Source organism: Bubalus bubalis, chromosome 19 (assembly GCF_019923935.1).
Source record: "Bubalus bubalis isolate 160015118507 breed Murrah chromosome 19, NDDB_SH_1, whole genome shotgun sequence".
Lineage (NCBI taxonomy): Eukaryota > Metazoa > Chordata > Mammalia > Artiodactyla > Bovidae > Bubalus > Bubalus bubalis.
In genome coordinates, this window is record NC_059175.1 from 8,515,661 (window position 1) to 8,659,839 (window position 144,179).

Consider the following 144,179-nt stretch of genomic DNA (forward strand, 5'->3'; position numbering starts at 1 on the left):
TTTCTTGATGTTTTAGAACAGCATGATAGCCAGATGTCATTCCCTCCCACTCTTCTCCAACACAAGTAAGGTAACTCAATGTTTCCATGCACAAGTAACAAAAGGGGAAAAAAAAAAATCCCAAGTCCCATTTCTCTTAAATTTTCTGGGTTGCACTAATCTCACCTCAGGCACTTTGCTTGCTCTTAAAAAAAAAAAAAAAAAAAAGCACTTGACAGTTATGTACACATTTCCTTTTAAATAATTATATTTTAAATTAATAACATGCAACTATAATAACAAGTCACAACCTTAAGAGGAAACTACTGCTATTGTAAATATTAATTTCCAAAATTACAAGTCTTTTATCTTTTCTGGAGGATGACCAGAAAGCCTAAATAGGCCACACATTCATACACATTCGTGCAATCTATCCTTTTCAATGTTTTATTCACGACTTCACTTAGTTTCTTTTTTTTTGCAGAGCATCATCTTTTCTTCCTCCCCCAATGGAAGCTGAACCTAGAATCAACTCTGTAGAAATACATCAATAACAGAAGTTAAATGTAGGGAAAATAGGTTTTTTTTAAACTACACTATACAACTAATACTCAATTTTAAAAAATAGATGGTGTCAAACAAGAGTGTACTAAAGTGTAAGCTAAAAAACAGGCCCCTCAAAACAAGAAACAAGGAACACAATACCTATCTGCACCCAAAATGGGGGGAGGAGTGGGGGAAGAAAGCTCGTTTCCTGTCATTAAAAATCAGAGTGAAACATCTATAGTTAAACAACTTTATTAACATAGTCAAGCAGTGATTAACATTCACATCTATTATGTCACATCATACAAATGTAAATACAAAATTACTACAGTACAATATATATTCTCTGCATGATCCAAAATATTTGGTGGCCCCAAAAAACTCTCTTTAAAATTCAGCAGCTTATCAAAAATTAAAACCGTATTCTATTTAAAATGAAGATCTGTTAGCACAGAGTTTGACTTCAAGAAATATCAATTTAGTACAGTTTGAGAAGTTGCAGGAGGATATGTTTGAAGGACACATTCTAACATAGTGTGGCAGGTACAAGAAACATCAGATTTAAAGCTTTTAAGCGTAACTCATACAACCTAAGTTGTCAGCAGAAAGATCCAGTTATTTATAACTAAAGCTGTAACTACTAAATTATTGCACCCAATATTAACATGAATATTAAGTGTAAAACTTTTATAATATGAAGTCATTAACCACGTTTAAACATCTTCTCACAGATGATAATCTATTAAGTAAAATTACTTATACAGTATTGTCTTATTATTATCTCCATAAAACTCATCCAATCTTAATTTGGTTATATATCCACAGAGGAACAATGAGGCAATATGGGGAAAGAACAGCAGAACCCCTTTTTGAGGCTGGTATTGGGAAGGAAATCAACACTGCCTTACAGGCTAACCGTATTATAGTAAGCTTTTAGAAGATAATTGGACTTGCAAAATAGCTAATTGTGAAAAATACCAAGCCATCTTCAAGGGGATTCTATGGTAGATGAACAAAAATAGTAATAAAAGGGAAAAACCCTATTTTCCTAGTTAGTGATATAATGCTTGGCAAATAGATTTGGTTTGATTTTAAAATGTACAAGAGGTGAAACAAGCAATCACCACTTTAACTTCCCTCAAAATCATGCACACATTAAAAAAAAATAAAAACAATACATTCTGGGATACAAATCACAATAAACATGTGTATCTTAAAATTAATAAGCATAATAATTAGGCATAAAGATAAAGAATCCCTCACATATAATACCAATGGGGGAAGATCTATGTAAGACTGAAAAAATTAGTCACAAGTCACCTGCAAAGTGTACAAGTGAGAGAAACTTTTAAATAAAACTGAATTTTTAAGAGACATTAGAAACATCTCTAATACAGTATGACTAAGTAATAATATAATGCATTTGCATGGTATTACTAGATAGTATTGTTAAACAGCTCTTTATTGATCTGACTTTTATTCTCGATTCTTTTAGGCCCTTAACCTTAAGACCACAGTCCGCATCACGATTTCAATGCCCACACTGCGGTGGCAGCGCTAGTAGTGACAGTTACGTGTCTCCCCCTTGTGTGATTTGCAAAACGAATTCAATAAGCGAAGCTGTGTGTAGTTTAAAGGGCTACTAAAGAAGGATTTAAATTGCAGTTATGCATGATACACTCTTCTCTTGGGAAGAATGCTTTTGCACCGTTATCTGTTAATACATTCAATATGAATAATATAGATGAACTATATGGAGCAAAAAAACCTACTTTTTTCTTGATGGCAAAGGATTTAAGTTAAATTTAGACTAAAAGATTTAAGACATAATTAGTTTAGTTCTGGCATTTCAGCTATATGCAGGGTAATTTAATACACAACAGAAAATTTTCCACTCTACTATCTTAAAAAGAGTTTGGAGAAAAGGAGAACCAGACTGAATTCCCTTTCAAGGTAAGCCTGCATGCCAAAGGGCTCGTCAGTAAGGACTCATACCGCCATGGTCTGCTAGACTAAGAATTACAAAATCAGACTAAATGGAAAGATTCTTCATGAAATACACTAAAAAGAAACAAAACCAAAGAATGTTAAGTATGATGACCCTTTATAAGCATATGTCACCAAAGAAAGAAGGATACAAGAGTATTCACCTGAGATAAAACTTGTATCTGAATATTTTATAACTGAGTAGACAAAGCATTTCAATAGAGGAAAGTCAGTTGAGATTATTTTAAAATATACATCTGATCCTATTTTACAATATATGCAATTTAAGCAATTCAGATCAATGAAAAAGTCTTAACAAAAAAAATCACAGTGTTTATCAATATGTTAATTACAAAATGTATGCTACTTATTTTGTTTTTAAGATGTAATAATGGCTTGGTTAAGTGTTTTAAAATCTATTCTTCTGAAATCTAACTTGCGTCACAAAATCAAGTAGCAATAATGTAAAGCATCAGAACTGGCTCTTAAAGATTATTTACATGTTGATTATTTGGAAAATAATCAACCAAAAAATATAAAAAAGTGTGATTTTTTTTTTTTTACACAGTATGAAGTTATTAAAGAGATTAGACAATACAAAAAGCAAAGTTCTTTCCTGAATAAATGAATATCTGTGGCACTAAGTTCACTTACTAATGGACTGTAACATGGAACTGGCAAACATGCATTTAAACTATATTAAATACACTTTCTGTTTCCAACTTAGGTTGATCAGCAGCTTTTGTTCTGTTAGAATCCTTCAAAGAGAGAAGCTCAAACAGGAAAAAGAAGGCATATAAAACAGTAAACACTGACCTCCTGAGGTTCCTACAACATAAAAATATTCAAGTAGAAAATCTACATCACTTAGCAGCGGCTATTTCTGTAGTTGAGCACACTAACAGCACTTTAGTGTGTAAGGAGCAGATGAAGTAAGCCGTGCTTTAAGCATGCCAAGAGGCAGAAACACTGGAATGTAACAAAGACAAACTCACAATTTCATAGACATTCAGTCAACATTCAAAACTATTAAGACTACACCACAAGAATTAAGTTGCTTTATATATATATATATATATATCCCATGATGTATTAAGTTTTATCAGAATAAATGCTAAATCAGAGCTTACCTCAAAAGATAACTTAAACTTAAATGGCTTCTGCAAATTCCTATGTTATACTATGTATCTGAAATACAATTAGGAAGAAACTATAACCTCAAGGGGGGGGGGAACCCCAAAACCCAACCCCATCTCAGGTTGCAGTCTATTTATTTATATGTTGTATTTTTAAGTTAAATTTCCTTTTAATTTAAAAACACACGGACTACAAAAAAGGGGCACAACTTGTTACATATATAATTAGAAATTAATTTTTCCACTCAATTAGGTAACAATAATGCTTTTCAGTCAATACAGAATTGTCAATCACAGGTCCAGATAACTTTATTGAAGACTGTTTTTGTATGTTTTAAAAGAGTTCTTGAGAATTTTGTCTTTTCTCTCAATTTAAAATCTTTACTACTTATTCCAGAATATTAAAATATCTCCCATATTAAAAAGTTTTGGAGAACTACAGATCACTAGAAGTTGAGGATAAAACAGCTACCCTAATCAGGTTTTAAACACTAACTAGGAAGCACATTTTGAGCTCCCAATGAGGCAATGGTACTAGAAAGCAAAATGCTACATACCCTTTGGATCCAACTTACGATTAAAAACAACTGGACACTAAAAATATGATTTAATTTCAGGCTCTACAGACTGAAATTTGCAAAGCCAAAGTAGAGAGAGGAAGGTGAAAGAACATGTTAAAAAAAATACACACACACACACACAACAAAAACCTTTCTGCATGCTACCATGCATTTGAATTTTTTTCAAACGGTATTTATAAATTCACACGCATACAGCTCAAACTTCAGTGCAATGGCTGTATCATTCAACACCTTTAGAGGAATAGAACCATGCAAAGAGGAGCAACTGCTTACAAAAATGGTTATTCAGTATTTATTCTGCAATGCAAAGGTGACAAACTAAAATATAAAAAGGTTGTTATGGCTTAACATTTCTGTTGCAGATTAAATATGCAGCATTGAAAAATGGAAAGGTGTGGCTTCATCTCTGACCAGCAGAGTTAAAAAGAAAAATCTCTCCATTTTCCTTCATCATCATGGGATACACTGTTCAGGCAATCCAAATTAATAAAGACTTGCACTTCCATATGGACACAAGATCAAGTGTACCAGTTAGGTTTTCACATTCACAGTATATAAGAAAATACACATGGAAGGAAAAGTAAAGGGTTAACTTAACAAGGATTTATTCACAGGAATACATGTAAGTAGAGAAAAACAACAGAAAAGCTAAACAAATGAAATGAAGAGGATCCAAACCCACTTTCACTCTGTAGCTTTTTACTTGCACCCCGTGTGCATGTGTCTAGGGCACCGAGGGCCACCAACATGCGCCAATACAGTGTAGGAACCCTGCATTACACCCATTAACTTAAACATATCTTTAAGATCATGCTTTGAACAAAAAAAGAAAGCTTAGAAGGCAATATGTTGAGTGGGAATAAACATTGAAATATAGCAATCATGTCTTCAACTTCTACAATTGTCTTTATGTGCCAACTAACATTTATGCAGCCTCTTACAGATCTTTTACCATGTAATTTAAGTTTTAGAGAAGTTTTGATAAAATCACTAGTAGTATATAACCATGCAGAAAGCACACCACACTGACAGCACAGAGGCAAAGATTTTGCACAGGTATATCAGCTTTCCACATTGTGCAGGTTACACACGATACAATACCAATCTTATTCCTAACAGATCCTAAAAAGATTATTTCAAGGCCTAGCTGTAAACTACAGTACTTTATATCTATATTCTTAATAAAAATAAAATTCACAAATCTTAAAAAGGAATTTTAAATGCAGGGCTATATTGAATCGGTAAACTGCAACACAAACTGGCGCAACAGAGGTAACTGAATACCAATCTCACCTATGTGATGCAAGCATGCTACTTTCCCACTAATTTAAAGTACTTTCAATCACTATGAGCCAGAACGCATGCCTGAACCTTAAACTGCACTTTAAAAAGAACAATATCTTGGCCTAGAAATTAAATCTAATGATGTACAACCATCAAATTATATCCACTACGTTAATGTCTTAATGAAAAATCAAGATGTCAATCTTTAGTTTGATATGTCCAGCCCCATTTATTCCTCCCTCCCTGCCCACCCCACAAAGGTAAAAGGAGTGACTCATTTGGCATTTCACAGGGTGCTTCATTGTTTAAATTTGTTTTGTTTTATTTCCAACTTTTTGGGGTACCTTAAACTGTAACTTCCAAGAACCTGCTTCTACTATGGGTAGGCAAGCTGATTTTAACTCTATTAGCTTTCATTTGTGTAGTTCTTCATCAGCATGCAAAAAACAAGGCCCCATCATGTGGGAAATTTTATAAAACCTTTTAAATTAAAAAAACAAAACCAAAAACAAAACCCTTTACTGTTTCTAATCCCCATTCTTAGGTTTCCTTTATTGTGCGCTATAGAATTTTTCTTCTTTCTTATCCCTATGCATCATTTATATGGTTCTTGTTTTGGTACAATTCCCCATAATATTCCAGAATGTACTGTTTTGTGAGTAGATAGGTTTTTTTTTTTTTTGCTTCTTCACATCCAGTGCAGAGTTGTAATTGGAGATAGATTTCCACCCACAAAGGCTCCAGATGTTAAAACGTTTCCCAACATCGACTTAATACAGTGACGGCAACACCTCCCTCCCGCCCCTCCCAGTAGGGTTGGGATTGTACTGTATTCCCTACTGGTTTACCCTTCCCCCCTGTAAAGGGTAACATTTTCCCTGGGTGCAGAGGCTCCCTCATAGTCTCCAAGACTGAAGGACCTGTAACAAAACAAAACAATTTTATACTTAAACAAAATTGTTTCTTTTGTAAGACCAGTGGAACATAAAATTAATCAAGTAACAATACAACCACATGAAAAACTGGACAAACTGCCCAAGATCACGCTGGTCAGTGAAGCCATGTTGCTTCCTTCTCCCATGGCTCTCAACTGTCTCTTGCATCAGATACAAAAAGTGATGTCAGGCAGAGACGTGTGCAGCACTTTAAACAGATGAAATATGGCTTGTACGATGACATGAGTCTAATTCTTTATCCCTATTTGTACAATGGATCTCAATGGCAGCTGTTATTTCTTGAATTAAAACATTATCACCCATATTTCTAATATTTATAAAAGAGCCAACTTAGTGTGTCAGGCAATATACTAAGTCCTGGCACCACATATAGCACAGTATTTAATCCTTAAAATAACTTAATGAGGGAACTAAGGCTAAAATACCAGAATTGTTAGTTTGACTTATGTCAGAAAAACTGAAACAACAAGAGTCCAGGTAGACTTACCTCTTTACCACCCCAAATCAAAAATTAATCTTTCAAAAAACAAACAAACAAACAAACAAAAAACAACAGTGCTGGGCACAAGGTAGGGACTCAATAAAATATGAAGAATAAATATTGAATAATTATTTTTACTGAGACTAAATTGAGTTCCAGTTCTACTTGGGTTTTCCCTAAAGTTCACAACACAGAAAGCTCTTAATATATAAAAGACTATATTTTAAAAAATTAAGAAAAGGACAGGTTGAAATTTAACTAGCGTACCAACTTGGATTTCCTTCCAAGAGGATTCAAAGTGGAAACATGCATTTTATCTTGCTTTGCTGGTTCATAAATAAATAAATCAATTTGTAGACTTCACATAAGTCAATTTTAAGTCAAATGTAAGACCCTTCTACTCAACCTCTGCGGAAAACAAACAGCTTTTATTCTATTCATAGTAGTTCTAGATTGAAGTCCTAACAAGTTTTTCCATCCTGAAAAATTCCAAATTTCTTACAACTTACCCCTAATTTTGGGACTGCAGCTTAAGTATATGAGATTAAACACCATAAAAAGCTGCAAGACGCTCTTTTAAGGGAAGCGGAAACTGGTCAGAGAAACGCCTCCAATTTTCATCTCCAACTTGATTTTTAAATCCATGAAGGATCTGCAAAATGTAAATAATCATTAAATAATCAGTAACAAAAGAGGAACTTGTATCTGCATAGCTTCTGAAATCAAACACTATTGATTATTCTAAAATTTTACTCATTTTAAAGTATTCTCAAACTTGGTTGAAATCTGTATCATTCCATGTCTTGCCCAAAAGCACCTCATAGGATATACTGCACACTTTGCTTTGAGGTTAGAATTCAGTTAAGAGTCCTAGTAAAAGAAGTACTCTAAGCAACTTTGCCAAAATAGTAATGAAAAGCAAGCATAAAGGTATAGAATCCACCCAAGGGATTAAAATTTTTATGCCATATTTTCAAACTGAAAATATACAAAGCTTTGGGTTCATTGTTGCAACTATATAGTTCACTATTGAGGGGTGACTAGAATTAATCCAAAGGCGCATTACTGAAACAGACAGGTTTAATCCTTGCTTTGACTACTAAGACTGACTTTGTTCAACAGATCATATTATACTCCAATCTTAGTCAGTCATTTTTGAAAATATATCCTGTTTTGCATGGGCCTCCCTGGTGGCTCAGATGCTAAAGAATCTGCCTGCAATGCAAGAGACCGAGGTTTGATCCCTGGGTCGGGAAGATCCCCTGGAGAAGAGAATGGCAACCCACTCCAGTATTCCTGAAGAATTCCATGGACAGGAGCCTGGCAAGGGGACAGGTTGCAAAGGGTCGGACACAACTGGGCAACTAACAAACTACTTATTTAGTATAGCTGGGATAATGGGTCTACACCAATCAGTGGTACTGCTTGAGAAAACATTTTAAAAGTATGTACTCTATTGAAACAAAGTCACGACTGTATATCAAGAAAAGAAAGTCAACTTCTTTACCAAAACAAAGTTTACATAGCCTACCAAAACTGACTCAAAGAGTCTAAGTCTCATATGAAATAAAAACATAATTTATTTCCCAACTAGGACTGCAACAGTTACAAGATATGCATCATAAAGACTTTTTAGTTACCTTACAGAACATGTCTCTCAGATCATCTTTTGGATTAATCCATGATGCAACAGCATCACAAAAAAATATAAAATCCTGTAATAAGCAAGAAATACATCTTATATTGATACTATATTTGTCAAACACTACAAAAGACATATGTAAACCTCAGAATATATACCAAGAGAATTCTAGGTAAAAAAAAAAAAATAACAACTATGATAAGGAATTGTAAGTGATTTCTTAATGGTTGTCCTTAAGACTCCACCTTATCAAGGAATATCTAACTCATACAGTTTATATTAGAATTTAGTGCCTTCTTGTATTTCATTTTACATTACAGAACAAAACCCCAGTCTAGTAAATGCATAGCATCAGCAAAGACTGAAAACATCAAGTAAGCACCAGTTCAAAAAAACCTTCATTTATAGAATTAAAGAATTCTATAAATTCAGTAATTTTACAGTGCTGAATCGCTGAGAAATAATTTTAAGCTAGTTAAATATACATCAAATAAATTTTATTTAAAGTATATGAAAATTAATAGGCCTAAGTTTCAAGATCCGTCTTCAGACAGAAATGTAAATGAAATGACCATTAAGTTAGAACAAAAATTATGCAGTTACCAATAGCAACTAATCCAACTCAACTCAGACAAACAAAAAAAACTCCCAATGCTTAGACTGTTATTTAAAAGACAATCAGGTTATTCTGACTAAAAGAACAAGATAATAGGTATATACTTGAAATACTCCACTTAAGTATTTTCCAATCTCAACTATCTTACTGAAACAGTTCAACATACAAAATATTGCTGATGGTGTGAGATACAGACTACTTTAAATTTTACTATTAAATTCAGAGAACCTCATTAACTCCAAAATTCACTAATATCAAAATATGTACATAAAACACATATTTAGGCAAATAAAATGCATGTGCCTAAAATCTATGGTGTATTCAAATTATGATTCCTATGTCTTCCCAATATTGAAAGCTGATGTTAAAAATTTAAATTATATAATCATGCAAAATTTGTAATTGGTAGTGATTTCATGACTACACATGTGTTACTTTCGTGTTCTTAAACATTAATTCAAAAAGCAAAACAACAACAAAAAAAATCCCTATAGGAAAATGCTCCTTCTTGATATGGTATATACTACCTATCAGATACCTCTAAAACATATTTAAAGTGACAGAAAGTTCTTAAGCTTTGGGAAAAAACCAAGAAACTCAATGCCAGAAGGTTATTTTGCCGCTAGTGAAATTGAAAGATTTTATTTTCCAGTTCTATTTTGTGTACATGGTTCAGTGCCTATTTTCTACACATCAATTAAAAAAATGTTCCAAGCACCAATCTCTTAAAAGTGAAAGGTTTTCTTGAAAACCTTTCTTACACTTTCTTTTCCTTACAATTTCTATCTGTTGAGGAATGTGGGGCATTTAACCTAAAGCCCCACAGCCTGTATTTTGTTGATTTCATACATCTGGTGTCAATCAACATGTTCCTTTACATTTTACGTGTAAGTTGGATCCAGACGTTTGATCAGATTCACGTTTGGTATTGTTGCCAAATAATTCTTTAAATGCTAAAGATGTCTAAATATAATCTGAACTAGTATAGGAAACAAAATAAGGATAATAAATCAAAGTTAAAGCAGTTATAATGGTTGACTCAGAACTCTTTTATTTACTAAATAAGAGAAAGAGTATCCTATTTAATCATTCTCTTAAATATAGAGAGCCTCAAACTCAGGAAATTTACATTCACTGTTTTAGGAAGCATTTACAAATAAATGAGATCTCAAAGGATGAAAGAAACTTTGGCTTAATTCAAGTCAAGAATATAACTTTTATTCTTCCAATCTGTTATTATTATAAGCCACAACAGAAAAAAAGATTTAAAAAATAAAAATAGATATTATCAATTCAAGGTATTAAGAAATATACATTGAAAACACGTTTCAGTATCTTCAGTAAAAACAGATAATATTTTCATAATTATAGTTTAAAAATACCTCCCTTCCTTTAAAGTTTAATAATTCAGAACATTAAAAAATAAAACCTTATGATGAACATCTTACTTGGATTACTCCACTGGGATTCACACTGATCATGGTACAAATCCCGCGAAATGCTGAATCCTTTTCCTCATTGTCCCTTATGTTTCTCAGAGAGGTGCACCTATTAAATTATAGAATTGAGTTTAGCATTTAAATAAAAAGTAAGTTCAACTACAATTCTAATGGACAGTATTTAATGGAATAAGCACCAGAGTAGAGATAATGTTTATATTCAAAGAATTTTCATAAAGCTTAAGCTTCTCATACTATATTATGTTAGGCCCATCTAGTCTCAATACAGTGAAAACCTTCAAATTCACAATTCTTACCAATAGATTGCATCTAAGTAATAACAACTGATTTTAATCTCCCATTTACACTATTAATTAGCTTGAGCCAAGAGTAAATTATCAATTTTTAAAACTGTATTATGACTTGTATTCCATTAAACACTACTAAAAATGACTTGAAAGACTGTCAATTGAAAGAAGCAGAACATAGGATATACTGCCACAATAGAAACTATTACTATATAACTTATGGTGTAGATGTTTAATTTTTACATTAACAAGCAAATAAGATTTTTATACATAACAAATTTAAACATGTATTTCTTAATGCAATCCAAATTTTCAAATTAATTCTAAAAAGTAAACATAATGCAGAAACCTAAAATTTATAGAATTTGCATGCATCTTTATTTTACTGGTGGATATTTAAATGCTTTTTATGTATAATCAAGCTTTTTAACACAGCAAGCATGTGACAATCTTATCCCATGCATCAATTAGTCGTTAGCCACAACATAAAATAAATATACATGACGATGCTACTGAAAACCTCACAAACCCGATAGGACAAGATTAGTCACATGGTTGGCAATGATTAAGGATTGTGATTTTTGTAACCAACTGAAAATATATCTAAAAGTGAGATAGAAAGAGAAAGAAAGAGTGAAGAAAAATGAATTAAAAAAAAAAGATTGAATAATACACACCAGGGTCTTATAAACTGCTGTAGCATGGGGGCCACCTCTTGAGGACAAACGTAACCAAGACGACCAATTGTTATTGCTAAGGTAACGCAATCACGGTTATACACCACCAAACGCCAACCAAGACATGAGCAAATGAGGGGGAAGGAGAAAAAATAAAGAAAAAACAACAAATAACTCAGAAACAGAAACCAACAGAATTTGTGTATGATAATAAACATAAGATTTCACCAGTGCTGTTTATTACCACCCCCTATAATAAGGGGCAGCAACATATATGGCATACTCTTGGAAAAAGAAAAACAAAAGGAATTAAAAAAACTTTAAAGATTGAGAGAACACCAAAAACCAGGATGAACTGCTTTTCTCGCTCAATCAAGTGTTAAAAGATAATCTGTTAATAAAAACGATGAGCGGATTAAATAGCTATAGATTCTTCCTTCACAGTCAGTTAAAATTCCAGAGTTTAATAATGAAATCTAGCCCCCCCTCCAAGAAATAATAAATGTAAATGATTACATTTCTGAATTGTCTATTCAAACATACTTCTCAGAAGTTAAAATCTTTCTCACTTCTTCATACTGCTTTTTAAAAGTGATTTTTATTCTTTGCAATTATCTAGGAATTTAATCAAAATTTTGGTTTATTTTTGGTTTGTTTGCCAACATTTCCAAAATAAGCCAGTGGACCATTTCTTGCCTGACATCAAAATCAATGATCAAATTTTAGGTGTTATGGTACATATTGAATAAATGGATTGGAGAATTGCTGTGCTATGTCAAAATCCCATTCCAAAAAAACAATTCTAATGGTAACAATTCTAATTTCAAGTCCTATTTGACAAAAGGAAAATTTAGTCCACTGTAATGGCATGTGATATGTGGACCAAAGGAACAAATATTCTGTCCTTGATATGAAATGCACAGCACAAAATGATAGATAATAAAACACATGATCACATGCTAATATTTTATTTTTAAAAATCTGAAGTGGGAATCAATCAAATATAAATTCACCATCAAAATTCAGTTAAGTTCTTGAACTTACAAAGAGCTAAAACAAGTGCAACTCAGAACTGCATTGTGCAGTTCAAAGGTACATACATATAAATACATTTATACACAATGGGAAAAAAAATACAAACAGAAAACAAACCATGAGGTGCTTTAATGGTGTTCTCTCAAAAACTTACAGGTTAACCTTTCATAAAAAAAGGGTGGGGAGGGGGGTAAAGAAAAATGTTTAAGGATTACTTGAAGCAAACTACACAGATAATACTAAAATCCAGCAGATTCATATGAAGCAAGAGAAAGAAAACCTATGTTCAAAAGACACAAACTATGCAACATTCTCATTAAACAGGCAAGTATGAACAATCCAATGAAACATGCGATAAAGCAGATGATGGTCCATTGAGAAAGTTCAGTGTAGGATATACTAATTAGAAAAAAAGCAAGTAACTGCAAACACTAAGGAATTGACTTTATGAAATATTAAGACAATGGTATTAATAATTAAGTTGCTAAAATCTACAGATATTACCCACAGACAATTTTAATAATTAATCTCTCCTCCTTTGGGTAAGGAATAAGAAACATTTTCTGCAGTCACTTGTGATAAGAATAATCCAGTGAATCCCAAGTGTATTTCTTAATGGTACAAATTCAATCCATCAACTTGAAAGGCATTATCAACTACCTCTTGATTTACTTAGGGTAGATTCATACTTAGAATATAATCTTATCAATAAAGCCAATTTGTTCAAGGAACTATATAGCAAATTCACCAGCTGATATCCCACAAGAAACTTTAATATACATTACACTCAACATTTATTTGCAGTTATGCATTCACATTTAAAAATAAATAAGAAGTTTTTTAATGTTCAACAGTAATTTTATAATGGCAAGTGTTTCAAATCTGAATGTCATGTATAGGTACTGCATTCTAAAGAGATAAACACCTGACAAGATTTCATAACCATCCTACACATAAGTTTTTGAGCTTTTTAGCAGGAAAATCTAATTCACTTTAAGATACAAACAGTACCCATACAGCCAAACAGCCATATAACTGTTTCATAATTAAAAGACTTCCTTCCATACCAATAATCACATTAGGATATAATAAACTTTCTACAATTAAAAACCATAAAATTAAAATACCTTTGAAGATAAAGTTATTTAGAAAAACTTATTTAAATCTTTGTCCAGTATTTTGGTAAGGTATTCATTGACTATGACTATACTGCTGGAACTGTCTTTAGTATATGAAGAAAAGGACATGCCTGATTGAAAACAAAATTTACACTTTAAATAATCATTAGCAAAAAGGCAGAGCAAGAAGAAATCACCCTGCAATGTGTTCTATAGTATGGAAGGTACTCTTTAATATAAACATGCTCTCTATAAATGCAAAAGAGAAACAAGCCTTCTGAATAAAAATCCCACAAGATACTGCTCAAGTTCCCAATTTGAAGAAAAGTATACAACAAAATACAAAATACGTATGCCATTATTAACAGACTAACTACCACAATACAATCTATTTTGGGCTACATTTTTACTTATTAAAAAAAAATTCTCCCCAGCTAGCAGTTACTCTGAATTAATGAAAAATTCATATAGTTATCTGAGCTGGGGTCCATTTTAGGGAGTATTAAAACACTGTAGCAGAGGAAAAAAGTGTTTTTTGGAAAGTTTCTGGAAACTGGCTATGGAATGAAGCTCAAACAGTTCATTTCATGACTGAGAATCCCAAACACCCGTTAATTAATAAGCTGGGTTTCTAAAGCTAGCTTTGCTTTGGTTTCTCTACGCATCTTAACTTAAAATGACAAGGCAGATCGTTTTCTCTTCACCGTTAACAGTTCAGTCGTATGGTACCTGTATTCTCTAACAACGTCTTTGGTGTGTTGGGTCTGTTAATGATTTCTACAAGCTGGTGCAACACCATAGGAATGTAAGGCTGCATCTCTATACCTAGATCATCCCCGAGAGAGAAACAAAAAAAGAAATATTTCATTGTTAAAATATCAATGCAAAATATGTTGCCCCCTTCACTGTGATATGTTATATATTTACATAGGTAAAGCTCATTAGAAAAAGGCAATTACAAAAATACTAAGTTATCTAAAAATTTTTATGTTTGTAAATGGGAGGCGGGGGTGGGGTGGGGGGGTGGCGGGGTGGGTTGGCGGGGCGGGAATCTTACCCATTTGAATGGAGATCTCTCCAATTGCCCATGTGGCATTATTGCAGACTGAAATGAATTCTGGATTGAGGTTGGTTCCCAATATTGGCATGAAATCAGCTAGGAAAAAAAAAAAAAGCTTTTGTTTTGTGCTTTAAAGGACATCTACCAGATGGAAACTGAAACCTAGGCAAAATATAACCTTTAAAAAAACAAAGTGTTGGCAATAATTATCTTAAGAAAATGAAGGAGGAAATATCTGGCCACTGAACTTTCATGTGAAGTAGCCCCAGTTTCGGAGAAGGCAATGGCACCCCACTCCCGTACTTTTTGCATTACAGGCAGATTCTTTACCAACTGCACCACCTATAATAAGCAGCAAAGCTAGGATTTGATCCCAGGCAGTCTGGCTGTGAGAGAAGGCAATGGCAACCCACTCCAGTACTCTTGCCTGGAAAATCCCATGGATGGAGGGGCCTGGTGAGCTGTAGTCCATGGGGTCGCTAGGAGTCGGACACCACTGAGCGACTTCACTTTCACTTTTCACTTTCATGCATTGGAGGAGGAAATGGCAACCCACTCCAGTGTTCTTGCCTGGAGAATCCCAGGGACGGGGGAGCCTGGTGGGCTGCCATCTATGGGGTCAACCAGAGTCGGACACAACTGAAGCGACTTAGCAGCAGCAGCCCCAGTTTGGTTTCATTTTAAGTATCATTAAAAAGAGTTGGTCAGAGTAATTTCTCTTGGCATCAGACAGAAAATTTTATTTTAAATATCTCACTTTAAAAGTGAAAATATGATACAATAGGAACTTCTTCAAAGCTGTTTTTTCACACACAAAGATTTTTTTAAATCAATGATTTTGGTTTTTATAGTAACATTTACTCTAATGTCAGATTGTGGTCTCTGAATATCATCTTCCATTTAAAAGGAAAAATGGAATGTCAGGAGTTCATACTAACACTCCAATAACTAACACGAACAAAAACTAAACTCTTGAAATATAATACAGGACTTGTGCAAGATGCTGGAAATCAATTTGTTCAAAACTGGTAAAGATAAAGAAACAAGCAATAATCCTGCCTCTTCTATATGATTTGTCAAAGTCAGTCACTCAGTCATGTTCAAATCTTTGCGACCCTATGGACTATAGCCTGCCAGACTCCTCTGTTCATAGGATTTTTCAGGCAAGAATGCTGTAGTAGGTTGCCACTCCCTTCTCCAGAGGATCTTCCCCACACGAGGACTGAACCTGGGTCTCTTGCATTACAGGCAGATTCTTTACCATCTGAGCCACCTATGGGCAATAATTTATTGATATGGGAAATATCTCTACATATGTATTCTCTCTACTGTATGAAGAATTAGAATATCATTTTTTAATCCCTAATAAACCAGTTGATTTCACAATTTCTCAGTCTCGGCAATACTGATAATCTGGGTCAGATTATTCTATTGTAGGGGGCTGTCTCACATTACAGGATATTTAGAAACATCCTTCACCCCTACCCACCAGACACCAGTAACATCTTCCCTGTGTAACAGTGTCTCCAGATATTGCCAAATTACTCTTGAGAAAACTAACCTAGAAAATAATCCACGGTTTGTAACATTAAAAACAGAGAAAAACCAGACACTGTATCTCTTAAAGAAGGTACTTGACCTATAAAGTCTTAAAAAAAAAAAAATCTTTTCATACAAATTTAAACTCAAAAACTTCAATCAGATGGAAAGTATCTGCAGAACAAGGTTTTCCATAAAGCAATAATTCACCACAATTTCATTTAGAGTAGGTAGGCTTAAACTTGATGCCTTACCTTAATACATCATAATTAATGTTATTATTCAAGTTCAGAAACACATTACTGAAAAATACAACTGGCAATTGAGTGAAGGTCAAAAGATACAACCTTTTGGTTCTAAAATAAATTCGGTTCTGGGGGATGTAGTGTATCACAGTATGACTACAGTGAATAGTGTGTGTGTGTGTGTTCAGTCACTCAGTCATGTCCAGCTCTTTGTGACCCCATGGACCGTATGGCCACCAGGCTCTTCTGTCTATGAGATTTTCCTGGAAAGAATACCGGAGTGGGTTGCCATTTCCTTCTCCAGGGAATCTTCCCAACCCAGGGATAGAACCTGTGTTACCTACCTACATCCTCTGCATTGGCAAGTAAATTCTTTACCACTGAGCCACCTGGGAAGTTCACAGTTAATAATACTGTATTGTTTATTTGAAAGTTGCTAAGACAGTAGATCTTAAAAGTTCTCAATCCACACACAAGTCTTGATATATGTCAATTACATCTTAAAAAAAAAAAAAACAACAACTGGAGGGGGGCCTCCCAAAGCACACTATATCATCAAATGAAAAAAAATTTTAACATGAATATTTTAAACCAAGAGTAAATGATGGGGTCTAGAAATGAAGAAAATTAACCAAAATTTGATTTAATCTATGGGTCTGACAGCAATTCAGTTTATATTATTCAAGCAACTGCTCATTACCTTCACAAAAGGCTAAGACAAACACTACGCCACTAAAACAGGGAAACAAAAAATTCATTTACTTTTAAGAATACGGAAATTTCCTACAGTTTATGCTGATTTATCATGAGAAAACCTGATTATATTATTATTTCTGGGTACCTCTACCAAAAAGAAAGGCCATTTAAGAAGTATCTATGAACTAGCATATAGGACCAAGGTTCACAGGTGGGTATGTCCCTTACTCTAAAGCAATACTTTTCCAACTTTTCTTCAGCAACATGAACACCTAATGAGCCGCTGAAATGATGGTGAATTCAAGGAAACAAGAGAATAAGGGTTTCCAAACCACCTGCTTCAGTCAGAGTAGAATTAACCAGTACATGACTTCAGTTTAATAATAAAAACCACAGCTGATGAAAAATAATGTTAAAAACCACATCACAGCAATAGAAAATATTCATACCTATACAAGGTTTAACATGCTGAAAGCAAGCTTTTGTCAGGTCACCTAGCAGGGCGAAGGAACTCTGTCGAACCTCTGGCATTTTATCCTGCAAGAAAGAAGCAGAAATTAATCCCAATGTGACACAGAGAATCAAAAGTTTCTATTCATTTTAATTTAGTAAATCTCACCTGCATGCACTGATACATTAGTGTTAGAATGTTACTTCGTGCTACCAGCTGTTCAATGTTGCCTCCAAGTCCTTCAGCCAGGCCACTGAGTAAATCAAGGGCCACTATCATAAAATCTTTATCTGGAGCCTCATATTGATCCGGTTGAGCATTGTTCAGCTGAAATTACACACAATTTTTTGAAAACTTACTTTAAACCAATTACTGAAAATGTTTTTATGCATTACGCCTATCCTTAGAAAAATGTTTCTGATGCCAAGAAGGGAGAGATATAAAAAACTTTTTTAAATACCATGGCTTGTGCAAGAGTCTTCTGTACTAGGTTTACGCAACGCTGATACACAGGTTCACAGTACGGAAGGAAGCCAGACTGCAGAGCTGTGGCAACTGAAGACAGGCACTAGAAAGGATAAAGCAGATGCATATAACACTTTCAGGTATAATTAAGATTATGATAAATGCTTGAAAGTGTACTCAATAAAATCCTGGTCATTTCTACTCTTCTGTAGTATAGCAGTTTATCTTTTCAAACCTCTCTTTTGGATGCGGTTGTTGCTGCTAAGTTTACTAGCTGGTCAAGGGAGGTTTCCTCAGAAAAAAAAGTTAAGGTTTCTATAATGAACATTATCTTTCAGGAACAAATTTCAGTATTACATATTCCTATTTCTTCTCCTCAAATATGAGAGATTTATTTATCTTCCCATCTTGGTCAATAATGTGGGTAGATCTCAGAATGTGGGCACATTCTGAGCCTTGCCTGGAAATAAATATATTTAGCTATAATTATTATTCTTATTCTGTTGGGCCCAGAATTAGCCATTGCTCTTTGTCACAGAAGTTTTTACTTTGTTGTGTAGGGACCATTCAAGGCAGAAGTGGTGACCCCTGAAATAACAGGGGAGACTAGAATGACTGATCCTTTAACATGACTGATAGAATGGCTCTATCAAAATCAATTCATCCAGATTTAAGTTGGCACATTTGAGTGTGTGTTCAGTTATTTGAATAGCATATAAACTTGGTGTGGGGGGGGGGGGGGGGGGAGGTGTTTAAAAAAAGTATTTAAATACATGAAAAACAAAACTTCAAACTATATAGAAAAGGTGTCAATGCTACTTCACATGTATATGAGTATATATATGCATAAACAATAGATTAAAGAATTTAAGCTGTATCAATTATGACATGGCTGTATATCTACATGAAGAAATACAGTTAAGTAGAAACAGACATATATATATATATATATATATATATACACACTCATATGGAAAGATCTCCAAGGATAATTTACTATCAAGTACAACAGGTTAGAAAACACAAATTCAATAGTTTGTCCCTGGTGGCTCAGCAGTAAAGAATCCCCCTGCAATGCAGAGACAAAATTCAATGGCTGGATCGGGGAGATCCCCTGGAGGAGGACATGGCAACCCACTCCAGCATTCTTGCCAGGAAAATCCCATGCAGAGGTAAGAGGTGCCTGGTGGGCTACCCTACATGTGGGGCAGAGTTGGACACGACAGAAGAGACTGAGCATACAGGTCAAGTTATATGGAGTTGCACGTTTATTCAGCATTTTAACAGAAATGGTTCAGAATGTAAATTAACACTTATTACATATAGTCATTATAGGTCTGAACATGTGTTTTTTTGATGAAAAACAGGTTAACTAAATGTTGCCAGCCTAGTATACCTCTGAAGGGAATGGCTACCCACTCTAATATCCTTGCCTGGGGAATTTCATGGACAGAGGAGCCTGGCAGGCTACAGTCCATGGGGTTGCAGAGTCTGGTGCAGCTGTGTGACTAACAAACATACACATGGTCAGCAGCATACCTCAAGTAAAGGGAAGAGATCTTTATCTTCATCCTTTAACATGTTCCATTTCTGGATCAGTGGAGGCATTAGCATCTGGATATATTCCTAAATTACAATGATGAAAAACACAGAAAGCTCCACTACCATATGTAAACAAGTCCATACCGAGTCTATGAAAACTAAAATCCATTTAGAGTAATTGTATAAAATTTTTACAGAAAGAATTTTAAGACTTATTCTTTGAATTTTTTTAGTCCCATGACCTGAGACATATAATATGACTTGCTGTTCAGCAGGTTATAAATGACAGATAAATTTATTAAAGACATTTGTAGAAAAAGATTCATAATCATTTAAATGTTCTTACTAAGACAGAAGAATCCCTGCAATCAAATCAATAAACAGTCATCATGTAAACAGGAGCATTCCAAGTAGTCTAATCTAAGACATTAGGAAACCCCCTACCAAACAAAATCAAAACAACCATCAAAGCAAACCCACAAACAAGTGTCCTGCACCAAGTGTTAAGCATAACCTATAAACACAGACTGTTTCTTAAGATGTTTTACAGTGTAATCATAAACATGAAGTCTATTCTTCAGCAGGGGATTTCAAGCTATATTAAAATTCAAATATTAAACCCCATTTACAAACAAATTCATCCATCTCTTCTATTCTTAACTCTGAAATCCAGAGTATAAAACCTTTATCCCCTTTCCTTTTGTCCCTCAAAAAGGTGTTGGTATATTCATGTGATAAGCTGTTCTAATTTTCACACCCTGCACGTATTTCTTTTTTTAAAATATTATTTAAAAGTATACTTGCGATCTTTTTCAGCCCTATAGTCTTAAAGCAGCAAACACTAAGTGTTCACACCTCCCTAAACATTTTTCAAATATATGATATATTGAGTATAACTATGCTTTATATTTGATTTTTCTCATAATGGTTCATCATAGATACTTACAGGTTTGTTTAAGTGATGTCCTACTGAGTCTGCTAAAGTTCCTATGGCATCATAAAGAATGAGCAAGTTCTTATGCTGGTATTTACTAAATGCAAAGACCAAGGTATCAAGTATATAAGCAAGGTAAGGAACAAGTTCTGTACAAGCCTCCTCTTCAAGGGTAGCAAAGGCACTATAATTTAAAAAGGGAGAGGTTACTGTTGTAGAAAAGAAACAGTTCACAATAGAGACAAGAAATTAAGTATAGAGTTTAAAGAATACTTATTTACATGCACATCTCCCTATGTCACCACACCAGATACTTATTTTTATCATTTCCTTCCCATTCCTTACCACTTATTTCAAAGAGATGGACACTTATGGGTATCTGCTTAAACAATGGTAAAGTCGAAAACTGCTGGTTCATTCAACAATTTATTTGGTGTTTACTACTTATTTAGTGTCTGAGGGCTGGGAATACAGCAACGAACAAAACAATGTCCCCTTTCTCAGGGAGTTTACATTTTACTGAAGTTCCAGACTAATGACACCAGAATTAAAACTATTAAAACTTACATTACCATATGTAACATAGATAGCCAATGGGAATTTGCTGTATGGTTCAGGAAATTCAAACAGGGGCTCTGCATCAACCTAGACAGGTGGGATGGGGCAGGAGATTGGAGGGAGGTTCAAAAGGGAGGGGATGTGTATACCTATGGCTGATTCATGTTGAGGTTTGACAGAAAACAAAACTTTGTAAAGCAATTATCCTTCAATAAAAAAACAACAAAAAAACCCCCAAAAAACTCTTCACCCTTCACTTGCATACCAAGCACCACAAAAAGATAGAAGCAGCTTTAACAGTGTGTTTGAGATGTCTGAGAACACAGCAGTATCATGGTCTCTCAAATGCTTCTCTTAGAGGGAGAGGGACTGAGATGCTGGCAGCCACAAATTTTCAATTATAAGAACAAATTCCAAAGTATCTAATACACAGCATGGTGATGACAGTTAATACAGCATTGAGTCCTTAGAAGCTGCTGAGTAGATTTTCAGCATTCTCACAAAAACGAGTTACCTGTGTTAATCCTGGTAAGTGTTCTACCACGGTTATCTGTATCAAATCAACATTGTTGTATACTTTAAGTATTGCAATTATGTTTGTCAATTTTTCCTCAGTGAAGTTTAAAATTTTTTCTCTAAGCCCTACACTATACATAAGAATGCACAATGCATTTGTTATTGGAAATTTGTTTGCGTGTAGCTTATTTGTTAGGACAAATACACAAGAAAGGAACAAGCTCTAGGGTCTCAGGGCAATTACTTCACCTTATACCTAAATTTTTCTTGACTTTAAGGTGTATCTGGCCCTTCATTTGTGAAATTAAGGTTATAGTATTCTGTCCTAGCCGGGCAGGAATTTCCTAAAATGACAGGCTTAAGCCATTTGTTAATTAAAGTTTTGTTCATTAACACTGAACTATATTTCTTTCATGGCACTTTCCACAAATTATATACCTTACTAGCCTATAAATTTTTAAGATGGCAGAGACTGTATGCACAACATTTTATATATGTCTAACAATTAGTTAAAAAACAAAAAACAAAAAACAAAACCTTGCTGAATGAAACATCTACCAGAAACCAAATATAATGTGTACCCTCCCTTCCCTTGAAAAAAAATTTGGTGCTATTAATCACCAAAGCTCCCTTGTTTAACTTTCTTTCATATCATTATGAATTAGAACTCTTTCAAATCTGGTAGAGTCTAACTACACTTAAACTTACTTTCCTCTCTTTCAGCAGCTATTTCTTCCTTATTAACAAAGTGAACAGTAGAAGCAATTCTACTTGAAAAATTAAGAACTATAAACATAAATGGCAAATATTTTTAGAACATGAAGATTTATTCCAGAAAACTGAAATATTCATAGTAATGAAACCGCTGATCTGACGAACAGACAACCCCAAATGCAACTGACAAGAGTGGTTACTGGAGTTGAACCACTGTGGCAGATGGGTCGTCACCGCAGGACTTCCTGAGGAGTTATGGAGCTGACTGTAGACTAAAAAAGTCAATCCTGCTCAAACTTTTGTATTTCTCCAAGAACAGGACTCTTGCCACAACCACTCAAAATATCTGTGGGAATGAGGGTGAAAGATAATGCTAATGTTATAGCCAGTGAGAAAAAAAAAAAAAATTGAAGAAAATAGCAAATACAAATCTCTAGTTAAGAGTCTCACTTGGATTTGCAAAACCATCAGCTGGAAGATATGGATAACAAAAAAAAACCCCATTAATAGTTTAATATCAACATTTCATCACAGGCTTGAAAATTAGTTTCTCCCTGAAATCTTCACACTCCCTTCTCCCACCATGAACAACTTGTTATGAACTTGTCTTACCTGCAGGCAGCTTCTTGTACTCTCTTGTTGCTATCCAGAATACGTTTTAGCAGTTCTGTCATTAATGGCTTCAGGTACGTGTCTGGGGGCTGGCTGACTACCCAGTGTGCATAGCGGCTAAGAGTCCAGCACGTTATGGAACGCACAAGAGCCTTTTTATCAGAGAGGCACTGAATAAGGTGAGGAATGAGCTCAGGTAGGTATGGAATCATGCCTTGCATGCAACCTAGCGGAAAAAAACCCAAATATTTCAGTGCTCAAATTTGGTTAAAATTATTTCAGGTGAATATTAAAATGATAGATGCATCAATGAAAAATATTCAATTATTTCTATTCTAATAAGTATATTTAATAATCTGTTTCAAAACTTTTAAATAACTGAAATGAGAGCTAACTGCTCTTAAGTATCTTCTAGTAGGGTTTGTTGTTCAGTCACTCCCTCGTGTCTGACTCTGTGACCCCGTGGACTGCAGCACACCAGGCTTCCCTATCTTCCTAGTAGGGATAGGAAAGCTCATTTTACTTCTGCTACAGAAATTATGCAAAATGCATCAATTTCTTATAGATAGATATTTACAGCAAGGAAAGAATAATAATTCTTTCTAGGGCCAGTGACACTTGACTTACATTCCTTACACCTACATATGGAAGCTATTTTTCTAGCAACAGGGATGTTTCCGAGATCAGAACCCTCTCATTCTGTTCTCTTCATTACAACAAAAGCACTTGCAAAATATCTGGCTGGGGTTGTAAGTCACTCTATGGTTGTTTAGTAATAATTAACTAGCTCAAAAGTAAAAACTCATTCTAAGATGGCTTTTAGACTCAAATATCCTTTTTAAGGTTAATATGGATCACAGTCTTACCTACCTCAACAGTCTTATCTTACTAGGAACACAAGTCAGTAAACAAAGTATGTGTCTCGTTTCTGCTTAATTAAAGTAGTCATGTCACATTAGCACCTACTGAGGACTTGACAGTTTCAGTTTGACTCAGACTTACCTTCAGCAATTGCTCCTAAAACCAAGATGCCTGATTCTTTAACAACCCATTCATGATGAAAAAGTAATTCTTTCAAAAGGGGCAAAATATGTGGCAAAAGTTCATCACGATATACATTAGCAAGAACATCTAGGGCGGCTGCAGAACATTTTCCTAAGGAAATATTTAATTCAAAAGCATTATATTAACTTCTATCATTCAGTTATATAACTATAAATCTATCTATATGTAGATAAAATTTGTTGTAAGTAACACATTTTTACCTATACAAAGTTTTTAAGAATTCAATTAAATAGGAGGTAATCACAAGAAAAAAAAAAACTCTATTGACCAAAACACTTTATGACCAAGAATCAGTAAACTAATCATAAAAATATTTTATTTTGCATATGACTACCAATTTTTTTTTTTAAATAAAGCTGTAACACTGGCCAGAAATAACACTTTACTCATCAATAAGGATCTTAGTCAAACTGTATGATAGTTTCACTCATATAAATATTACACTGCCATGAAACAAAATGAAATCTTTAAGTACTAATACAGAATGAGTTGTATGATGTGCAGAAAAGAATCAGCAAAGTACACACAATCTGATTTCACTTCTGGAAAATCAGCTCCTCCTCCAAAAAAGAAGATTCAGGCATACTCAAATACTGCAGGTTCAATTCTAGACCACTGCAATGAAGTGAGTCAAATCAAACTTTTCGTTTTCAAGTACATATAAAAGTTATGCTCAAGTTATAGTGTTATTTATGTCTAAAAAAACCTTAACTGATACACACTTTATACCTAAAAAAATGCTAACCATCATCTGCAGTTTTAACATTGCTTCCTTGCTAAGCGTAATCATTTCTAACTTTTTATTTAAAGTAAGAGATATGCAACTCTTCCTTTCACTTGAACATTCAAGAGGACATTGAAAGGTTATTAACTGGTCTAATTTCAACAGTGTTGTGTCTCAGAGAACAGGGAGGCCCAAGGAGAAGGGAAGAGATGGGGAATCGCTTATGGATAGGGCAGTCTGAACACATACAACATACATACAGACCTCCGTCTTATGAGCACGGTTCATGGAGCCCCAAAACAATTATAACAGTTAACATCAAAGATCACAGATGACACACTGTCATAACAGACATAATAACAAAACAGTTTGAATTCTTATTCCAAGAATTACCCAAATGTGACAGAGATACAAAGGCAAGTAAACGCTATTGGAAAAATGGCACCAACAGACTTGATCAATGCAGGGTTGCTACAAACTTCACTTTATAAAAAAATGAATTATCTGTGAAGTATAAGAGAAACTGTAGCAGACTGGTTCCAATTCGGGAAAGGAGAACATTAAGGCTGTATGCTGTCACCCTGCTTATTTAACTTATACGCAGAGCACATCATGCAAAATGCTGGACTGGACGAAGCACAAGCTGGAATCAAGATTGCTGGGTTCGAAATATCAATAACCTCAGATATGCAGATGACACCACCCTAATGGCAGAAAGTGAAGAACTAAAGAGCCTCTTGACAAAAGTGAAAGAGAGTGAAAAAGTTGGCTTAAAACTCAACATTCAGAAAACTAAGATCATGGTGTCTGGTCCCATCAATTCATGGCAAATAGTTGGGGAAACAGTGACAAACTTTATTTTTGAGGGCTCCAAAATCACTGCAGATGGTGACTGTAGCCATGAAATTATAAAAGATACTTGCTCCTAGGAAGAAAAGTTATGACCAATCAAGATAGCATATTAAAAAGCAGAGACATTACTTAGCCAACAAAGTCCATCTAGTCAAAGCTATGGTTTTTCCAGTGGTCATGTATGGATGTGAAGATTTGGACTATAAAGAAAGCTGAGCGCTGAAGAATTGATGCTTTTGAACTGTGGTGTTGGAGAAGACTCTTGAGAGTCCCTTGGACTGCAAGGAGATCCAACCAGTCCATCCTAAAGGAGATCAGGCCTGAATATTCATTGGAAGAACTGATGCTGAAGCTGACACTCTAATACTTTGGCCACCTGATGCCAAGAACTGACTCATTTGAAAAGACCCTGACGCTGGGAAAGATTGAAGGTGGGAGAAGGGGATGACAGGGGATGAGATGGTTGGATGGCATCACCGACTCGATGGACATGAGTTTGAGTAAACTCCAGGAGCTGGTGATGGACAGGAAGGCCTGGTGTGCTGCAGTCCATGGGGTCTCAAAGAGTTGGACACCACTGAGCGACTGAACTGAACTGATGAAGTGTAAGAAAGCCAAGTGTGACAGACTAAGGTAAGCCTGTAGGTGTTTATGGAAAAACATACAGATGAGTGAAAAGAAGTGTCCCCTCTCCCTCCCCAATGCAACATACACTGTTACTTTTGCAGTTCTCTACATTAAATCTTAATTCATCTTCCCCCTTACAGTTGGTATACAACGGGAAGTAATTTGTGATAGTAATGAAGACCTTGGGTTTTCTTGTTCTGTAACATATGGGTTCCAGAACTACTTGTGCCACCAGAACTAGCTATGCTAACCTTGGGCAAGGTTCTCTTTTTGCAGTATCTTTACCTTCCTAAGGCTGTTGAAAAGATTAAACGTGATATGCATACAAAGCCCTTGGCCTAGGGCTGAGCACATTGGTCACTGTAAGGAACTGTTACTTATAGGGAACTAAATGGGAGTAATCAGCATTATTCCAAATGAATGACACAGTTCAGGATGATCATTCACATCCTTAACCGTGCCATCAGTTATTAGAAATCTCAGTCTTCTGAATCACAGAGTGGTTCTTAACTGGTGGTGACTTTGTGTCCCAGGGGCCATCTGGCAGTATCTCAGGACACTGCTGCGTGTCGCAATCTTAGGTGTGTTCTCCCTCTGATCTCCTGCGCTACTGCCATCTACTGGAGAGAGATCAGGGATGCTGCTCAAAATCCTGTAATGGGCAGGACAAGCCCACAGCAAAGAATCAGTGGCCCAAAACATCCAATGTGCTGTGACCTACAGAAGTAAAGATTTAAAAACCAGCACCCAAGCAAAACCGAAACACAGGTGTCGAGGTTCTCCCCCGAGTTATCTAATTAGTGCGTGGCCCACAACACAGGCTGAACAGATGATGTGGATTTGTCGCTAATACTGAAAACAGAAATTTTAAAAAGCATATTTTGAAGTCTGGATGAAAAAGGGATTTACATTATCTTATAAATATGCATGATAATCAACCAATCCTCATGCAAATTATGACATACAAAAAAATAAGTTACGAAAACAGGAAAAGCCACGGCCAGTGTTCCTATTTCGTATATACTTTGTTATCAAACATACATTTTGCATCCAACAAAACACATTTCCTATATATTTTGTATCCAACAAAACATACACCCCCTTTGAGAAGTGACACTGTGAGATTAAAGTCTTTTTAAGGAATATGACGACAAGCAAATGAAGAACAGACCCATGAGGAAGAAACAAAACAAATCCACAGTAAGATCATTACTTCACATCCAGAAGAAGACACCCAGAAAGTATTGGCAAACGTGGAGAACCTGTAGCCCTAAGACAGTGCTGGGGGAAAGCAAACGGCAAAGTAAGTGTGAAAAACAGTCTGGCAGTACCTCAAAATATTGAACATAAAAGTTTCCATGTGATCCAATAATCCTATTCCTGGGTATATACCCAAGAGAACTGAAAACTTACGACCACATATCAAACCTTAGGTAACTGTTCATAGCATCACTACCGACAGTAGCCAAAGAGGGGAAACAAAATGTCCATCTGCTACTTAACAGATGAATCAGTCACAAAGACCACTTTTTGTACAATTCCACTTATAGAAAATGTCCATTAGAGTTCAGAAAATGGGAGTGACTACTAAGTATGTAGTTTCTCTAAGAGTGACAAAAATGTTTCAAAATTTACTGAGATGATGGTTGCACAACTCTGTGAATACACTGAAAGCCACTAAATTGTATTCTTTTGTATGGTTAAGTGAACTGTGTATGAGGGCACTGTAGGATGTGTTATTTCTCAATTAAACTGTTATCCAAGCAGGCGACTGTGCTTCTCTATGACTTACTTAGATTCCAGTCAGAAATCGTGTCATCATCATCAATTTCATCGTCGTCGTCCTCCTCCTCTTCAATTCCATCTTCATCATGCTGCTGAGCCACTGTCCTTGATCGATGAAACCGTGGCCTTATATCTTGCTCACTATCAGGAATTGTTTCATCTTCTTCAACATCACCCTGTGTATTTTTTAAAAGGAAAATTCTGGTTATATTCATATAAGCTAATAGTATGTATATGGGTAAAAGAATGAGAATATTCACAGATGGCATGACACATGATTCTGAAATACAGTTGATGCTTGAACAGTATGGGTTTGACCTGTAGGCCCACAGACAGCGTGACATGATTCTGAAACACAGCTGATGCTTGAACAGTATGGGTGTGAACTGCACGTCCAGTTCAAACAGGATGCAGATTTCTCTCTACATGACGTATTAGACGACTACATAATCTGTGGTTGGTTGCATTTGCAGATATGGAACCATGGACACAAAGGGCCAACTGTGAAGTTAATCAGGGATTTTTGATTGCACTGGAGGTCAGTGCCCCTAATATCCCATTGTTCAAGGGTCAGCTGTATACATCTTCTGCTTGCCCCTGTGTAGAAAATAGCTCTTTGTGAAGGGGAGAATAGGCTATCACATAACCCATGCCAGATTATCAGGGATTTTGAACCACATAAGATGGTTTCCCAACATCTGGTATAATCTGGTATAATCTAGAGTATCTGAATTGAATTCAGAACATATTTAAGATTCTTTTAAAATGAACCCCAAACAGGCAGAATTAACAGGAAATTCACGCTAACTCTAACTCTACTAGTGTCACCATCTAGTTAGTTTCAATTAAGCTAGAATCTACTGCCAGTCAAATTCACTGTTTGCTTCTATCTTTCAACTCCATAGCATATGATATAACAGAAAGCCTATTTAAATAGAGCCCGCTCTAAATAAATGTCCTATTAGTCAAATTCAAACACCTGTAAGTCAGTGAAAATAAACATCCTTATTCATCAGGGAATAGTTTCCTTACCTTAAGTAGGATAATATCTATATCTGAATACTTCATGCCATTCACTAACACAGGGATCAACCTATAAAGACAGAAATTCATGAATCAAAGATCTAAAGATCTCAGGTCTCAGCAATCTCATGAATACTAATAATACCACTACTACTGTTAATACTGCCTTATAGCATATTCTATGTCTGCCCTTCTCCAATGATGAGTACTCCTAATATGTATCTTAGGCCTTTTACATACTCATGCATAGAATCTACTGGATGGAATTTTAGAGTGGACAAGATAGCTTGTCAAGAGTGCTTAAAAATAAAAACAATAATTTCTTTTTTTTTGCAATTTCTCCCCTAAGAACTTATCCCAAATACACGAAGGAACATTCCCAATTCTTAAAGATTCATGTTCCGTGATGCAAGACTAAGAACAATGGAAACAATTTAAATGTTCATCACTAAGGGCCTGGTTAAAAACAAGTTACAACTGGGAATTTCCCAGCAGTCCAGTGGTTAGAACTCTGCATTTTCACTGTAGGGGCCAGGTTTTAATCCCAGGTTGGGGAACTAAGATCCTGTAAGGATCTTATTTTTGGATGCACACAGTCATAAACAAAGAAACAAATGACAGTGAAACTGGAAAAACAAAAAACCACCTGTGCAAAATACATAAAAAGCTCATATCCATTTGTATTAAAAACAATGAGATTCCTAGCCACAGCAATCAGGTAAGAAAAAGAAATAAAGGATGCATTCCTATAAACTAACAACAAAAGGTCAGAAAGAGAAATTAAGGAAATAATCACATTTACCATTACATCAAAAAGAATAATACCTAAGAATAAACCTACTCAAGGATGCAAAAGATCAGTATTCAGAAAACTATAAGATACTGATGAAAGAAAGAAAAAAATGACACAGATGGAGAGTTATCCCATGATCTTTGATTAGAAGAATCACTATTGTCAAAATGACTATACCACCTAAAGCTATCTACAGATTCATTGCAATCCCTATCAAACTACCAATAATATTTTCCACAGAACTAGAACAAATAATCTCACAATTTGTATGAAAACACAAAAGACCCTGAATAGCCAGAGCAATCTTGAGAAAGAAAACAAAGTTGGAGGAATCAGGCTCCCTGACTTCAGACTAGACTACAATACTACAGTAATCAAAACAGTATGGTACTGGCACATAAACAAATATATTTCAGTCAGACAGGATAGTAAGCCCAGAGATAAACCAATGTATCTATGGTCACCTGCTGCTGCTGCTGCTAAGTCACTTCAGTCGTGTCTGACTCTGTGCGACCCCATAGATGGCAGCCCACCAGGCTCCCCCGTCCCTGGGCTTCTCCAGGCAAGAACACTGGAGTGGGTTGCCATTTCCTTCTCCAATGCATGAAAGTGAAAAGTGAAAGTGAAGTTGCTCAGTCTGTCCGACTCTTAGTGACCCCATGGACTGCAGCCTACCAGGCTCCTCTGTCCATGGGATTTTCCAGGTAAGAGTACTAGAGTGGGGTGCCATTGCCTTCTCCCTATGGTCACCTAATCCATGACAAAGACGACAAGAATATACAATGGAGAAAAGTGTCTTCAATAAGTGGTGCCAGGAAAAGTGGACAGCTATACACGTAAAAGAATGAAATTAAACACTCCCTAACATCATACACAAAAATAAACTTAAAATGGATTAAAGACCTAAATTTAAGACCAGACACTATAAAACTCATAGAGGAAAGCATAGGTAGAACACTCTGACATAAATTGTAGCATGATCTTTTTTGATCTACCTTCTAGAATAATGAAAATAACAAAAACAAACAAATAGGGCCTAATTAAACTTTAAAATGCTTCTGTACAGCACAGGAAACCATAAATAAAATGAAAAGACAACCCTCAAAATGGGAGGAAATATTTGCAAACAGAGCACACAACAAGGATTTAATCTCTAAAACACACAAATAGCTCATGCAGCTCAGAAAACAAAACAAAACAAAAAACACAACCCAATCAAAAAGTGGAAGATCCAAATAGACATTTCTCCAAAGACACACAGATGGCAAAAAGAAGCACATGAAAAGAAGCTCACCATAAAAACAACAAAAATAATGCCATTTGCAGCAACATGGACAGTCCTAGAGATTGTCATACTGAGTGAAGTCAAGTCAGAGAGAGACAAAGACAAATATATCACTTATATGTGGAAAGAAAAAAAAAAGGTACAAATGAACTTACAAAACAGAAATAAAGTCACAGATGCAGAAAACAAACTTGTGGTCAATGACAGGGGGCGGGGGGGGGGGGGCTGGCTGTTGGGCAGATAAATTGGGAGGTTGGGATTGATTAAATAAATACAGTTTATATAAAATGGGTTTCCCATGTGGCACAGTGGTAAAGAATCCACCTGCTAAATCAGGAGATACAAGAGATGTATCTCTTGTAGATTTGATCCCTAGGTCAGAAAGATCCCCTGGAGAAGGAAATGGCAACCTACTCTAGTATTCTTGCCTGGGAAATCCCATGGACAGAGGAGCCTGGTGGGCTACAGTCCACGGGGTCACACAAGAGTTGGATGTGACTGAGTATGACAACAATATATAAAACAGGTGACTAAGCAGAGCACAGCGAACTCTACTTAAAATTCTGTAATGGCCTATATGGGAAAAGAACCTAAAATTGAGTAGATATATGTGCATGTGTAACTGATTCACTTTGCTGCACATCTGAAGCTAATAGAACACTGTAAATCAACTAACCTCCAATAAAAAATTATTTAAAAAACAAGATTACCTATATAATTACTTATATACACACTAACTAGGAAAGCTACACAATAAACTGGTATCTTCAGAGGTGAGTGAGTAGGCTAAAAAGGGACAATATCCATCTTCTACTTTATTTCTAAATGGCTGATATTTTTACAATGAGCCTACATTCAGTATTTCTATTCTTTTTAATAAAAGAGAAAGGGAAAGGGGAAAGGGAAGTAGCTCAGTCGTGTCCGACTCTTCACGACCCCATGGACTGCAGCCCACCAGGCTCCTCCATCCATGGGACTCTCCAGGCAAGAGTACTGGAGTGGGTTGCCATTGCCTTCTCCTTAATAAAAGAGATGATAGTGTGTAAAATATAAAACCAGAAAATTTGAAGGATTTTATTCAAAAGAAATAATGCAAGAAGGAAGAGAGTTCTATGGACAACGTTATCATAGTCTGATAAAAGCTTAGAAATTTTATTTTTAATTTCTTAAGAGAACCACAATGTCTATAAACATGGAATTTCAGATATACTGAAATATTTATGACTAGCTAAAAAACATATGTATCAAAACATGTTAGGTAAAGGTCAGAATACTAACTTTAGTTCCGCTTTCACCTATGATGGTTTTCATCTTTGACAGGTTTCTTACACTTTGTTTTCTCACTGTTCAGCCACACACACTAAGATGAGTCTAGTGAGGACAGAAGGTAGGGGAACGCTCTGGAAACACGTAACAATGTCCACAGCCTGCTGCTCCCAAATTCTATCTTTAATTGTTCTGGGTGGCATGGGAAAAGAATGAATAGGCAGAAGAAATTCATACTCATATGAGTATCAGCTGTGGGCTTATTAATAAAGCAACTTCTTTATAACCTAGTGAGAAAGGTATAATGATGAGTAAGCTAAGGTTCAGGCTTCCTGGGTGGCTCAGTGGTAAAGAATCCACCTGCCAATGCAAGAGATGCAGTTTGATCCCTGGGTCGGGAAGATCCCCTGGAGGAGGGCATGGCAACCCACTCCAGTATTCTTGCCTGGAGGATCCCATGGACAGAGGAGCCTGGTGGGCTACAGTCCACCGAGTTGCAAAAGAGTTAGACACAGCTGAGTGACTGAGTAAAGAATTGTTTTAGCTTTCTCCTGTAGCCTCATGTTTTAGAAAACGAGAGAATTTTAGTGCAACATCATGGAAAGGCAATGATGTTAATACCAATAATGAATGTTTACTGAGTACTTAAGTATATACCAGGAGAAGGAAATGGCAACCCACTCCAGTACTCTTGCCTGGAGAATCTCATGGATGGAGGAACCTGGTGGGCTACAGTCCATGGGGTCGCAAAGATTCGGACACGACTGAGCGACTTCACTTCACTAAGTATATACCAGGCACTGGGTTAATTGTTTTCTATGGATCAATTCGTTAATAAGCCCCAGGAGATGTTAATGTATTATGTGTAAGAATAAAGGTGGGGGAAAAAAAAAAAATTCTGGTGAAAAAAACCTGTTCCACCAGATAACAAATGCTCAATAACCAAAAGAACATACTACTGGCTAAAAACAACAACAAAAACCACACAACATAGCCCAGAAACAGATAAAAGAATTTAATCCTATTCTTTGTTACATTACTGCTTTCTATGTGAAATAAGAGATCTCATTTTGATCTCATCTCATCAAAAAATCAGCTAAAATTGCTGATCTTTTAGCCTGCTACCAAGTTACTGATTGCTTAAAAAAATTTGGATTTTATTAGGGCAATGAAAGAGACCACTAATCTATAACTGCTCTTATCTCCTAATGTTAGAGCTTAGGTTTGCATTAATAAAATCTCTTCAGCTTTATAAGAATTAATGTCTGTTTTTTATAAGACGTAGAATTATATGATCCAATAGTAAGAAACAAGCATATCATAAAAGTGGCATCACAAATTAGAAAGAAGAATAAATTTCCTGGTGGGGTGGGGGGTGAGTGGAGGCAATCCATTTAGCACACCTTACACTTTACTCTAGATAATAAATTCTAGATTGACTAGAATAAAATATAGGTGGAATTGTTTTCTTGGTAAGAACTGACTACATGAAAATGAGAACATCTGAGTATACAAACTTCTGAAAAAAATGTGACTCCACTAATACAACATATTAAAACAAATGGTTATTTTTTTGCGTATTAGATGGCTAAGATTAGAAAAACTGTAATTAATGGATGGCAAAAGTTGTGACAAGATGAGACACTGCTAGTGTATTATAAACTGGAGAACACCATGATGGAACAGCACTTCAAAGTTTAGACTAATGACATGGAGGAAAGGGTACAACTTATAGTAACTGACAAGAGCCAACCACAAAACAGTAAATCAAAATTTTAAGCACTAACTATAGATAGATGCCTTATTCATACTATCAAACTTATTTCTTTCCAAAACACTGATATATGACATCTGGTATACAGTACTGGGCATCTCAGGTGGCTCAGGCTCAGTGATAAAGGATCCACCTGCCAATGCAGGAGATGTGGACTCAATCCCTGGGTTGGGAAAACCCCCTGGAGGAGGCAATGGCAACCCACTCCAGAATTCTTGCCTGGGAAATCCCAAGGACAGGGGAGACTGGTGGGCTACAGTCCACTGAGTTGACTGAACATGCACACATGCATACAGTATTAACACAGAGAAAAACACATTAAAAGACAACACACCAAAAAGAACAACTGATTACTTAAGGGGGTGGAAATCCAATGGAGTTTAAATTTTCATGTAGAAAATTAAGTTTATGAGCCTGTATTTTAATTTCAAAAGAATGTGAGCACTACTTTTAAAAGTAACTGACTTTAGTTGATTTCATATATATTTCATAAATCACTGTTATATACCTAAAAATAATAGTTTTACATCAATTCATCTCAATACTGGAAAAATGTATTAAAAAAACTGACTTAACAGCATTCATTGGGTTAAAAATAGACCTAACAATATGTTAACCAAAAACTCTTAGCACAACTAGTAATAAGATCTTTGGAAGGGGGAAAAGAGTCCATAGTCAAAATTACAAGATTATAAAAAACTGCCATGGATTATCCAAAGTAAGTTATAATTCACAGCATAAACCACCCTCATGTCGTTTAGAAAACAAAAGGAATTGCTTCTTAATATCTTTACTTATATATCAGTAAAATTAAGCTCAACTTCTTCAGAACTTCACTACCTGATGGCATAAGTATGCAATCTAAAAATACGAAAATGAGGCATCACTGTTAACAAGACAGCACTGCTAAGAAATACTTACTTGGGAAGATGCCTTATGAGTACATCTTTGCATATTGGCTGCTCAGCCAAAGTGAGCCAAAATTCGCAGGCTTCTAAAGCCACATTTTCATCTTGATCTTGGGTCCTCTGTAGCATGTACTGTAAACAAAAGAGCCTTAGTATTAATAGATTTAAAGCACACAATTAAACCTAATCCAATTTCAGCAAGTTAAGAGTCCTTTGCTATGGGCCTTACCCTTTACAGTAGTTCTCAATTTAGTGTTTGGATTTTTTTTTAAAAAAGCCTCCTAATCAATTCTAAAAAGCAGCCAAACTTAAGAACTACTGTTTTAGAATGTTGCCTAATATAAAGTGTCCAATTCATGTCTGTCTGCTTCTCAAAATAAACTCCACTAAACTTTTCATAAAATGGATAATCTTTTAATAATATAACTACCCAAGCTGTCTCTTATAATTACAACTATACCTTGAACCAACCAAGGGTAGGGGTGCCAACCCTTCAAGCAGTCAAATAATCCACATACATAGCCAATCTTCCACATATACAGTTCCTCATCTGCAGTTTCAGCCAATCTTGGGTTATGTAGTACTGTAGTACATATTTAGTATAAAAAAAAAATCTGTCTACGAATGGACCCTTGTAGTTAAAACCTGTGTTGTTCAAGGGTCACCTATATATATATATTAATATTTCCAATATTTAAGAAGATATATACATATTATACAAGATTTTTTTTGAAGAAAGTAGACACATTTGTCAACTGCGATTTTCAGTTGCCAACAAAATAGGTTTATCATGTCCTTTGAACATACCAAGCCAAATTCACTTAGTTGAAAGAACATCTATCTGATCTCCAAATCTATCCAAACCTACCCTCCTTTAAAAAAACATCCCCAAACCAGGAAATCCCCTGGAGACCCAGTGGCTATGATGCAGTGCTCTCTCTGCTGGGGCCTTGGGTTTGAACTAAGATCCTGCAAGCCGTGCAGCTCGGCAAACCCCACCCCTCCACAAAAACCTTATACGTAAAAACAAAAGAATCAAAGGCATGAATTCACAATGTACCAGGGGCTGAAACTGGGGTCAAGTGATGAATTCCTCAATGAAACATCTCATATTACAAAATACAGCCACACAACCACTCTGATAGGTCACCCCCTCCCATGTCCTACTACAATGCTGAGCGCTGCTGAAGAAAGAATTGCAGCCGCACAAATTAGGTTCCCCAGGTATGACATGACAAATGATAAAACATTTTTCTTGATTTTCTGGTTAACTCCAAACTCTTAACGAAATTTTCAACCAACGCCACCTGATTCTTCTAAACACTTCAGAGAGAACAGATTTATCAGCAAAAATGTCATTTATTCCCATTTTGCTGCTACATATCCTTATCAGTACATCTATTTTTCCTAATGTTTTAGAAAAGGAATTGCTGAAAAGCATGAATGCTATCCTTTCTCTAACAGGGACTCTGAGAGAGAGGGAGAGGGTGGGAAGATTTGGGAGAATGGCATTGAAACATGTAAAATATCATGTATGAAACGAGTTGCCAGTCCAGGTTCAATGCACGATACTGGATGCTTGGGGCTGGTGCACTGGGACGACCCAGAGGGATGGAATGGGGAGGGAGGAGGGAGGAGGGTTCAGGATGGGGAACACATGTATACCTGTGGCGGATTCACTTTGATATTTGGCAAAACTAATACAATTATGTAAAGTTTAAAAAATAAAATTAAATTTAAAAAAAAAAAAAAAAAAAAAGAAATGCCATCCTTCAAGTACAACTATGTCCAGTAATATGAAAATTAGGCATGACTCTTTTAGCAATAATGAGTATTACCCAATAAATTACACTGTTCTAATAATAAGTTGCTATTATATATTCCTTACTTTAATAACGGCTGATCATGGAACAAAAGACTGGTTCCAAATAGGAAAAGGAGTACGTCAAGGCTGTATATTGTCACCCTGCTTATTTAACTTCTATGCAGAGTACATTATGAGAAATGCTGGACTGGAAGAAGCACAAGCTGGAATCAAGATTGCCGGGAGAAATATCAATAACCTCAGATATGCAGATGACACCACCCTTATGGCAGAAAGTGAAAGGGAACTAAAAAGCCTCTTGATGAAGGTGAAAGTGGAGAGTGAAAAAGTTGGCTTAAAGCTCAACATTCAGAAAACGAAGATCATGGCATCTGGTCCCATCGCTTCATGGGAAATAGATGGGGAAACAGTGGAAACAGTGGCAGACTTTATTTTTCTGGGCTCCAAAATCACTGCAGATGGTGACTGCAGCCATGAAATTAAAAGACGCTTACTCCTTGGAAGGAAAGTTATGACCAACCTAGATAGCATATTCAAAAGCAGAGACATTACTTTGCCAATAAAGGTCCGGCTAGTCAAGGCTATGGTTTTTCCTGTGGTCATGTATGGATGTGAAAGTTGGACTGTGAAGAAGGCTGAGTGCCGAAGAACTGATGCTTTTGAACTGTGGTGTTGGAGAAGACTCTTGAGAGTCCCTTGGACGGCAAGGAGATCCAACCAGTCCATTCTGAAGGAGATCAGCCCTGGGATTTCTTTGGAAGGAATGATGCTAAAGCTGAAACTCCAGTACTTTGGCCACCTCATGCGAAGAGTTGACATTGGAAAAGACTCCGATGCTGGGAGGGATTGGGGGCAAGAGGAGAAGGGGACGATAGAGGATGAGATGGCTGGATGGCATCACTGACTCGATGGATGTGAGTCTGAGTGAACTCCGGGAGTTGGTGATGGACAGGGAGGCCTGGAGTGCTGCGATTCATGGGGTTGCAAAGAGTCAGACATGACTGAGCGACTGATCTGATCTGATCAGTGATCAATGTACTTACATAAAATTATTTTCATCACATAAAAACTGAAAGAGAATCTTTTAAAATCTAAATGGTCTACTAAAACTCACTATAAAGGTTATATATTTTCAACTTAGAAATCTCACTGTTAACATAAATCAAAAGTTGATCAGATCAACTTAGCAGTTATGTGTAGAAAACAAATTTTTATCTACTACAATTTTATTGGCCTAAGTCGTATCTAGTAAATACAAATCATCTACATATTTCCTAGTTACACTAGTTAAAAGCTGTCTACTCCTCTAAATTACTTTCCTCTCTATAACATCTTAAATCTCATGAAAGAAAAATCACCATAATGATAATTTATAATTTTAAGGCAATCATAATTAATTTTTATAGCCCAAATGTGACAAATAAGAAAACAGTGATTTTACACTGTATGTTTTGTGCCCAAGAATTTCCTTGAGGGGAAGAGGAGGAGAAAGTTTTTAAATTGCTTGTATTACCTCAACTATATTATGCATGTGAGGAAGCAGGCGATCCATCCGAACTTCAAGCAACATCACAAGTGCCCGGCACACATTTTTCCGTACCTCTGGTTCTTCATCACCAGCCAAGGCGAAGAGATTCTATCGCACAAGAAAAATTTTCTTCTAGTTAAATATTCCAACATACTAGAAAGGTTTATACATAATATTCTCTTCAAGGTGGTAATATTTAAAGAAACTCTAAGATATAGCACAAATAAAGGCTTATGAATTAATTGGCCCACAGTATTAGATTATAAAGACAAACACAGGAAGCTAACTGCCAAAAATTATGATTTCAGTAAATGATCTATAGCCATTCTTTTAAACAAGAGTATGAGCGGCTGTGTTCTGAAGTAATTTTTAGTTTGCGAGAATAAAACCATGTCATTAGGACGAGGAGCATTCATCCAGCTCACCCAGAAATAAAGATAATTATTAAAATACAATCTGATTTACCCTTCAAAATTACTCTCAATAGAGTATTCCTACCAACACTGATTCTTAACAGGCGCATGTTCTATAAAAGCATCAACAATTGGGACATATATACTGAGAGTTTCTAACAACCTAACCCTCAACTGTTGTTCACTAAGTCAAACTATTAAAAAATAATAAAGGTAGCAATCAATCTGATGCTGTTCTCAAGTTTCTCTAAAAGTGAAAAAAAAAAAAAAAAATCTGAATGGTTCTCAACTCCAAGATGTTGTTACTCAATTTTATAGACCGAGAGAGAAATGCAGGTTAGACATCATGTAACTTGCAAGCAAGTGGGGGACCTGAATTTCATTTTCACAAAAGTATGGGTAAGTCCACGCTCAGTTAACTATACCAACAAGCATTCACTAGAAGTTGTCTCTTGAAGAGGTTCAAGTGGAGATTCAAGAAGAGAAAACAGTAAGCCTTCCCTATCTCACTCCCGAGGTTTTACTTTACACACAAACACACACACACACAAATTGAAAGCAGCAAAAAAAAGAGCTAAAATAATATAAGTAAAATCCAATGTGTCCCACTATCTCTTCCCAGGACCACAGAAACGTCTCCAAATATATGAATCTGAAATCTAATTACAAAGAAAGGGTAAGACAATAAAATAATTTAAATATCAAATGTGACAGTATGTTGCATTTTGAGAACTTTAATTTCTCCAAATCCTGCCTCTATTTCTGAGGCTTTCAAAACTCTGTAGTTGCACTTTTAATTTTACATAGTCGGAAATAGTACTGTTTTTCCAGCAGGTGCTGCTTATATACAATCGTTCATTAAATTTGATGCTGTCTTACACATGAATACCCAGCTTTATCAAGGTATGTTATAGCCATGTATTAGTGATCAATACACTTATCATCAATCAACCCTGAGTATTCATTGGAAGGACTAATGCTGAAGCTCCAATACTTTGGCTACCTGATGTGAAAAAACTCGCTGGAAAAACCCTGATGCTGGGAAAGACTGAGGGCATGAGAAGCAGGGGTGACAGAGAATTAAGATGGTTGGATGGCATCACTGACTCAACGAACGTGAGTTTGAACAAACTGCAGGAGACAGTGAAGGACAGAAGCCCTGGTGTGCTACGGCCCGTGCACACCAGAGCTGGACACAGTTTGGCGGCTGACCCCTCGTCATCAGTGCCACCCGACTCAGAGGCACGGCTTCAGCCCCGGATAAGAACACTGGCAACCGAAGCAAAGGACGGAGAACCAGGTGAGCTTTACTGTATTATCAAGCAGCAAAGAAGTGTTAATATGGTATTTAATACTAATGGAAAATAATTTTAAATGTCAGGAAATGTTTTTTTCCACTTGCTAAGTACGGTCCTGTGGAGTTTTTATTTTCAGAAAATTTTATTCTAAATTACATCTCTGTATAAGATGCTGGTGTGTCCATCATTGTTCTCTTTAATGAGCTATGAAAGAACACTACTGAGTGGAAATACTATTGTAATTACAACAAGAACTACTACTGCTTCTAAAAATAATAGCAGTAGCTAGCATGTGGAGTGCTTACTTTCCATCAGGCACTATTCCATTTTTAGCAAATACCTTTATAACAATCCAACAAAGTAGGTCTATTATTAGCTTTATTAAAAACTGAAAATACCAGTTAAATGAGGTGCCCAAGGTTAACAGCTACTAAGCTGTGGAGCTGGGATATGAACCCAGGCAGTCTTACTCTCCAGACTCTAATACTAACTTGTATTACAAGTAGTCCACTACCCTCTACCCTGAACCAGACTGAAACACCTTGAAGCATAAAATTTCTTTATGTACTATTAGCACAAGCACAGTAGGTACTCAGGAAAATGCATTTAAGATGCCCAGTTTTGTTTCAGTTTTCAAATGGCTCGAGGACTCTAATGGCTACTACTTGTAGTTGATTGGTTCAGTTCAGTTCAGTCACTCAGTCGTTTAAGAAAGAAGTTTGTCAATTTAAGTGATAAGCAAAAAAAGACAATTTCTCCTCAGCTCTTTCTGGTAATTTCCCAACAGGAATACCAGCAGTATGGTCTCTGGAGGATCTTTTGGTTTTTTTTTTTTTTTTTAAAGAACAGCTAAAAAGGAATAGACTATTTAATTAAATTTCATATGATGAAAATAAAAGTGAAATACTTAAGGAACTTTAATAACCCTTTCAAAATTGCTGTTACTGAGCAGAAGTTCTGAAAAGAAACTCTACTGCTTAGAGCTGAATGGCCAAAAAACTACATCTGTCGTCTTTCTGCTTTTATTAAAAAAAGTAACTTCAGAAATACTCACTAAGATGCGTCAATTTTTCTCCCAAACCTCTCATTTTCCATTGAAAACCAATGGAAAAAATAAAGTACTATCCTTCCAGTCTAAAGTCTGAAGTCCAGACTTCAGATTCTTTATCAAAGTAAGTTCATTCAACCTCTTCATGTTCCTATCACAAATGAGCTTGGAGGCTTAATTTCCATATGCAATTTGAATAGCAGATTGAAGCAAAAATTTTTATAATCAAGGTATCAAACAAACATATATCACAATGTTTATACAAGTAAAAAACTCAGTATGAGAAGAAAAGTAGTTTTTTTTTCCAGTTAATGAGAATTATAAAGTTTAACTGTATCCAATTTTAATAGTATCACAAGCAATTTAAATATTGCCAGTTCATAATTACAACTTATTACATTTATAAAATAAAACTATATGCATTTAACATTTTCCAACCTTCTCAAAAGTAAGGTGGTGGGGGGGGGGGGGGATCTTACCTCAATAAAGGAATCAATGTGCAACATCAGAGCTTGAGTTCTACTGATGATAAACTGATTGACACATGCAACAGCATGAGACCTAGAAACAAAATTTAAAATATGTTCATTGAAGTTTTTTTTTCCATTTACAGAAGACTGGCAAGAAATTAAATATTCCTCCATAAAAATATTATGGTGTATGTATAGCCATATGCACACACACACCATTAAGAAGACTGAGTCAAAATTCTCTATGTATTAACATAGCCTTCACATTCTTTCTGTGTCAAGTGAAAAACGCAGGTTGTGGAATAATAATTTTAAGAAAGTGTAAAAGTGTCTGAAAGGACATGTTCACTCTCAAGAGTGGGATGCTGGGTGGGAACATAATGAGAATTATTTTAGATTAAAAAAACAATGGGTATGCATTCCTTTCGAAAGGGCTTCCCAGGTGGCTCAGTGGTAAAGAATCCACCTGCAATGCAGGAGACATAGGTTTGATCCCTGGGTTGGGAAGATCCCCTGGAGGAGGGCATGGCAACCCACTCCAGTATTCTTGCCTGGAGAATCCCATGGACAGAGGAGCCTGGTGGGCTACAGTCCTTGGGGTCGCAAAGAGGTGGACGTGACTTAGTGACTGAGCACACATGCAATCACAAAAGTACTAGGTAATGCAAAGTAAGGGAGTGGTCAGGTTTGTATCAGAGTTTATAAGTGAATTTAATACTGGCTATATAGATACCTTATTTTTGGACTACTGTGCTTGAAGAACTGTAAAAATTTGGGAATCATGATGTTGAGAGGACGATCTAAAACATCACTATCTAAAATTTCAGCAGAATCTTCACAAATTTTCTGAAGGGCGCCAAATGCTCCCTGTAAAAGACATTTCAATTATTAGAATTAAAAATGAAGCCATTTAAAAAGCAAATTGAGGAATATTAACTAATTTGTATGGATTAATGTTCTCAGCCCACATAAAATCTGCATCATGAAATCCATATATTTAATCATCAATTTTAAGAAAAATTATACCACTGATTTAAAACCATAATTTAAACATAATGGCACATTTTAATTTTAGCATTAAATGACTCAGAATTAGAATTCTGGTTGGCAGGAATTGTAAGTAATGTCATCTAATTAAAAAACAACTTTTGAAGTATTCTTGTCAATTTTTAAATCAACACTAATTTTTCTCTTATTAAATATTGATTTGTTAAAACAATGTAAACTCTACTTTTATGTATAAGTCTATTTAACCACTGTATCACTTCTTTTTGAAATACCAAAAGAAACCTTTATTACCATAATTATTTACATATAAATCATTCACTGATAAAAATTGTATTCAACTGGCAATTTTCCTACAACCATTTTACAACCAAGCGGCTTATCTGGAGAGCTCCTGCATGGAACATCTAGCCTGTTAGTTACCTCAACCACCTGTTTACTGTTTATAATCTTATCAGCAGCACCTTGGCGCTCATTCGCTACAGTAAACTCAATACTGTATGACAGCAGCTCCACGATTTCATGATTATCAGCTTAAACTTTTTATTCTTGCAAAGTGCTTGCTTAAGATTTTGGTCTTTATGTTGTTGTCTTTATACCAAAGCACTATTTAAATTTTCATCAACTGTTACCCTACAACTAAGTATTATTTTTATTTTCCTATAATCTTAGTGTATTTCCAAGGCATTACTAGAAAACATATATGTGAGAATGCAAGCTTTTTTCCTTCTCTTTTAAGGAGGGAGAAGAGTGACTTTTTAAGACTCCTTTTTGCTAGCTTCTCCTCTCCCTGGTCCTCTCTTCCCCAAGTCAACCTGGCAATAAATGGTAAGTCAAAAAGACCACTTGATTCCTTTACATTAGGTTATTTTTATACCCGCCCTGCCTCCAAGCCTTGCTCTTTTTTGAGGAGATTAAGTCACTGCCTCAAGAGGCAAAACATCTAAAATGATTTCCATTTAAGACATCGTTTTCACCTGCTAATGAAAGAGATGGGTAAGATCCTCATTAGGTGAGAAATTACAGGAAAACAAATCCATACAGACTCCCTCTTATCTCCCCAAATTGCTACTGACCTGATCAGTGACAAACAACAAGAGACTATAATTTATAATTAAAACAATACTAGATATACCTCAGACGTATCATACAAGAGGCACCAATCAACTTAGAGACACTGAAAATGTACCCATGGTCTGGTAATTCAGTACATTTAATTAAGTCCACCTTTGAAAAATACTACAACCGATTAAGCTTGACAATAGCTTTGCTGATGATACATATACACACCCAAGACTAGCTCTAAAATACAACAACAGAAGATTTTTCTCTGTAGGAAGTATAGTAAAGAGGTTTCATAACTTAACGGTCTTTATGGAAAACAGTAAGGTAAATGATCACTGACTTAAAACAAAAAGGTAACTTTAGGTCTCTAAGTTTTGATGTTTTTTGTTTCAGAGGAATTTTTTTCTCAAGATTACTAATACATAACATGACAAGACAAATTATGTATGAAGCAAAAATCCTTACCTCACAAGTGTTGTAATCTTCAGAATCCAACAGGCTGCAGAGTTTTGGTAAGAGGTCAGGCCAATTCTGCAATTCTCCCTTGGAGGCTATAGTTGTGATCAAAATACCTTGAAAGAAAACATGTCTGTTTAGGAAATGTGACTGCATTATGTTATATATTGCCTTGTGGGCAACCACAAGCCAATGCCAAGTGCTTACATCATGTGCTTGCAAGTGGGTTCACGCGCACACACACACACGCACACACACATTTAAATGTTCCAAATCATGGTAAGACTTGCAAATCATGTCAATCGTAATATTTATCAAGGATCCCTGCATCATCACAGCGTATCTGTGGAAAATCCCAGTAGAAATCAGAGCTGTTTCTTATCTTGTTTTCCAACAATTCACCCTCTTTTTATTTTTAACAAGTATCTGTACAAAAGACAACTTGCTCTTCTCCAATAATGCCAAGAATACTTTTACTAATTAAAATTACTATTTTATAAAAAATACATACAAAAGAGCAGAAAGAAAATACACCAAAATGTTACTAGCGACACTTACTACTGGGTGATGAATATGACTATTAGATTCAAATAAAAACACATCAAAGAACTAAGAACAGCTCTCCACACAGAGTTGGACACGACTGAAGCGACTTAGCAGCAGCAGCACCGACTTAACCTAGTATCAAAGCTGTGACCCATGGTAGAGAAAGTCGATGAGCCATCGGTCAAGAACATTTCTACATGCCCACTCTTTTGGCAACAATCCTTCTCCTGGAGACAGGCCATACACCCCTACAACAGTTCCCATTTATGGGGATCAAGGATGAATCACTGGCAAGGTGATCGTGGATTGTGGAGGCTTGACTGACATAGGCTTACTGATCATGTCACTTTGACTGACTGGATTATTTCAACTGTGTTGTGTAACTTAGCTCTTAGTTAAGGATTATGCAAATACAGAAATATGTAACAAAAAACTTTTGTGTCATTGTTTTTCTCTGCCTTCGAAAATTTAATAGTAGTTAACATAATGTAATATGCTTAGTGATTATAGATCTTTCAGCACCATAACTGAAGAGTATAAACTGACAGTAGGCAAATTATATGTACTTCAAATTATTAATCTGCAAAAGAAAATTTTTAGAAGAGAAAAAGTTCTCTCTTCATAGTTATTTTGAGAATTCAGTGATATGTACACAAAATGCAGAGCATATAATAATAATTATTACTGAACAACAAATTTTACTGTTTGTGTGCATAAATTCTCTTTGAGTTTTCCATTGTTAGTTTTGAGAAGGTTGCTCCCAATGGTAAAGAGCTAAAAAATGTAAAGAGTAAAGTTGTTGGCCAGGATTTACTCTCCACTGAAAAAACTGAACTGTATGGTGAGGATCATTGTATTGATAGCATTTTAAAGATAAGTTACTTTCTGGTAAGATCAAAAAGCAGCAAGACTAATAGTAAATCTGTTCTTTCTTGCCATGTATTCTTTCCCAAAGTCAAAATATAAAGAGTTGGGGGAACAAGAAAGTTCTGGATCTACCTAAAGGAAACCAAGCCATGTTTTAAAACAGCAATAATAAAAATTAAACACAAGATAAAATTTGGTACTAACAGTCTGCTGACACTCACAACTTCTAAGACAGTATTAAAGAATGTCTGCAGACTGACAAATTCAAATTAATCTGGCCCCATATAATTGCATCCACTCACAAAAAAAATTCTAATGCTACCATAGTTACAAAAAGTGAAAAACTGTAATTTTCAGTGGATTTACCAAAGATGGGCGTGAAAACTGAGTACTCAGCAATACCCATTACAAACCAACCATACATTCTTTAACAACAGAAACAATTCTACGTCCATCTAATGGATTACTACACAGTCACTGAAATGTGGTCCTTCCAAATACACTTCCTTGGCAAGATTTCCAAAATGCATTGTTAAGATGAAAAAAAGAAATAAGACTGGTATACACTTACCATCTTTTTTTTTTTAAACCAGTGTTAAGAGTCTGGTAGAAAATCAGGCATACATGAGGGTCCATAAGAATAACCTAGGGAGGGAGACCCTTTTCTCAAATTATAAATGCCCTCTATATAGCCTATTTAAAATGAGTGTTAATAATGGCAATGTTTAGTATTTGGAGGGAAGTTACAAAGAGCTTCTGTTTTGTAAGGAAGAGATAAATCAGGTACTTTTCAAACCCACCAGGAGACAAAATAGATAAAAGCAGAGAACTTTTAATGAAAATGACTGATTCATTATGGAAGTTCTTAACTGAATCCCATTTAACCAACCTGATTAACAGAAGCTTTCCAGGTCCCTGTGAAATATGGCTGTGGAAACCCCATGGCATATGAAATCTACCCACTGGTGGGCTGTTCTATAGTACATGTCTATTTCTGCTTCTACCAGAGGATGTGTGTGCTTACCAAGAGTCAGTTGTGTTGGTTCCCAAAACTACTTATTTCAGTTACTGTAATTAAGCATCTAATAGTATTTCGTAAAGTGATAGAAATTTGTTCTTCCACTGAAAACAAGTTGAAATACTCTAAAAAGACTCAAAAATTGATGTTAATTAGGTATATACAAGGCAAATACTAAAAACAAGGGGGTATATAGTAAAAACCTAAAGTCCTACACATAAATTGTCTTACAAAGAAGTTTCTCTTTATATGTAAAAGAAAGTGAAACTGGAAATTATACCCCATGTATGACACAAGAAAGACAGTTAAAGAACTCAAAGAAAAAACAGGAGTCCTACACTAGGATCACTTTTTAACAGCCCATTTTAACCAACTTTGATAAAGCAACTACTAGTGAACCTGGTCTCATAGGATCCAGAGAACTTTTCCTGTAATCATTAACATTATGTCAAAAGAAGCAATGAAAAATTTTCCCCATCACAATTCAACATGAACCGGATGACAAAATTCCTATGGAAATCATCAGTCATGTCAGAAACCAACCCAGTCACAAACAAGATAAGCAAAATTGTAACATTACTTACCTACAGTAGCTCTAATCAGAGGAGAAGAGTCACCAATATTGTTTAAACATTCACTCTTAATAAAGTCTGTTACACCATTTGGGAAGTTCTGAAAGTGTGCTTTCACATTATTCTTCAAAATGAGACCACTCAATGATCTTGTGGGTTCATCTGTAATAAAATAACACTACTACTGAGTTTTAAAGTAGTTTTCATTTCAAAATATATCAAGAATGTAACTTTTAAAATATATTAAAAAATTGATTGTAATATTTCATTAATCTGCTATAACCAGGGGGGAAAATACTATAAATGATTACAAAGGATTAGCTCCATGATTTACAGTTCAGGGTTTCTCAACCTTGGCATTATTGACATTCTGGGCCAGGTAATTCTTTCTTTAGGAGTGCTGTCCTATGCACTGTAATATGTTTAGCAGTATCACTGACCATAGGTGCCAGTATTACCTCTGCAAATTGTGACAACCAAAAATGTTTCCAGATAATGTCAAATGTCTGCTTAGGCACTGAGAAGGGGATGGGCGGGGGAAACACAACAAAACTGCACCTGGTTGAGAACCACTGATTTAATTTAAGTTTATATATGGCCAATGTACTCAAGCTTTATTGGAACCTGATGCAAACATCAAATTACAGATATGAAAGTATTAGTCACTAAAGATATCCTATTAAAAATTAAGTGGACAAAGAACATATGGGATCACCTTCACATACAAATAATTGCCGTTCATTTATATCATGTTTTTCACTTGCCTCTGAGCTAAAAAGAAAAGGGGGGAGAGGGTAAAACAATTTTTAAATTTCCAGAAGATTATATAAAAAAGAATCTATGTAAAAGAAGTTTAATCCGTAGATGATATTAACAAATTCTGAAGAACCAATTTAATATTAGTAGAATATAACTGATGCTTTAAGAATCTGTATTATCACCAACAAATTAGCAATAGTCAACATTTTCTCAATGCTCATTACATACCAAACACTGCTCAGTGCTTTCCAAGTAGTTTGCATTTAATCCTCACTACCTCATGAGACAAGAATTAATCTATCTCCACTGCACAAACAAGGAAACTGAGGACTTTGCCTAACTCACACAGAATAGACTATGAGTTGCGGAAGCCAAAGTATCAACCTGAGGAGTTTGTCTCCAGAGCCTCTACTTGATGATGGTATAGTATCACCCTCCTTAAAGGGCTGGAAGACGTGTAGAGCTGGTATTCGGAACACAGGATGCTATTTCGGCACTATTATTTTACGTACTTTATTCAAAATAAAATAACCCAACTTGTTCTCGTTAGTTCAGTATGTTCCCAAAGTCTGACTGGTATTGAACTCTTCAAGGGTACAGCATGGGGGACAGAAAGACTGTGTTTCTTTGCAAATGAACCATTAGAGCCACCACCACAACACAGCCTATGAGCCTTTCATGTCACCCTCTAAAAATTTATTCCTGGTTTCAATTACCACCGTTCCATCAGTAACTTAGAAACAAAAGCAATTCTAAATTCTCTTCAAAGTTTAAAACTTCCATAAAATAAAAGAATAGCCAGATATTTAACTTCCTCAAGCAATACATGTTTTTCTCTTGTTAGCCATCAATAATTCAATTGTATAATTTTATTTTAAATGACATGTGTATTTACTTACAACGAACACACTATACCATTTTTACAACTATGATTACAAGATGGAGAGTTTTAAAAAAATCATAAGGTGAAAGGAGTTAAAATTAACTATGCCCTCTTTCTTAAAGACTCCTTTACTAGGTCTCAATTCTCATCTGCAGAGTGAGGGAAGTAGATGAGCTGATATGAGGTCTCTCCATATCTAAAATTTTACTGCAGGAAAGGCAAAAAGGTTCCTAAATAAATAAGCATATTGATTTAAAGACTTTATTTATGCTCCTTCTCTAATATGGATGGTCACAATGCTAATTTTTTAAAACAGAAAACTAGATATAGCAACCTTCTGTCCCAAATAAATGAATAAACACAGGAAGAAATAGCAAATGTTAGTAAAACCTTTTCCAACATTTCATGGTTTTATAATTCATAGGTCTTCTGGGAGACAGTCACACACCAACCTCTCTTGCTACTTAAGTTTGTCATTTGTCTGCTTTTAAAAATACTTCTGATGTATCCTCATATTCCAAGAAAGTTTTAAGAAAGAGTATAACATTATAAAAATCTTAACATTCGGAATTTAAGATGAGGACAGGACAGAGAATAGATGGCTTGGTGAAAATAAAATTTTCAAGTAAAAGAGTTATGTTTAGAAAAATTCATTTACTAAATATAAAGTTCTTAAAGCATTATCTGATTACAACTTCTATGTGGGAAAAAGAAAATTTCTATATTAAGAAATAACACATCACATTAATATGCATTTATCAAACTAGGAATATTAACTGCTGAATTTAAAGATATGCCAAAGGACTTTAGTTTTTTGCAATTTAAGTTTTGAAATTTCTAAAGTTTCCCTTACATGCTTCAATCACAAATTAAAATTCCTAAAATTAACTAGAAAATTTTAAAATAATTCAAAATAAATCACTATACACTGGCATAAAACATTAAAATCTGAGTAAATACAAGATTAGTGAGATTTTAAGGTCATTAACCCGCTCGCTAGCGCTTAGAGTTGAAACCTTACATACGGTCTGGTAGTCTAACACAGGCATTTTGTAGATGAAAGAGAGATGAAATGAGTGTCAGAGTTTAAGACTTATTTCCCAACTCCAAGTGTAGTGCTTTTACTAACTACAGAAGCACTAATGAAGCACCGTGACTTCTCATTTAGAGGCCAGTCTCTCAAAAATTACCCGAGTGCATTCTGAGTGTCTGACAACATCCCAGGAAGGGAATACTCAACTCTGAGAACACCTCTCACTACAGTGTAAGCTCCATGAAGACAGAGATCCTTATTATTCTGTTCACTTTCACTGCTCTTGAGCCAGCAAACTGCCTGGCAAGGAGTGGTGCTCCATAAATATTCATGTAATAAATAAAATCAAGAGAGATACATTACATGTATAGGCAACAATCAAATGACTATGTCATTTAAAAATCAAGTTAGTTTTCAAGCTTTGTTATAAAAGTAATTTAAAATGGTTGTAGAATAGTTAATGAAAAGGTTTCATGTATACTGTTAGAAGGTTTAAAAAAGTTATGAGTCTATGAATAGAATGATTCTACTTTTTGTTAACAATTAAAATAGTACATGGCCATATAACTGAAGTACAGAATTAAGGGATTAACAATTACCTGGTGATGGTATTATACATGACTTCGTTTTGGTTAAATCAACTTTCAATCATACAAATATGATCACACATATAGTAAGTTTTTAGTAAATCCTACATTCGATTTGTGTATAAAAGAAATCAATCTCTCTAGCAAAATGCTTTCTCATTTGCGAAGAATGAATTTATTACAAAAACACCCAACTAACAACTGACTGCTCATCAAGCATCCAAATACTTTAGTAACATTTTCATTCCACATCTTTAAAGCAAGTGATTCCTACAAAATGAAATCCTTTAAAATGAGTAATTCTTCATATATTTTAGTACATCTTAAAGACTTATTAAAAAAAAAATGTAAAAAACTTTTAAGTAGCTTTCAACACAAACCCTACTTACCTTCAGATTTTAATTTTGTAAGAACAAAAATCAGGTAGTTGTTAAAGTCTGGATATTGATTGAGTTGTTCCAGTTTCTAGAACAAACAGTAGTTAAGGAAACTTATAAGGAAGGAATTCAGTATTTTTAATCTAAAATCAAGACTCTCTTTTGTGATTTTTAGGCCTGTATTTTTTTTTTCAGTAAGAATAAAGTTATCTTATTAAAACCATCAATACACTATTCCAAGAACACATCAGTGGCTGTGTTAAACCTCTTATGAGCTTTATGGTTAAAATATTAAACTATTTTACATCAATTATTTTCAAGACAAGTAAGTCAACTTCCACCTTCAGTACAGGCGCACACTGTATGAAAAGAAATTTCAAAACAATTTCTTTGACCTATATGAACTTAAAACAAAACAAAAAACAAACCTTAATCAGAAAGGTATTAATGTATAAAATAATGACAAAAATGAAAAGCATTCCAAATGAACAAAAACAAGTCTTTCAGAGATCACTTACAGAAATTAACCTTATAAAAATCGCCTTTTAACTTAAACACTTTTATTAGAATCGTTTTTCTTCAGAATTCAAGAAATTTAGATAAAATGCTATTTATGTACAAGTCTACATATCAAATCTTATTATATAAAGTCACTGTTATGAAATTACTGCACTGCAATAGTTCTACAATTATCCCCTCTCCCCTACTCCCCCACCAGGATCTGCCATTACTAGTGATACACACGTGCAGGTTTCCATCCTGTGGCAGGCAACAATGACATACTGCTCTGCTATGTCTTTCTTCATGCCCTTTTAAACCCTAATATGCTTTTTAATAACACCTCTAATTGGGTTTTATTAGAATTTTCTCAGTAGACCTAGATCTTTAAATTAAATCCACTATACAAACTCCAGGCACACCATATCAGCTATTTATCACACACTAGAATATTCTCAGTGTTCAGTGGCCAGAACATAAATTTTTTTTTTTCTTAAAAGACTTTTATTTTTAAGTAATTTTATTTTTATTATTTTTTTAAATTTTATTTTTAAACTTTACAAATTGTATTAGTTTTGCCAAATATCAAAATGAATCTGCCACAGGTATACATGTGTTCCCCATCCTGAACCCTCCTCCCTCCCCATACCATCCCTCTGGGTCATCCCAGTGCACTAGCCCCAAGCATCCAGTATCGTGCATCGAACCTGGACTGGCAACTTGTTTCATACATGATATTATACATGTTTCAATGCCATTCTCCCAAATCTTCCCACCCTCTCCCTCTGCAACAGAGTCCATAAGACTGTTCTATACATCAGTGTCTCTTTTGCTGTCTGGTACACAGGGTTATTGTTACTATCTTTCTAAATTCCATATATATGCGTTAGTATACTATATTGGTGTTTTTCTTTCTTCACTCTGTATAATAGGCTCCAGTTTCATCCACCTCATTAGAACTCAGAATATAAATTAACTATCAACATACACTTCTCTAGAAGCTGTACTTTGACCAAAAAACCCTAGTGATTTCTTTTTTTAGTGAACAGCCAAGATTAACAGTATGCTGATATGCTAATAACTTTTCATAAATACTTCCTAATAAGGTTTACTTCCTAGGAACTTAAGCAATCTATCCATATTATTATAACGGACTTTCTACAAGTGCTCAAGTCTATACAAAAACAGTAATTACATTCTTTGCTAAGGAAACAAAGAACAAGGTCATCATTAGGCAATTTGAAAATATAGAGCAGTGTGTATTTTTAAAATACTATTAACCTTTATCTACTGAAATTTAAATTGTTCCTTATGCAGACAGTACACTATGCTCCAGGCACACAGAATGAACTGTAAATTCGATTCTTAGCCCAGGCACAGTACTGAGCATACAAAGAGTACTTAATAAATAACGCACTAAAACAAGAAATTATGATATACAATGCTACAGAATAAATTACAATGTGGTTTGGAACTTGGCTAACTTAACTGTCATACTAACACCTATAATTCATCAAAAATCAACTTCTATCATTTCTAAAGCTATGATAATACAAATTAAGACTGAGCAACAGCAATGTTCCAAATACAAGCTCCAATACACCCCAAACCAACTACTATTCCCTCAGTACTATCTAGCAAAATGGCTTAAGAAAAACAAACACCAAACCAAGCAGACCTAAATCATTAACACCTCCATTTTAAAATAATCAGTATTAATTAATCAAAAGGCTAGATACTCGCCTATTCGAGGTTTTAAATTACAGCAATGCAGTACTTTGAGAAACTTTATTTACCAGAGCTTCTCAAGTAATTCGATTTAACCCCGTTTATAGTATTTTAAACTTAAGTAAGTCCAAACTACACCAAAAGAGCTTACCAAATTCCGTACTAACCAATTTTTCCTCTTTATTAACAATAAAAATTGAGGCATTTTTGAACACAGGCTGAAGTTTTTAAACAATTAACTTCATCTTAAAATAAAAGCTATTTTATGATCGGGTGAATTTGTTTCCTTTATTAGATGCAGGAAGAGCTCTCCATTTGACCGCAGTTTAGGGCACTGCAGAGCGCACACACAGCAGAGGTTCTGGTTCTTCTGTTAAGCCTTTCTGCCAGTAAAGCCTTAGCAACAGGACCGCTACACCAGCAAACTCGGTCAAGACTTGGGTAACTGAGCAGACCGTCTCGAGCCAAAGATTTCTCACTTGGGAGGCAGGGAGCTCGCAACAGGTGTTAGCCTGAGCAGCCCCGAAGTGAGTCCTGGGAGCCCTCATTCCTAGGTCTCCGGCTCTTCAGGACCAGGGCCTGGAAGAAATTCCGGGCCCCACACCCAGGGAGTTCAAACCCCGCGCCGGCTCCACCCCACTCAGGCCGGCGAGCGCGGCCGCGCACGCAGCCCGCCCGCCCGCCCGGCCCCTCGCTTCGCCCGCCGCCCCCTCCGCGCCCGGCGCATTGTGTGGGCCGAATCGCCGGGGGTCAGCGCCGGCACCCAGCCACTCCGCCTTCCCGAGCGGCCCGCTGCGAGGACGTGGCGCCCTGCCGGCGCACATGTCGCGATCGCGGGCGGCGGCCGGGCGCCCCCGGCCCCTTGTGGCCGGAAGCCGCCGGGCAAGGCGGCGGCCCGGGCTCGGGGCACGAGGGCCGCGTGCGCGAGGCGCCGGGCAGGGGCGGCGGCGGCAGGCGGGCCTTGCTCGCGGGCGGGCGCGCGGAGGGCGGAGGGATCCGGGAGCGGGGAGGGGGAGGGGCAGAGGGAGCCTCCCGGCCGGCGAGAGCGGGCCCGGCGCGGCAGAGCGGCGCGGGCGGTGGCGAGGCCTCGCAAAGGATACTTGTTGCACGGTTCTCTGGATGGTGGTGTCGGGGGACTGGGACTCCTTCAGCAGCTGCAGGATTTGCTGAAGCCCTTGCTCGTCAGGTTTCCACTCATACTCCATCTTGGTTTGCTGCAAATAAAGCCAGACACAGGAAGAGACGGAGCAAATGTTACTCCCCGTGCACAGGCCCGAGGGCTTCCCGCGCCGAGCAACCCCCGTTCCTCCCCGCCACAACGACCCTTGCGCTCCCCGGACGCCTCACACCTGCCTGGGGCGCCCCGAAGGAAGTCTCGGACGGTGAAACCCGGGGGAACTGATCCTAGCAGCTCGGCCGCCAACGTCTGCTGCTGCCGCCGCGGCCGCTGAGCGCAAGGAGCCGACCAGACTGAGTCACCGCGAATTTGCAATCTGGCCCCTAGATCCGCTCACGGGAGCCCCCTGGGTCCTAGTGCCACTCAGTTTTCTCCAACCTAACCCAACTCTAGTTCCACCCAGATTATTACTGATTTAAGGGCTAATCTAAAAAAAGCAAACCCCCTGCGAGACACCTGGAGATCTGATTTGGGATTTTAATCATTTTAAATTAACATGGTTAATAATTAAGAATGACTGTTAATAGGGAAAAAAGCCTGCTAATTCCCCTGACGGCTCAACAATGCTTAGAATAACAAATGTTTATATTTAAATTTGATATATAAAGTACTAAATACTAAAATTTAGTCTAAAATATTAAAAATGGATTGCATCACAACTCACACTTGAATAAACACTACATGTTGCATTTTCATTTGCAAAACGACTGAAAAAAATGCATTCTTTCATAAACTTCAACTTTTGAACTCTTTAAGTTAAACTCCACCTGAAATAACCACATTCACAACTAATGACTTAGGGCTGAAGAAAAAACAAGAAAAAGAATGTAACTTTACAACTGGATAGTGTTTAATTCTATTAATGTGTTTTCACATACATTTTCTTATTTTATTATCACTCTGGCCGGAGGGGATATTATTTGCCTTCTGAGTGGTAACTGTAGAGCAAAAAGATCACAGGAAATGACAATAGTTAATTAGTTAAAACTGGGAGGAGTACAGGTTTCTTAAACTACTATGAGCTGCATCTACTATAATCAATGGAAACTATCCTATCAATGACAGTTTGTCTTTGAATGCTTAAACAAAACTTAAGTATCCAGCATGAATTATTTGTAATTCAGCATGAATTTGCTGAAGGAGAGGCTTTTTCATAACGACCTACTATTATACTTGATAGTTTGAAATCTGAAATTAGTCCCTTCCTAGTAGGAGTCTCTTCCTAGCTGGGGTTAAAAAAAAATTACCTGACCTTACAGTTCGTTTAAAAAAAAAAAACACTAACAACAGTTAGTATTTTCTTTCTTATATTTGTTAAAAAAAAAATCCGTTCCCTCTCTCCTTCACTTTTATTTTCTGCTTAATATCCTGTAATCTGGTTTTCTTTACCAAATTCTACCAACTTCCTCAATGACCCAACCCCCTAATCCCCAAACAAAAAAAATGGTATCTTGACATAATATCTATTAATAATATTGTCATGTTTTTATTGGAGTCTTCATTCTGTGTGTTTATATATTTTATAATGATGAGACTGTTGTTTCTGGGCCAATTCCATATATCATTAAATATTTAAAGTATTTTTAAAAACAAAGTATTCCATTGTATTTCTGTGCCATAATTTTAAGAAACGTTTAATTGATATGTACAATAACCTGTACAAATCATAAGCATACAAACTTATGGATATTTATAAAGTGAATACACCTGGTGTAACCAACATCTGCATCAAGATAAAGATCACTACTAGTACCAAGGTTTCTCTTGTACCATTCTCCGTCAGCCACTCACACTGTGATCCCTATTATAATTTCTATCGTTAAAAACAACTCCCCCTTCCCTCCTGGCTTTTTTACTTCAGAAATTTAAAAAACAATTACAAAAACAATATTACAACACATCAAACATGGTTGTACAAAAAGTTAATTTAAATCCATCACTAAACTTACACCCTAACAGAATCAGTTTTACTAGTCTGAAACGAATCCATCTACATCTTTCTCTATTTGTAAACATATATATAGTTCTGGTTTGTATTTTAGGATCATGCCACATACTGTATTATTAAATAACTCTACAACTTTTAAACACACAACATTGAATGGCCATTATTCAAGGCCACTACATATAGATTTAACTTTTCATTTTTTAATAGATGCACACTGGGGGAGAGTTCTGACAAAACATGGTCCACTGGAGAAGGGAATGGCAAACCACTCCAGTATTCTTGCTTTAAGAACTCTATGAACAGTATGAAAAGGCAAAAAAGATATGACACCAGATAAGTCCCCCAGGCCAGTACGTGGTCCAATATGCTACTGGGAAAGAGTGAAGAAATAGCTTCAGAAAGAATGAAGAGGCTGGGCCAAAGTGGAAACGATGCTTAGTTGTAGATGTGTCTGGTGGTGAGGGATTTCCCTGGTAGCTCAGACGGTAAAGCGTCTGCCTGCAATGCAGGAGACCTGGGTTTGATACCTGGGTCAGGAAGATCCCCTGGAGAAGGAAATGGCAACCCACTCCAGTATTCTTGCCTGGAGAATTCCATGGACAGAGGAGCCTGGTAGGCTACAGTCTATGGGATCGAAAAGAGTTGGACACGACTGAGCGACTTCACTTCACTTCACTCACTTCTGGTGGTGAAAGTAAAGTCTGATTAAAGTCTGACGCTGTAAAGAATAATATTGCTTAGGAACCTGGAATGTTGGGTCCATGTATCAAGGTAAATTGGATGTGGTCAAGCAGGAGATGGCAAGAGTGAACATCAACATTTTACAAATCAGTGAACTAAAATGGACCAGAATGGGTGAATTTAATTCAGATGACCATTATATCTACTACTGTGGGCAAGAATCCCTTAGAAGAAATGGTGTAGCCCTAATAGTCAACAAAGGAGTATGAAATGCAGTACTTGGGTGCAATCTCAAAAATGACAGAATGATCTGTTTCCAAGGCAAACCATTCAATATCACAGAAATTCAAGTCCATGTCCCAACCACTAATGCTGAAGAAGATGAAGTTGAATGGTTCTATGAAGACCTACTGGAGAAGGCAATGGCATCCCACTCCAGTACTCTTGCCTGGAAAATCCCATGGACGGAGGAGCCTGGTAGGGTGCAGTCCACGGGGTCGCTAGGAGTCAGACACGACAGAGCGACTTCACTTTCACTTTTCACTTTCATGTATTGGAGAAGGAAATGGCAACCCACTCCAGTGTTCTTGCCTGGAGAATCCCAGGGACGGGGGAGCCTGGTGGGCTGCCGTCTCTGGGTTCGCACAGAGTCAGATACGACTGAAGTGACTTAGCAGCAGCAGCAGCAGCAGCAGCATGAGGATCTACAAGACCTAGAACTAACACCAAAAAAGAGGTCCTTTTCATTATAGGGGATTGGAGTGCAAAAGTAGAAGTCAAGAGATACCTGGAGAAACAGGCAAATATGGCCTTGGAGTACAATATGAAGCAAGGCAAAGGCTAACAGAGTTTTGCCAAGAGGACACACTTGGTCATTGTAAACACCCTTTTCCAACAACATGAGACAACACTACACGTGGACATCACCAGATGGTCAATACTGAAATCAGACTGATTATATTCTTTGCAGCTGAAGATGGAGAAACTCCATACAGTCAGCAAAAACAAGACCAGGAGCTGACTGTGGCTCAGATTATGAGCTCCTTATTGCAAAATTCAGGCTTAAACTGAAGAAAGTAGGGGAAACCATGAGGCTATTCAGGTATGACCTAAACATATCCCTTATGAGAATACAGTGGAGGTGATGAATAGATTCAAGGGATGAGATCTGGTAGACAGAGTGTCTGAAGAACTATGAATGCAGGTTCCTAACACTGTACAGGAGGTGGTGGTCAAAACCATCCCAAAGAAAGAGAAATGCAAGAAGACAAAGTGGTTGTCTGAGGAAGCCTTACAAATAGTTGAAAAAAGAAGACAAGAGGAAAGCAAAAGAGAAAGGGAAAGGCATACCCAACTGAATGCAGAGTTCCAGAGAATGGCAAGGAGAGATAAGAAAGCCTTCTTAAGTAAACAATGCAAAATAGAGGAAAACAACAGAATGGGGAAGACAGAGATCTTTTCAAGAAACTTGGGAGATACCAAGGGAATATTTCATGCAAAGATGGACGTAATAAAGGAAAGAAACAGAAGAACCTAACAGAAGCAGAAGAGATTAAGAAAAGGTGGGCAAGAATACACAAAAGAACTATATAAAAATACACAAAAGAACTATATCCATGGTTATATTGATAACCATGTGGTGTAGTCACTCACCTAGAGCCAGACATCCTGGAGTGTTGAAGTCAAGTGTGCCTTAGAAAGCATTACTAAGAACAAAGCTAATGGAGGCAGTAGAATTTCTACTGAGTTACTGAGCTATTTCAAATCCTAAAATATGATGCTGTTAAAGTGCTGCACTCAATATGTGGTAAATTTGAAAACTCAGTAGTGGCCACAGGACTGGAAAAGGTCAGTTTTCAAAGAAGGGCCATGCCAAAGAATGTCCAAACTCCTGCACAACTGCATTCAAGTCAGATGCTAACAAGGTAAAGTTTAAAATTATTCAAGCTAGGTTTCAACATTATGTGAACTGAAAACTTCCAGATGTACAACCTGGATTTAGAAAAGAGAGGAACGAGAGATCAAATTGCCAACATCCGCTGGATCATGGAAAAAGCAAAGGAATTTCAGAAAAACACTGACTTCTTCATTAACTAAAGCCTTTGACTGTAGGATCACAACAAACTGTGGGAAATTCTTAAAGAGACAGGAATACCAGACCACCTTACATGCCTCCTGTGAAACCTGTATGCAAGTCAAGAAGCAATAATTAGAACTGGACATGGAACAATGGACTGCTTCAAAATTGGGAACGGAGTACGTCAAGGCTATATGCTGCCACTCTGCTTATTTAACTTATATGCAGAGTACATCATGAGAAATGCCAGGCTGGATAAAGCACAAGCTGGAATCAAGATTGCTGGGAAAAATATCAATAACCTCAGATATGTAGACAACACCACCATTATGGCAGGAAGTGAAGAGAAACTAAAGAGTCTCTTAAAAAAGGTGAAAGAGGAGAGTGAAAAATCTGGCTTAAAACTCAAAATTCAAAAAACAAAGATCATGGCATCCTGTCCCATCACTCATGGCAAACAGATGGGGAAAAAAATGGAAGCAGTGACAGACTTTATTTTCTTGGGGTCCAAAATCACTGCAGATGGTGACTGCAGCCATGAAATCAAGACTCTTGCTCTTTGGAAGAATAGCTATGACCAACCTAGACTGCATATTAAAAAGCAGACATCACTCTGCTGACAAAGGTTCATAGAGAGAATGCTATCTTCCCATGTGGTGCTAGTGGTAAAGAATCCACTTGTCAATGCAGGAGACATTAAGAGATGTGGGTTCGATCCCTGGGTTGGGAGGATCCCCTGGAGAAGGGAATAGCAACCCATTCCAGTATTTCTGTCTGGCAAATCCCAAGGACAGAGGAGCCTGGCTGGCTACAGTCCACAGGGTCGCAAAGAGTCAGACACAACTCTTTCCAGTAGTCATGTACAGATGTGAGAGGTGAAATATAAAGAGGGCTGAGCACTGAAGAATTGATGCTTTTGAATTGCGGTACTGGAGAAGATTCCTGAGAGTCCCTTGGACTACAAGGAGATCAAACCAGTCAATCCTAAAGGAAATCAACCCTGAATATTCAGTGGAAGGACTGATGCTGAAGCCAATACTTTGGCCACCTGATGCTAAGAGCCAACTCAATGGAGAAGACCCTGATGCTGGGAAAGACTGAAGGCAGGAGGAGATGAGGGTGACAGAATGAGTTGGTTGGATGGCATCATCAACTCAATGGACATGAGTTTGAGCAAACCCTGGGAGATAGTTAAGGAAAGGGAATCTTGGCATGTTGCAGTCCATTGGGTGGCAAAGAGTCTGACACGACTGAGTGACTCAACAGCAACAATAACAAAATATACATAATACAAAATTTAGCATTTTAACCATTTAAAGTGTACAGTTTAGTGGCATTATGTACATTTTCACTGTTGTGCAACCACTGCCATCTCTATCTCCAGGACTTACTACAGTAACAGTCATTAAAGTTAGGAGAATACTACCTTAAGGTGGCGAGAGATATCTCAGGGTTATATGGATAACATCTGAAGTACTTCAAGCTAAATGTGCACACCAGGATTATGAGGTAGAAATCATTTACTTAAGCAGTGAACTACATCTATATAAATTAAATAGAATATCAAGATTAATATTACATTTTCTTAAAATGATTACCATTCTTTTTACATATTGAAGATTCAGCAATGTTTCAGAAATGGAATTAGTACTTCAAATTTTTCTCTTTTCAGTTCAGTCCAGTCACTCAGTTGTGTCCAACTCTTTGCGACCCCATGAATCACAGCATGCCAGGCCTCCCTGTCCATCACCAACTCCTGGAGTTCACTCAAACTCATGTCCATCGAGTCAGTGATGTCATCCAGCCATCTCACCCTCCGTCGTCCCCTTCTCCTCCTGCCCCCAGTCCCTCCCAGCATCAGGGTCTTTTCCAATGAGTCAGCTCTTCGCATGAGGTGGCCAAAGTATTGGAGTTTCAGCTTCAGCATCAGTCCTTCCAATGAACACCCAGGACTGATCTCCTTTAGGATGGACTGGTTGGATCTCCTTGCAGTCCAAGGGACTCTCAAGAGTCTTCTCCAACACCACAGTTCAAAAGCATCAATTCTTCGGTGCTCAGCTTTCCTCACAGTCCAACTCTCACATCCATACATGACTACTGGAAAAACCATAGCCTTGACTAGACGGATCTTTGTTGGCAAAGTAATGTCTCTGCTTTTGAATATGTTATCTAGGTTGGTCATAACTTTCCTTCCAAGGAGTGAGCATCTTTTAATTTCATGGCTGCAATCACCATCTGCAGTGATTTTGGAGCCCAGAAAAATTAAGTCTGACACTGTTTCCACTGTTTCCCCATCTATTTCCCACAAAGTGATGGGACCAGATGCCATCATGCTGATTGGTCCATGACATTCAATGGTAAGTCCCCCCTCTCCCACAAATGGCATTTCAATAAAAACCAAGACAGTTATTTGAATTATCTATATAGAAGATGGCACCAGAATAAAAAGTTTGCAAGAGGTAACTAACTAAAATAACTGTAGTCTTCAGAAGACTAAAACTTAACTTGAGTCCTAAACTGTTAAGAACTTGAATTTACATTAAAAACTTGAATTTACTAGAGTTGATGGGAGGTAAAGAAGTCAGACTAGTTAAAAAGTAAAAATATCTATTTTTTTCCCCCTGCTACAGGGGTTGTAAAATCTAGTTTAAAAAGCAGACAGGAGGTCTGGACTCAACCAACCTAAATTTAAGCCCTAGTTCTTTCACTTAGTAGCTGTGAAAACCTGGGCAAGATAAATTAATCTCTCTGGGCCTCAGTGTCCCAACTATAAAATGAGAATATACTGACTCTGTAATAGGATTATGGGTACTTGCCTGGCGTACAGTATGGTTTGAAATTTAGTAGTTTTGTTTGTTACATCAATGATTTTCTGCTGCCTGCAACATAAAATCTAACTTCTTCTTTTTCATGGACGAGGCCCTTCATGATCTGGCCCATGATCTCCAAGGACAGCTTTATTTCTTACAATTCAATGTCCAACTTTTATGCTCCAGCAATACCAACTGTGCCTCTCATACCTCTAAGTCTCTGCATAGGGACTGCCTCTCTGGAACGCCCTATTTATAATAATTTTATTTATTTATTTTTGGCTATGCTGGGTCTTCGTGGCTCCATGGGCTTTTCTCTAGTTGTGGGGAGCAGGGGCTACTCTCTAGTCGCAGCCTGTGGGCTTCTCATTGTGGTGGCTTCTCTCGCTGTGGAGGACATGCTCTACAGTGTGTAGGCTCAGCAGCTGCGGTTTCTGGGCTCTAGAGTGCAGGCTCGAGTCATGGCGCATGGGCTTTGTTGCTCCACAGCATGTGAGATCTTCCCGGACCAGGGATCAATCCTGTGTTTCCTGTATTGGTCAGCAGATTTTTGTTTTTACCACTGAGCTACCAGGGAAGCCCTAGAATGCCTGCTTTACATCTGACCATTTGGCAAACTCCATCTCACTCATCAGAGATATGCTCATTTACTCAGTTTCCAAGTATTTACTGAGCGTCTTCCTTGGCACTATGATTGATACTGGACACTATTTCTTTTCTGTAACATTATTATAGGACCTCTCCACAAGACTTAAGTACTGATTTTTTTTTTTCATCACAGATCTATAGTTTGTGGCTATTTCCATTTCACCAACAGCCATATTATAATTATTTCCAGGTTCATCTTAGCAACCCATCATGTGTTCCTTGACAGCAGTGACTATCTTTTTGCCTTTTTTGAATCACTATAGTAATTTATTAAGTATTTGCTGAATAAATACTCTTGCTGTTAATTACCAAAATAGAACTCTTGTCCATGAATTCAATTAATTTGAGCAACGACCATGTACTCAGTGAGCATTAGAGACTCAAAGTAAGTAAAATACTGTCCTTGCCCTAAGTTCTCATTCAGTGGCAGAGTCAGATATACTGTCTACAAATGAAGTATATGAATGATGAACAACAGGAAAAGAGAGGAAAGAAAATATATTTTGCTAGGACGAAATAAGTGCTTTTCTCCCATATTTTTCTCTCCTAATTTCAATTAAATTCAAACAAATATTTACTGAGCAGTCAGATGTTTCTACCTAATATGGAGAATCACTATGAATGTGATAAATGTTGCCATCAGTGACATGATTTCCCAAAATGGTGACCAATTCTTTGGTAGAGTTCCAATTCTTAGTGTAATCTTCCTTCAAATAATACAGTAGTTTTATTCCTGGAAAACTCAACATTTGATTAAAATCCTGCAAAAAATTCCATATGCAAATGTGAAACTAAGTTAGGTTTTAGGCTCTGACAGCTGTAACAGATTTTTTTTTCAGCTATGTGATTCCCTAATGGAACATTCAGAACTCATTCAACGCTCTAGACAATTCTTAAAGATGAACATAAGCATTCCTCAGCTCCACCTGCTAAGTGATGGAGTCCCTTAGTTACTAGCCCGTCCCCTCAGAGAGCAGCACTGCCTCATGGAGAATGAACACAGTAGGGGATAGTACAAAGGGCTGTGGGGACATTATGCCAAGAGGTCAGTTAAGACGTCAGGAAAGGAACTCCTTGAAGAAGTGACTTTTCACCTGAGATCTAAGGCAATGGCAACCCACTCCAGTACTCTTGCCTGGAAAATCCCATGGATGGAGGAGCCTGGTAGACTGCAGTGCATAGGGTCGTGAAGAGTCAGACACGACTGAAGCGACTTCACTTTCACTTTTCACTTTCATGAATTGGAGAAGGGAATGGCAACCCACTCCAGTGTTCTTGCCTGGAGAATCCCAGGGATGGGGGAGCCTGGTGGGCTGCCGTCTATGGGGTCGCACAGAGTCGGACACGACTAAAGCGACTCAGCAGCAGGAGCAGCAATAGGAATTAACAAAAGACTGTGAGAAAGTAAGATGAAGGCAGGGCTAGGAAGACTTCACAGACTACTATGTAAGGAAGTTTGGACTTTATCCTAAGGCTAATAGAAAACTTGTGAAGATGGTTATGAACTCATAACCACAAGTTATAAAAGATATGATCAAATAAAAATATGGAAAAGGACTACTCCTCCTAGGAAGTAGAAATGGGGACGGACAGGGTCATCTTCTGCTGTGCAGTATTATGCTAATTTCTACAATAAGCATATTTTTATAATAAAAATTAGTTTTTAAAAAACCTATCAGGCTGCAGTGTAGGAAAATCACTTGAGGGGCAGGAGGAGTCACAGGAATACCTAACTGTCCAATTTGCATTTAAAATGGAGTTGTTTGCTAGAGGAAGGGCTGTCATGTTTCAGGAGCCAAAATACTACCAAAAATTCTAGGATTTAAATATTAAAAATTTAATATCTTATTATTTTGTCTATTATAGTAATAGCTAATATTTTCTTTGACTGCCAGGCAATGCCCTAAGAACTATGTAACTTAGTTATTCCTCAGAAGTCTATAAGATATTAACTACATTTTATATATCAGTAAACTGAGGCACAGAGAAGTAACTTGCCCAAGGTTACTCAGCAAATGACAAGCCATGACTCAAACCCAACTAACCTGGTTCCAGAGTTCAGTCTCTAGGCCCCTGATAAGACTGCCTTTTAAACAGAAACATCAATTTCTGTAACCTGGAAGCTAATAATAAAGAAAACCATTTGTATACTAAAGAACCATTTGATATCTTTGGGCTTCCCTGGTGGCTCAGTGGGTTAAGAATTCGCCTGCAATGTAGGAGACCTAGGTTCAATCCCCGAGTTGGGAAGATCTCCTGGAGAAGGGAACAGCTACCCACTCCAGTATTCTGGCTTGGAGAATTCCATGGACAGAGGAGCCTGGCAGGCTACAATCCATGGAGACTAGAGAACCATTTGATATCATAGTAGTGAGGTGAAAGAGAAAGTAAAAATCATATTTCACTATTATAAAAATAGATCTAAAAAAGCAATATGTATATAGTGTGGGAAAAAAATGAGATATTTTAATAGCACTTGAGTAAATGAATTCAGAACATTCTAAGTCTAATCTTCACAACATCCCTTTCTTGTAAGTAGGTGGCAAGTATTATCTTCATTCGACAAGCAGATAAATCAAAATACAGCTTAAGTAATTTGCTGAATCATTTGCTGAATGTGAATCAGATCTTTCAAAATAAAATGTTCTTTACAAAAAAAATACTATGATGAACAAGGAAGAAAAAAAAATCAGAGATGCCTACAGAGCTAAAAAGATCATGTTATTTTTTAAGAAGTTATTTAATAAAACTTTTAGAAGAAATTGAATCAAATTTCAGGTATAAAGGGGACAAAGGAAAAGTCTAAAGGTAGAGGTATTAAAACTTTTTAAAAATGAGGTTTTTTTTTTAATGTCAGAGAATGAAATATCAACAGGCTTGGTAAATAAAAGATATCAGTAGAACTAGAAGGTTCTTTAAGAGATTCTATAAAGTAATCAGAGATTAAGGATCAAAAAAGAAGAGAGGAAAAAGTAAAAGCAACCACTGAGGCCAAGCTACTTGAGGAAATGAGCTCAACCAGATTAAAGGGCAGGGATCACAGCATATGGACCCTCTGATGTTACATGGTGCTAGATACAAAGTAGGTTTAAACAGTTCTTGACTTATTGACTAGGATCTTGTTCACCACTTGAAGAATTATGCTAAGAGGTTAAAATTACAATCCTCTGACTTCACAATTTATTGTCATCTAAGAGCTGAAAGATTAACAGAAAAAAAAAAGGAAATGGAAAATAAGTATTATGGAAGATTTAAATAAATGTATTCTTAGAGTGCCCTTTCAGGAAGACCTCTGAAGATGACTAGACATGCAACTCAAGGGCTAAAGTTTACAAACAAATATTTTAAGACTAGTATCAAAATGAGCAGGTGACAAGAAGGAAAACTTGATCTCAAAACTCACTCTAATCTACAATCAGTTACTTCTTATATATAGTTCAGTTTATTTAATATTCACAGCAGCACTATGAGGTAGATATTAACTCCACTTTATGTTAACTGAGGTTCAAAGAGGTTAAGTAGCTTGCCCAGCCAGTATGTGGCAAACCAAAGTATGGACTGTGTCTAGTAATAAGCAACCCTGTTATCATTTATGGAGCACTTCTATGTGCCACTAAATATACTAAATGATATAATGCATGATCTCATTTAATTCCATGAGTAGGGATTACTATTTTACCCCCACTTTGTAGAAGAGTAACAGACTTCAGACAAGTTAAGGAACGTGTCCAAGGTCGTAAAGATAGTAAAGAACAAAGGCAAGACTCAAGCTCAGATCCACCGAACTCCAGAGCCTGTGCACTGAACCATGCTGCCATATTATTCTAATTCTGCCACCTCATGAACATGTGACTAACCCTTAACAGAACTCTTGGGTCTAGAGTTCATAGGTAGGTTTATCTTTTTCTTTCTATTTCATGAATTCTCAAGAACTCAAAAGCTCTGTTACTTAAGGATCTCCTTTCTTTAAGTTCAGGTATGATAACTACACTTTGCTTTTCAATACAAACTTTTTATTATAAAACAAAATAAAAGGCTGATAGGAGTAATACTTCCCATATATTTAACTTTCAGTTACATAATTTTCATCATTAAAACACCAATTCTTTGTTGATTTTTAAAACAAGATTTAACTATATCATAATTGGTCTCACTCTCCGTGTATGTTATTTAAACCAGTGGTTCTCAGTCCTAAGTGCACATTATACTCATGGGGGGATTAATAAAATATGATGCCTGTTCCCTATGATTCTACACAGGAGTGGGACCTAAGACCCAGGCATGGGTATGTTTAAATAACTCCCAGGTGGTTCCAATATACAGCCAGTTGAGAATCATTATATTAACTTAATAAGCCTGCTCTTGGCAATTTTTATGAATTTCTTATCCTAATGAGCAGCAGTGTCCTAGCTGTAACATAAATGACAGAAAACAGAAAAAAGAGGAAGCATGCAGACTGTACTGATTAATATGAAAATATTCCAACCACTAGAAAAATGTTTTTGATGAAAACCAAAACATAAGAACATACTGTTTAAAGTCATATCACAGTTTCCACTACTTGGTAAGGACTGTATGTGTTGGAAGCTATGAAGTACAATGGTCATTTACTTCATAATTTATTCAAGGAGTTTAGTAAGGAGTTGCATTTAGGTTTTTAGAAATGGAATCTTTTCAGTCAATATACAGGGGGACAAATAAGTTGTCATTAAGTAATTACATTAATAATTAATAATAAATAATTATTTGATAATAATAATAAATAATAAATAAATGATAAAAATAATAAACATTAAGTAATTACTTAATTACATTAAGTAAACTATTAAGTAAAACATACTAGACAATCATGGTTCTTGACTGGCCAAATATGATTTAAATTCATATATCAAATCAACTTATTTGGCAAATAATAATCACATCTTTCTTCAGATGGCAATATTAAGACATTTATAAAAGTGAAAGAAAACCTTTCTAAATAATAAGCCCACACATTAAAATACAAATATACAAAATAAGTAAATTAGGTCCCTGATTCTTTTCATATTGTATCTTCATTAATGAGCTTTACTAGGGATATTCCCATTGCTACATTCAACTGACTATGCTCAATGAACATGTTAACTGTACTCTGGCATGGTTTTTCAAAGAAGGCAATGGCAACCCACTCCAGTACTCTTGCCTGGAAAATCCCACGGATGGAGGAGCCTGGTGGACTACAGTCCATGGGGTCACTACGAGTTGGACCCAACTGAACGACTTCACCTTCACTTTTCACTTTCATGCACTGGAGAAGGAAATGGCAATCCACTCCAGTGCTCTTGCCTGGAGAATCCCAGGGACGGGGGAGCCTGGTGGGCTGCCGTCTATGGGGTCGCACAGAGTCAGACATGACCAAAGCGACTTAGCAGCAACAGCAGCAGCATGGTTTTTATTTCCATGACATCAATTTAAGAAAAACATTCTTTTAACAACATAATTGTAAATTCTACTTCAGAATGCTGACTGATCATTGCCAACTGGTTTCAGGTAAACAGACTGCTGAATAATTTTCAAAGTACTGTCATATTTTATCTCTGTTTTTCAAAACTAAACTGAGTTTAGTGAGTTGAGGAAACAGTTTCAATTATGTTAAGCAACTTGCCACAATTCAGCTGGTTACTAAAGGCTAAGATTTGGGTTAGATGGCTGAAAACTTCCCAAGCTTGGGGAGAGAAATGAACATCCAAATCTCATATAGGTTAAATGTGAAAAGGGATACATCAAGAATTTATAATTAAACTGTCAGAAGTCGAAAATAAATGGAAAATTTTGAAAGCAGCAAGAGAAAAGCAGCTCTTAACATACAAGGGAGCCCCCACAAGACACAGATTTCTCAATGGAAACTTTGCAGGCTCAGAAAGAGTGGAATGACATTATTCACAATATTGAGGGAGAAAAACATTTGTCAACCAAGAATATTATACCCAGAAAGCTCTCCTTCAGAAACAAAGGATAAGACATACCCAAACAAAAAAGCTGAGGGATTTTATTGCCACTAGAACAAGAAATGATAAAACAACATTCTTCAAGTTGTAAAGAATGCTTATTAAAGAAAAGTATATTAATTAATATCCTAAAAACATAAATGTATAAAACTCATTCAGTTCAGTTCAGTTCAGTTCAATCGTTCAGTCGTGTCTGACTCTTTGCGACCCCATGAACTGCAGCACGCCAGGCCTCCCTGTCCATCACCAACTCCTGGAGTTCACCCAGACTCACGTCCATCGAGTTGGTGATGCCATCCAGCCATCTCATCCTCTGTCGTCCCCTTCTCCTCCTGCCCCCAATCCCTACCAGCATCAGAGTCTTTTCCAATGAGTCAACTCTTCGCATGAGGTGGCCAAAGTATTGGAGTTTCAGCTTTAGCATCATTCCTTCCAATGAACACCGAGGACTGATCTCCTTTAGGATGGACTGGTTGGATGTCCTTGCAGTCCATGGGACTCTCAGGAGTCTCCTCCAACACCACAGTTCAAAAGTATCAATTCTTTGGCTCTCAGCTTTCTTCACAGTCCAACTCTCACATCCATACATGACCACTGGAAAAACCATAGCCTTGACTAGATGGACCTTTGTTGGCAAAGTAATGTCTCTGCTTTTGAATATGCTATCTAGGTTGGTCATAACTTTCCTTCCAAGGAGTAAGCGTCTTTTAATGTCATGGCTGCAATCACCATCTGCAGTGATTTTGGAGCCCAAAAAATAAAGTCTGACACTGTTTCCACTGTTTCCCCATCTATTTCCCATGAAGTGATGGGACCAGATGCCATGATCTTCGTTTTCTGAATGTTGAGCTTTAGGCCAACTTTTTCACTCTCCTCTTTCACTTTCATCAAGAGGCTTTTGAGCTCCTCTTCACTTTCTGCCATAAGGGTGGTGTCATCTGCATATCTGAGGTGATTGATATTTCTCCTGGCAATCTTGATTCCAGCTTGTGCTTCTTCCAGCCCAGCGTTTCTCATAATGTACTCTGCATAGAAGTTAAATAAGCAGGGTGACAATATACAGCCTTGACGAACTCCTTTTTCTATTTGGAACCAGTCTGTTGTTCCATGTCCAGTTCTAACTGTTGCTTCCTGACCTGTATATACGTTTCTCAAGAGGCAGGTCAGGTGGCCTGATATTTCCATCTCTTTCAGAATTTTCCACAGTTTATTGTGATCCACACAGTCAAAGGCTTTGGCATAGTCAATAAAGCAGAAATAGATGTTTTTCTGGAACTCTCTTGCTTTTTCAATAATCCAGTGCATATTGGCAATTTGATCTCTGGTTCCTCTGCTTTTTCTAAAACCAGCTTGAACATCTGGAAGTTCACGGTTCACGTATTGCTGAAGCCTGGCTTGGAGAATTTTGAGCATTACTTTACTAGCGTGTGAGATGAGTGCAATAGTGTGGTAGTTTAAGCATTCTTTGGCATTGCCTTTCTTTGGGACTGGAATGAAAACTGACCTTTTCCAGTCCTATGGCCACTGCTGAGTTTTCCAAATTTGCTGGCATATTGAGTGCAGCACTTTCACAGCATCATCTTTCAGGATTTGAAATAGCTCAACTGGAATTCCATCACCTCCACTAGCTTCATAATATATTATGAAACACAGATTCACTGACATTTTAAAGGTGGTATTTAATTTATTTACAACTCTAGTTTAAAAGTTTTTTTCAAAGTATTAAAAATAACCATAGCTACAATACTTTGATATTGCAGCCATGAAATTAAAAGAAGCTTACTCCTGGGAAGCAAAGTTATGACCAACCTAGATAGCATATTCAAAAGCAGAGACCTTACTTTGCCAACAAAGGTCCGTCTAGTCAAGGCTATGGTTTTTCCAGTGGTCATGTATGGATGTGAGAGTTGGACTGTGAGGAAAGCTGAGTGTCAAAGAATTGCTTTTGAACAGTGGTGCTGGAGAAGACTCTTGTGAGTCCCTTGAACTGCAAGGAGATCCAACCAGTCCATCCTAAAGGAGATCAGTCCTCGGTGTTCATTGGAAGGACTGATGCTAAAGCTGAAACTCCAATACTTTGGCCACCTCATGCGAAGAGTTGACTCATTGGAAAAGACCCTGATGCTGGCAGGGATTGGGGGCAGGAGGAGAAGGGGACGACAGAGGATGAGATGGCTGGATGGCATCCCCGACTCGATGGACATGAGTCTGAGTAAACTCCAGGAGTTGGTGATGGACAGGGAGGCCTGGCGTGCTGCAATTCATGGGGTCGCAAAGAGTTGATCACAACTGAGTGACTGAACTGAACTGAATATAAAAATATGGAAACTGTAACATCAGTAATCTAAAACGTGATAGGGAGATATGTGGAAGTATAAAGTTTCTGTATGCTTCTGAAGTTGTTATCAGTTTAAAATAGGATGTTATATTTATGTGAGCCTCGTGGTTACCACAAAGGAAAAATCTATAGTAAATACACAAAAGATTATGATAAAGGATTCAAAGTATAACACTACAAAAAGTCATCAAACCACAAAGACAGCAAGAAAGGCACAATTTACAAAACAGCTAGAAAATAATTATCAAAATGGCAACAGTAAGTCCTTACATATCAATAATTATCTTAAACATTAAACATAAATAGGTTAATTATCCAATCAAAAGATGGAATGGTGGAGAAAAATTTCTAAAAAAATTTTAAAACACACAAGAGCCACAATATGCTGTCTAAAAGAGACTTAGTTTATCTTTAAGGACACAAGTAGATTGAGAATGAGGAATGGAAAAAGATCCCTCAAACAAATGGTAACCAAAAGAAAGTAGAAGTAGCTATACTTATAGTAGACAAATAAAACGTGAAATTAAAAATGGTCTAAAGAGACAAAAAAAATTCATCATATTATCATAAAGGAATCAATCCATCAAAAAGATATAACAACTGTAAATATATAGTACCTAGCATCAGAGCACCTAAGTATATAAAGTGTATAATCACAAAACTAAAAGAACAAATGAACAGCAATACAGTAATAGTTGGAGACTTTAATACTCCACTCTTAACAAAGGCTAGATCATCCGCACAGATAAATAAGGAGACAGTGGAGCTGAAAACCACTATAGAGTAAATGGCCATGTGCTTAGTCACTCAGTTATGTCCAACTCTTTGAGACCTCATGGACTACAGCTCACCAGGATCCTTTGTCCACGGGGCTTCCCCAGGCAGGAATACTGGAGTGGGTTGCCAAGCCCTCCTCCAGGGGATCTTCCTAACCCAGGGATCAAACCCAGGTCTCCAGCATTGCAGGCAGATTCTTTACCATCTGAGCCACCATAGAGGCCCAATTGGCCATAATAAACACATACAGAACATTCCACCCAAAATGGAATGGAACACACATTCTTCTCAAGTGCACATGAAACACTTTCCAGGTTAGATCATATGCAGGCAACTAAGCAAGTCTCAACAGATTCAAGACAGAAGTTATATCGAATATCTTTTCTGATAACAATGGTATGAAACTACAAATCAATAGGGAGAAAGCTGGAAAATTCACAAATACATAGAAATGAACACATTCCTGAACAACTAATGGATCAAAAAAGAAATTTAAAAATGAATAAAAATATATCTTCAGACAAAATGGAGTAAAAACACAACACACCAAATCTTATGAGATGCAGCAAAAGCAGCTCTAAGAGGTAAGTTTACAGCCAAAATCACATACATCAAGAAAAAAATAAAGATATCAAATAAAAAACCTTACCCTATGCCTCAAGATACTAGAAAAAGAACAAACTTAACTCCCAGTTTAGCAGAAGGGAATTAAAAAAATTAAAGCAGAAATAAAGGAAGCAGTGAAAAACAAAATAATAAAAAAAATTACCAAAATCAAGAGTTGGTTCTTTGAAAAGATAAACAAAATTGACAAAAAACTTTAGCCTAAACAAAGGAGAACTTAAAATTATAAATGAAAGAGGAGACATTATAACTGATACCGCAGAAGTACAAGGGTCCCAAGAGACCATCATCTGTTGCTCAGTTGCTTAGTCATGTCGGACTCTTTGCAACCCCATGGACTGCAGCATGCCAGGCCTCCCTTTCTTTCACCATTTCCCAGAGCTTGCTCAAACTCAGGTCCATTGAGTCGGTGACACCACCCAACCATCTTGCCCTCTGTTGTCCCCTTCTCCTCCTGCCTTCAATCTTTCCCAACATAAGGGTTGTTTTCAATGAGTCATTTCTTCCCATCCAATAGCCAAAGTATTGCAGCTTCAGCACCAGTCCTTGTAATGAATATTCAGGACTGATTTCTTTAGGATGGACTGGTTGGATCTCCTTGCAGTCCAAGGGATTCTCAAGAGTCTTCTCCAACATCCCAGTTCAAAAGCATCAATTCTTCAGCTCCCAGCCTTCTTTACTGTCCAACTCTCACATGCATACATGACTACTCGAAAAAACATAGCTTTGACAAGATGGACCTATGTTGGCAAAGTAATGTCTCTGTTTTTTAATAAGCAGAGGTTTGTCATAGCTTTTTTTCCAAGGAACAAGTGTCTTAATTTCAAGGCTTCAGTCACCAACTGCAGTGATTTTGGAGCCCAAGAAAATAAAGTCTCTCACTGTTTGCATTATTTCCCCATCTATTTGCCATGAAGGGATGGGACCAGATGCCATGATCTTCATTTTCTGTATGTTGAATTTTAAGCTAGCTTTTTTACTCTCTTCTTTCACCTTCATCAAGAGTTTCTTTAGTTCATCTTTGCTTTCTGCCATAAGGGTGGTGTCATCTGCATATCTGAGGTTATTGCTATTTCTCCTGGCAATCTTGATTCCAGCTTGTGCTTCATCCAGCCCAGTGTTTCACACCATATACTCCACATATAAGTTAAATAAGCAGGGTGACAATATCAGCCTTGACGTACTCCTTTCCCAATCTGGAACCAGTCTGTTGTTCCATGACCGTTTCTGACTGTTGCTTCTTGACCTGCATACAGGTTTCACAGGAGGCAGGTATGGTGGTCTGGTATACCAATCTCTTTAAGAATTTTCCAGTTTGTTGTGATGCACATAGTCAAAGGCTTTAGCATAGTCAATGAAGCAGAAATAGATGTTTTTCTGGAACTCTCTTGCTTTTTCTATGATCCAACGGATGTTGGCATTCTGTTTCCTGTATTTAAAAAGATGGTAAAAGGGGTATGATGTAGTCTCTGGTTCCCCTGCCTTTTCTAACTCCAACTTGAATATCTGGAAGTTCTCGGTTCACATAATGTTGAAGCCTAGCTTGGAGAATTTTCAGCATTACTTGGCTAGAGTGTGAGATGAGTACAATTGTGCAGTAGTTTGAACATTTTTGGCATTGCCTTTCTTTGGGATTAGAATGAAAACTGACCTCTTCCTGTCCTGTGGCCACTGCTGAGTTTTCAAAATTTGCTGGCATATTGAGTACAGCATTTTCACAGCATCTTCTTTCAGGATTTGAAATAGCTCAACTGGAATTCCATCACTTCCACTAGCTTTGTTTGCAGTGATGCTTCCTAAGGCTCACTTGACTTTGCACTCCAGGATGTCTGGCTCTAGGTGAGTGATCACACCATAGTGGTTATCTGGGTCATGAAGATCTTTTTTGTATAGTTCTTCTGTGTAATCTTGTCACCTCTTCTTAATATCTTCTGCTTCTGTTAGGTTCATGTTTCTGTCCTTTATCAAGCCCATCTTTGCATGAAATGTTCCCTTGGTATCTCTAATTTTCTTGAAGAGATCTCTAATCTTTCCCATTCTATTGTTTTCCTCTTTCTTTGCATTATTGACTTAGGAAGGCCTTCTTATCTCTCTCTGCTATTTTCTGGAACTCTGCATTCAGATGGGTTTATCTTTCCTTTTCTTTGCCTTTCACTTCTCTTCCTTTCTCAGCTATACATTTGTAAGGCCTCCTCAGACAACCACTTTGCCTTCTTGCATTTATTTTTCTTGAGGATGGTTTTGATCACCACCTCTTGTACAATGCTACGAACCTCCATCCATAGTTCTTCAGGCACTCTATGAGATCTAATCCCTTGAATCTATTTGTCATTTCCACTGTATAATCGTAAGGGATTTGATTTAGGTCATAACTCAATGGCTAGTGGTTTGCCTACTTATTTCAATTTAACTCTGAATTTGGCAATAAGGAGTTCATGATCTGAGCCACAGTCAGCTCCCAGTTTTGTTTCTGCTGCCTGTATACAGCATTTCCATCTTTGTTTGCAAAGAATATAATCAATCTGACTTCAGTATTGACCATCTGGTGATGTCCATGTGTAGAGTCATCTCTTGTGTTGTTGAAAGAGGGTGCTTGCAATGACCAGAGACTGCCATTATACACAAATACATTGGACAAACTAGAAAAAATACATAAATTATCAAAAACATATATGATGTACCAAACTGAATCATGAAGAAATAGAAAATCTGAACAGACCAATAATGAGTAAGCTGACTGAATCAGACAGAATCCTAACAAAGACCAGATCAGGATCAGATGGTTTCACTGGGGAATTCTACCAAACATTAAATGAAGAATTAATATTAATTCTCTCTTACCAAAAATGAAGAGGAAAGAATACTTCCAAATGCAATTTATGAGGTCAGCATTTCCTTGATAGGAAAACCAGATAACAACACTAGAAGAAAACTACAAGCCAACATCTCTGATGGATACAGGAAAAAAAATTTCAACAAATTACTAGCAAACCAAATTCAACAGCACTTTCAAAAGATCATATGTCATAATCAAGTGAGATTAATCCCTGGGATGAAAGGCTGATTCAACACACACAAATCAATTGTTTTGATATATCACATTAACAAAATGAAAGATATGAATAATGATGTCAACAGAGGCAGAAAAAACATACAGAATTCAGTATCCAGTATCTATTAATGATAAAAACTTTCAACAAACTTGATATAGAAGAAACATGTCTCAACATAAAAAAAGGCCATATATGACAAACTCACAGGTAGTATTATACTCAATAATGAAGATTGAAAACTTTTTCTGTAAGATCAGGAATAAGACAAGAGTGCCCATTTTCAAAACTCCAATTCAACGGAATACTAGAGCAATCATGCAAGAAAAAAAGCAGTAAAAGGCATCCAAATCAGAAAAGAAGAAGTAAATTTGTCTCTGTTTGCTGATGACATGATATTACACATAGAGAATTATAAAGATTCTATTAAACTAATAAATGAATTCTGTAAAGTTACAGGATAAAAAAAAAATCAACATGCAAAAACGAATGCACTTCTATACACTAACAACAAATTGTTTGAAAAAAAAAAAATCCAGTTGCATTTACAATATCATCAAAGAGGATAATAAAATACTTAGGAATAAATTTAATGAAGGATACCAAAGTCTGTACACTGAAAACTATAACATCCTGAGGATAGAAACTGAAGAAGAAACAAACAGAAAGATATACCATGTTCATGGACTGGAAGAATATTATTAAAGTGTCCATAATACCCAAAGCCATCCAGAGATAATGCAATCTCTTTTGAGATTCCAATGTCTTTTTCTTTACAGAAATAGAAAAAAAAATTCTAAAATTCATATGGAACCACAGAAGACCCTAATTAGCCAAGGCAATCCTGCAAAAAAATAATAAAGCTAGAGCCATCACACTTCTTGGTTTCAAACTGTATTACAGAGCAAAAGAAATCAAAACAGTACTGGCATAAAAACAGACATATAGACCATTGGAACAGAATTGACAGCCCTGAAATAAACCCATGCATATACAGTCAATAATACTTGACAAAGGAGCCAAGAATACTCAGTGGGGAAAAGATAGTCTCTTCAATAAATGGTGCTGGGAAAACTAGATCTTAGTCTCTCAGTTGTGTCCAACTCTTTGCGATCCCATGAACTGTAGCCCACCAGGCTCCTCTATCCATGGAGTTCTCCAGACAAGAATACTGGAGCAGGTAGCCATTCCCTTCTCCAGAGGATCTTCCCGACCCAGAGATCGAACCTGGGTCTCCTGCATTGCAGGCAGATTCTTTGCATATAAGCCACCAGGGAAGACCTAGAGAGAAAACTGGATATTCACATGTGAAAGAATGAAACTGGACCACAAAAATAAACTCAAAATGGATTAAAGTAACATTACACTGCTAGATTATTTGCTTGATGGTTTATGTGTGGACATATATGCAAGATGGAGATAAATCTGTACGTGCCCTAGCAAGATTATGGTAGCTCTTGGTAAAATTCTGGCATTGAATGATTAAAATATATGAGTACCAGGCAAGCTATTGATTACAGCTATACTTACTGTATTTAAAAACATGGTAAAAAAGGGTATGATGCAAATAACCACATATTTTCCTACATAACACATCTGAAATTATAAAGTAAAAAAATATATATGATTTAGTATTTTAGAATCTAGTTTATAAAGGGAGACACATCTATATAGTTGATTGGGAGCTAAGCTGATAGTTCTTTGAAAAACAAGGTAGCACACGGGACATCCACTACAGATCATTCCAGTGATTACAGGTATATTGTTTTGTTACAGTTAAGATTTCTCCTAAAGTTCTCAAGTGAGAGGGCCCTATGAGTTTCTCATTCATGCCCCAAACTATCTTTGATTGTTACAGTGTAATGGGTTGATTCAGTATTTCACATTTTTAAGCATAAACAGAAAAAGGAACATAGCACAGTGTTCCCTGGCCAAGGCTGAACTGGTAAAAGGGTCAGAGCAGTTTAGACAGTACAACAGAAAGGTAACAAATGATAAGTAGCCTGTAGGTTGGTTATCATCAGTTTTAATCTAACCTTTCCTTGTTCATTGAAATCTTACTCATAATAGGGGCATACATTATTCAGATTTCAGCTGTGGGAAGACACAGCAGAAAAAACTTATGAAAGGAAATCAAATTTTTATAATTTTAGTGCCTGAGCTGAACATTGTTCTACACTATTTTTGTTGCTAAGCAAGAGGATAGAGGCAAAGCATGGGATCCAGAATCATACATACAATCTCAGTCCTACCAACTGTCTTTTTTAGGAAAGTAGCTTAACTTTGAGTCACAGTTTAGTCATCTGTGAAATGGGGTTGAAGAGAAGATTAATTGAGAATGTAAAATGATGCAATAGTAGGCACTTAATGTTCATTCCCGTCACACTTCACTCCCCATTAAAATTATCATTTAAAAAAACAGATTTAATGAGGATAGTTTATATCATCAGGTAGAATTAAGATGAAGATTACTTAAACTATATTTGTATGAGCAAAGAATATATAAGAAAATGGGCTGTTTGACTCATCATTTAAATGAGGTGATATTCTAAAGAAATAGAAAAATCAAAAGAAAAATACTGGAGGAATAGAGGAACAAAGAAAAGAACCAGAAATCAAGTGGTGAGTATTAAATCAGATATAAATGTATTATAATCAGTTTGTAAAAATTTCACAAGAGTGAAAACTAAGTAGGTGATTACAGGCAGTCTTTATGGTATGTAAGGAGATAGGAAAAGAGTATCACGAAGTAAATTCTACAGATAATCCACAATGGAAAAACAGCAGGCAATAATGCTGTATGATCCATGGTATGTACAAGTAATTGTTCAGTATGACAAACAACAGCACATACTCTGTGTTTGTCTGTTTTATTACCATGACAAAGAAACAACAAGCCTCAATCAAGATTGAGACATTAAAAAATTAATGAACATAAAACCTAGAATAAAATATGTGATGGCAAGGAAATCTGAGATTATATTAGACATGTAAAAGATAACGTTCATCTCTTACACATACTAAGAAAGTGTTTAGTTTTAAGAATATACCCTTAAAACTGAACCCTGGGTTAAAAAGCTTATTGGTGTCTTATAAACATCAGCCAAATAAATATCATGTCACCATTCATCCCCCTCATCCCATGAAATTTAAATTTATCACTTTAAACTTTAGAAAATAGATCTTCCAACATCTTATCATCAAAATGAAAACAGCAATAAACAGTATCTAACTTTTTTTTTTTAATGGAGAAATCAAGACCCAGAAATCAACATTACAAATTAATTAAGGAAAATAATTTGATTTCTATTTTTTAAAACAGTAACATTCAGGGCAGAAATGGAGAAACAGACACAGAGAACAGACCTACGGACATGGGAGGAGGGGGAAGGTGAGACGTATGGAGAAAGTAACATGGAAATTCACAATACCATATATAAAATAGACAGCCATTGGGAATTTGCTGTGTGACGCAGGGAATGCGAGCAGGGGCTCTGTGACAGGCTGAAGGGTGGGATGGGAGGGAGGTTTGGGAGGGAGGGGACATGGGTATACCTATGACTGATTCTTGTTGATGTGTGGCAGAAAACCACAAAATTCTGTGAAGCAATTATTCTTCAATTAAAAAATTAAAAAAAACATAGTAACAACATCTGGTTCTATATTATGAGGCTCTTTTCTCTCTCTGTTTTTGCATAGTGCGCTGATTTTCTGATAATTATAGTAAACTCAAAGGTCTTTCCTAAAGGAAATAGAGGAGCCTACAGCCCATGTCTAACCAATGGTTCTAATGGCAAGGCTGACACTTCGTGATTCCATTTACTAAATGCAACTGATTAAACCAGGATTGGGCACTCAGCTGTCAATATGATGAATCCCAGCACAAAAAGATAAAGCAAGTCAATCGGATTTCTCAGAAATACAAACAGGAAGTGTCTGTGTACTCAGTCGTGCTTGACTCTTTGCAACCCCATTCAGTGAGTCTGCCAGGCTTCTATGTCCATGTAATTTTCCAGGCATGAATACTGGAGTATTCTAAGTATTACTAAGCCAACACTGTAAATCAATTATACTCCAATTTAAAAGAAGAAAAAAAATTTAAAGTATTTTAAATAAAATTAAGACCTTTTGAAAAACAGTAAATGAAAATTGTTCACTTAAGATAAAAAAGATTATGTTATACTCATCAACAGATTCTTAATATATTTTTCTCCTTAAGGAAGCTAATGTAGTAAGATGGGGTGGAAAAAATGCTTACAAATGATAACTTGACACTAATGGTATAGTTCTGTGTCTAGTCTATGAGATAGATAACATCTATGATCAGACACTTAAAATTGATAGACACAGGAATCTAATGAACTGCCTTAAGAGTACACACTATTTCTATTACACTAAACTGATTCTTAGAAAAAGAAATTCATTTATTATAAAACAAATTGTTCCTGAATCATTTTCCTGGAGTAGGGCTGGGGACATAGAAAGCAAAATCTTTGTCTTAAGTCATATTTCAATTTTAAGAAAAAATTGTCATAAGTCACTAATCCATATTATTTACAGTTAATGAAATAAATAGACTTCATTCAACTCTTCATATACATTCTTACAGGAGTAACATGCATGTTCTAGAAAGAAGAAAACTTCAGAAATCAAATCAATAAGCAAACATGTATTCAGCACTTATATATGCTGGATTTTTTATCTGGAAACTACAAATACAATAAAAGCCTGGAAAAAGAGATGAACTAGGAAATTCCTAAGATTTCTTTATGTTACTCAATTCAACAACTCAGTATGTGGCTGCACAGTTGATCCCATAGCATTTGATATGGACAGGAGTTTTTATTTCTCAAATAAATAATAATTCCCAAATAATAATAGCATTTGAGATGGACAGGAGTTTTTATTTCTCAAATAAATAATAATTCCCAAATAATAATTTGATCTGAAATCACAGTTTTGTCTGAGTTGCTGAGCAATTTAAACTCTACTAAATCTCACTGGAGTGTGAAGGTGTAGATTCTGTTTAACAAATAAAAATGCCTGCTGTGTACCTCATCAGCAAGTAACACCACCAATACAAAAGCCTCTAGCCCACTGGAATGTAAGGGTAAAACAAAGCTAGGCTTTTTATTAGAGATTTTTCCTTTTTAATGACTCAATTTTTAATTTTTTTTTTTACTGGCTCTTAAGCTTCCCCAACAAATTCCTACATTAAATCTGAAACTACTGTATCACTCTCTTGACTCTGAGCTTACTAGTGAAGTGAAGTTGCTCAATCGTGTCCGACTCTTTGGGACCCCATGGACTGTAGCCTGCCAGGCTCCTCTGTCCATGGGATTTTCCTGGCAAGGATACTGGAGTGGGTTGCCATTTCCTTCTCCAGGGGACCTTCCCGACCCAGGGATTGAACCCGGGCCTCCCGCATTATAGGCAGATGCTTTACCGTCTGAGCCACCAGGGAAGCCCATCTACGCTAAAACAAGACTCCAGAAAAGCCTCCTTCCTTTACAGTTTCTCCACTGTTTCATCCTTGACGCACGGTGGGGGTGGTGTCAGACCAACGGAGGGATGAAATTTGAGGAAGCAAAATGGACCCTTCAGCTCCCAGCCAGTGCATTAAGGCATTAAGACAACCTTGCTTGGGTCTTCAAATCCTCCGTGCCATGACAAGCCAAAATAACATCAGTGAAAAAGGCGTGTCAGAGATCTGGGGCTTTTGTCTCAGTTCTTCTCTACACAAAGAACTGGCCGGGCAATCCTGTACAGGTCATTTACACTTGTTTGGTTCACTTCCTTACTTACAAAGCAATTAAAGACCATGCTCCTTTTCAGCTTTTAGAAATTAAAACATTTAGTAAATAATGAATCTGGTCATATTCTACATACCAAAGCCAGCCTTACTTTATACTTGCTACTGAAATCCTCCAAGTCTTCACAGAAACTTATATTCAACTCAGTTGTAGTTCTGGGACTGCTAAATTACTTGAGTAAGAATTTCATGTCATGTGATTCTTTCAGCAAATACCTGGGCTCCTGTGAACGGACTGCACCAGGCTTAGGTCAGTTCTTATCGAATTCATTCTTTAGTTGTAAACATTATGTACAGAAATTTTCATCGTAACTTGGATTTCTACCCAATGGAAGTCTTTGCCTATTATATCCTCAAAACTGTGTAACAAAAAAATGTATAAAACATTATTGAGCTAAAAATCCAATGTAGTGTTCTAATTCCTGCTCATTGGATCACCTGTGGTTTTAACGATTCACAGTTTAAAGCTCTTTTCCTAAATTAATTCTCCTAATATTTTCTAAAAAAGGTTTGATAAGCAGTATTTTATGAGCCAAAACTTATGTTAGGACTCTCCAGTTCATACCCATTTATACTGCCAATTAAAACTTTACCACGAAAGAATTAACTCAAGTACTTTATTTTACCTTTCTAAACAACCAGCAATAGTAACTTAAAAATGTGTCTGGTAAAATTTGGGCTTCCCAGGTGACTCAGTGGTACATAATCTGCTTGCCAACACAGGAGACATGGGTTTGATCCCTGGGTCAGGAAGATCCCCTGGAGGAAGAAATGGCAACCTGCTTGAGTATTCTTGCCTGGAAAATTGCATTAACAGAGGAGCCTGGCGGCTACAGTCCATGGGGCTGCAAAAAGTTGTACATGACAGAGCATGCATGCACATGCTGGTAAAATTTACATATAAAGTTTAAATATCTTCACTTTTCTTTCCTTGTTTCCTTCTGTCCTGATGCTCATCAAGGTGACATTACACTCTGATCCACCACTGCCAAGAGTTATAACCTAGATCTAGAAATTTAAAAGGACTTTTTTGATATAAGAATCTTTGTCTCTGATTTCTATATTTGACTTATTTGTGCACATCAAATGAGGAATTCCAGACTTTTCCATGCACTACATGGGAGGCACTGTTGTATATAGCTTAAGAATACAAACTCTGTTGTTCCTTAGATTGACTTTGCATTCTTGCTCTGCCACTTATTAGTCATGGAAAGAATAATTAACCTATGATCTACAAAATGAGATAATTAATAGTGCTTCTACCTCATGGGGCTATTATGATGAAAAATGGCTAAGTTCCATTAAAAAAACTCATTGTCTAAAAAGATGACAACGAAAAGTAATATAAAACCCTAGACTGGATCCTGTACTGCAGGAAAAAAATGTTATAAAGGATGTTACCAAAACAAGTGACAAAGTTGTAATACAGACTGTAAAACACTAAATTTCCTGAAGTTGATGACTATATGTGGTTTCAGAAAAGAATATCCTGTGGCTCTTAAGAAGTACATATTAAGGTGTTAAGGGGTAGAGGAGCAAGATGTATGCAATCTACTCAAAAAAATAATTTCATGTGGCAGTGGCTGGAAAAATGTGGCAAAATATTACAAATGGGTGGATGCAGGTAAAGGGTATATGAGAGTTCTCCCAATTACTCCCATAACTTTTCTCTAAGTTTAAAATGATCTAAAAATATCTTTATAAACAAGCTTTGACTCCATTTATCCACTCTTTCCAATTAATGCTCGATTATTCCCTTCCATTCACAGAAACATCTTCAAAGTTGGGTATAATCACCCTGTGCCCTCCCCCCACTTCCCCCCCCAACACTATATTCCATGAGACTGAGATTTCCTTGTTGCCAAACCAAATGGTTTCTTCTTGGCCTCATTTTAATTTCTCCACAGTGCTGAAAACAGGCAACAATTCTTTCACCTTTTAGCCTGTGGCAATATATCTCCTTTGGTTTTCATTTTACCTTGCTGACCCCCCCACCCCTAAATATCCCTGGCATCTTTCTCCTATCTACATAATCTATCCAGTTTGTGCCAATGAACAGCCCTTTGAATTGCAGACTCAAGTATCTAACATCTTGTAAGATTATTTACTTGTTTATTAAATGGATATCTCAAACTTTGTTGGCTAAAACAGAACTTGATTTTCTTCATCTCACTCAAATTTGTTCTTCCTCCAGTTGCCTATTATTAGTAAATGCTACTGGTGTTCATCCAGTTGTTCATGCCAAAATACCAAGGTGTCATCCTTGATTTCCCTTATAGTCTACACTTAAACCATCAGTCAGTTCTGTCGAAATATACTCTTAAAATATACCTTTAAAATATACTCTGACCACTTTTCACCTATACTGTCTACCACAGTCCAGATACCATTTTCTACAAAAGTAGTCTAGTCTAATTGGTTACCTGGCCTTCCCTCTTGCTCACTTCCAGTCCCATTTTTTGAGATGAAGCAGCAAAAATGATCAAGTTAAAGTTGCAATTATATCTTCTCTCCATCAAAACTGTCCAATGGTTTCTCTTCACAATTAAAAATAAAGCCTCATATTCTTAGCATGGGCTTCCCTGGTGGCTCAGCTGGCAAAGAATTCGCCTGCAATGTGGGAGACCTGGGTTTGACCCCTGGGTTGGGAAGATCCCCTGGAGAAGGGAAAGGCTACCCACTCCAGTATTCTGGCCTGGAGAGTACCATGGACTGTACAGTCCATGGGGTCGCAAAGAGCTGTACACGACTGAGCGGCTTTCACTTTATTCTTACCATAGCCTACAAAATTGTTCCTAATGTGGGATTCTGTCTCTCTCTGAACTAATCTCCTAGCAGACTCTGTTCCCTTTTCCCACTATGCTCCACACCAGTTTTCTTATAGTTCCCTGATGTTATGCTTTTCCCTACTTAAGAGTCTTACTTTTGCTTGTTCTATCTTCAAATATTGATACTGCTCACTTCTTCGACTGCCTTTTTTAAATGTCATATTTGGCCAGCAATGTTTTCTTCCCTCTCTCTCTACCCGCTTACTATTTCTTCTCACTGCTTTAATCAATACCTATTTTTTCCCCCTTTCTCTTCATTAGAAGAATCTTTAAATGAAAAATTGGTATCTGCTGCTTCTCACTGTATTAAAGTAAACAATACAGATGAAATTCAAGTTCCCTTCAAGTACCTCTCCTAATCCTGGTCTCTTCCCCAAAGGTACTCTAATATTCATTTGATAATGTATCCTTACAGAGCCGTTTTGGGGGCATTTAAATACATATCTTTACGTCAAAATAAAATGAATTTTACTTTGGTTCTATCAAAACTCATCTAAAATATGCCTTAGCTTTCCTACTTATTATATTTAGCTCTGGTTTGGTAGTGGTTTAATCACTAAGTCATGTCCGACTCTTGCAACCCCATGGACTGTAGCCTGCCAGGCTGCTCTGTCCATGGGAATTTTCCAGGCAAGAATACTGGAGGGGGTTGCCATTTCATTTTAATTTTATACCATTACAAGCAATTCATTCTTTTAACAAATATTTACTGACTGTCTATATTCTAGGCACTGTTCTTATTGCAAATAGAGCAATAAAGAAAACAAAGGTCTTTGCCCTCTTGGAGCTTACATTCATGTAAGAAGAGAAAAGACAATAAACAGAATATTTAGTGCTAACCTTTCTGTAAAGGCCTAGAAAGTAAATTTTCTGCACTTTGCAGACCATGTTCAGGCCAAACAATAAAAATATGTCTGTTATATAGTCTTTCTGTTTTATAATCCTTAAAAAAATGTTAAAACCATTCTTAGCTCATAAGCTGTACAAAAACAGGCCACAGGGCAATGAAGCCTGTTGACCCCTACCTGTGTGTTAGAAGGTGGTATGTAGTATGCACAAAGTAAAAAAGAATCCAGGATAAGGGGCATCAGGGGATAGGATGCAGTATTAAACAGTGTTTAGAGAATGTGAGAGCTGAGCAAAGGCCAGTGGGTAAGAAGGGAAAGTGGTAGTGGGAAATGAGGTCAGGGAGGTAAGGAGAAAGGGAAGTGGGTTGGGTAGATTATGTAGAGCCTTGTAAGTTATCGTAAGGACTAGATTTTCTGAGTCAAAGGGGGAACTACAGGGCTTTGAATGGAGAAGTGACAGAGACTGTATTAATCATAAAAGGTTTGCTCTGGCTACTATACTGAAGGAAGACTGCTGGCAGGAGGGCAGGATACAACAGGGAGACCAGACAGAATCCTAGTAAGTAATCCAAAAAGATATGACGGCTGTGGTTTGGACCAGGATAAGGGCAGTGAAGAGGGTGAAGCATGGTAAAATTCTGGATATATTTTGATGATATAGGAAAAAAAAAAAAAAAAGCTGTCTTGATGGAATGGATGTGTCAAAGAAACAGCAAAGTCAAGAACAACTCCAGCATTTTAGTGTGAGGTACTGGGAGGATGGAGTTGCCATTGGCAAACAAAAATGGTGAAGTCTGTGGGTAGAGCCAGTACTGGGAGGAAGTTTAGGAGGTAAGTTACAGACAAGCTGAGCCTGAGGCCTATTACTAGACATTTAGGTAGAAATGTCGAATAGGAGTTGAATATGTATGGAATTAGAGAGAGAGGATAAAGATCTAAATTTGGGCACTGTTAACATATACAGTGGAAGTGAGAAATAGATTTAAGGGCCTAGATCTGATAGATAGAGTACCTGATGAACTATGGAATGAGGTTCATGACATTGTACAGGAGACAGGGATCAAGACCATCCCCAAGAAAAAGAAATGCAAAAAAGCAAAATGGCTGTCTGGGGAAGCCTTACAAATAGGTGTGAAAAGAAGAGAAGCAAAAAGCAAAGGAGAAAAGGAAAGATACAAGCATCTGAATGCAGAGTTCCAAAGAATAGCAAGAAGAGATAAGAAAGCCTTCTTCAGTGATCAATGCAAAGAAATAGAGGAAAACAACAGAATGGGAAAGACTAGAGATCTCTTCAAGAAAATTAGAGATACCAAGGGAACACTTCATGCAAAGATGGGCTCGATGAAGGACAGAAATGGTATGGACCTAACAGAAGCAGAAGATATTAAGAAGAGGTGGCAAGAATACACAGAAGAACTGTACAAAAAAGATCTTCATAACCCAGATAATCACGATGGTGTGATCACTGACCTAGGGCCAGACATCCTGGAATGTGAAGTCAAGTGGGCCTTAGAAAGCATCACTACAAACAAAGCTAGTGGAGGTGATGGAATTCCAGTGGAGCTATTTCAAATCCTGAAAGATGATGCTGTGAAAGTGCTGCACTCAATATGCCAGCAAATTTGGAAACTCAGCAGTGGCCACAGGACTGGAAAAGGTCAGTTTTCATTCCAGTTCCAAAGAAAGGCAATGCCAAAGAATGCTCAAACTACCGCACAATTGCACTCATCTCACACGCTAGTAAAGCAATGCTCAAAATTCTCCAAGCCAGGCTTCAGTAATATGTGAACTGTGAACTTCCTGATGTTCAAGCTGGTTTTAGAAAAGGCAGAGGAACCAGAGATCAAATTGCCAACATCCGCTGGATCATAGAAAAAGCAAGAGAGTTCCAGAAAAACATCTATTTCTGCTTTATTGACTATGCCAAAGCCTTTGACTGTGTGGATCACAATAAACTGTGGAAAATTCTGAAAGAGATGGGAATACCAGAGCACCTGACCTGCCTCTTGAGAAACATATATGCAGGTCAGGAAGCAACAGTCAGAACTGGACATGGAACAACAGACTGGTTCCAAATAGGAAAAGGAGTACGTCAAGGCTGTATATTGTCACCCTGCTTATTTAACTTATATGCAGAGTACATTATGAGAAACACTGGGCTGGAAGAAGCACAAGCTGGAATCAAGATTGCCGGGAGAAATATCACCTCAGATATGCAGATGACACCACCCTTATGGCAGAAAGTGAAGAGGAACTCAAAAGCCTCTTGATGAAAGTGAAAGAGGAGAGTGAAAAAGTTGGCTTAAAGCTCAACATTCAGAAAACGAAGATCATGGCATCCGGTCCCATCACTTCATGGGAAATAGATGGGGAAACAGTGGAAACAGTGTCAGACTTTATTTTTTGGGGCTCCTAAATCACTGCAGATGGTGACTGCAGCCATGAAATTAAAAAACACTTACTCCTTGGAAGGAAAGTTATGACCAACCTAGATAGCATATTCAAAAGCAGAGACATTACTTTGCCAACAAAGGTCCGTCTAGTCAAGGCTATGGTTTTTTCCTGTGGTCATGTATGGATGTGAGAGTTGGACTGTGAAGAAGGATGAGGGCCGAAGAATTGATGCTTTTGAACTGTGGTGTTGGAGAAGACTCTTGAGAGTCCCTTGGACTGCAAGGAGATCCAACCAGTCCATTCTGAAGGAGATCAGCCCTGGGACTTCTTTGGAAGGAATGATGCTGAAGCTGAAACTCCAGTACTTTGGCCACCTCATGCAAAGAGTTGACTCATTGGAAAAGACTCTGATTCTGGGAGGGATTGGGGGCAGGAGGAGAAGGGGACAACAGAGGATGGGATGGCTGGATGGCATCACTGACTCGATGGACATGAGTCTGAGTGAACTCTGGGAGTTTGTGATGGACAGGGAGGCCTGGCGTGCTGCGATTCATGGGGTCGCAAAGAGTCAGACACGATTGAGCGACTGAACTGAACATTTAGATGGCAACTTCCCTGATGGCTCAGTTGGTAAAGAATCTGCCCACAATGCAGAAGATCTAGGTTCGATCCCTGGGTGGAGAAGATCCCCTGGAGAAGCAAACCGCAACCCACTCCAGTATTCCTGCCTGGAAAATTCCATGGACAGAGTACCCTGGTGGGCTACAGCCCATGGGGTTAAAAAGAGCCATACATGACTGAGTGACTGAGCATATATGGCATTTAGACAGTATTTAAAGCCATGAGACTGAATGAGATTACTAATGGAGTGAGTTGTGTGAAACACAAAAAACAAGGCCTGAGCTCTGGGGCTCTCCAATACTAAGTCTGTGTAAAGAAAGGCAAAGGAGAATTACAAGGAGCCAGCACTGAGGTAGGAGATAACCAGGGGTGTGAGTTATCCTGCAAAGCAAAGAAGAAAGAGTTTCAAGATTAAGAGAAATAGCTCTGTCAAAGGTTGCTGACAGGTCAAGTAAGATGAACAGACTCAATAACATATGGCATCTGGCGACATGGAAGTTACTGGAGAAACTGAGGAATTGTCTCAGCTCAGAATGGTGCAAAGGCCTGATTGGAATGGGTTTGACAGAGTATGGGAGGAGAAAACGCAACAGCAAATATAGACAACTCTTTCAGGGAATAATGCTGCAAAAGGAAACCAAAAATATGGGGAAACAGGTGGTAAAAAGTGGATCAATCTTTTTTTTAACATAGTAGAAATAATAGCTTGTCTCTTTGCTGATTGAAATAATCCAGTAAAGGAAAAAATTAATGTGGAAGGACAGAAGCTGAAGCAATTCCTTGAGCAGATGATAGAGGAGAAAGGATGGGATCTAATACAGAAGCAGACACAAGGACATAGAACAGCTCATCTAAGATAACAAGCAAGAAGACAGCACATATTGACACAGATGATTGTAGTTCACGGGGCGGTGGAAGTGTGTGGAAGTTTGCTGACTGCTTCAGTTTTCTTAACAAAATAGGAAGCAAGGTAATGAACTGAAAATGAGGATGGGAAAAGACATGTTGGAGGTTTGAAGAAAAGAAGATACAAAATAGTCATTGAGAAAAGTAGGAAAGTGAACAGACCAGGAAAATATAGTATAAATAGGCAGCATAACAATCCACACGAGGCATGTGGTCATGTGTGGTTGTGTTTTCTTCTAGCCATTCTAAGATACCTAGGGGCAGGTGCAAAGAAAGCAGAGAGTTGGTTTTAACCAGTGTGTGGTTCTACTAAACAAGCGAAGAGCAAGGGAGTCATCCAAAGGAGTGATTAACCATGGAATTTAAACTGAGTAAGAAAGGAAGTAAAAACAGCAAGAGGGTGAGTGGCAGGGACACAGTAATAGGATCAACAAACGGGCGATTCCATCGGGGTAAAGAGAAAGTTGGCGCTGAGATACTAACTAGAAGGAGTGAACTACTAGATAGGAAGTGTGGTCAAAGAGCAGAAAACGTGAAATAGCAACCACAGAGGGACTGCAGTTACTGACAATGCAAGAGGGAAAACTTTGGGAATGAGTGACTGAGATAAGACAGAGGAGAAAGGAACACTGGAGGAAAAATCAGGGATGCTTATTCTAATTTCAATATAAAGACTGAGTGGTATTGAAGAGAGGGGCAAGAGCCTGGAGCAAAAATAAGAGAGAAATGAGGAAGAATGATCTTAATGTTAGCAGTTGATAGCAATCATAAAGGGAAGTAGTCACATAATCCGAGGACATAATCCAAAACTAAGGATTTTTAGGCAGAAGGGAGGGAGAACAGTAGCTTTTTCAAGCTTTGGATTTTGCAGATGAACGCACAGTAGAAGAATATGAAGAGCTGGGATGGGGGTTAAAAAAAAAAAAAAGGAGCCAAATATAGACCTTTTAATGATTGAGTGTAGAGGAGATAAAAGGTGACCTGAAAGTCTGGAGGTTCTGTGGCTACTGACAAAGACTTCCTTGAATATACATGATTCCTGATATACCCATGTGTTTCTCTAAGAAATAGAAACTGCTCAAGTCCAAAAAGTTTTTACTTGAAAATTAAAATGGCTGTACTGATTTATTCAATGTTTGCGTTTCCCTACATACAACCTTATCAATACATTCTAGCAAAATACATTCTACATTCTTATCACTTTTGCCAATCTGATGGGTAAAAAAATTTTTCACTGTTTTACTTTGCATTTCCCTATTTGTGGGGTAGAGCATTAATTTCATGATTATTGGCTAGCTGTATTTCCTTGTCTACGAATTTGCCCATTAAAAAAATGAATCCTCCTATTAGTTTAGAGCACCTAAAATTAACCTATTTTTCTGTTCTTAATGAATCACACAAATCAACACTGCAAATTTCTTGTTTCAAATCTTTCAATGGCTCATGCTAGGGCAATACAAGGTTCAGTAGGTATCTCCTCCTGAAATCCCTCTACTATATACTAGAAATTCTACTACAGTTCAGTCACTCAGTCGTGTCCGGCTCTTTGTGACGCCATGGACTGCAGCACGCCAGGCTTCCCTGTCCATCACCAACTCCTGGAGCTTGCTCAAATTCATGTCCATCAGGTCGGTGATGCCATCCAACCATTTCATCCTCTGTTGTCCCCTTCTTCTCCTTAAAGCCTACCAATCAAATCTAGTCGCACCCCTTCCATATTGTCTATGGTTGCTTTTGCACTACAGTGGCTAAGTTTGGTTTGTCTACAAAGCAGACACTATTTACAGGGTCTCATCAGATTTATATCATAAAAGCTTTACCTACACTTCACTGCACTTTTTTGATTTACATCTCCCTCTCTACAGTAGGATCTAAATCTCTTGAGAAAAAGGGACAATCTCAGCACTAAAAATGCTCATTAAATGCATAAAGGGCACATGAAGTCCTCCATAATTTGGCATCTTTCCATCATTTTCCTATGTGCCAGCTAAAATAAACTATATTTTTACTTCATTAAGTATTTTTTAAAAACATTATTTCTAATGGCAGTATAATGATCCATGTTTTGTATTCATTTACTTACAATTTTGATGGATACCACCTATTCCTAATTATTTATTTGCACCTATTTTGTACACTCACAATCTGGTGAAGTATTTCTCTCCCCTAATTCCTTCCCTAGTAAAGACAAAAGCAATGGAATCTTGACCTTTCTGGGATCAATCTTTTCACTGTAGTGGTTACTTTGGTATCTGAGGTTTCAGGGACTTCACCAATAATTATTTCACTAATGGCTTCAGAGTGCTTCAAAGTCAACTACAAAATGCAACTAAAAAATTTTTTTTGCTTTAGTTTTCAGTATAAAATTATTTTCACACACCTTGTTGATACTCTTACTCTCCTTAACATATTTTTTTTTTTTCTTTTCTATTAAGACTTCAGTTGACACTTTGCCAGGGACTTCACTAAACATGTTTTTCATTTTAGTTATTTAATGGGCCTTTGTCATTTCTCTTAACCCCCATATTTGATGGATTTGTTTTCTCCTCCTCTAAGAGGTCTTTACTAAGAGCATTTCACCCACAAATGCTTGCTGCAATCATTTTAGAAACCAGCTTTATATACTCCTTATCAATTACACCTCATCCTGGTAAGGAGTTTTTTTTTTTTTTCCTTTTTAAAATACACCTGAATAGTTAAACCTTATCTGTTTTAAAACTTTGCAGGTCATTCATTCATTACTTCCAGCTCAGTTTACTATCTTCAAAATGTGGTCTATGGGGCTTCCCTGGTGGCTCAGCAGTAAAGAATCTGCCTGCCAATGCAGGAAACACGGGTTTTATCCCTGGTCCAGGAAGATCCCACATGCCGGAGCAACTAAGCCCTGAGCTCCACAACTACTGAGTCTGTGCTCTAGAGCCCTGGAACCACAACCACTGAAGTCTGCATGCCCTAGAGCCCGTGTTCTGCAACAAAAGAAGCCACTGCAATGAGAAGCCCGCACACCACCAAGTACAGAGCAGCCTCTGCTCCCCGCAACTAGAGAAAAGCCCGAGAAGCACTGAAGACTGAGAGCAGCCAAAAATAAATAAATAAATAAAATTTTAAAAAATGTGGTCTATGATCTATAGTTAATAGATTCACTGTTAGAGTGAACTTTAAAACACATTTTAAGATTCTGCATTCATTCAATGTATACATATATTCATTACAAGATTCTGAATATGTGTGTCACATAAAACTTTACAAATAAAAGAATATGCATTTCATAATCATGCAGATTTAGATTCAGATTCAGCCAAGAACACTCTTGAGTCTCTGGGCAAACTACTTACCTACTGATACTTCAGTTCTCCTGTAAGTAAAATGGAAGTAACTATCATGTGTAAAGCAACAGGGGGCTAGGATAATGAGCATACTGTATGTAAAAGTAATACTGTATGCCAAATGCCTACAAATGATGACTATCATATTACATCATCATACAACAGAAAAAACATGTTAATTCACTCTCTCTTCCCTTTCAACTCAAGCAAAAGGGCAATAAATGCTGTGCTCCTCAATTTAATTCCATTATTAAATTCCCTTAAGTAAAAGCAGTTTGGCAATATGAACTGAGTTTTTGGATGTTCATATACACTGACCCAATATTTTCACTTTGGGAAATCTATTTTAATGAAATAATCTAAAACACAGAAACTGTTTTATGTATAAGGATGTTCATTGTAGTGTTTATTATAACTGCAAAAATATAATAAAAAAAGAAACTTGCTAACTGTCCAACAGCAAAATGTTTACGAGAAATTCATAAAAACATCATGTGGTCATTTAAAAAGATGCTGACAAAATAATTTCACAGCATGTCAGAATGCTTATGGTGCTAGGTGAAAAAAGCAAAATTATTAATATAAAAGTCTCAACTGTATAAAAATCAAATAAACTGAGAAAAAATATTGGAAGGAAATGTATCAAAGGGCTTAATTACCGCATGGTCCTGATATTTGTGATCATTATTTTATGGTTGCTTTCTATAGTTTTCTAAAATACCAATGACCACATCAAAGATGATGATAATAATAGTTATTATTTATGAAGTGTTTACTACATGCCAGGCCCAGTTCTAAGAACTTACTGTATTACACTGAAAAGACTTGCTTTGTTTTAAAATTTTTACCATTAAAAAGACATATGATGATTCAAATCTGTAGTCTTTCGGATATCAGATTTCCTTCAGCTTTCCTTCAATTCTGAGTTCAAATATTTGCTCAGCTATCAGGTGCCATTTTGGAATGAGATGTAGCCACCATTCCTGTATTGGTTCTATCTACTGCAAAAAATTCTAAGACAAATCTGCACCCTAATTTCCCATTCTAGTATCTCATTTAACCATTAAGATTCTGGAACTCTTAACATTACTACATAGTACGTCAAATAATTCTAGTAAGGAAGTCTTGAAATAAGCAAACATGGCTTCTGAAAACTCTTTTCCACACTAAGTCCCATCTGTGTGCTAAGTCGCTTCAGTCATGTCCTGACTCTTTGGGACCCTTTGGATTTAGCCTCTCCATGGTACGTTCCAGGCAATAATAGTGGAATAGGTTGCCATGCCCTCCTCCAGGGGATCTTCCTGACCCAGGGACTGAATCTGAGTCTCTCAGGTTCCTGCATTGCAGGCAGATTCTTTACCACTAAGCCACCGAGGAAGCCCAACGCCCATCTATAGAACTACAAATCTACAGTCACCACTTCTGCAGGCCTCTGTCTTCCATTGTAAACTCCTCACCCTCTACAATCCAGGAGACCTCTCTTACCTGCCAGCACTCACCAGAGAGCTATCATAGCACTGGCTGAATGGAACCAACTAAGAAAGATTTTCAACACCTGGGGAATTTAGTTAGCTGTCTCTTAGCTGTCTCTGATCCTACCTTTCTGAAGCTGGAATTACTCTACACTGTTTCTAAAAACCTCTCACTTTGATTTTCTCAGCTTTTTCACCCTTTTGTTTTTTAGGAACAAGATCTCTTTGACACCAATATGTATTCAAATACCAGTTTTAGGAAAAAATTCATAATTTATATCCTGGGCAAAACAAATAACTCCCACTTATTGCTGTGTTCTTCTCTGCAGTTTATATTTGATAAATTTATTTCATTATATATGTCACTTTGTTTGGCTTCCTTTATAACCAAATTCCTTTTCTTAAAAACAGTGTCTGCAGTAATCCAACATGGTTAACTGCAAGCAATTCTTCTAAACATAATACATTTATATTTCAATGCAGTTCATTTATAGGATTTAGAAAAACAGAATTCATGAGATGGCTTTAACATTATATAAAAAAACTAGTCATAAAAACAATGGATACAAAAAGTTTTGATAATGGAAAGATTTACAACCAGAATCATATATATTTTGACCAAAATCTTATCCTGATCACAATATACAATGATAATAAGCTATACAACTTTAAAATATTTTAAGATACTTCTGTGAGGGGAATTCAGTAATTCCCTGAATATCTAGGATGAAAATGTAACAACATCAAGGCTGATCTGGTAGGGGCCTCTTTTAGGTAAAAGCAAGTGGATCACTAATAGTTCATTAGGCTCCCATTAAATTAGGTGAACTGCCAAACTGTTAGGCATTTATGCATTGTATACAGTGCAGAGTAAAAAAGAAATCTGCACCTTCAAGCTAGTATTTCTCTTTTGCAGTTCCAAGTTATCAACTTGGCAGAGTCATTCTCTAAGAAGAATAGGTGCAGGAGAGGGTAAAAATGGAAAACAGAATTGATTTCAAAATACGGAATCCTCCCCTGATTAAGTATAACTTATTTACCATTCTAATATGAAAGCTTTGACAAAATAGAGAAACTTAAAACCAAATGTAACTTTTGTTATCCTAAAAACGAGCATGCCAGGACAGCCATTTTACAGTCTTGCGTTTTCAAATACCTACTACACGATACAACTTGTATTTTTTAAAAAATCTTTCCTTTAGGTAAAAAAAAAAAAGCACCATTTATACACTCATCATTCAAGCTACAAGCTTCAAGGCAGGATTGCTACTGAGTTTCTTAATACAACTGTCAAAATCAATTTGTGGACCGTCTCCAACTTAATTTTCTATATTTTTATCTGTGGAAGAACGGAACTGATTAGTGATGGTTAAGGTAACGCGCTTAAAACTATGCAATCCTTGTAAAATCTAGTTGATTCTTAAAATCTGAAAACAAGTTAACAAGCGATTGCTTTCAATAGGAAGAAAACCACTCCCCAAACAGGTTGCTTGTGGCGTGGGTCCGCTTCTCAGCAGCAGTTCCCTGGGGCGTGTTCGCGTAGGAGAAGTACAGAAGGGCAGAAGTGCAAAAAACACACACCCACGCAAAACCCGTACAGTTACAAACATTAAAATTATGTAAACATGTCGTGAGACCACGAGTCCCCAAGGGGAAAAAAAGCCGCCTGGAGACAGCGATCAGCCGCCGGAGTGTGGAGGCGGTGGTGGGTGCGGGCCCGGGACAGCTGAGCAGAGGCGGCCGGGCGGGGACAAAGAGCCGGCATCCGGGGCAGCGCCCGACGGTGCCCAGAACCCGCGGGGAGCAGCTGTCCCGGGGCCCTCAAACGCCGCGGTTCAGTCAGCGCCCTGAGGCGCAGACCTTCTTCCCGCCACCCCTCAGGGGCTACGGGCCCTAACATCGGACACCTGAAGAGCCGCCGCCCGCCCCCTCTCCGGATCCCCAAGGACGCCCGGGCCAGCAGCTGTTGGGCTTAGAACCGCGCCGCCGCCGCCGCCGGGCTCCAAACGGCCAGGCTGGCACCGATGAGGCGGCGGCGCCTCTCCCCGCGGCCGTGAGGCAGCTTGCGAACAGCTTGCCTCAGTTCCCGCCCTCCAGTCAGGGGCCGCGCACCCTCACGCCACCTACCCGGTCCCACACCATCCCAGAGGCCTCCGGCGCTCGGGCCCTCTGCCGAAGCGGCGCTGCCTCCCGTCCGGGGCCTGAAATGGCTGCGGAACAAAGAGAATCTGGGCTCCGCCGAGCGCCGGTCCGATTGGACGGGGGGCGGGGCCCGCCGCGGGAACGTTCGGCGGCGGTCGCCTTGGCAACGGCGCCGGGGCTGGGAAAACCGCGGCCGGGGGACTGCGGGGCCTAAGGACCTGCGCCCGGCAGCGCGTGGCAGCGGTTTCTAAGCCCCCGCTGCAGGCTCGGGCCTCGGGCCTCGGCCCGCTGCCGGGCTCCAGCTCGCGCCTCCTGCGGCCGGCTCGCGGGCCCGAGCCTGTGGCTCAAGGAGGAGCCGCTGCTGACGCTGCTCTTCCCTGTGAGGCCTCGGACAAAATGGCCCTGCAAGTGTGGCTGCCTCTGAGCACGACGGCCCTTCCCGGGGACCAACTCCAAAGGGACAGCCCTGCCCCGGGAGCCTATTTAATACCGAATGTGCCGCATATTCCACAATAATACAGTTCCATCGCCGCTTGTAAAAAGCAGAAATGTCTTCAACGGATAGATAGGGTGGACGCTTGTCCGCGAATATTACAGGATAGCATTTGAGGTATGCTGTGTCTGACACATCGACTACTATGTAGGTGAAATTAAATGCTTTCTAAAATTAGGTTTTACGTCTTCAGGCGTGTATTCATATAAAAGTGTCGTTTCTTGCTGTTAGAAGTAACAGGTTCTCCTCTCCGTAACAGGCCATCATGAGAAATTAAAATGTCTTCTATTCTCTGAACAGAAAAATATTTATACTTTATATAAATGAGTATATAAAGGCAGACGTTTTATATACTCATTTATAATAATGGTAGTGAGTAGATAAATAGTTCCCTTCTCCACATGATTGTTACATATAAATTTACTATATGTGAATATTTTAAATATTGTTTCCTAAGGTGAGGATGCCGCTGATAATATTCTTCCTCACGTGGTCAATGTGTGTAAAAATACCAGCAGTTTTGACTAGCCTACTTGCAAATGTTGTATACATTATGTTTTGAAAATGTGTGGTGGTTGTTGCCTTTCAGGTATATCTAGATTAAATTGTAGTACCAATACTAGAAGTGTGTTTTTCATACTGAGACATCTTATTTGTTAATAAACTTGTTAATTTTCATTTGCAACAACAGTCATTTTATGAAAAAATGTTTATTTAACTTAGACTTTGAGTATAAAAGGAGCTTTTCTATCATTAGGAAACTGAACATAGCAGAAAAAATATTTTAAATAACTAAAATATTTATAATTATGATTAACATTTTCTAACGGTAATTCAGTAGCAGTTCCATGCAGTAGTGTGAAGCAAAAAGAGACCCCTGAAAGAGGAATAGGTTATCAAGAAAAAAAATCTTAATGTCAACCTTCCTAACTGGTAGTTCAGTGTATCTGCAGGGATATTTATCCAAAATATGTATATTTATCCAAATAACAAACATTATATTTCTGCGTTTGAGAAGTCCTATCATGGAATAGAAAGCCTTGTTCTCTACAAATCAGGGTGTATGTGGTATTTGTATGCTACTTTACTAAAGAAAAATAACAGGAATACTTTTAAAATGTGTAGGATTAGCAAATAATGACAGGTGTAAAGATATATTGATTAAGCAATTACTAAGGAATTTGCCTGACTAATAGTTTGGAAATAGTTGAATTGGAAAGAAGTAAAGTATTATTTAATGTATGTGAGAAGATTTATTGACCAAGATATTTTGAAAGGAAAAAAGACTGATTATCAATGTTTTGAAACTGAGACTAGGCAAATTAAATATCTGTTCTTTTATAAAATGTAAATGAAAATGAATTAAAATTTTAATATAAAATAGTTCTCTATTGGATACAGAGATATTTAGACATGTAGACTTTTAATATTTGTCTTTTAGGTTAAATTAAAAATACATGTTTTAAACAGTAAATCTTGTCATTAACAAGGATTTATTAACACAGCTTATTTTATTTTAAATTTCCTGTTATTTTTTCCTCTTGGCACAATTAGCCAAATGAAGCAGCATCTAATCCAGGAGTGTTTTCTCTTCACACCCAAATACAGTACAACTGTACAGTACAACTGTGATAAACTTTTAAGAATTGTTGGTATTTTTAATGACATATACTGAAATTAAAAATAGTAAATAAACTTTGAGTTTAACTTCAGAACCATGACAGATATCATATTTTAAATTTCTGTATTAAAATTTATTTCTTAGGTAAAAACATGACCAAGATAAAATCAAGGCATGATAGAGGTTACAAAATAGTATTAAGGGAGAAAACATACCTATAAGCTTTCACCTTGGAAAGAAAAGATGCTTGCTCTGTAGGTTGTCTCACTGTCAAAACAAGCATGAATCTCAGAAGCAGAGGCTCCGTATGCACTTACAGACACTTTCAGTGTGGTCCTTCTGAGCGTCACTGTGTCTTAAACAGGATTAAATAAGATAAAGTATATTAGGAGCTTATTAGCACAGTGCCTGACAGATAGTTGGAGGGCAATAAAAGATAGTATTATTAGGTATTAACACCTATAAAAGAGCAGAGGTTTGAGGAGGAATGGTTATTGAAAAGATAATAGGTCTGGAAATCCAGAAATTGTTAAATATTTTTAATAGTCAATGATTAGTGAGTGTATAGAAACGCAGTAAGATAACTGAAACTATCTATTAGATACAGGGAAGCTTTTCAAATAGAAAACTTCTGAGAAATGCTTCCATTTTACACTTCTGGAAAGTTGTGGATTCTCACTAGATCCTTTAACACTAGGTAGTTTAAGGAAATGCCTTCCATTGCAATATGTTCAGATTGGCAATAAGTAAAAACATTTAAAAAGTAATTATATAGAGGAATTTAATTCAAATGTTGGAAAAGGACGGTTGTAGTCAATATTCAGATATTTGTAAATAATCTATAAGCATTTCTCACTTAAAGCAAACCCAGTTTATAGTGTGTACAGAAGAGATATACAAGGGAATTATTATTAACTGGGAAAAGATTAACTTCAAAGTCCCTTTACTATTAATATCTCCTAGTGATTAAAATATGATTCTATTTATTAAAATGTCTACTTAGACTTCTGCTTCTGGAAAGATGGAGTAGACCTATTTTTTGCTTTTCTCACAAAGTACAGCTGAAATCCTTGAACATTACACACAAAACAAGCATACATTTTACACATAAAGCATTACACATATGTTACACATAAAACATCCATGAAAGAGAGAAAACAGACTAGCTAAGGTCCTGGAAACCCAAGGAATATAAAAATTAGTTACCTGAGTTTTCTTTTTGCCTCATAGATCCCAGACTTGAAACTGAAGAAGCTGGCTACTTGGAAGTGTCTATGGTGCAGACCAAGAAAGACCCAAGAAAATATTCCTCTCTTTAGCTGAAGGACCAGTAAAGGGGCAGTATAGCAGACAGAAAACATTTAGACAATAAATGCTCTACTCCAGACAAAAACTAAGAAAAAAATATGACTCCTGTCCCCTAATTCATGCTAGCAAAGGTCTGGTGGAGAGCCTAGACTTTCACCTCAACTTCCCCTCACCTCTTCTGGTGTCAGAGAAAGTTAAGTAGGGAGTTAGGACACTCATCCCACTAACCACTAATGGGAAGCCTCCTATCTTGGGTGTCAGTGGAGGCCAAATAGGGAACTTGGACTTCTTCCCCAACCTGCCAGTAATGAGGTGGTGCCTGCTCTCCACCCCCACTTCCACTTGGAATGCTGTGTCAGAAAAAGCCAGCTAAAATAAAAGATTTAAATAAGATCTAAAATCTCATAGTACAATACCCTCAATATCTAGATTTCACCCGAAAATCAATGATCATTTAATGAACTAGGAAGATTTCAAACTGTATATAAAAAAGACAATAAATGATAAAACCAAGATGAGAGGGTTCTTAGAATATCTGACAAAGATTTTAAAGCAGACATAGAAATCTGAGACATGCTTCTCTGAACAGCTACAAAAACACTTGAGACAGAAAAAGAAAATCTTTAGCAAAGTAATAGGAGATATTAAAAAGAACCAATGGAAACTTTAGAACTAAAAATTTAATAATTAACTAAGATCATGGCATCTGGTCCCATCATTTCATGGCAAATAGAAGGGGAAAGGGTAGAAACAGTGATAGATTTCTTCTTGTGCTCTAAAATCACTGCGGATGGTGACTGCTGTCATGAAATTAGAAGATAATTGCTTCTTGGAAGGAAAGCTATGACAAATCTAGACAGTGTATTAAAGAGCAAAGACATCACTTTGCCAACAAAGGTCTGTATAGTCAAGGCGATGGTCTTTCCAGTAGTCATGTATGGATGTGAGAGTTGGACCATAAAGAAGGCAGAGTACTGAAGAATTAATGCTTTTGAACTGTGGTGTTGCGAGTCCCTTGGACTTCAAGGAGATCAAACCAGTCAATGCTAAAGGAAATCAACCCTGAATACTCATTGGAAGGACTGATGCTGAAGCTGAAGCTGCAGTACTTTGGCCACCTGATGTGAACAGCCGACTCATTGGAAAAGACTCCAATGCTGGGAAAGATTGAATGAAGGGAGAAGGAGAAGAGGGTATCAGAGAATGAGATGGTTGGATGGCATCACCAATTTAATGGACATGAACTTGGGGAAACTCTGGGAGGTGGTGAGGCCTGGCATACTGCATTCTGTGGGGTCACAAAGAGTCAGATGTGACTTGACAACTGAATAACATCAACAGAAAACTAAGTGGATGGGTTTAACAACACAATGGAGGAGTACAAGGAAAGAATCAGGGAACCTGTAGATAGATAAATAGAAATTATCCAATCTAACAATAGAAAGAAAATAGATTAAAAAAAAATGAGCAGAGTTTCATGGAGTTAAGTGACTAAAGATCTAACATTCGTGTCATCAGGGTCCTAGAAAGAGAAAAGAAAGAAGGTGGGCCTAAAAATACTCAAAGAAATAATGGCTGAAAACTTCTGAAATTTGACAAAAGACATACATCTACAGTGTATTTTTAATGAAGGTCCCCAGACAGGTAAATGAGGGAAAGAGTGTTTTCAACAATTAGTGCTGGGACAACAGAGTATCCTTACACAAAAGGGCAAAATTGGACCCCTACCTTGTACCATTTACAAAATTTAACTCAGAATGGACCATAGAACTAAATTTAAGAGCTAAAACTATAAAATTCTTGGAAGAAAACATGGAAGTAGATATTTGTACCTTGTGTTAGGAAAAGACTTCTTAGATATGACACCAAAAGTGCAAGCAACAAAAGAAAATACTAGATAAATTGGACTTCAATAAATTTAAAACTTTTGTGCTTCAAAGGATACCATAAAGAAAGTGAAAAGGCTACCCATAGAATGGGAAAAAGATACTTGCAAGTCACATATCTGATAGACTTTTTTAGAATAAAGAACTCATATTTCAATAATATAAAGAGAAATAATCTAGTTTAAAATAGGCAAAAGATCTGTATAGGCATCTCTCCAAATAAGACACATAGATTGCCAATAAGCATTTGAAAAGATGCTCAATCTCATCAGTTATTGTTCAGTTGCCCAGTTGTGGGCAACTGGGCAAACTAGACTCTTTGCGACCCCATGGACTATAGCATGCCAGACCTCCCTGTCCCTCACCATCTCCCAAAGCTTGCCCAAGTTCATGTCCATTGCTTTGGTGATACCATCCAGCCATCTCATCTTCTGACAGCCAACTCATTGGATAAGACCCTGATGCTGGGAAAGATTGAAGACAGAAGGAGAAGAGGGCAACAGAGGCCTCTGACGCCCTCTTCTGCCTTCAATTTTTCCCTGCTTTGGGACTTTTCCAATGAGTCATCTGTTTGCATCAGATGACTGAAATACTGGAGCTGCAGCTTCAGCATCAGTCCTTCCAATGAGTATTCAGGGTTGATTTCCCTTAAGATTGATTGGTTTGATCTCCTTGCCGTCTAAGGAGTCATCTCCAGCACCACAGTTTGAAGGCATCAATTCTTTGGTGCTCTGCCTTCTTTACAGTCCAGCTCTCACAACTGGATGTGACCACTGGGAAGACCATAGCCTTGACTCTATGGACATTTGTTGGCAGAGTAATGTCTCTGCTTTTCAACACACTGTCTAGGTTTGTTATCACTTTCCTGCCAAGAAGCCATCGTTTTCTGATTTCATGGCCACACTCACCATCCTCAGTGATTTTACAGCTCAAGAAGAGGAAATCTGACACTACTTCCACCTTTTCCCCTTCTGTTTGCCATGAAGTAATGGGGCCAGATGCCATGATCTTAGTTTTTTTTTAATATTTAATTTTAAGCTGGCTCCTCCTTCACCCTCATCAAGAGGCTTTTTAGTTTGTTTTCACTTTCTGCCATTAGAGTGGTATCATCTGCATATCCCTTATGGCAGAAAGTGAAGCAGAACTAAAGAGCCTCTTGATGAAAGTCAAAGAGGAGAGTGAAAAAGTTGGCTTAAAGCTCAACATTCAGAGAACTAAGATCATGGCATCCGGTCCCATCACTTCATGGTAAATAGATGGGGAAACAGAGGCTGACTTTATTTTTTGGGGCATCAAAATCACTGCAGATGGTGATTGCAGCCATGAAATTAAAAGACGCTTACTCCTTGGAAGGAAAGTTATGACCAACCTAGATAACATATTAAAAAGCAGAGACATTACTTTGTCAACAAAGGTCCGTCTAGTCAAGGCTATGGTTTTTCCAGTAGTCATGTATGGATGTGAGAGTTGGACTCTTAAAAAAAGCTGAGCACCAAAGAATTGATGCTTTTGAACTGTGGTGTTGGAGAAGACTCTTGAGAGTCCCTTGGACTGCAAGGAGATCCAGTCCATCCTAAAGGAGATCAGTCCTTGGTGTTCATTGGAAGGACTGATGTTGAAGCTGAAACTCTAATACTTCAGCCACCTGATGTGAAGAACTGACTCACTGGAAAAGACCCTGATGCTGGGAAAGATTGAGGGCAGGAGGAGAAGGGGACGACAGAGGATGAGACGGTTGGATGGCATCACTGACTCAATGGACATGGGTTTGGGTGAACTCTGGGAGTTGGTGATGGACAGGGAGGCCTGGCATGCTGCGGTTCATGGGGTCGCAAAGAGTCGGACATGACTGAGCGACTGAACTGAACTGAACTGATCTGCATATCTGAAGTTGTTGATGTTTCTCCTGCCTATCTTATTTCCACCTTGTAATTCATCCACCTGGCATTTCTCATGATGTGCTCAGTGTATAGGTTGAATAAACAGAGTGACAGCAGACAGCCTTGTTGTAATCCTTTCTCAATCCTGAATCAGTCAGTTGTTCCATACAGGGTTCTAACTGTTGCTTCTTGACCCACATGCAGGTTTCTCAGGAGACAGGTAAGATGGTCTGGTATTCCTTTCTTTTTAAGAATTTTCCAGTTTGTTATGATCCACACAGTCAAAGGCTTTAGCATAGTTGATGAAACAGGTGGATATTTTTCTGGGATTCTCTTGCTTTCTCTGCTGCTGCTGCTAAGTTGCTTCAGTCATGTCCGACTCTGTGCGACCCCATAGACGGCAGCCCACCAGGCTCCCCCATCCCTGGGATTCTCCAGGCAAGAACACTGGAGTGGGTTGCCATTTTCCTTCTCTATGATCCAGCAAATGATGGCAAATTGATCTCTGGTTCCTCTGCCTTTTCTAAAACCAGTTTCGACATCTGAAAGTTCTTGGTTTGCATAATACTGAAGCCTAGAGTGCAAGATTTTAAGCATGACCTTACTAGCATGGGAGATGTGTGTAATTGCCCAATGGTTTAGAACATTCTTTAGTACCAAACTTCTTGGGAATTGGGATGAGGATTGACCTTTTCCAGTCCTGTGGCCACTGCTGGGTCTTCCAGATTTGTTGACATATTGAGTGCAACACTTTGGCAGCATTATCCTTTAGGGTTTTGAATAGCTCTATTGGAATTCCATCATATCCACTAGCTTCATTGACAGTAGGGCTTCCTAGGGTCCACTTGACTTCACACTCCAGAATGTCTGGTTCTGGGTAACTGACCATACCATCATAGTTATCCAGTTCATTAAGATCTTTTTTGTACAGTTCTTCTGTGTATTCTTTCCATCTCTTCTTGATTTCTTCTGTGTCTACTAGGTCTCTACCGTTTCTGTCCTTTATTTATTGTGCCCATCTTTGGGTGAAATGTTCCCTTTATATTTCCAATTTTCTTGAAGAGATCTCTAGTCTTAGCTACTAGGAAAATGCAAATCAAAACAACGAGATACCACTCCACATGTACTAAGATAGCCATAGCAAGAAGCATAGATAATAATAAGTACTGGCAAGGATGTGGGGAAGTGGGGGTATGTAAAATGCTAATACTGCTTTGGGAAACAGTTTGTCATTTCTTCAAACAAACAGAGTTACCATATCTTCCAGAAATTCCATTCCTAATGGAAATGAAAACATCTCCACAAAACGTGTGCACAAATATTCATAGCAGCATTATTTGTATTCAAATGCCTATCGATTGATGAATAAACAAAATTAGTATGTCCATACAATGGAATATTAATTGGTATTAAAAAATGAATAAAGTATTAATACATGCTACAATTTGAGTGAACCTTGAAAACATTTTGCTAAATGAAAGAAAGCAGTACTGGGGACTATGTATTGTATAATCAGATTTATATGAAATATGTAGAATAGGCAAATTTACAGAGACTAAGTAGATTAGGAGCTTCCAAAGATTGGAGGGGAAATCAAGAGTGACTACTGATAGGTAGGTTTCTTTGGAGAGAATGAAAGCAGTCTAAAATTAGATAGTAGAGGTTACACAACCTCATGAATATACTATAAAACACTTTATGGTAAACTTTAAGAGGGGAGATTTCATGGTACATAAATTATGTCTCAGTAAAGCTGTTATTTAAAAAAATAAAAATGAAATCCAAATAGGATTAATCAAACAAAAAGAAAAATCCGTCAGGGCACATAGTTCAACTTCTAAAAATGTAAAGGAAAAAACTGAAAGCTTAGGGAACAAGAAATGACACCTTACCTAAAAGATAATATGAATGACAGTGAATTTCACACCACAAACTATGGAGGCTGAAAGGAAATAATACTGTTTTTCAAGTGTTGAAAGAACTATCAACCCAGAATCCTATATTCAGCAATGATACCTCTTTAAGGAATGAAGGAAAAATCACAATATTATCAGATGAAGGAAAATTAAGAGATCTTGTCACTAATAGACTTTTTTCTAAAGAATGGTTAAGGGAAGACTCTAAACAGGATGGAAAGTATAAAAGTAGGAATATAGCATCATTGGTAAGAAAGAACAAGTTAAACAAAAATATAGGTAAATATAATAGATTTCCTTTCTTCTTGAGTTTTCTAAATTTTATTTGGTGGCTGAAGCAAACATAACACTGTCTGATGTCATTCTGAATGTAGTTTGAGGAAATATTTAAGACAATTGTATCATTAATGGAAAGGTAAAGAAACATAAAGGGAAACACGGTTTCTATACTTCATATGTTTCTGAGTATACTGGTGCTGCCATTTCACCAGTTCAAGTGAAGTGTAGAAACCTTATATATAGAAACATATATATACATTTCTAGTTATACTCATATATATGTGCATATATGGGGCTTCCCTGATGGCTCAGATGGTAAAGAATCTGCCTGTGGTAGAGAAGAGCTGTATTTGATTCCTGGATAGGGAAGATCCCCTGGAGAAGGCAATGGCAACTCACTTCAGTGTTCTTGCCTGGGAAATCCAATGAACAGAGGAGCCTAGTGGGCTGCAGTTCCTGGGGTTGCAAAGAGTCAGACAGGATTGAGTGGCTAATACACTTTCTTTCATATATGTATGTAATTTAAATAAATATATGTGTATATAATGTAATACTTAAAGCAACCAGTAAATAAGCTATATAAAGAGATACATGAAGAAACATTACAAGCAAATCTATATGGAATTCAAAAAATGTGTGAGTAACCCACAGGAAAGCAGGAAAAGTAAATAATAATAAAAATAAAAAAGAACAGACAGAAAACAAGGAATAAAATGACAGCCCTAACATATCAATTACATTAAACATAAATGTATTTTGATTGGCAGGAGTGGATTAAAATCATGACCCAAGTATGTTTACAAGAAACTCACTTCAAATATGATATAAGCATGTTTAAAATAAAAAGAAATAATAAAGAGCAGAAATCACTGAAACTGAACATAGGAAAACAATAAGGAAAGTCAATGAAACAAAATGCATCTTGGGGGAAAAAAATCAATACGATTGCCACACCTCTAGTAAGACTGAGAGGAGAAGGCAATGGCACCCCACTCCAGTACTCTTGCCTGGAAAATCCCAGGGACGGGGGAGCCTGGTGGGCTGCAGTCCATGGGGTCACTAAGAGTCAGACATGACTGAGCGACTTCACTTTCACTTTTCACTTTCATGCATTGGAGAAGGAAATGGCAACCCACTCCAGTGTTCTTGCCTGGAGAGTCTCAGGGACAGGGGAGCCTGGTGGGCTGCCGTCTATGGGGTTGCACAGAGTCGGACAGGATTGAAGTGACTTAGCAGCAGCAGCAGCATCAGCAGCAGCAGTAAGACTGAGAAAGAAAGAAGACACAAATTACTGAAAACTCAGGAATGAAACGGGATATCACGACAGACACTGCAGAAATCAAAAGGATGATAAAGGAATATTATGAACAACTTTGCACACATACATTTGAGAATGTAGATTAAATATATCAATTCCTTGAAAAAGTCTAGTTACCATAACTTACTGACATAAAACAGATTATTTGAAATAAACTTATAACTATTAAGGAAATTCATAATTTTAAAACTCCTCCAAAAGAAATCTCCAGGCCCAGATGGTTTCACTAGAGAGTTCTACCAAGCATTTAAAGAATTAATACCAATTATACACAGTCTGTCCTAGAAAAAGAGATGAAAACACTTCTCTACTCATGTTGTGTAGTCACTGTTACCCTGATAGCAAAACCAGACAAAAATAGTATAAAAAAGAAAACTACAAACCAGTATCTCTCATAGACTCAAACATAGACTCAACATAGACTCAAATATTCTTAACAAAATAGTAGAAATGAAATTCTACTAATATAAAAATAATTATAATATAATATAAAAATAATTATATACCATGACCAAGTGGGTATTCAAGGGATTCAAGGCTAAATCTGTTTTCAGAAACCAATCAACATTAGTCATCAAGAGACATGCAATTTAAACCACAGGTGATAAGATATCCCTACATACTCATCTGGATGGATGAAACCGAAAAAATGTGATAATACCAAAATCTGATGAGAATTCAGAGAAGCTGAATCACTCATACATTGCTATCGGGAATGTAAAACGGTATGGTCCCTGTGGAAAACAGTTTGGCACTTTCTTAAAAAATGAAATGTGACTACTGTATGAGCATTTGTCTATATGAGCACTCTTGAACATTTATCCCAGAGAAATAAAACTTACTTTCACACAAAACCTATCCATGTACATTTATAGCAGCTTTGTTTGTAATAGCTCCAAACTGGAAACACCTCAGATGTTCTTCAATGAATGAATGGTTAATGAAACTGTGGTATATTCAGAATACTACTCAATATGTGGAATACTACTCAGCAATAAATAGTGATAGTGAAGTCGCTCAGTCGTGTCCAACTCTTCGCGACCCCATGGACAGTAGCCAACCAATCTCCTCCATCCGTGGGATTTTCCAGGCAAGAGTACTGGAGTGGGTTGCCATTTCCTTCTCCAGGGGATCTTCCTGACCCAGGGATCTAATCTGGGTCTCCTGCATTGTAGGCAGACGCTTTACCATCTGAGCCACCAGAGAAGGCCCAGCAATAAATAGAAACAAATTATTGATATACACAGAAACTTGGATGAAGCTCCAGAGGATGATGAGTGGAAAAAATCCAATCCATGGTTTCTCCTAGCAAAGTTCCTTCTCTCTGCTTGATTTTCCTCTTGCCTTCTCTAACCTGTATCTTCAACCTCTGCCTCTCCATTGAATCGAAAACCTTTCCAAAATTTAACTGGATATGACTTTAATGTTTATAAAAGTTGTGGGATTCTAAGTAAAGGAAGAATTCAAGATTCCATCAAGTTTGAAAGTCTTTTTGTGGTTGAAGGGAGAATTCATCTGTATATCTTAAGGGCCAAAGAAACACACCATCCAATCAAGTCATCAACCAGAATAAAAGCTGCAGACTTCAGTGAATAGACTAGAGCTGCTTATTAAGTGGAGTTTGGATGCCCAATGAGCAATCCTTCTGCCAAGTTATGAAGAACCTATTATAAACTATATATAGGGACCAGTATGTTCCATCAGGGTTTCTGAGACAACTCGAGTCAGTGTCCTGGCTTGAAATTTCTAGTCATTATGCAATCTCAAACAAGCTAAGAATGAAATATGTTAGGATTACTCAGCTACAAGTGACAGAAAACTTCTAACAAGATAGTAATTTATCTTTCATGTCAACAAAGGCAGTTCACAGCTTGTCTGGAAGATTCGTGATTATCAGATGTAGGCTTCTCCATCTTGCTACTTTTCCATCCTTTATATGAAGCCCCTTTCTCATGGTCTAGTATGGAATACCAGATTTCAGCTTAGCCATTTACAACCACAACCCAGTCATTGGGAAAGAGGAAAAAAAAAAAAAAAAAAAGGAGAGATGTAAGAACCTCCCTTTGAAAAAGTTTCACACATCACTTTCATTTGTCATTAGCTAGAACTTTGTCTCTTGTTATATGACACATACCTAGCTTAATATTTGGGCTTAACTCCATTCCCAAAGAAAAGTCTAAGTTTTCCTCTCACTCCAGTCCAAAGCCTGACTCCCAGAAGTTGGGCTCTATCATTCTCAAAACCTCCCCAATGGCTTCCAATAACTCCTAGAATTAAATCCTTATCATAGCTGTAAAGCCCTACATGATCTGGCCCTTGCTGACCTCCTCTTTCTGACCTCCTCTTCTTTAGGTTTCTCTGAAGGCTCACACAGTAAAGAATTTGCCTGCAATGCAGGAGACCCAGGCTCAATCCCTGAATTAGGAAGATCCCCCTGGAGAAGGGAGTGGCAACCTACTCCAGTATTCTTGCCTGGAGAATTCCACGGACAGAGGCGCCTGGTGGTCTACAGTCAACGGGGTTGCAAAAAGTCAGATACGACTGAGCGACTAACACTTTCTACCTGTTGACTGGGTTCCAGCTATACTGTTCCTCAACCATAGTGAGTTCATCTCCACCTTAGAATCCCTACACTTGCTGTTTCCTCTGCTGGATTGCTGTCCCCCTCAGACATAGCACAATGATCCCTCTTACTTCTTCAGGTCTCAAAGATCCTGCTAGATACTATTCCTTGACCATCTTATTAAACCTCTATCTTCTTACCATGCTTAATTTTATTTATTGCATGTATCAGTATATAAAATCATATTCTCTGTTCATTTGAGGATCTCTTTCACTAAAACATGGACTCCATTAGAGTGTGAACTTTGTCTTTCTTACAGCATTCATATTCTCAGTATAAAGAAGAATGCCAGATATAAAGTAGGTACTCAATAAGTAGAGAGTAGATAAATAAATGGATGAATGGATGACTAACTTGGTGAAACATTAAGAGAACCTAACTCCTTGGGTTTTCCATGCTCACTGAGCAACCTTCTGATTATAACTTAACTTACCAGAAAAATTTGATTATTGGAGAAACAACATTCTAATCATATTTGGACATTGGCTGATATTCTGGTTCTAATGCGTGTTTCTCCCCACTTTTTGTTAATGAGAGTTTGCTCCTAAAGGGAGATGAACAGTTGTGTTTGGAGTCTTTACAGGTGACCCTTTATCTTGTTTTGCACCTTCTGTTGGAATAGCACTAAGGACCCCACCCTTGGACCATGGTAACCCTATCAAAACCCTATCTAGTTAAGGGTGCTATGTGAGGCCCTGTCAAGGGACAGCTCTGCTCCCTGTGTAATACTTGTAGGGCTTTTTTTTTTTTATCAACTTATAAAACTTTTGAGGAACCATCTATCAAGAGACACGTATTACCAATTTACCATTTACTTCCTCTCCGTACTCTCACATTACAACTTTGATGTACTTTTAAAATTTTTTTGAGGAATAGTGATCACAGAGGTTAAAGGTGAAGCTTTAGTTCCAGGCATATCTAGATTCAGATTGCTTTGTCATCTTGGAGATGTCGGTTGACCTTTGGGATCCTTGGTTTCCTTTTCTGTGTGATGAAAATATTAGTTGTGCCCATCTACTAGGGTTGTTGAGAGGATTAAGCTTGTAAAGATTTTGTCAGCACCAAGCTGCACTTACAAAGTAAGCACTCAATAAATGCCCGCTATTTGGAATGAGGAAGTCAAGAAACACCTGGAGTAACAGGCAAATTTGGCCTTGGAATACAGAATGAAGCAGGGCAAAGACTAATAGAGTTTTGCCAAGAAAATGCACTGGTCATAGCCAACACCCTCTTCCAACAACACAAGAGAAGACTCTACACATGGACATCACCAGATGATCAACACTGAAATCAGATTGATTATATTCTTTGCAGCCAAAGATGGAGAAGCTCTATACAGTCAACAAAAACAAGACCAGGAGCTGACTGTGGCTCCTTACATCATAAACTCCTTATTACCAAATTCAGACTTAAATTGAAGAAAGTAGGGAAAACCACTAGACCATTCAGGTATGACCTAAATCAAATCCCTTATGATTATACAGTGGAAGTGAGAAATAGATTTAAGGGCCTGGATCTGATAGATAGAGTGCCTGATGAACTATGGATGGAGGTTCATGACATTGTACAGGAGACAGGGATCAAGACCATCCCCATGGAAAAGAAATGCAAAAAAGCAAAATGGCTGTCTGGGGAGGCCTTACAAATAGCTGTGAAAAGAAGAGAAGCAAAAAGCAAAGGAGAAAAGGAAAGATATAAGCATCTGAATGCAGAGTTCCAAAGAATAGCAAGAAGAGATAAGAAAGCCTTCCTCAGCGATCAATGCAAAGAAATAGAGGAAAAGAACAGAATGGGAAAGACTAGAGATCTCTTCAAGAAAATCAGAGATACCAAGGGAACATTTCATGCAAAGATGGGCTCGATAAAGGACAGAAATGGTATGGACCTAACAGAAGCAGAAGATATTAAGAAGAGGTGGCAAGAATACACAGAAGAACTGTACAAAAAAGATCTTCACAACCCAGATAATCACGATGGTGTGATCACCGACCTAGAGCCAGACATCCTGGAATGTGAAGTCAAGTGGGCCTTAGAAAGCATCACTACGAACAAAGCTAGTGGAGGTGATGGAATTCCAGTTGAGCTCTTTCAAATCCTGAAAGATGATGCTGTGAAAGTGCTGCACTCAATATGCCAGCAAATTTGGAAAACTCAGCAGTGGCCACAGGACTGGAAAAGGTCAGTTTTCATTCCAATCCCAAAGAAAGGCAATACCAAAGAATGCTCAAACTACCGCACAATTGCACTCATCTCACATGCTAGTAAAGTAATGCTCAAAATTCTCCAAGCCAGGCTTCAGCAATATGTGAACTGTGAACTTCCAGATGTTCAAGCTGGTTTTAGAAAAGGCAGAGGAACCAGAGATCAAATTGCCAACATCCGCTGCATCATAGAAAAAGCAAGAGAGTTCCAGAAAAACATCTATTTCTGCTTTATTGACTATGCCAAGCCTTTGACTGTGTGGATCACAATAAACTGTGGAAAATTCTGAAAGAGATGGGAATACCAGACCACCTGACCTGCCTCTTGAGAAACGTATATGCAGGTCAGAAAGCGACAGTTAGAACTGGACATGGAACAACAGACTGGTTCCAAATAGGAAAAGGAGTATGTCAAGGCTGTATATTCTCACCCTGCTTATTTAACTTCTATGCAGAGTACATCATGAGAAATGCTGGACTGGAAGAAATACAAGCTGGAATCAAGATTGCTGGGAGAAATATCGATCACCTCAGATATGCAGATGACACCACCCTTATGGCAGAAAGTGAAGAGGAACTCAAAAGCCTCTTGAGGAAAGTGAAAGAGGAGAGTGAAAAAGTTGGCTTAAAGCTCAACATTCAGAAAACGAAGATCATGGCATCTGGTCCCATCACTTCATGGGAAATAGATGGGGAAACAGTGGAAACAGTGTCAGACTTTATTTTTTTGGGCTCCAAAATCACTGCAGATGGTGACTGCAGCCATGGAATTAAGACACTTACTCCTTGGAAGGAAAGTTATGACCAACCTAGATAGTATATTCAAAAGCAAAGACATCACTTTGGCAACAAAGGTCCATCTAGTCAAGGCTATGGTTTTTCCAGTAGTCATGTATGGATGTGAGAGTTGGACTGTGAAGAAGGCTGAGTGCCGAAGAATTGATGCTTTTGAACTGTGGTGTTGGAGAAGACTCTTGAGAGTCCCTTGGACTGCAAGGAGATCCAACCAGTCTATTCTGAAGGAGATCAGCCCTGGGATTTCTTTGGAAGGAATGATGCTGAAGCTGAAACTCCAATACTTTGGCCACCTCATGCGAAGAGCTGACTCATTGGAAAAGACTCTGATGCTGGGAGGGATTGGGAGCAGGAGGAGAAGAAGACGACAGAGGATGAGATGGCTGGATGGCATCACTGACTCGATGGACATGAGCCTGGGTGAACTCTGGGAGTTGGTGATGGACAGGGAGGCCTGGCGTGCTGCGATTCATGGGGTTGCAAAGAGTCGGACACGATTGAGCGACTGAACTGAACTGAACTGAATAATTTTTCCAGGGGAGTTGAAAATACTTCTAATTATACTAGCATTGAGCCTTCCAGGTAGCTCAAACCGTAAAGAATCTGCCTGCAATGCGGGAGATCTGGATTCAATCCCTGGGTCCAATCCCTGGATCAGGAAGATCCCCTGGAGAAGGGCATGGCATCCCACTCCAGCATTCTTGCCTGGAGAATCCCATGGATAGAGGAGCCTGGTGGGCCACAGTCCATGGGGTTGCAAAGAGTTGGACACCACACTCAGTAACACACACATACTAACATTATTAACAGTATAATAGAGGAATGTGAACTTTTTCTTTTAAAAATGTTTATTTTTTGATAAATGTTTTGAGTGTTTGTGTTATACTCTACTAAAGAGGAGTTGGGCTGATTGTCTAACCCCAAAAAGGCAGAAATAATGGCAAATAGTGTCAAAACTTAACTAGAATGCTACCCAAAGTGATCTTATATCCAGCTCTTTTATGGAAGGCATGGATAGAAGAGACAGGTTACTCCTCTCACCTCTTGGAGGATGTTAATCAGAGTTAAAACAAAGCAAAACAAAGTTTTCTTTTACTGCCTGCATCCCAACCCCCGCCCCACAGCAGGTTCTTTTTCTTCTGCTCATTTTTGTCTTTGCCTTTCATTTGGGAGCTTTCCTTAAGGGTCTGGTGAGACTGGCTCTTCATTCAGACATTTTCATTAATAAGAATAAGGCACTGAAAAGCAGATTGTAAGCGCTGCTGTGATGGAGGAATTTGTGGACAGGGGGCCTTCCTTGATGGCTCAGAGGGTAGAGGATCTGCCTGCAAGGCAGGAGACACTGGAGACACTAGTTCGATCCCTGAGTCAGGAAGATCCCCTGGAGAAAGAAACGGCAACCCACTCTAGTATTCTTGCCTAGGGAATACTGGGGCAGAGGAGCCTTGCAGGCTACGGTCTTCGGAGTCGCAAAGAGTCAGACATGGCTGAACAACTAAGCGTGGACCTCCCCTCAGCGATGAGGCACGGAGACAGCTTTTGTGACAACAACTTCTCTGGTGTCTTGACTGGGAGAGATAAGCATGGCTCCTGGAGTTTTAGGACCTGGAACAGGCTATAGGGGTGGAAGTAGGAGGTCTCACTGTTTATTGCGCCTAAATCTGATTCGTCCTTTATTTTCATGTTGGTCCCTCGTCCTTGTGCTCTCCTGTGCCTGGATTCCTCTAGTCTGGGCCTGTCTGGTTCAGTTGCCACAGAGAATAAACCTGCCATTTGCTCAACGTGAGACAAGGGTGAGTTGTTGTGTTGCTTCATGGGGTAGGATAGGGTTCCAGGGATGTTTCTCAGCCAGTTCTCCTGCTGATAGTGCATCTCTGCCTCTTTCAATGCCTTCAATTCCTCAGCCCTTCCTGAGCTCCATGGAGAGACTCAGCCTGTTTCAGTTTGGGGTCAGGCATTTTGATTTCACATTTCTCTTCTCTTTTAAGCCAGTTTCTACTTCTTCATCTGCTGTCTCCACAAATTTGTTAACGAAGTTTAACATTTCTTGTCTGCTGTAGCATCTTTCTAGCTGTCCTTGTGCTTGTGAATTAGATCTTTGAAAAATTTCCCTTTGCTGTCATTTTCAGCAGATTTCAGAAAAGAGAAAAATATGTCTAAAAGTTAAACTAGAATTTTGTATTCTACTTTTAAAAAGTAACTACTAGATGTTACACTGGACATGGTTTCATTTTTAATTTTGAGTAAGAGAGAGACTATTTTAATGTATGCAATTTTGAGTCAGTAGGTTAGCAACCTGGAATTAAATATTTTAAAAATTAAATGTAGGTTTAATTCCAGTGACATTTTAGGAGTCTGTGTTATGATTTTGCTATAGACCATGGGATAGTACATGAGATTGATGCCAATAAACTGCCATATAATTTTCCATGTTTTGTATGTCATGAAAATTCTTCATAAGATTAATTTACAAATGGATCAGCAGCTTTCATAGAACACAGACATTCTGTTCAGAAAGATTTATATTTTTAAACACAGATTGCTATAGCAAAATTTATAGATTAAATATATATGCATATCTTTGAAAATGAATCATCCCTTGAGACAGAAAATGGGAAGGTCTTTTTCTAACTTTTAATTTCTGCACCAGAAATTTTGGGGTCATAATATCCAAGCATCCAAAGAATTCCACCAAACCATGGGGACTTTCTGCTACAAAGTTATTCATAAATTTTAAAGCAATAAAATGTATCCTTATGCAGGCTTCTCTTGGGGCTCTGAAATTACATGTATGCTGGACTGGCTCCTTTCCCCCACCTTCTGCATTTTTAGTTCAGTTTTCAACTTCATCACTCAGCCATTACTTTTGTTTTGTCCTTTCCTTAGTGTTCACTGTTGTTCCTGCTCTAAGAGTCACTACATTGGCAGTTTGTCAAAAGACCAATGTGTGATTCCGTGTGTTATGCTTTTCCTAGCACTTCTGTTGGGGCAGATTTAAAGAATTCTAAAAATGAGGGCTGTCTCTTCTCTAGCTGGCTTGAAGTAGAAGGGGTAATTTGGATTTGCTTTGCTTATGCTGGTAATGATTGTACAGTCAGAGAAATGAATTGTAAGGCACGAGAGCTCTGCCTGCATTTCACAAGACTTGTATTGCCTCTGGGGGCAAACATATCGCATGGTCCCTAAGGACTGAACAGAAGGAAAGCTTTCTAATCTTGGAATTGGATTTTTCTGTGAGGATATGTATTCACATAAATCAGAAAGAAAAACCATTAGGGAATTTTATCATGAAGTATATATAAACTGATAAGACATCTAGAAAATCAAAACAAGGAATATTTCAATAATAGCTGTGGATATGCTATTAATTTGTGTCCCTTACCACCTTTCCCATTTTCCCATTAATGCTTTTTTTTTTCTATGCCAGTTAGCAATGTGTGTGCATGAGTGCTAGGTCGCTTCAGTCATGTCTGACTCTTTGTGACCCCATGGCTGTAGCCTGCCAGGCTCCTCTCTCCATAAGATTCTCCAGGCAAGAATACTGGAGTGGGTTTCCATGCCCTCCTCTAGGAGATCTTCCCGACCCAGGAATCAAATCCATATCTCTTACATTTCCTCCATTGACAGGCGGGTTCTTATAGCATCACCTGGGAAGACCCCAGTTAGCAATATTTTTACTCAAATAATTTGTGTTCCTTCCTCAGAAGGATTTCCCAATACTATGTGAAGGGCAAATTTACATTTTTACAAATGGAATTTGGGTTGCTGAGAAAAGAGGATGTCATCACATTGCTGTTTTGATAATTTACCATGATTCTAGTATCTTGTTAGGTTCAAAGGATTATTTCTTATAAAGTATCACACATTTTTCCCCCCATCTACTCTCCTCAAGATCTGAGTAGATGGAAGTACCTATACACAAATACAACAGTACATATTATATACTGTAATATATATATTACTATTGTTTATATACATACATATCATTGAATTGTGTCTATAGAATTTTCTTTTACAGGAAACTCTAATACTCTGTGTAACAGAGAAGGAGGAAGGCTCTATGACTAAAGAAATAAGGTGAAAGTATCTGTAAGTCATACAGGTCAATTTTAGCTGGAGAATGTACTTCTTATAGTAGTTGAGCTAATGGAAATCTTTCAATTTAAAAGAAAGGAGGATTGTGAGCAGATGACTCAAGGCAGTATTACAGAAGTCATGGAGATGGACAGAGCTATGAAAGAAGTGATCATCCCTGGTAGGGAGATTAGCTGAAGATGAGAGAGTTCAATTTATTTGTAGAGAAGTTGTGCCACTTTAGATCTGGGGGTTGGAGAGGAAGGCAAGCAAACCAGATTTTGATTGGCTTGGCAAAATGAACTTATTGAAAGTATACTGGAATAGTTCTCAAAAACAAAAACAAAAACTAAACTACCCATTCTAGTGATTGGAAAACAGCTTGTGTATGGAACAGAAACGTCAGACACTCTGCTTGCCTCTTGTTTTGTGAACATCTCTTTTGGGAGGAACATAACTGCCTGATATGACCAAGGTTTACATTTTATCCTTTCAAGCGTTTGGGACCAACTCTACATCCTTTTTTTTTTTTTTTTGCTGTTTAAAACCTAAATTCCTGGGGATGTGACTTATTCGGCTTGACTGAGTGAGGAGCCCAACTTGGACCACGAATGATTAACTGTGGCTAGAATGAAGGGTCATTTTGCAATATGGTGTCCCTGCGCTGGCTGCATAATAGTAGGAGGGGAAAAGAGAGAAGGAAGTGCAGTTTCTATGATAAGCAGATGGGCTAAGGAAACTGTTTCTGAGTTCTCCACTGGAAAAGTACATCTCCAAATCATTTGATTCATGAGATTTAACTGGAAGAGATGATCTGATGCTCGGGTACAAAAATCCCACCAAGTTATCAACATATTCTGGTAAAATAGCAGTACTTAAAGGTTTACCAAGGTTTATTTTAACTACTTATATATAAAAAGAATGGTTAATTCATATTGATTTTATAATTTTCTCTAGTAAATTTTTCACTTGGAATTGCAGCTGGAAGACATTGATAAACCTAATGCAGTCCTCTCATTTTATAAAGAGGAAAATAAATTACTTGACCAAGGTCACATGGTAAATAAGTAAAAACATCTAGGCTGAAATCCAAGTGTTACTTCTTACCTAGTGCTGATATTTTGATCTTATTTGCTTAGAAATAAACCCACTCCAGTACTCTTGCCTGGAAAATCCCATGGATGGAGGAGCCTGGTAGGCTGCAGTCCATGGGGTCACGAAGAGTCAGACACGACTGAGTGACTTCACTTTCACTTTTCACTTTGATGCATTGGAGAAGGAAATGGCAGCCCACTCCAGTGTTCTTGCCTGGAGAATCCCAGGGACGAGGGAGCCTGGTGGGCTGCCATCTATGGGGTCACACAGAGTCAGACACGACTGAAGCGACTTAGCAGCAGTAGCAGCAGCAGCAGCTTAGAAATAGCTTGTATTTTGCTAAAAAATTTCAAAGATGATGGGTTCTTATTTGAACAATCTCTGAATAAAACTATATATAAGTCCCTGGTCTCACTGTGTTCTGTGGCAGCAAGACTTAACAGTAGTTCAGAACTTTAGCTCGGAAATTGAGAAACATCGGTTCCACACAGTGCTTTCTCCTGAACTAAAGACAACTGCTACCCCGAGGTGATTTGCAAATAGATCCACAGGAAAACCAGGATTTAGGGAGCAGATTTGGAGTCCATCAGCTCTAAGATAGTTCTGTAATGCTGCTGCTGCTAAGTTGCTTCAGTCATGTCCGACTCTGTGCGACCCCATAGACGGCAGCCCACCAGGCTCCCCCATCCCTGGGATTCTCCAGGCAAGAATACTGGAGTGGGTTGCCATTTCCTTCTCCAATGCAGGGTATAACACAATTTAATATGGCAATGATGATCTGATCAGTAAGGATTTCAAAGCAGAAATACTAGTAAGGGTCCCATGCATAAGGACAGATGTAAACATGTAAATGAATAAACAAGACAATTCCCGATAAGCATAACTGTCATGAAGAGAATAAAATAGGGGATGTGATAAAGAGTGATGGGAGACTACTGAAGATTAGGGAATCAGGGAAATTCTGAATTAATGAGTGATTCAATGAAAGGAAAATTATCAAGTAAAAACATATATCAATAACTTTAATAACAAAATAAAAAAACCATAGTCATATCAATAAGAGCTCCAAGTGACATTTGATAAAATTCAATATCCAGTGTTTTTTTTAAATTTATTTTTAATTGGAGGATAATTGCTTTACAATGTTGTGTTGGTTTCTGCCATACAACAACATGAATCAGCCATAAGTATACATATGTCTCCCCGTTCTTGAACCTCCCTCCCACCCGCTACCGCATCCTACCCCTGTATGTTGTCACAGAACTCCTTGTATTATACAGTTTCCCATTAGCTGTTCTACATATGGTAATGTATATGTTTCAATGCTACTCTCTCAGTTTGTCCCACTCTCTCCTTCCCTCACTGTGTCTACAAGTCTGTTCTCTATGTCTGAGTCTCTATTCAGTTCAGTCACTCAGTCGTGTCCAACTCTTTGCGACCCCACAGACTGCAGCACGCCAGGCCTCCCTGTCCATCACCAACTCACGGAGTTTACCCAAACTCAAGTCCATTGAGTCAGTGATGCCATCCAGACATCTCATCCTCTGTTGTCCCCTTCTCCTCCTGCCTTTAATCTTTCCCAGCATCAGGGTCTTTTCAAATGAATCCGTTCTTCGAATCAGGTGGCCAAGTACTGAAGTTTCAGTTTCAGCATCAGAGCATCAGTCCTTCCAATGAATATTCAGAACTGATTTCCTTTAGAATGGACTGGTTGGATCTCCTTGCAGTCCAAGGGACTCTCAAGAGTCTTTTCCAAACCACAGTTTGAAAGCATCAATTCTTTGGTGCTCAGCTTTCTTTATAGTCCAACACTCACATCCATACATGACCACTGGAGAAACTATATCTTTGACTAGACGGACCTTTCTTGGCAAAGTAATGTTTCTGCTTTTTAATATGCTTTCTAGGTTGGTCATAACTTTTCTTCCAAGGAGCAAGCATCTTTTAATTGCATGGCTGCAGTCACCATCTGCAATGATTTTAGGGCCCAAGAAAATAAAGTCTCTCACTGTTTCCATTGTTTCCCACCTATTTGCCAGGAAGTGATGGGACCAGATACCATGACCTTAGTTTTGTGAATGTTGAGTTTTAAGCCAACTTTTTCACTCTCCTCTTTCACCTTCATCAAGAGGCTTTTTATTTCTTCTTTGCTTTCTGCCATAAGAGTGGTGACATCTGCATATCTGAGGTTATTGACATTTTCCCCGGCAATCTTGATTCCAGCTTGTACTTCTTCCAGCCCAGGGTTTCTCATAATGTACTTTGCATAGAAGTTAAACTAAGTAGGGTGACAATATACAGCCTTGACATACTCCTTTTCCTATTTGGAACCAGTCTGTAGTTCCATGTCCAGTTCTAACGTTGCTTCTTGACCTGCATGCAGATTTCTCAGGAGGCAGGTCAGGTGGTCTGGTATTCCCATCTCTTTAAGAATTTTCCACAGTTTGTTGTGACAAACACAGTCAAAGGCTTTGGTGTAGACAATAAAGCAGAAGTAGATATTTTCTGGAACTCTCTTGCTTTTTCTATGATCCAATGGATGTTGGCAATTTGATCTCTGGTTTCCCTGTCTTTTCTAAATCCAGCTTGAACATCTGGAAGAGCCTCTATTACTGCCCTGCAAATGGGTTTATCAGTATCATCTTTCTAGAGTCTATATAAATGCATTAATATACGATGTTTTTCTCTTTCTGACTTATTTCACTCTGTATAACAGGCTGTAGTTTCATCTACCTCACTAAAACTGACTCAAATGCATTCTTTTTTATGGCTGAGTAATATTGTACATATGTGCCACAACTGCTTTCTCTATTCATCTGTTGATGGACATCTAGTTTGTTTCCATGCCCTAGCTATTGTAAATAGTGCTGCAATGAACATTGGGGTACATGTGTCTTTTTCAATTATGATTTTCTCAGGGAACATGCCCAGCAGTGGGATTGCCAGGTCATATGGTAGTTTTAAGTTTTTCCTAGTTTTTTAAGGCATTTCCATATTGTTCTCTTTAATGACTGTGTCAATTTACATTCCCACCAACAGTGCAAGAGGGTTCCTTTTCCTCCACACCCTCTCCACCTCTCCAGCATTTATTGTTTGTAGATTTGTTGATGATGGTCATTCTGACTGGTGTGAAATGATACCTCATCGTAATTTTGATGTGTATTTCTCTAATAATGAGCAATGTTGAGCATCTTTATTTGTATTTGTTGGCCATCTGTATTCAACATCCAGTCTTAAAAGTGAGATCAAAGTTCCTCTTTCTTGATATAAAAAAAGGGAAGACTAAGAACTTAAAATTAAAAGTTGATTTTGTAAATGGTAGAGTAAATACTCGAAACATTTTCCTTAAAAAAAGAAAATGAAGAAAACAAAGGTGCTTTTTTCACTATTATTTTCCGATATAATGCTAGAAATAGTTTTTATCACAGTAGCATCTCCAGAAGGAATGAAAACTAATTACTGGGGGAGGGGAGGAAACAAAAACGCTCTTTCAAGAAATAGAAGACCCTAATCAAGCCATTTCCACCCTCCACAAAACTATTTAAGACCTTAAAAGCATTCAGTGAAATGGGAAAGCACACAATAAATATATAAATATGTATATCTTTCCTAAATATTATTAAAAACAATGAGGAAAGGTAACCAAAAAGAGATCTTATTCACAATATCAGTGAATTATAAAATATGTGGAAGTTAATGTGGACTGTTAAAGGAACATAAAATAAGCTAGAAAAAAACCTTAATGAAACAATTCAGAAAACCAAATGAAGGCAGACACACGCATGATTATGGATAGCAGAAATGATATTTCCTGAATAAATGTACTGATTTAACACATGCCATTAAAAACCAAAGGGTACTTTATGTTGTTGTCTAGTCACTAAGTCTTATCTGACTCTTTCGCGGCCCCATGGACTGTAGCCATGGACTAAAAACCCCATGGGATTTCCCAGGCAAGAATACTGCAGTGGGTTGCCATTTCATTCTCCAGGGGATCTTCCTGACCCAGGGATAGAACTCATGTCTCCTGCTTGGCAAGCAAATTGTTTATCACTGAGCCACCAGGGAAGCAAAGTGTACTTTATAGAACTCAATAAAGTGATTCCAAAACTGTTTTGGAAAAACAAATCAGCAGAATTAGCAAATATTACACTGTGGAGGGAAAAAGAACAATGAAGAGGAACTATCTTTGCTAGGTGCTAGAATTTTTAAGGAAATGAATGGAAATGACATGGCATTAGTTCAAAAATGGAGGAAAGGGTAATGGGAAGGAATAGGAGCCCTCATTTGTGTATAATGTAATTTTAATATATGAACTCAGTCTACCCAAATGATGGAGAGAGGAGTCATGATTTAAGAACTAGCAAGAAAACTACTACCCACTCCAGTATTCTTGTCTGGAGAATTCCACGGACAGAGGAGCCTGGCGGGCTACAGTCCATGGGGTTGCAAAGAGTTGGATGCGACTGAGCAGCTAACATTTCTACATATTAATATGAAGAGAAGTCAACTTGGACCTTCACCTCGCTCTACATTTTTATCCCTTCTGCAGAAAAAACTGCCCTTTATGACTTTACTGTTTTTGAAAGCTGGCATTAAATCACTTAAAAGTTTCCAGCTGTTTGCTTCTTATAGGGGTGGAGTCATCAATTCATCTTTGGAAAAGACTTCCTTTGTTTTCGGAAAGTCACTAGAATGGCTCTTTTTAATTACACAGATGTAGAACAAGTATTCACTTGTTACTTTTGGAGGAAATGGAAGTCTCCCATAAGCTGACAACTTTAGGTTTGTTGGCGGGCATATGTCCTTTCAGAATCAGAGGGGAAAAATATATCTGTATCTTCATCTGTTTGGGCTGCTGTCGCAAAATGCCAGACTGAGTAGCTTGTAAACAATAGAAACTTATTTCTCACAGTTCTAGAGGCTGGAAGTCTGAGACTGTGAGCCAACATGATCTGGGGAGGCCTTCCTCTGTGTGGCGGACGTTTCACTGTATCTTCATATGGTAGAAAGGGCTGAGGCTATTGCTAGAATTTCAATAAGGCACTGATTCCATTCATGAGGGCTCCTTATTCATAATTTAAGCACTTTCCTAAGCCCCCTACCTCCTCATATCATCACATTAGGTATTAGGATTTCCACACACAAATTCTGGGGGAATTCAAATATTCAAACTATAACACCCTGGAATCTGGATTTAGGCTGAACTGTCCTTGCAAAGTGGGGCTTCCTAGGTGGTTCAGTGGCAAAGAATCTGCCTGCCAACGAAGGAGACTCAGGAGACGGGGGTTTGATCCCTGAGTGGGGAAGAGCCCCTGCAGAAGGAGATGGCAACCCACTCCAGCATTCTTGCCTGGAGAATTCCATGGACAGAGGAGCCTAGCAGGCTACAGTCCCTGGGGTCACAAAGAGTCGGACACGACTGAAGTGACACCACACGCGTACGCAATGTCACTGAAGTGTGCCAAGAGGATTGTGTCAACCTGATTTCTTTATGCTGAAGATTTAAAGTGTGAAGGGGAAGTCAGTAGAACTGGGCTCGGCACACTAGTATTAGGATTGGACCATTTTTTACTGCCTTTCACATAGTGTTATTTAAGACAAAATAACTCAGACCTGAGTAAAGCACTGCTGACCTTTAACATAGCCTTGTTTGAGCCATGGAGCCAAATTGTACTCTCTGGGTGGGTGTTCCTACTGTCAGTGTTTTAACTCAATCTTCGTAACAGCCATATGAGACAGGATGTGGATTTGAAGAGGAAAGTCGCCATCTCTCTTTCTTCTATATGTGCACACACACACACACATGACGTGTATGTACACATATACAAGCACATATATATTCACAATCCCATTCATACTTCCACCACAGGGGTTCATAGGGCCAGTATTCCAGAGTGTGGAGATGCCTGAGATTTTCTCTTAGTGGGAATGAGTGGCCATTGCTGTACTGAGTGTTCTTATAGTAACTCCGTCTAGCAGTAGTACTCTATATTATTATTGTTTCATTCTTGAACCTTCAGTGTATTTTGTTAATTTTAAAATTATTTTCTTAGTGCCTTGGAGAATTAAGGAAGGTATCTGTGTCCATGCTAGGAGAGAAACCGGTTGGACAGAGTGGTGTTCTGGAGAAACTGGTTATAGACAGTATGAGTGACTTGCTAGACTCCAACAGTGATGCTACATGATCAGGACAACTGATGTGTAATAGGGGGATGTGTAATAGGTCTGTGGGAGGGAAATGCCAAGAAAGAATGGGTTTCTTAACAGCTTGTGGAATGCAGCTTCATAGTTTTCTTAATTTGGCTATTAAAGAAAATATGATCTTATTATGTTTTGTGTGGTCTGTGGACTACTGAGGCCAATTCAGTTGTTCCTTTACTTATTCGTCCATTCCATAAATATTTATTGGTTTGCCTACTATGTTCTGGGCTGGGCATATAGATCCAATGATGGCTAAGAGTCTCTGTTCTTTAGGAGAACACTTCTTTAAGTTAAGTATTAATAAATCAAATTGTAAGAAAATAAGAAGGAAAACAAGAGCATCAAAAGAAAAATGAAAAAAGATGGGTATATATTACTATATAAACATTTTAAGTATCTATAAAATGAAAATTAATAAAGGAAGCTAAAAAAGAAAACAGACTTAGAGAATTACTTGTACTAAATATATGTGAGCTAATGGAATTTTAAATACATCAGTTTTCAGTGGAAGCTAAAGCCTAACACCAAATCCCTAAAGAACAAAAGGATACTAATAGCATTCGAATAAGAGGAAACTTTAAAAAATACCTTCATTAGCAATTAAATAAACTTGCATTAAAACAACAATAAGCTAATATCTCACAGTTAATGAATTTAAAAGTATGCATAAGAAAAATCATAAAACTTTAAAAGAGGCTATGGAAAAATAAGCAACCAGACATTGTCCTTGTTGCTATAAATTAATTTTTAAATCTTAAATTCTTAATTTAATTCTTAAAAAGATGCTTAGCATTAAACACTGAGAGCATAAAAATACAAACGCTCTTTTACAAATGAAGATTCAGCTTAAGGCAAAATTTCACCTTTAATAGTGATTGCCACCTAGAATGCTTACTCCATGCCAGGCACTTTTCTAAGTGCTTGACATATTTAATTTTTGTTGCATCCATATGAAGTAGGTAGTTTTATTATCTCCATTTTACAGATGAGGACACTGAGGGATATTAAGATTAAGTAAATTGCTTAAGATTATTGATATTTGAAGCTCCTGGGACTGGACTTATAATCACTACCTCATGAAAGAAAAGAAGTTTGTATACAATGATACTTGCAGCATTATCATTTATAATGTAAAGAAAATTGGGAGAAAACATGTTCAGCCAGGGGAATGGTTAAATATAGTACATTCATTCAATAGATAATTATTCAACCAGAGGCGTTCAGGACTTTTCTTGGTACAGGACATCAATTTCACAAATTGACGTGACAAATACTTGTCACATCTTGCAAAAGGACAGGTACTTTTGCAAGCCTTCTGTGTCTCTATTTCTTTGAGCCATTCATAAATTTCAGGAGGTTCTACGCCAATTGGACACTATTATTTTCTGTTGCAGCAGCCCATGGATGCATCTATCATGTCACTAGATGGACCTGAATGTGGTGAGAGTGAAATTCTCTGGGAGTGTAAATTGCCATCTCCCCTGGATACTTTAGTCACATTTAATGAACTCATACATTTCTTTGACTTCATGTTCCCACCGCTGTTACCTCACCCAAATAAAGCTTTTTTTTTTTTTAACCATAAATACATTGATGTAGTAACAACACATTTCTTGCCTTAGAGGGCTGTGAAGATCTAAACAGGGTTTTGTGTTGCAAATGTTAGTAAAAGAGTTTCAAAATATTTAATTTTATTTACACAGAAGCAAAACAAGAAACAAGAGAAAAAAGAAAAACAAATTATGTTTTTTAACATCTCTTCATATTTTTCCTATTAATTACAAAAAGAATACATCCCATTTATTAGAAACCTACCACATGCCAGGTGCCAGGAGCTATGCTAACCACTCTACACAATTTATTGCTTTTAATCCTCTCAATAGCCATAAAGTGGGTTTTATTTAGTATTATCATGTCACAAATGAGAACCCAGAAGCTTGAAGAAGTTGAGTAACTTGCCCCAGGTCACACAACTCGTAAATGGAAGAGCCAGGACTTAAACTCAGGTTTGTCTGAATCTAGAAATCAAGCAATGAATCATACTGATACTCTCTTTACTTCCTCTTCTTTTCCAAATATAAATTTAGATTTACTTTCTGTAATGTTTAATTCCATGACAAAGTTCTAACTCTGTGGTTACAAATAACATTATAACCAGTTGCCTTGGAAATGAAGACGATATTATAAGTTAAAACTAGAAGTGGCTTACAATATTGAATATGAAAAAAGGTGAGTTATGAAATTCTCTGAAGAGAACCTTGCTGCACGATGAAATAAAGAAGAAAAAGCAAGGAATGTAAAGGTGGAATACTCTCTCAACAAATCTACATACAATTTTTACACATAAGTTTACTAAAAAGGAATATTGTGTACAATAAATGTTAATGGTAATAGGGAATGAAAATTTGAAATTAAATGTGTACTAATTTCAGCTGCAACCCTTCTTCCGGAAGAATCCTTTTTTTTCTTCATCTGCTGGCTCAACCATATAAAGTTCAGCTGTACACATAGAAATCTCATTTGTACCAAAGACTGTCATCTAACTTAAAGACTGGCACCTGTTTCAGAGTGGGCAATTTTACCACTTGAGGCAGCTTCCAATAGTTCTCCTACTCTATCTTATTTTTGAACTTGAGGGAAAAAAATCTGTTACAAATATAGGAAAAGACTGATTATTCTGAAGCTGTAATGGGGCGGAGCGGGGGCACAGCTGTTAGTGCGAGATCCTTAGTGGAGACCACAACCGTTAGAGCAGCCGTTACAACAGCCGTTACGGGTCCGCTCCCTCAGCAGTCAGCCGGGCAGTGCTTTGGGGGCCGTGAGCGTAGTGAGAAGCAACCAAGGCCTTCTGCCCTGGCCTTCCAGATCCTCAGGGCCAGCAGGTGAGTTGGAGGGCCTGGGGACAGGCTGAGGGCTGAACCCCACCCGGGGCTGCCCCACAACCCCCGACTGATCACCTTTGTTTCTTCCCCATGTTCTGTCCCCTGCCCTTTGGCCTCCCCCACTTTCTTTCTTTCTGTCTTTTTTAAACAAAGCAAAACACGGTGGAGGGTAGGCACTGGAGGTGCACTGGTCAGAGCCCTTGCCATGGTTGCCCACTGGCTGGACCCAGGCATGGAAGCAGCAGTGGACCTCTGCCCCATCCCTACCTCAGTGACCTAATGGCGGCCGCAGTGTCCATGGGTCACAGTCCCTGGGACCTGGTCCCCGTCTGGGCGGCCTGAGGGCAGGCTGAGTCTCAGGCGCCTGGTTCCCTCAGTGATGATGGCTGGGCAGGGTCTGGGCACCTGGCACTGAAGGCTGAGATCTGTCTCTTCAGGAGGGTCTGGGCACCGGTGGGAGGACCCAGACTGGGGGTGGGTCGAACGGTCCGGGGCAGGGTAACTGGCTGATGCTGGAAACCTCTCCTTTTAGCTAGGGTGTGGACCTCAGAAAGCCTTGGGACCTTGCCCTTTCTTGTCAGAACAGAGAATAATATTTGTTTTGGTGGAAGTTTCCAGAAACATCGTGACCTGATTGTGATCTGACTTCAAGAACAAAGGATCTGACACCAAGAAGTTTGCAACCACTAACCATGCCCCTCCCTTACCTTTTCTTTAATAGGGCTTTGCTGAAAGCTTTTTCAGAGTTCCAAGGTTCTTAAGGCATGAGCCACCCATCTGCTTACGTGGCCCTACCATAAACCTTTCTGTGCTCCAGACTCCGATGTTTTGGTATTGTTTGGTTTCACTGTGCATTGGGCACATGAACTTGCATTTAATAACAAAGCCATAAAACAAGCAGCCACCATAATTAATTTAAAGCCTGTTTTGTTATATGACTCACCTTGGTAAACACACGTATACAAGCCAGACGCTCTTGTCAATCTCTCACTTCTGAAAGTCAGCCTATTGGTGACAGATGCACTCCAATAGCACGCCTCTGAGTGGTACCCAACCAACAGTAGATTAACCTGAGTAGCCATGCTTCTATAGATGATGTTAATCCAATTATACCTCTGAGAGTTCACCAGTTCCTGAACTTGGTGCGTCCCTAAATCCTTATATAATAGAATTGACAATGTATTCTGACAGTGTGTCTGACCAGCATCTCTTACTATCACAAGCAATAAGTTAGCTTTGTCTTTTTATTTCAGATGTTGAGTGATGGCTTCATTGGACACTTTTGGAGGGTCCACCTAGATTCTTTTAAAGATCTTCATTTAGGAGCATTCCAGGGAACCCTGAGGCCAACAGGTACACTCACTGGGCACATTGCCAAAATTCTATTTACTCTTCAGATGTGTTGTCAGGTGCGTCAGTTTCAACAATAATCTCATCTCTGAGTAGTTTCACTGAGTTTATATCACTGAATATGTTATTCTAGGATTTGTAACCGAATATGTCTTTGTTTAGGCCTAGATCTTTGTATGGAGCAATTAGATCTTTCGGTTTGGAGATGCACCATTTACTAAATAAAGCCTGCTTCTGCTGCTGCTGCGTCGCTTCAGTCGTGTCCGACTCTGTGCGACCCCATAGACGGCAGCCTACTAGGCTCCTCTGTCCCTGGGATTCTCCAGGCAAGAACACTGGAGTGGGTTGCCATTTCCTTCTCCAATGCATGAAAGTGAAAAGTGAAAGTGAAGTCGCTCAGTCGTGCCCGACTTAGCGACCTCATGGACTGCAGCCTACCAGGCTCCTCTGTCCGTGGGATTTTCCAGGCAAGAGTACTGGAGTGGGGTGCCATTGCCTTAGGTCTTTGTATAAGATCATTATACCTTTTGTTTTGGAGACGTGCCAGGAGCCTGGTAGGCTGCCGTCTATGGGATCGCCCAGAGTCGGACAGGACTGAAGTGACTTAGCACACATCTAGGCAATGTTTTTTTGCTATTAACCTACTTATTCTGCTGCTTGCCTTGCTTTTGGTGCTGTTTATTTCTTGTGTTTTGCTTTCTCCTAGGTTGGTTTGTTTTGTTTTTTCCTTTTCTTTTTTTATTTGGAGTATAGCTGATACACGATGTTCTGTTAGTTTCAGGTGTATGACAAAGTGAGTCAGCTATACATATATCCACTCTTTTAGATTCTATTCCCATGTAGGTCATTACAGAGTATTAAATAGAGTTCCTTATGCTATACAATTCCCAGGTGGTGTAGTGGTAATGAATCCACCTGCCAATGCAGGAGACTCAGGAGACACAGGTTTGATCCCTGGATCAGAAAGATCCCCTGGAGGAGGAAATGGCAATTCACTCCAGTATTCCTGCCTGGAAAACTCCATGGACAGTGAAACCTGGCAGGCTACAGTCCATGGAGTTGCAAAGAGTAGTGTGTATATGCCAATCCCAATCTTTGAATTTATCCTTCCCTGTCCCCTTCCCCCTTGGTAACCATAAACTTTTTTTCTACAGCTGCAACTGGATTTGTGCTTTGAAAGCTTGTTGCTTTTGAAGTACAAGGGAGTGTTCCATAGGGAACAGCTGGGAGCATAAGCTTGATACATTTTCAATGCAAGCCAGACTTGAGGGCTAATTGTTGGAGATCTGTTAGACCAACAATCAATTTGTGGAAAAAAAAAAAAAAAGGTTTGTAAAACTTTATCTGGGGTCCCCTATAAAACCTTCACAAAGTACTCTCTTGTTAATTTGTTCACTTTGTTTTGTCCATACTCAAGTGTCAAGGATTGTGTGGTTTTTGTCAACTTGACAATCCTACTTTCTGCTTGGTTGGGGAACCCAGTTCAGTTCAGTTCATTTGCTCAATCGTGTCCAACTCTTTGCGACCCCATGAATCGCAGCACACCAGGCCTCCCTGTCCATCACCAACTCCCGGAGTTCACTCAGACTCATGTCCATCGAGTCAGTGATGCCATCCAGCCATCTCATTCTCTGTCGTCTCCTTCTCCTCCTGCTCCCAATCCCTCCCAGCATCAGAGTCTTTTCCAATGAGTCAACTCTTCGCATGAGGTGGCCAAAGTATTGGAGTTTCAGCTTTAGCATCATTCCTTCCAAAGAAATCTCAGGGCTGGTCTCCTTCAGAATGGACTGGTTGGATCTCCTTGCAGTCCAAGGGACTCTCAAGAGTCTTCTCCAACACCACAGTTCAAAAGCATCAATTCTTTGGCACTCAGCCTTCTTCACAGTCCAACTCTCATATCCATACATGACCACAGGGAAAACCATAGCCTTGACTAGATGGACCTTAGTTGGCAAAGTAATGTCTCTGCTTTTGAATATGCTATCTAGGTTGGTCATAACTTTCCTTCCAAGAAGTAAGTGTTTTTTAATTTCATGGCTGCAGTCACCATCTGCAGTGATTTTGGAGCCCAAAAAAATAAAGTCTGACACTGTTTCCCCATCTATTTCCCATGAAGTGATGGGACCGGATGCCATAATCTTCATTTTCTGAATGTTGAGCTTTAAGCCAACTTTTTCACTCTCCTCTTTCACTTTCATCAAGAGGCTTTTTAGTTCCTCTTTACTTTCTGCCATAAGGGTGGTGTCATCTGCATATCTGAGGTGATTGATATTTCTCCTGGCAATCTTGATTCCAGCTTGTGTTTCTTCCAGTCCAGCGTTTCTCATGATGTACTCTGCATAGAAGTTAAATAAGCAGGGTGACAATATACAGCCTTGACAAACTCCTTTTTCTATTTGGAACCAGTCTGTTGTTCCATGTCCAGTTCTAACTGTTGCTTCCTGACCTGCATATAGGTTTCAAGAGGTATTCCCATCTCTTTCAGAATTTTCCAGTTTATTGTGATCAACACAGTCAAAGGCTTTGGCATAGTCAAAATAGATGTTTTTCTGGAACTCTCTTGCTTTTTCCATGATCCAGCAGATGTTGGCAATTTGATCTCTGGTTCCTCTGCCTTTTCTAAAACCAGCTTGAACATCAGGAAGTTCATGGTTCACATATTGCTGAAGCCTGGCTTGGAGGATTTTGAGCATTACTTTACTAGCATGTGAGATGAGTGCAATTGTGTGGTAGTTTGAGCATTCTTTGGCATTGCCTTTCTTTGGGATTGGAAGGAAAACTGAACTTTTCCAGTCCTGTGGCAATACCCTTCAAAAGCCCACACTGTAAACTGACTGTAGAGGCCTGTCTTCCTTGTGTGTTATGGGTTTGTCTCTGCCAAATCTCTTCCTTCTCTTTGGAAGAGCTTCTATTTCCTTTAAGAAGCTCTATAATCTAACTTCTGTATTTTTCTTGGTAAATAGCAAAAAATTATTTTGATTTAATAATGTCATGTTTGACATGTCCAAAGCATTAAATTAATATCATTAACAAGAACTTTAATAATATTAGGAGACAAAATACCTATAGTCAGATTCTTAAAGTGTCATGTTAAGACCTCAAAAAATTTCTAACTCAAGGTAGTCTCTTTCAAAAACTTTGTAACCTTGAAACCTATTCATCTTGCATTTCATTCTTTTTACTCAGTTTTACTTGACCTTCTAGATGAGCTATTCTTTTTTGAGGGTTTTCTCAGGGAAAGAATAATTTTATTATAAAATTTCTAGATGAGAAGGTTGAATTAAAATTATCATCTAGAGCCAAGTTAAAGGATATAATTGAAGATTTTCCTAAACTTTGGAATACAGACAGAAATTTGTTACAGAATTTAATATTTTGTTACAGTTAACTTTCTCTATTATATATCTATACCAACTAGTTAGGCTAGTGCTTAGCCTCTCATGGAAAATGCTTAATAAGCTGAAAGGTAGGAAAGAAAAAATTTAAACCACCCAGTTATATAAATTTAAAAAAGTTGTCTCAAGAGAACTATGCAAATTTAAAAATTGCCTACAATAAGACAATTTCAGAAATAATATTTTAAGGGAAAAAATTGTAAAAAGGTTCAAATTGTAACCAAAACAAACATGAAAAATATACTTCAGGAAATATTCTAGAAACTGGAGTAAACCCACAACTAAAGTAGAGAGACAAGTCTTCTCTTGTAAATGGGGTCAAATTTTAAATATGTAATTTAATGATAAAAAAGAAAGTGAAATGTAAAATTGCTAACTTAGAAAATAGTCAAGTTGTGGCTAGACACGGCCAGAGTCTTAGGAACTAAAGGAGCTGAAAATGGTGTTTGGCTTGCTAGTTAAAAAATAACTAAAGGGACTCCCTTGGTGGCTAATACTCCATGCTCTCAGTGTCTGTGTGTGGGTTGGGGGTTGAGCCTTAGTCTGAGAACTAGCTCCTATATGATACAACTAAGAATCTTGTGTAGTAAGACTCAGAGCGGTCAAATAAATGAATAAAAATAAACTATAAAAATAACTAAAAAAGCCTCCATTCCCTGAAAAATTGGGAGCCTGTGGTTAGGAATACCTGTAGATATTGCAAATACAATGGTGATTGAAAGAATCAATGTTTCATAATGGCTGCTGCTGCTGCTGCTGCTAAGTCGCTTCAGTCGTGTCCGACTCTGCGATTCCATAGACGGCAGCCCAAAAATGGCTAAGGAACGGTAAAGAATCTGCCTGAAATGTGGGAGACCTGGGTTTGATCCCTGGGTAGGGAAGATCCCCTGGAGAAGGGAATGGCTACCCACTCCAGTATTCTTGCCTGGGAAATCCCATGGACAGAGGAGCCTGGTGGCCTATGGTCTATGGGATCACAAACAGTCAGATACAACTGAAGTGACTTCGCACACAAGGAATAGAGGGATAATTATCCCAAATTGGTCCATTGATGTTACTCCAAGGGTGACATTAAGCCCCAGTATTTCCCTTTCCTTTTTCTAACCTCTTGAAGGGACTAATATTGCTTTTTTTTGTTGCTATGGAGCCACTACATCTACCATTAATCTCATCAGATCCCTGAGAATAAAATTTTAAAGTTGTTTGAAATCTAAAATAGATTTTTGATAAGAAAAAAAGAGAAATTTTCACTTAAATTAAAAATGACCGACTGTGCCAGGTGGTGAAAGAAGAGAAGACAAATTTGAGTGTATATAGTAAAGCATGGTGGAGAAGGCAATGGCACCCCACTCCAGTACTCTTGCCTGGAAAATCCCATGGATAGAGGAGCCTGGTAGGCTGTAGTCCATGGGGTCGCTAAGAGTCGGACACGACTGAGCGACTTCACTTTGACTTTTCACTTCCATGCATTGGAGAAGGAAATGGCAACCCACTCCAGTATTCTTGCCTGGAGAGTCCCAGGGACAGGGGAGCCTGGTGGGCTGCCATCTATGGGGTCGCACAGAGTCGGACACGACTGAAGCAACTTAGCAGCAGCAGTAAAGTATGGAAGGCATGGATTTATTGGAAGCACTAAAATAATGGAAATGTCTAAGAATCCTAAGTCCTTCCCTAAGTCCCAACGTGTTATTGATACCTTGGAATCATTATCAGAAAGGCATTCCTTTCTTCTCTATGACACAATTCCTATGAATATAGTAGGTAGGGATTTACTTTGCAAATGAAACTACCAGATAAAATGTACTGCAAAGGATTGCTTTTAAAAATCACAGAAAATTTCTTACAATAAAATTATAGTTGATATTGTTAATAATATACCTACACCATGTGTGATTTAAGAACTCACTGAAGGAATAACTATGGTGTCAGAATTGCAATAGGCAAAAATTCCATGGATGTGTGCTAAGTTGCTTCAGTCACGTCCGACTCTGCAATCCTATGGACTGTAGCCTGCCAGGCTCCTCTGTCCATGGGGTTCTCCAGGCAAGAATACTGGAGTGGGTCGCTATGTCCTCCTCCAAGGGATCTCCCTAACCCAGGGATAGAATGCATGTCTCTTACTTCTGCATTGGCAGGTGGGTTCTTTACCACTAGCACCCCCTGAGAAATTCCATGGACACACACAGATTTCAACAGAGGCCTTAAAAGCCTTCCTGGATTATATAAACTTTTCTTTTTTTGTATGAACATGAGAAAATTCACCTATATGGGTTTTAACCCTTCAACATGACATACACTTAAGACCTAATACCTATTGTAAGGCCAATCTCTTATTACAGTAGCCAATGCTAGGTTAGTTGCCTCAGAATAGTCATGAACCTCAACTAAATATATTAAAACACCTTTAGATCTTATACTATGATTACCTTCAAACCTGATATTATCATATACAGTAACTCCTTGTTGCTAATGAAAAACACTCATATTTATACATCAATTAGTAAGTTATAAGTACCAATATTTTCTTCATCTCATATTATTATCCATTAGAGAAATACTCTTCGGAGAAGGAAATGGCAACCCATTCCAGTGTTCTTGCCTGGAGAATCCCAGGGACGGGGGAGCCTGGTGGGCTGCCGTCTATGGGGTTGCACAGAGTCGGACACAACTGAAACAACTTAGCAGCAGCAGCAACAGCAGCAGACAAATACTCTTATTCCAGCAATTCTATAATCTTTACCCAATACGGAACTGTCTGATTGTGTTTTTGAAATTTGATGGACAAAACAGTTTTTGGATACTTCAGTACCAACTGCTGATTTAATATTCTTTGTGGCTCAAAAACTAAGTGTTGACAGTATTATTTGTCAATGGGTTTTTTGACTAAAAAATGTAGATCAGCAAGCCAGAATCACCCTGATATACTTCTCCTGGACTCTTGACCCTCAAACAATGTGAGATTGACCCTCAAACAACTGAATACTCTTGTTTTAAGCTGCTAAATTTGAGATTATTTGTTACAGAACAATAGATAACTAACATAATCCAAATATCCTAAATGGACTAGATCTTCTTTAAAAGAGGACAAAAGTATAAAACCTTTGATGGGGAGTCAATCCTGAGAATAATGATCCTATCCAGAGGAGTTAAACTACTAAAGGCATTTATCAAAAATATGTTCCATTACTTTGGCTAAGATATTAAATAGTACATCCCCAACTCTGGGGCACAACAAATCAGGTTAAATTCTTTAAACCCAGTAATACAATTTTGTAAAGTTTAAAAATAAAATAAAAAAAAAAAAGAATAATAATAAACATGCGCAGTACAGCGAAAAATAAATAAATAAATAAATAAACCCAGTAGTTATAGATAATAGAATGACCTTAGATTTTCTTTTGGCCAACCAGGGAAGATATGTTATACCCAAGTACTATAATTGATTTGCAATAATCCTTATCTAAGCTAAAGGAAAGGTAACCTAACTATCTGAAATAGACTTGAGGATCTTTGAGACTTTTTTCATGGTCAGGCCTGGGAAATTTGGGATCATGGTTTTGAAATGTCTTCCAGTCTCTTCCAATTATACTTACTTGTCTCACTGTTGTTAAATGTGTATTTTCCAGAGCCTTAGATACTTTAGGGCTTCCCTGGTGGCTCAGAGGTTAAAGCATCTGCCTGCAATGTGGGAGACCTGGGTTCCATCCCTGGGTTGGGAAGATCCCTGGGAAAAGGAAATAGCAACCCACTCCAGTATTCTTGCCTGGAGAATCCCATGGATGGAGGAGCCTGGTGGGCTGCAGTCCACGGGGTCACAAAGAGTTGGACACGACTGAGCGACTTAACTTTAACTTTAGATACTTTAGTACAGCCACTGTCCTTACAGATGATTCAAGAAATTGTTTAAAGACCAAACAAATGAACAGGATAAAATCCTACTGATAGACATGTAAACTGAAAATAAAATTTCCACAGATGAAGCCTCACCTTTAAGGAAAATCAACAATAGTGGTAAAGATCTGCACCATCCATGAAGGTTTCTCCTGAAGATTTGATTGAATGACAATCAAAAGGAAGTACTGAAAATTAAGAACTTCCCATAAACTTAGAAAAAGGCTGATTTTTGCTATTAGCAAAGATAACAAGTAGTCACAAAACCAGTTTTAAACCCATTTACTCGGTCAGGAATAACTTGCCTTGGTAAACCCCTCATGAAATCAACTTATCAGAGACAGAATCATGCCATGTTTATACCTCTGAGTGCCAACTAATCAACAACAGTCTCACCTGAGTAGCAATGGACTGCAGTTGATGTCAACCAACTTGCCGCTGCTGCTAAGTCGCTTCAGTCATGTCTGACTCTGTGCGACCCCATAGACAGCAGCCCATTAGGCTCCCCCGTCCCTGGGATTCTCCAGGCAAGAACACTGGAGTGGGTTGCCATTTCCTTCTCCAATGCATGAAAGTGAAAACTTTGACCCATGAAAATCTGACAATTCCTGGCACTTCATGTTCCCTCCAAACAAAGACCTTTATAAGGTCAACAGTTTGCTCTGCTTGAGAGACTATGACTGACCAGCATTACATTCAGCTTTGTCTTTTTATTTCACATATTGAATGGTGGCCTCAACATCCTTTGGCAAACTCTCCTGTTTCCTTGATAATTCTGTAAAGTAAAAGTGTTAGTTGCTCAATCATGTCCAACTGTTTGCCACCCCATGGACTGTATAACCCACAAGGTCCCTCTGTCCATGGATTTCTCCAGGCAAGAATATTAGAGTGGGTAGCCACTCCCTTTTCCAGGGGATCTTCCCAATCCAGGGATCAAATCCAGGTCTCCTGTATTTCAGGTGGTTCTTTACCATCTGAGCCACCAGGGAACCTCTTCCCATTTAATAGTAGTGATAGTGATAAGTAATGATAATGATGAGGAGGTTGATGTAAGCCGACTTATTCTATCCCCTGTTCTGTGCTAAGGGCTTTACATGCATTATCTCAGTAACTGAGGACTGCCAGTAATAGCTGACTACCAGCACTTTTTAGACTTTCAGGAAGCTCTCAGACCTAAAGAAATTAACAGCCCTGGCTTATTCAGTGCACCAGTCATTTGCTTTCTATCCCCTGCTCACCCTTCCCCTGTTCTGCTCAATATCATAGAGGAGTGACTCCTACAGACCAAGTTTTCCAGACTCTTCTGTCTGCTGACTTAAAATTCAGTTCTGCTAATGGGAATCTGGAGTGAAAGATGAGAGGCAGGAAGAGAGGAAGGGAGGAAGGGAGAATGTAGGGGTATCTCTCCTCCAGCAATAGCTGTTTCCTTCCATTGCTCCAGCACCTTTGAATTGGTTTTCCTTGGTGGTCATTACTCACATTATTCTGTTTGAAATACCTAGAACACTTTCTGCTTTTCTGAATTGTTATTGATACAATCAGAAAGAATTGGTGGTAAAAACTATACCAGGTAGATTTGAGAGACTTGAGATTTAATGCCAAGTCTAAATTACTTGTGACCTTGAAAAAAATTAGTTTGCTGTTGCAGTTTTGCTATCTGTGTAAGACAATAGCTCATCTTATTGTCCCCACTATCCCACCGAACTAGAATCTTCTATAATGCTTGGCTTACAGAAATTGGTTAAACATTTCTAAGAGACAGCTTTTCTCTTCTTCCATATAACAGCACTATGAATAGATTTAATGGCCTTGATTACATCTAGAAATATAGCTATTCCCTTAATCAGGTAAAACATATAAAATATCCTTTTCTGTGAACAGGGCAAACTAGATAATTTGAGGGGCCCAGTGCAAAATGAAAAAGCAGGCTCTTGTTGAAAAAGGCAGGAAAAAAGTGCCATTAAAAGTACCATAAATAAAGCTTTTCCTTTAAAAACACTTTGTTACTTATAAAATACAACAGAGGTGATAGTGGTATATGAATAACAATATAACTCACAAAGTACAAAAAATGTTTTTGATGCCATAATTTTATATAAAACAATAAATATAATAATACTTTATCAATGTGGTATCTTAATCATAATTTTGTGGCTTTCTTTTAGGAAAATTCATTTTAAATGTTCTTAAAATATATACCTTTAGCAATTTTATTTTTGATTGATACAATCCAAAGAAACATTACTTGGCCTTGAAAAATGAAAAGTTGCAAACAATTTTTGATAATTTTAAATTTTGACAAGGATCCTTCTGCTGATGCAATTGTTGAAGCTATTAAGAGTATTTTATAGTCTATTTTATAGACAATATTTGGGATAAGTTTCTGATAAATTATTTTGAAATAAAAATTTTAGCACCTATAGAGCTAAAGAGCTCCATGGAATATTTTTTCTAAAAATATTTCATTCTTCATACAAAATATTTTAATATATTTAATTAAAAATGTAAATTTATACAATGGCATTTTAATATTTCCTCTGACATTTCTTTTTCTTTTTTTTCTTTTTTTTTAAATTTTATTTTATTTTTAAACTTTACATAATTGTATTAGTTTTGCCAAATATCAAAATCCTCTGACATTTCTTATGACTTGCTGAGGTTGTACAAAGAAACCAAATGTGACTTCATAATTTGTATAAAATTTAAAGTGATTGCTTATGCATTCTATCCATGCATGCTCAACTATAAGAAAATAATTTTTAAATAGCCTCCTCATTAATAATTTGTTCATCTGAAGCTTCATAGTGAGTACTATACCTTCCCATCAAATGTCTCGATCTTTGAATTTGTTTTCTAAGTCTGTGGGTATGTGCTTTGCAGTATTGAAGCTGTTTTCAAAACCCGAGATTCTTTTTTTTTAGGGAACTAATTTATTCTGATTTTTCTGAAAATCAGGAGCTATGAAAAACAAGTTGACTATCTGGCCATACCAAAAGCAAAATACAAGTAAAAATAACATTGAGAAATCATGTTTAACCATAAAGAAACATGTTTTAAAATATCAAATTTAACACTCCTTCTTCCGTAAAGCAAAACAAGTTTGCTAAACCACAACACTGAAGTGGAGTTTAACTGACATAATTTTTTAAAATAGAAATTAAAAGGAGAAAAAGCACTCCATTTCCACCCTGGAATCCTGTCATTTATAAAATAACATGCTCAAATGTTAGTGAAAATAAACAGTTGGTAAACCTGAAAATAAATGTTTCAATGAGTGAATTCAGATTCTAACAGAACACAGTACCACCTCATATTTGCAGAAAAATAGCTTTTGTCGCACTTAGGTCTTACCAAACACAAATAAATAAAAATGGGGATTAAAAACAAGATACTAAATCAAAATCTTTCTGCAGAGTGGCAGCTGTCACAAGATGAAAGGAACCTAGTTCCCCAGAGTTGTGTGCACAGGGCCAATTCTATTCCTAGAGTCCCAGAGTCTTGTACTATCAAAATAAAAGTATCTTTGTCTTGGAAAAAGTCTGATGAAGTCACCAAAATCTTATTATCCGTGTTCCCCCAATGATACTTAGAATGCTCTTATCCTTTCAAGATAACTTCAACTTCTTCTTTTTTTTTTTAATTTAATTTAATTTTTAAACTTTACATAATTGTATTAGTTTTCAACTTCTTAAGAGTTAACATTCGAGAAATATTTAAGCAAGCGGCAGCCTCTTCTGCATTAACAAGGCCCTTTCTATTCTCTCTGTGCGGGTGTGTATGCTCAGTAGCCTCCACTCCTCCTGAACCCAGGGGCTGCAGTCTGCCAGGCTCCACTGTCCATGGAATTTTCCAGGCAAGAATACTGGAGTGGGTTGCCATTTCCTTCTGCAGGGAAAACCTGGGGTTCTAAACACTTGAAAAGATTATAATGACTCCCTGACGTGCTTTCTTGCAGTGTTCATGTGTACAGTTTTATTTTGTAATAATTTACTGACAAAGTTTACTGCCTATGTGCTGGCAGTTCCTGTCCCAGCCTCAGGCCAGAGTTAATATTTGTGCAGATGCCCCAGTCGGGCTCTAAAGACGAAGGGGTGAGAGCCTCCCACCATGGGTCCCAGAGGTACCTGTGTGCAGAACCTTCCTTTGTCACATGGCTGTGGTCACTGCTGCCGTGGCTGCTGCTTTTGCACTGAAGTTGCCATCATTGCTGCCAGTTTCGGCCTAGGTTCTGCCCTGGCAGATTTGTTTAGGAAAATATAATGGTGTTTTGCATCTAAGGTCTTGAAAAGTTGAGCCAAAATACTGCAGAAGAGGAGCCCAGGATGCATAACTTTATAAAATCACTTCCTAGCACTAGTAGGTGTAAAATCATGAGATGGCAGACACAGAGCTCCTGGTGCCAATGGGAACCCTTAACAGTGCTAGGGGACTCAGAATGCACACAATTGTTTCCAAGATATTCTAACAATATAATTAATGTTATAGGTGACTGAAACTCTTCCAGAAGTAATGATGCAGGAAGATTGGTGAGTTTGGAGCCAAATCTATCCAAAGGTGCATTTTTGGATGAAAACTAGAGAGAAGTAATTTTGTGTTGACTTAAATATGTACTTCCTCCAGACTATGATATTTCTTTATCTTGAAATATTTGACCACTTTGAAAGAATGGGAGTTTATTTATATGCATGTGTGCCATTCTAGTACTTCTTGAAGATTCTACAAAATTCATTCATCTTAGGTATAAAATATGTTGCAGTACTTTTCACAGTGGCACATTAAAAATACTTTTCATTATGTAAAATTTCAAATATATGCAAAACTAGAGAGAACAGTATAATGAACCCCTCTTATGTACCCACATCTAGCTTCCATAATTTCATGACTGAGTTTTTTATCTGTACCTTCACACATTTTCCTCAATTCTAGATTATTCCCAGACATATCATTTTATCTACAAAAATTTCAATATGTACCTTTAAAGAATTACGTACCATTATTTCTGGCTTCCCCGGTGGCTCAGATGATAAAGAATCTGCCTGCAATGCAGGGGACCTGGGTTCGATCCCTGGGTCAGGAAGATGCCCTGGAGAAGGGAATGGCTGCCCACTGTAGTATTCTTGCCTGGAAAATTCCATGGACAGAGGAGCCTGGAGGGCTGCTGTCCATCAGGTCTCAAAGAGTCGGACATGACTGAGTGACTAACATTTTCACTTTCACTTTCACCATTATTTCACCTCAAATTTAACAATAGTTATTAGCATTATAATATAGTTATTATTTAAATTCGTCTCTCTTGTTTTATTAGGTGGTTTGGGGATAACAATTTTGAGAGGATTGCAGAAAGGGCATCCCAGAAACAAAGGGACAAGTGACCAGTGAGAGTATAGGTATGTTTGCAGGACTCATTTGCCCTTGGCTCTTCTCACATGAATCACTTTTAAAACCAGGACTTGGACCAAAACAATTTATCCTGTGTGATGATTTGGCAGAATCTACCAGTATAATCTAATTGGAACATTTTTTTAGACAAGGTAAACATATTTCCTCTTATAGAACTGCATTACTAGAGTTAGCAATTTTTTTTAAACCAAGGCTGTCTGTGAAAAAGGCAAAAGAGAGCCTCTTTAAAGATCTTACCCTTTCACAAAAATCTCAGTTGCTCTTTTCACAACCCTAAAAGTGGAATTATGGCATAAAATAGGGGGGAAATTACTCTCAATTGTTCTAAATGGTTATAAGGCACTGTCCATTATTTTACTTCTGCTTTATTTTTGCTATATGACTTGTCAGGTTTGGGAGGGAATAAAAAATGTTCTTGAAGTCTGTGGTAAGAGAAAGATTTTTTTTTTAATATTTTGATATTTAATCAAGCTTAAGATGCCATTGACTGTACCACTATGTACCATTAAAAAAGGGGGGGAAATCCTGTTGACTAAACTGTAATGCAACATAAAATTCATTCCAATTTCAGAGATGTTAAAATGTGAAAATGAATGTGCATTTTAGAATCTATGATATATGGCATTTATTTATGCCTTTTATAGAACAAGTTCTGTTTCTGATCCTTGACAAAGATTATCTAAATTAATTATTACAAAAAACCTAGTCATATGGGTATCCTTACCTTCATTTTAGAGATGAGGAAAGTAAAGTCCGAAGAAGCTAAAAACATCAGCTAACAATCACAGAGTTAGCAATTGGAACAAGTTCATCGTACCTTCCTCTTCTCAGACTTCTGTTCTTGCTCTGTAACTCCAGTCAAGCTGCTGCTGCTAAGTCGCTTCAGTCGTGTCCGACTCTGTGCGACCCCATAGACGGCAGCCCACCAGGCTCCCCCGTCCCTGGGATTCTCCAGGCAAGAACACTGGAGTGGGTTGCCATTTCCTTCTCCAATGCATGAAAGTGAAAAGTGAAAGTGAATTCGCTCAGTCGTGTCCGACTCTTAGTGACCCCATGGACTGCAGCCTACCAGGCTCCTCCGTTGATAAATTGTGGCCCTCTTGGGTATTTGCATCATGTGGCCTGTTTTCACCTTGGGCACTTTTCATTTACGGCAGACCTTCATATGAGGCAAAACCTCATCCTGCCCGAACTCAGATGGGAAAGCCCAGTTAGAACCTCAGTTTTATCACCTGGGCAGAATGGTGGAGGCTGGAGGAAGCTGTAGCTGGTGGGTCTGTGGATCCTCAGGGCTTGAGAGCAGATTCACCAGACATTCGACCTGCAACAGCGTACCAACTCCAAGTGCCAGCTCTCACTCTCACAGTCGAGTTACCAGAGTCCACAGTGCTTGGGTGGTCTCTGGGGCTGAGACTGAACTGCAAGGGCTAGAGAAGGACAACTCTCACATTCTTCACTTAAGAGAGAACCAGGCAAAGTTAGACAGGCAACTGTGGTATGTAGGTTGGACAGTCCTTTTTTTTGCTACTTTTCTGCTTATGTTTCCATTCCTAAGCCCTCTCTTTTGTGTTGAAGCCCCCCTCCTTCAGGTTTTTATTAACTTTGTTTCTATAAGGCAAGTAATTTAACCTCTGTTATCTTCAGTTAAGTATTTTAAAATATAAATATCATACATTGGTTGTGAGGATTAAGATATACTGATTGCCAAATTAGTCTCAATACACATTAGTTCTTCCTTCCATTCTCACAGGCCATATATTAAATGCCATTTGTACCATTATCTACCGTCTCCCACCTTAACAAGATAGTAATGATAATAATTTATACATAGTTTCCTAAAAGTTGTTCTATCCTTACCCTATTATCTCAGCTGATTTTCCAACAATCCATTGAAGTGGCTAGCAAAATATTCTCTTTGAAAATTTCAGTTAAATAGTAACATTTAATAGTAACAGTAATAGTCATTGGGCTTCCCTGGTGCCTCAGATGGTAAGGATCTGCCTGTAATTCAGGAGAGCATGTTCGAGCCCTGGGTTAGGAAGATCCCCTGGAGAGGAGAATGGCAACCCACTCCAATATTCTTGCCTGGAGAATTCCATGGACAGAGGAGCCAGGCAGGCTACAGTACACAGGATCACAAAGAGTTGGACATGACTAAGCACCTAACAATAGTAATAAAAATATTTTTTAAAGTTCTCTATTGCAAAGAGTAAAGAAAAAACTTGATACATTGGTGGAAAGTCTAAACTCGTCTAAACTTGCTTGTCTGAAGCAGAGGAGAGATGTCAGTGAATAGATGATTGAAGGTAGTTTGAGTTATACCCTGAGTACTATTATACTAAAAATGTAAGTGTCCCTGAACTTGTAAATTATTGCTTGAGTAATATAAATAAAAATCTCTGGGGGTACACATTTGAATGCCAAATGGTTCTTGACTGTCCAAAAAGTGGTTCCCTTGGTGTTTAGATAGGATCTTTAGCTTATAAGTCTTGGGTGTGTATCTTGTGTGCTCAGGCTCTGCTGCTAAGTTGCTTCAGTTGTGTCCGACTCTGTGCGACCCCATAGACGGCAGCCCACCCGGCTCCCCCGTCCCTGGGATTCTTCAGGCAAGAACACTGGAGTGGATTGCCATTTCCTTCTTCAATGCATGAAAGTGAAAAGTGAAAGTGAAGTCGCTCAGTTGTGTCTGACTCTTAGCGACTCCATGGACTGCAGCCCGCCAGGCTTCTCAGTCCATGGGATTTTCCAGGCAAGAGTACTGGAGTGGGGTGCCATTGCCTTCTCCGGTGCTCGGGCTCAGTTGTGTCCAACTTTTTGTGACCCTATGGACTGTCACCCATCAGGCTCTTCTGTCCATGGGATTTTTCAGGCAAGAGTACTAGAGTGGGTTGCCATATCCTCCTCCAGGGGATCCTCCCAACTCAGGAATTGAACCTGTGTGTCCTGCATTGCAAGTGGATTCTTTACTTGCTGCTCATGGAAGCCCTGCTTATATGTCTAATATCCTTGATAGAGTTTCTGCCAAGAGGTATTATGTATTCAGTAGTAATAGAACGCTAAAATACCTTCTAATAAAATAGTTCTTTAATGTTTTTAAAATGCTCTTGGCTATTTCTAAACAACTGAGGATACACTTAGGGAAAAGCAATGCATATCTAACACGTAATCTGGCTGAGAGCAGAACTCTGAGGAAATGAGATACTCAATAGTGAAACACTTGTCTTTAAGGTGAGACTTCTCTTTGTTTGAGGGTGGACCACTTGGATGAATTGTTTTAGTAATGTATTTGTAAAGAAAACATTAAAACATTTTTCTCAAGGAAGCCCATAAAGTAGGGTTTGTTGTTGTTCTTCAGTCGCTAAGATGTGTCTGATTCTTTGTGGCCCCGTCCCTGGACTGCAACCTGCCAGGCGCCCCTGTCCTCTACTATCTCCTGGAGTTTGCTCAAAATAAAGTACGGTAATAGCTCCAAATGCAAAAGCTTCAGAATAACATATTAAATGTTCTGTTTGCTAATGTAAGTGTATTATTTCAAAAAGCTAATAAAAAAAAAAAAAAGCCTCTGTATATGGATTTAGACTGTTCTTTGCCTGAAAATTATGTGTCAGTGGAGTTAGGTGTCTTTTTTTCCCCCAAGAAGTGTCTGTAAAAATCCAGGAAGGTCATGCAGGCCAGGACCTCCTTTTACCTCAAGACCAAAGGAGTGGGGTCTGTAATATGGAGATAGATAAGCTTGAAGCAGCAGTAGATGGCCTGGGCGATTGGTGTTCTACCCCAGAGTTAAGATGGTGTAACCTTGATTTGGGGCAGTGTTTGAAGACTCACATGCTTGTCCTAGGTATCTTTGATATAAGGAAAGTATTGCCATGAAGGAAATGGGTGCTCATGCACCCAACATCCAGGGATGG

At 37.7% G+C, this 144,179-nt stretch overlaps 1 protein-coding gene and 3 long non-coding RNA genes across 6 annotated transcripts in view; 3 read left to right on the forward strand and 1 right to left on the reverse strand.

Annotated features, from left to right (window-relative positions):
- Window positions 1-761: 761 nt before the first annotated feature.
- On the reverse strand, window positions 762-95,796 carry TNPO1 (transportin 1). 3 transcript variants are annotated; one of them, XM_006062107.4, is made up of 25 exons: window positions 95,646-95,796; window positions 54,295-54,408; window positions 50,981-51,056; window positions 47,342-47,491; window positions 44,336-44,442; window positions 42,534-42,667; window positions 41,810-41,891; window positions 38,557-38,679; window positions 35,232-35,350; window positions 29,202-29,262; window positions 28,177-28,345; window positions 24,119-24,271; window positions 23,117-23,342; window positions 20,729-20,900; window positions 19,780-19,866; window positions 18,236-18,343; window positions 17,944-18,102; window positions 17,774-17,861; window positions 14,842-14,940; window positions 14,514-14,609; window positions 11,632-11,707; window positions 10,656-10,755; window positions 8,590-8,664; window positions 7,459-7,601; window positions 762-6,432 (listed from the first exon to the last, which is right to left on the reverse strand). In XM_006062107.4, exons 1-24 carry the CDS (start codon window positions 95,658-95,660, stop codon window positions 7,494-7,496), a joined length of 2,697 nt encoding a protein of 898 aa, XP_006062169.1. In that variant the 5' UTR covers window positions 95,661-95,796; the 3' UTR covers window positions 762-6,432; window positions 7,459-7,493. The 3 variants fall into 3 exon arrangements, with proteins under 3 accessions (XP_006062169.1, XP_006062171.1, XP_006062170.1); XM_006062109.4 differs by lacking the exon at window positions 95,646-95,796 and adding an exon at window positions 54,548-54,850; XM_006062108.4 differs by lacking the exon at window positions 95,646-95,796 and adding an exon at window positions 54,544-54,848.
- A 201-nt stretch (window positions 95,797-95,997) lies between these two features.
- LOC123330612 lies at window positions 95,998-99,475 on the forward strand. Its single transcript, XR_006546638.2, has 2 exons — window positions 95,998-96,270; window positions 99,005-99,475. It is a non-coding gene; the product is annotated as an uncharacterized LOC123330612 (long non-coding RNA).
- A 26,623-nt stretch (window positions 99,476-126,098) lies between these two features.
- Window positions 126,099-142,296, forward strand: LOC112580692. The gene is made up of 5 exons (XR_003105039.3): window positions 126,099-126,235; window positions 127,489-127,588; window positions 139,357-139,397; window positions 140,177-140,258; window positions 141,007-142,296. It is a non-coding gene; the product is annotated as an uncharacterized LOC112580692 (long non-coding RNA).
- An 858-nt stretch (window positions 142,297-143,154) lies between these two features.
- The window catches only part of LOC123330548, a 2,380-nt gene continuing 1,355 nt past the window's right edge, over window positions 143,155-144,179 (forward strand). The window contains exon 1 of the long non-coding RNA XR_006546549.2: window positions 143,155-143,725. This is a non-coding gene — a long non-coding RNA (uncharacterized LOC123330548). The remainder of the gene's footprint in view (window positions 143,726-144,179) is intronic.

Excerpts from the sequence above, each read along its gene's own strand:
- TNPO1 (XM_006062107.4), bottom strand. Across the intron at positions 14,941-17,773 it reads GCATGTTAAACCTTGTATAG|CTGATTTCATGCCAATATTG; the intron begins GTATGAATATTT and ends TTTTTTTCCTAG. Across the intron at positions 8,665-10,655 it reads ATCCCAGTGGAGTAATCCAA|GATTTTATATTTTTTTGTGA; the intron begins GTAAGATGTTCA and ends TGCTTATTACAG.